This window comes from Aulostomus chinensis, chromosome 1 (assembly GCF_037954235.1).
Source record: "Aulostomus chinensis isolate RoL2024-O1b breed Wild chromosome 1, RoL_Achi_v1.0, whole genome shotgun sequence".
NCBI lineage: Eukaryota > Metazoa > Chordata > Actinopteri > Syngnathiformes > Aulostomidae > Aulostomus > Aulostomus chinensis.
In genome coordinates, this window is record NC_141320.1 from 50,168,233 (window position 1) to 50,311,761 (window position 143,529).

Below are 143,529 nucleotides of genomic sequence, written 5' to 3' on the forward strand. Positions count from 1 at the left end.
TGTCGCATTATTTTGAGGTTCGTAGCAACTCCTACTACATGACTTTCAGCATCACTTTGAGGTTGTTCAAAACACTTACTACATTGCTGTTAGCATCACTGACTTAATTAGCAACTATCACTACATTACTGTCGCATCATTTTGAGATCATTAGCAATTCTTCCGACATCACTGTCGCAATATTTTGAGGTTTATAGCAACTTTTACTACATTACTGTCACATTATTTTGAGGTTCGTAGCAACTCTTACTACATGACTGTCAGCATCACTTTGAGGTTATTCCAAACTTTCACTCCATTACTGTTAGCATCATTTTGAGATCATTGCCAATTCTTCTGACATCACTGTCGCATCATTTTTAGATCTTTAGCAATTCTTCTGACATCACTGTCGCATTATTTTGAGGTTCGTAGCAACTCTTACTACATGACTGTCACCATCACTTTGAGGTTGTTCGAAACACTTACTACATCACTGTCAGCATCAATGAGTTGATTAGCAACGATCACTATATTACTGTTAGCATCATTTTGAGTTCATTAGCAATTCTTCCGACTCACTGTCGCATTTTTTTGAGGTTCGTAGCAACTCTTACTACATGACTGTCAGCATCACTTTGAGGTTATTCGAAACGTTCACTCCATTACTGTTAGCATCATTTTGAGTTCATTAGCAATTCTTACTACATCACTGTCGCATTATTTCGAGATCATAAGCAATTCTTCCGACATCACTGTCGCATTATTTTGAGGTTCGTAGCAACTCTTACTACAATACTGTTGCATTATTTAAAGGTTCGTAGCAACTCTTACTACATTACTGTCAGCATAACTTTGAGGTTATTTGAAAGTTTCACTCCATTACTGTTAGCATCATTTTGAGTTCATTAGCAATTCTTACTACATCACTGTCGCATCATTTTGAGATCATTAGCAATTCTTACGACATCACTGTCGCAATATTTTGAGGTTCGTAGCAACTCTTACTACATTATTGTTGCATTATTTAAAGGTTCGTAGCAACTCTTACTACATTACTGTCAGCATCACTTTGAGTTTATTAGCAACTATCACTACATTACTGTTAGCATAATTTTGAGTTGTTGAGCAATTCTCACGACATCACTGTAGCATTAAATTGAGTTCATTAGCAACTCTTACTAAATGACTGTCAGCATCACTTTGAGGTTGTTCGAAACACTTACTACATTCCTCTAAGCATCACTGAGTTTATTAGCAACTATCACTAAATTACTGTTAGCATCATTTTGAGTTCAATAGCAATTCTTCTGACATCACTGTCGCATTATTTTGAGGTTCGTAGCAACTCTTAGTACATGACTGTCAGCATCACTTAGAGGTTATTCGAAACGTTCACTCCATTACTGTTACTATCATTTTGAGTTCATTAGCAATTCGGACTAAATCACTGTCGCAATATTTTGAGGTTCGTAGCGACTTTTACTGCATTACTTTCGCATTATATTGAGGTTCGTAGCAACTCTTACTATATTACTGTCAGCATCACTTTGAGGTTATTCGAAACACTTACTACATTACTGTAAGCATCACTGACTTGATTAGCAACTATCACTACGTTACTGTCAGCATCATTTTGAGTTCATTAGCAATTCTTCCGACATCACTGTCGCATCATTTTGAGATCATCAGCAATTCTTCCGACATCACTGTCGCATTATTTTGAGGTTCGTAGCAACTCTTACTACATTACTGTCAGCATCACTTTGAGGTTATTTGAAACGTTCACTCCATTACTGTTAGCATCATTTTGAATTCATGAGCAATTCTTACTACATCACTGTCGCATCATTTTGAGATCATTAGCAATTCTTCCGACATCACTGTCGCATTATTTTGAGGTTCGTAGCAACTCTTACTACAAGACTGTCAGCATCACTTTGAGGTTATTCGAAACGTTAACTCCATTACTGTTAGCATCATTTTGAGTTCATGAGCAATTCTTACGAAATCACTTTCGCATCATTTTGAGATCTTTAGCAATTCTTCTGACATCACTGTCGCATAATTTTGAGGTTCCTAGCAACTTTTACTACATCACTGTCGCATTATTTTGAGGTTCGTAGCAACTCTTCCTACATGACTGTCACCATCACTTTTGAGGTTATTCGAAACACTTACTACATTACTGTAAGTATCACTGAGTTGATTCGCAACTATCACTACACTACTGTTAGCATCATTTTAAGTTCATTAGCAATTCTTCCGACATCACTGTCGCAAAATTTTGAGGTTCGTAGCAACTTTTACTACATTACTGTCGCATTATTTTGAGGTTCGTAGCAACTCTTACTACATGACTGTCAGCATCACTTAGAGGTTATTCGAAACACTTACTACATTACGGTAAGCATCACTGAGTTGATTAGCAACTATCACTACATTACTGTTAGCATCATTTTGAGTTCATTAGCAACTCTTACAATTTATAGTTTTAAAGGTTCGTTCCAACAAAATACTTTCTAATTTATAGTTTTAAAGGTTCGTTCCACCAAAATACTTTCTAATTTATAGTTTTAAAGGTTCATTCCACCAAAATACTTTCTAATTTATAGTTTTAAAGGTTCACTCCACCAAATACTTTCTAATTTATAGTTTTAAAGGTTCATTCCACCAAAATACGTACTAATTTATAGTTTTAAAGGTTCGTTCCACCAAAATACTTTCTAATTTATAGTTTTTAAGGTTCATTCCAACAAAATACTTTCTAATTTATAGTTTTAAAGGTTCGTTCCACCAAAATACTGCTTTCTGTCCAACTTCTCAGTTTTAAAGGTTCCTTCAGTTGAGGGCTCCTGGTTCTGTGTGAGGGGTTGAGGGTCGATATGGGATGATGAGGAAGATTTCATGTCACGATGGTCCTGCTAAAGTAACTGAGAGTCATGACATCAAACAATGTCATCAAATTACGCTTGAACTCTTAAAATGGCAATAAAATCTACTGGAATCATTTTAGCACAAACACTTTTATATTGATTTTGTGAGCATCATTTTTCAAACATTATAACATAAACTTTAAAAAGGGTCCATTCACGAACACTCTTACTTGAAGGTAGTCACTGATATCAGTAAACAGCTGATAAAGTTTTGTGTTCATGTTTTAATTCTCTACTCTGACCTGTGCTGAGACACTGGACCAGAGAGGAAGACCTGCTCAGCCTCCTGCATGGACCAATTCTGCAGCTCAGTGATGACGACGAGGGATTCAGCATTGAGTTCATTTTAAACTTTTTGGAGGAAACAAATGAAGGCTCACAGTCACACTGACGCAGCTACAAATACTTTGATATGCAACAGACTGGTTTCTCTTCTGGTAGTTTGTTATCAACTGTTGTCACATTTATGGATCAATTTAGCTGATAAGATGAAGGCTCCAAAGGACCAGCTGGAGATGGCGGGGATTGAACCCGGGGCCTCATACATGCAAAGCATGCGCTCTACCACTGAGCTACATCCCCTCTGTCAGAGTCACTGTTTAACTGATGCAGCAACACAAACACAGACACAACATTTTTTAAATTATTATTCTTCATTTTAGGGAAAAAAGGAAGTCAGCCTGTGATCTCAAAGGCTCTGTGATCTAGGTAGTTTCACTGTGATGTCAGCCCACACAACCTTAGACCACAGAGGCAAGTCAGGCTCCAGGAAGCTGAGGCTGCTCCGTTCTCAGTCCAATCCAGAGTGAAGGTTTCCCTCTCTGAAGCTTTCCAATCCAGCCCAGATCCTCTCTGACCAGCAGGAGTCTTTGACTAATAAATAATCATTATATTGAATGTCTGCTCATCCTCAGAATGAAGTAAAAGTATTTGTGTTCCTAAAATAATCTCCAGATGCTAAGATCAATTATTAACATTGATTGACAGCTCTAAACTGAGCCACCATCACTATACAGTTGCAACTGAAATATTGAGAAATATTTCAAGGAAGCAGCAGGCCCTCATCCGCCCCGGTCCACTTGACTGTGTCCCCTGAGACAGATGACAGCTCGCTTCTGGCAGAGGCAGTTAGGTTGAGGACCGTTGCTGATGTCATCAACTGATGTCTCCATCACCAAAGGTGACAGACAGGATGGTCATGGACATAAAACAGAGGTCGAAGAATGAGAAAGAATGGTTGTCCTGACTGAAGTTTAGCTTGAGCTTTTTAATTTGTTACTAAAGGAAGTACTGGTACAAGTAAAGGCAGGCGAACTTTCCACAAATATTCAGAATTAACTTTGACAACCAAAACATGAACCAAGACGACAAAATAGTGAACATGAAAAAGGAACCAGTCCCACCTTCTTGTGTGTTCCTGCTGAAGTAAATGTTTATGAAGATTTGTTGTGTTCTTTTTCCAAAGGTCCAGCCAGCATTGCAGGTCTCAGGAGGAGGAGCCACTTCAGCAGGATCTGTGGGACAAATCCCCCCATGGTGAGACCTGTCCAGCTCCCTGCAGCTCTGCAAGTGTTACCAACTCTTCATTCCAGCTGTTTGGTTGAATCCCATTTTTTCACCTTTGAACCTTTTGAACACTGATGAGGAGGTGAGGCTGGAGGCAAAACCACAACCTCACGTCATCTCACAGGATGAACCAAAATGCCAGACACTTCCTGTTACTGCTCTAGCACCACCTGTCTCCCCTCCATGTCTTTACCATCTGTGCAGCTTCCTGCTGTCCCTGGACCCTCACAGGTGATCGCTCCACCTGGAGCCTCACAGATGGGTTCTAACCTCCCAATACCTGCAGCCCAGCCTCGACCCACTCAGACACAGTCACCCGTTCAAGCTGGGCCTGGTACCACACTCAAGTACAGACAGAGAGAAAGAAGACACACGGGATCCTTTGAAGAAAATGTAATAAAGACAGGAAGCCCCATCACATTGTCAGTGTTTCAGTGACTGGCATTGTGAAGAGACTGAGACAAAGTCAGTTATGAATGGAGGGCTGAGTTGGAGCAGAGGGGGACAGGATCCTTGGGGTGGACTGTCTTTAGGAGGGTGAGGTGTGTGGTGGTCTTGGTGGACCCTCTGCATCTCAAGCTGAGACCACAGAGTCCTGTGTTCTTGAGTCATTGTCTATAGTCTCTGTTGTTGGAGAGCTCAATGTGGTCCCTGATGGTCTCGTGGCTAGGATTCGGCGCTCTCACCGCCGCGGCCTGGGTTCGATTCCCAGTCAGGGAACGAGTTATTTAGAGGTTGAGGGAGAGGTGATCAGGTGGTCCACATGATGGTGGAGGTGATGAACTGTGAATCCATCATGCCTCCACTCTCACCCCCATTGTAGTGTTCTTGGTTCACTCTGCCATGGCCCCATGTTGAAGGGTGACTGTCTCATTCAGGTTCAACCCTTTGTTAGACTCTATTAAGTCACTGACTCCCAAACTCTGTAATCCTCCTTAGTAGCTTTGGCTCCTCGCAGCACAGAAAGTCTGTTCACTGATGTAGGAACTGGAAAACTTAGAGCTCCGGTCTTTCGTTCCTTCCTACACTGAGCAGAACAAACACAAAACAGAGAGCAGTTCCTCCTACAGTTCTCAGAAAGTCTGAGGGCACCAAAGAAAGGAGGGAAATGCAATCAATGTTGAATTATTTTACATTTCTTATATTTGATCAAAGATAGAACTTAATAAGCGTCCATCAACCTGCAGGACAAACTCCTTCACTGTGTGGGAGGTTCAGAGTCCCTGGTTTGATTGCAGCGTTGACCTGAGCAGGTGTTCATTCTCATCTCAGTAACAGGGGACACTTTATCACAGCAGTGGACAAACATCAGCATTCATCACCCAGCAGCTCCTCTGATCAACAGAACAAGCTGAAGTATTCTGGAGAATGAGGGCATGGATCCCTCTACCTCCCACATGCTAAGCTAGCACTCTACCATTGGAGCTAAGTCCCCTTTTGAGCTTCCATTTGAGTTTTCTGTTCCCATCTCTATGGTAACGGTCAGTTTTGACCCACATCTTCAATCAGCTGTAAAATTCACTAAAAACAATTTTCTATCATCCAAGTTGTTTCCATCTCTTGGTTTCCTTGTTAGGCTTCCTTATCCATGGAAATATTGATTTGAATATTTTGTTGTGGGCCTCTGGACCTTTTTTTAGTCAGTAAACCCTTGATTTCAATTAAAAAAGTGATAAAATGAACCTTTGGGTTTGGCATAAAAGTCTTTTTTTCAGCAACAGAACTTTAATATAAACACTAAATGAAAAGCAGAACAAGCCAGAACACAAACTCTGTTCTGCCGTCCTTCCTGGTTACTGGGCATGGACTGCTGGAAGGGGCATTTTCCTCAGAAAGGGACAAGACGTTCATCCACTCTCACCTCTGGCCCTGGGATGAATGTTGGTGCAAGGAGCTGCACCCATCTTTCCCAGACATCCCCAATGGGGGCAAGCTTGTCAGTTCTTGCTCCGGTGTCTCTGTCGTCAAATCTGAGGACTCTTGATGTTCGTTGAAAGTTCTGAAGTGGCCTTGTGGCCCGGAAAATATTTCTGCCTGTCGATGCGTCCCAGAGACGATCAGTGGCCTCACTGCAGGATCTGAACACTCCAGGAAGAAGAAGAACACCAACAGAAGCATCCAGGTGTCCCTCATCAATGTCTTTCCACTTGTCACCATGGACTTTTTTTCCTTTGAGGTTTGTCACAGCAATGCTGACTCTTTTTAGTGACAGTGGAATGAACAGAACCATCAACCATAAACAGCTCCAAACATGTCTTGATGTCAGTGCCTCTCGTCACAGCAAACCTTGTGATTCCAGGGCTCATTTTGATGACATCAGCAGCAGCTTCCCTGCCATGTACATCAGGAGATACTGAGCTCCAGCCAATGTTCCCTGTAGTTTTTCATGTGTCTGGTTATCCTCACAAGCTCCCTGAGCTCACTGAGGACCACTGTGAGCACTGAAACTGGGAGACGGTTCCACAGGAGGGGAGCCTGATAGCTGAAGGCTCTGGCTCCATTCTACTTCTAGAACTCTAGGAACCAACAGTAACCCTGCATCCTGGGAGCGAAGGGTTCTAGCTGGATAATAGGGGACTAGGAGCTCTGTCAGGTAGGAGGGAGCCTGACTGTTGAGGACTTTGATGGTAGAAGGAGAATTTAGAATTCTATTCTGAATGTGACAGGGAGCCATGCAGAGAAGCCAGTACAGGAGAGACATGGTCTCTTCTACTAGTTCTAGTCAACACACGGGCAGCAGTGTTCTGGACCAGCTGGAGAGTTTTCAGGACCTACTTCTTCTTTTGGTCACAGGTTTGAAGATACCTGTGGAAGTGAAAGGAAAGGCTGTGAGAGACCTGCCATACCTCTCCTGTGACCTGGGACATGATGGCAGTGGTGGGATTTGAACCCAGATGATGGTGAACTACAGCTGATCGCCATGCTAGCAAACCTCTTTTGTTTGGTTTGGTTGTTGTTTAGTGACTGTGGATGAATACACAGGAGAAGTTGAGCATGAATTTGTGTTCCCTGTTCACTTGAATATATGCAGGAGTGTGAGGTGGAAATAATACTTGGAGGAGAATGAGAGTTAAGTCTCAGCGCTATGACCTGTGCTGACACTAAAACATGTCAGCCCACAGAACAAAGATGGCAGTCCTCTGGGAGAGCAAGTACACCACACATACATGAAGAAACCCTACAGGAAACAAATATGTTGCCAGAGACTTTTACTCTGTTTTTGTTGTTTACCAAAGTACAGGATTGGAAGGAGACTGATGGTCGCTGTTTGGGTCATGTGACTGAAGTCATCCAGTCACGTGACTGAAGTCATCCATTCATGTTCAAGCTCAGATAAATCCAGGCTAATTCATACCTGCTACTCAATATGGGCCTTAATTACTCTGCTGGAATTATCACTCTGTCTTAAGGGTTTTCTTCATTGTATTAAATCCACTTTAATTTCCAAGAAGTCTTCCAACTCATTCATTCATGCAAGCCACTGATCCACAAGACCTCATTGATGAGCTTCAACCTGAGACTGATTGTTTCTCGTTGGACGAGACACCCATTCAATGAGACTCATTGTCAGTCCATTGAAATCTACTGGTGTTCCTGGTGAGTTGATTTAACAACATGAGCTGACAGAATCTACGTTCAGGTAGGAACCACCACATCCAGGGGTCTGGACCTTTGAGCAGGCAGAGCCATCAAAGTAGCAGACTAAGCTAGCAGACATTAGCATTGAGAAGAAACTGATACCTGAGCCTACTTTTGGGTCTGGACCTTTGAGCAGGCAGAGCCATCAAAGTAGCAGACTAAGCTAGCAGACATTAGCATTGAGAAGAAACTGATACCTGAGCCTACTTTTGGGTCTGGTCAGGTGATGACACAATAATATGAGATCATTGTCAGACTGACGCCTGCTCAACACTGACCAAACACTACGGCATTGTGGGAAATTTCTGCTTGGCTCGCGCCCATCAATACATATGAAGAAATTTCTCCAGAATCAGAATTGACAGTGGACACAATTGAGTCCACACTGGTTTTTTCATTCTGAGTCGGGTGCAGGTGTGGACCTTCAGACACAGCCTGTGTTTGTGTTGTTCATTCAGCGATTTTTCTTTCAATTCCAATCAAAGCCCCACAGCTGCAGAAGTGAGAGGACAAGCAGGGATGTTCAAGATGAACGCCCAACGTGGGGCTTGAACCCACGACCCTGAGATTAAGAGTCTCATGCTCTACCGACTGAGCTAGTCAGGCTACATCTGAGTAGCTTCAATAGCCTGAAGTGATCAGAGTGAGAGACGCTACAAGCTCTCCATCAGACTCACAGTCACATGAGCCATCACATGATTGATGAATGACCACAAACACCTTCATCTTTGACAAAGAAGTAAAATAAAAGGTGAACCACAGATGAGACACCAGTGGTAAAAACACTAAAGTGCTGTCAAGGAGAAACAGGATACGAGCAAACACACAAGTTACAGAGAGAGAACTCTCCCAGAGGGAACCACTCAAAGGAGAACCATGGAGATCATCAGGCTGGATGACCTCATCAACATGAGACAGGTGGATAGGAAACAAGCTCAGAGATGTCAGGAACATGAGATCCAAGTGGTGAGAGAGCAAGAACTGGTGAGGTTCCAGAACCAGGAGTGAGGTGAAGCCTGCATCACCTACTGGGAGCTTTTAGTCTAAGGTTCAACTTGGACTGGAATGATTTCTGGAGAGACAACGTGCAGGGAGGGAATTTGGAGATGAAGAACAAGTTCCTCTCAGGCTTTAATGGAGTTTTCAGGGGTCAAACAGACCCTCCTCTGATTGGTTGTCAGATGTGTTCTCATTGCACCACAGCCTCCAGGTTGAGGGTTCTGGTCTGAGTCAGACACATTGACTCTGATGCTGCTGAGCCTGAAGGGAGGATGAAGAAAGGAGTGTCTGAGAGAGCTTCACCAGACAAACTGTCCAGTTGAACAACAAACACTAGTCAGTAGGAATGTTGCTGCTGGGACCCTGATTCAAACCAGGGTTGCTGCAGCCACAACACAGAGGACTGACCACTAGAGGATCAGGGCCTCCTGGAGGCTGAGGTTGGAGCTGCTCTGTCTTTGTCTCACTGAGAGATCAGAGACAATTGGAGTCCACAAAGAAATCATTGAGAAATCAAGGAGAGATCAAAGAAAGAATTCTAAGATTAAAAATAGAACTCTGAGATCAAAGGTTGAAGTTCCCCAAGGTTCAGTTTTAGCTCAGACCCTCTTTAATATCTCTGTACTGCCACTTGTCGTCAGGAGACTCAGTATAAACCTCCACAGTCCTGCTGATGTCACTCAGCTGGACATCGCCGTGTCTCCCGGTGACTCAGGACCAGTTGATGTCCATTAACCTGTCATGGAGGCAGAGAACAAAACTGAGGTCTTAATTAAAGCTGGAGGCAGTGTTGTTAGGGCCTGAGCCTCCTTCTGTCCACTGCAGAAAAGTAGCAGGAGTCGTCCTGAATCCAAGGATGTATTTTATGAGAGCGGTGGGACTTGTAGTTTAGGAGGTAGAAGCCTCAGTGTGACACCAAGTGAGAATCAGAGCTGAGCCTCTTAAGAGCCCCTCCCCCGCTGCTCTCTGTCAGAGTGGAGAGGAGAGAGGATTTTTGGAGAGTTTGTTGTTTGAAAAAGGCTCATCAATCCCCAGATTGTGGTCAAAAGTTGAATGTAACATATTTTCGTCGGCATTTTTGTCAGGAATGTAGTGAAGTTATTTGTGAAGTGGAGAGAGTTACAGTGTAGACGAGAGAAGCGTCAGTTTGAGGCTATGTGTGTCTGAGGAGACAGCCTCCCATTGGTTTACATTGTAGGGTGAAAAGTGGGTCCTGGACTTTGTCATGACTCAAACAGTTTGTAGTTGGTTTCTGTTGGTTTGGTTTGCTTGACTGGTTGTTGTTTGTTGACCTTGCAAATCCATATTTAGGGTTCTGGCTTGTTCTGCTTTTCATTTTGTGTTTGTATTAAAGTTCTGTTGCTGAAAAAATAAATCCAGGGTTTAGTGACTAAAAAAAGGTCCAGAGGCCCACAACTAAATCTTCAAACCAATATTTCCATGGATAAGGAAGCCTAACAAGGTCACCAAGAGATGGAAACAACTTGGAGGATAGAAAACTGTTTTAGTTTATTTGACAGCTGATTGAAGACGTGGGTCAAAACTGACCGTTACCATGGAGATGGGAACAGAAAGCTGACACAAGAGGAAGGTTCCAGCTCTGAAAAAGGAGTTTGATCAAAATCTTGAACTGACAGTAGAAATATCCTTTTGTATGTTGACCTTTGCTGACAGAAGTCACTTTAGCTTGGCAGTGAAAAGAATGGCTGCTAGCTTGACAAAGAACTGCACAAACCAGGTTCAAGCTGGACTTTGGACCCTGGTATCTGCAATGACTCCATCAACTCCTAATCTAGCAGCTCTGCTGGGTCCAACTATTTTACAGAACATTTGACAGACCTGTGGAGCAGTGAGGACACACATGAGTGGACCTTTGCTATCTGGGTGTCCTCCAGTCACGTGACTGAAGTCATCCATTCATGTCAGTGATGTCACTTGGCAGGACTCTCATTGCCGTCTCATTCTAGAAAAGAATCCAGACTCCACCTGTGGCTCCATGATAACTGATGGACCTCTGGTTGGAGGCTGGACGATGATGTTTGGACTGGAAGGAAAACTCCTTGTCCAAATTCCATTGTGTTCAAGTTTAAAGTCCCACAATAAGAAGTAGCTGAATCTGACAGGTGGAGGTTTGGAACTACAAGATGGTGATGTTTCCTTGACTTGATGCTCTGACTGTCAGGGTGGATGACAGCTTCTTCTGCTGCTGCATCTGAGTGGCTATGATTGGAGCTTTTACCCTCCAAGGTTGTTTGGTTCCAGGGGAAATTTTAGAATTCCAGTCCCCAACCTTGGCTGTTCTGAACCTCTTCTCCTGAATCACTCCTGAGCTGCAGCAAGAACAAATACCAGTGCCAACCAGATCAACTTCATGGCTGCTAACAGCCTCAGACACTTGATTTCCATCAATCTGGAGCCAAGAAGGCCCTCACCTGTGGTTCTCCTCCAGGAGGGTCCAGGTTCTGCCATTGTGGCTCCTGGTGCCACTGCCAGAGAGCCTCAGCTGCACACTGCAACATTTCAACAGGAGATTGACATTCCTTCAAATGTCCTGACATCTGATTCCAATGGTTCTGTTCCATATTTATATTTTAAAATCAATCACACAATGAAAGCTGCCTCAGCAGGTTTAAGAGAGAGAACAAGCTAAGAGATCTGAAACCAGTAAAATATGCTTTTCTGTGTGCAAACTAGTGAGGGGCATGGAAGGATATTTTACCACCAATACAGAACCCAGACTTTAGTCATGTGATGAGATGGTGACTCTGATTATGAAGTTAATGGACAAAATGTGACTTGAAAGAAAATACATTAAAAAATACTAACTAAACTAAATAAATAAATAAAGAAGCAGCACAAATAACGTTTTCTTCTGCACAAATTTACTGGTATTAGACTGCATTTTTGGTCAATGAGTAGATGAAAGAGTGTCACATATATATTATATACATGTGAGACATGCACGTGGCTTTGGACAAATGCTCAATGAAACTGTAGGATTGTAGAATTATTTAAACGTTCCAAGTGGACTGTTTCAGGTTTCTAGAAGACACTTCAGCTCTCATCCAAGAGGTGTCTGCAGTTTTCTTCACTGATGGGAGGATTTTTGCTCTGTGGGGGCGGGACCTTCTCCAGAGGTGATTGACACATGTGAGCTCTGGGTGTCAGAGTTGTTTTGGTCAGGTTGTGAAAGGGAAGTTGACTCAACTGGTGTCTGTCAGTTAAAAGCCTCACAGTAATTCCATAATCTGGGAGCAGAAACCAAAGTCTCCTACGACGAGGATGGGATTGGAACCCACGCCTGCAGAGCTCAATGGATCAGCAGTCCATCACCTTAACCACTCGGCCACCTCGTCTCCTGACCACCATGAGGTGCTGCTTTCTCTGAGCCTTTGAAACAGCTGAACTCTTTGGAGCCCATTTGTCAGAAATGGACCCAGCAGGAGCCACTGAACACAACTCTGACATCATCAGGCTTCTTCCCAGCAGCTTGGTGCTCCAGAAGGAAGAATCCAGACCATCGCTACATCATCAGAGTGAACACCAGCTGATGTTGACCAGTTTAACAAGCCTTTGACTGCTAAATGACATCCAAGCTCAGATTCTCTTGTCCTGGTAGAACAAGTCAATGTTGAAGAAGATGAGAGCACCAGTCTCTTTCATCAAGGAAACAAGCCTCCTATCACTGTCCTATGCAGAGTTTCTTTAAAAAAAAAGTGAGACAACCTCAAGATTTTCTGTTTCCTCTTGTAGGATTTTGCCACAGAGAATCAGAGACAATCAAAAGCGTGTTGGACTTTAACGTTGCAGGACTGAACAAGTCATGACATCATCAGTTTTACCTTCACAGGTGCTCCATTTACTTTACTTTCAATTTTACAGAGGTAGAACCTGAAATCAAAGCTGTCTGTCCAAAGAAGTGAAAGCTTCCCAGGTTGTGATGTTCTGGTCTACAGACTCTGTCTTGTATGGAGCTTCAGTCTTTAATGAAAAGACTCCTCCATTAATAACATCACTGTGCCTCTGCAGTGAATCAGTCACTCCATCCATTTTCTGTACCACTGATTTGTTAAAGGTTATGGGGGGGGGGGGTGACATTTGGTGAGAGCAGGGTTCACCCTGAACAGGTCACCAGTCCTCAGGTCCACTGAACAGGTCCCCCATGTGGGATGATGGTGTTGAAGGCAGAGGAGAAGTCCAGGAAGAGAAGGTGGACATAGGAGTTCCTGCTCTCCAGATGGGTGAGGGCTGTGTGGACCACTGGTGAAATGGCGTCATCAGTGGAGCGGTGTTGCCTGTAGGCGTACTGGTGGGGGTCCACAGAGACGTCGATGGAGGCCTCTATGTGGGCCTTGACCAGCCTCTCCAAGTACTTCATGACTACTAGGGTGAGTGCAATGGGTCGGTAGTCATTTAGGCCTGTCACTGTGGAGCACTTGGGGACAGGGACAATAGTGGCAGTCTTTAGGCAGGTGGGGACAGGTGACAGCGCCAGTGAGGTCTTGAAGGACCGCGAGACTGTTGATGTTTTTAAAAGGAGGCTCAAGACTCCCCTTTTTAGCTTAGCTTTTAACTGACTTAGTCTCTCTTATCCTTTCATTTTATCACGATATCTTATTGTTACTTTAGTCTTTTAATTATTTTATTCTACTTTTTTATTAGTTCTTAAAACTTTTAGATTTTATATATATTTTATGTCATTCTGATACTTTAATATCATTGTAATTTCTGTTCTTTCCTACTCTACCTTCTTTGAGTCTTTTAGTTTTTAGCTCCAGTGTGTCCTGGTGGGGGCCCTCCACACTGGGAGGTGTGTCTGGTCCGCCCACAGGGGCGTCGTCCTTGGGATCGTCCAGGCCCGGAGAGCTGGGGGGCTCTGCATTATATGTGGAGTGTACCCGGTCTGTCCGGGTCGGGGGGTCTGGGTGGCGGCGCTCCCTGTGGTTGTGGGCTGTGGCACCTCCTGGTGAGGATGGCCCCCATAGGTGGTCTTTCCTCACTAGGATTTTCAGTGCCCTGCCATGTTCCTACTGACAGTCAGTGTGTGTATGTGTGTATTTGTGTGTGTATTTGTGTGTGTGGGGGGGGTGGTGTGTGCATGTATGAGGTCATGTGGGTTGGGAAGGCCGGGTTCTTAACATGTATTTATTGTATTGTTTTATATTTTATTGAATGTTGCCTGTTTTCTCTCAGTTCTGTGAAGCACTTTGTGTTGCAGTCTCTGGATGAAAAGTGCTGTACAAATATAAATAAAGTAAACTAAAGCAGACGGACGACTCGAGAATGAGAGAGGAAAGAGTAAACAAAGCAGACTCTTTTGAGGTCTTCTCCTTGGTCCCTTCATTTTTTGAGAAGACACTGGACTCAACTGCTGTCCATGATTCTGGATTGTGTTGATTGTGTTGTGAACGAGGATTTGGCCAGGTTTTGTAGGCGGGATCACTGGTGTGCAAACACACCTGACGCTGTGGAGAAAAGATGGCGAGCCACCCACAGGAGAGAGAGAGTCGGAGTGGAAAATGGCGCTGCAAACCTCACCCACCCAGGTGACACTGACCCTGACGGTGGGATTGTGGTAGGACAGAACTGACAGGTTTCACAGAGACACCTTGAATTTCTTTTGGACTGATAACGGACTGAACGAAAAGACTGGTGCTGAAAGGGAGAGACTCTGATTATTGATTTGTGAGATTGAGTTGTAAATTGAAATACTTTGGCCCTGAGTTTTATTTTTATAACTTTGTTTTGTTCACGTTTCCTGATTGTGTGCCAAATCGGTGTTCCATGAGTGGGTTGTTGAAAGGGAGTTCAAGCTTGGATAGAGCCGGTGAAACAAACCAACAGGAAGAGGGAACGTAGAACTAAAACTCATAAATAGGCTGAACCAAGATCAAATGAGAACCTAGACTGAGGAAACTCAAATAGACACCGTGAAGTAAACAAACAATCATAGAAATCCAGCCACCAAATTTAACCTCAACTCAAATAAGTCGGCTTAACTTCAAATAAGACTCAAAAGAGGTCAATAACCTGATTCTCCTGAGGTCTGGTTTCTGTCTGTTGGTTGGAGGGAGACTCCTTTATTGAATGTGTGTGGATGTAAAGGGTTTGGTACCACTAGTTTTTGTTTTTCTGACATTTTCTGTCTATAAAGAAGTCGGCAGTTTTATTCACTGACTAGTCTGTGGTCTGTTATTCTTACATTAGAATCAACCACTCACATGAGCCTAAAATCTCTGGTCCTCCACCTGAAGTGAGACACATGGGAACTTTGACCCTCATCAACCATGCAGGGAGGAGTTCTCAGAGTCTGATTGTGCTGATGAATCATCAGAACTCTCCATCACGCCGTGACGAGGACATCTCAGTGTCAAATCTGTCATTTCCTGCTGCCAGTAGGTGGCGCTGTGGTCACTGCTGACCTGTAGATGTGTTCAGACTGGGATGTTGATCAAACCTGGAAGTTTCAAACAGATCTGACAGGTGGAGAGGATTCAGAAGAGTTGAAGCTTCATTTTAGTTGGAGCCTGAAAATGAGGTGAGACTGAGGGCTCCCAGGAGTTGCAGGTAGGTGCTGCCCCCTAGTGACTCAATGGAGAACAACATGTAATGACATGAACGTTCTACATTTTTCCAGTTCTTGACTTCATTCATCCTCAAACTTCTTCAAGCTGGAAGAGAGTGAGATCATTTAAAGTAGAGAGTAAATAATCAGCATCTCATCACTCATTTGTTCTCTGGTGGTGACCTCACGACTCAGCAGTGTGACATCACACATTTCGCTGATGTCATCCTCAAGTGTGTCACTCAGTTCATGCAGCCTTCATTGTTTTATTTTATTATTTCCTTTCACTTTGATCTTCACAAAGACAAAGTGCGTCTGATGGAGGCATCGCTGACAGAGTGGAATGTTTCCATGTTGCCATGACAACGTGAGGCCCCTCACCTCCTCTGTTCCTTCTGCCGGTCGGCGTCAGAAGAGCAAGATGGCTGCTTCTCCATCTGGGTGGATGAGCAGCTCCTCCCATCTCAGGCAGACGCTCCCTGGCTGCATGTCAGCAGCTCCTCAAAGCTCCTTCTGGTTTCTTTGCTCTCCTGATGCTGCGCTGGTGGATTTGTCCACCTCTCATTCTCCAGGGTTCTCAGCCTCATGTTCTCTCCCTCCTGTTCCAGCTCCTCCAAGTTTCCAGTGGAAGTTTGGCTTTTGTTTGCTACTTTGTCTTTTCTCCTCTGTTGGTGCTTTGAGTTCCTTTGTTGTTCTTTGTCTTTTCATCATTCAAGCCTCCTTTTGTTGAACGCTCCTCTCCCCCGTCTGTATTTGGGTCCTGTTCTCCTCCACTTTGGCCAAGAAGGCGGCCCAACAAGAGTCACCAGTGATGTCACAGCTCCTGGATGCCCCGCCCCTTCATCTGGTGCAGGTTGTGTGATGTCACTGAATCCCACTCAGACCAAACCAGTCAGAGATCAGTGTGTTTGTGTCAGTGATGTCATCGCCGCTGACATCACAGCCCTCCATCCACACACGCCAGACTGAGGTGGAGGAGGTGATGTTGGGGTTTTCAAGGTCTTCGTCATGAGTGGGAGGGGCTGAGCTGGTGAATGATCAGCTGACCTGGTCTGGGCTCAGTTCAGATGTTGAGCCACTGCTGACTGCCGTTTGCCTGAGGAAGACCCAACGTTCCCCTCAAGAAATGGAGGGCAGTTTTTAGTGCAGCGTTCATTCTGGTTGGAGTTTTCCTTTCCTTTGCCCTGCACCTCTCTGGTGGGGAGGTGCTCCCTGTTGACGAGGACTCAGTGGAGAAGACTGGACCAGGACCTTCACTGGTTCAAGGAGCACCGAGGCAAAGGGAGGCCCAGACCAGCAGCCAGGGTGACCAGTTTGAAAAGCTGCTCCTCTTCCATGCTGACTTGTTGGTGTCTCCTCTTTTATTCCTGAGTGATTTTAATCTCAGCTCTCTGAACCTGAATGGAGCAGAACCAGGAAATCATTGCAGGAAATCATGGAGGAGAAATGAATGAATGAGACTTCCAGTCAAACTGAGACAAACGTCCAGGTTTGGTCATCAAAGATATCTGACATTCATCAGTAGACTGACAAAGATGCTCATTATTATTGCAGCAGATTAAACTAGAGAATAAAGAGGGTCTCACTTTGGAAAAAATATTGCAGTATATTTTTGTTTTATCAGAGAGGCTTTAATGTCTGTCTTTGATGTCTAAACTCTGACTCTGATGTCATTGGTGGTGACTGAATTCTACCCCCTGACAGACTGAAGGCTCATATTGGTGATGCAGGTAGGTGCTGCCCCCTAGTGACCCAATGGAGAACGACATGTAATGACGTGAAGATTCTACATTTTTCCACTTGTGAGATAAAAATACCTCACAGCAAGAAGGTTCAGGGTTCCAGTCCCGGCTGGAGCACAGGATCTTTCTGTGTGAGTCTGCATGTTCTCCTGTTCCTGTGTGGGTTCTCTCTGGTACTCCAGCTTCCTCCCACAGTCCAAAGACATCAAGAGGGGACGAGGCTGATTGATACTCTAAATTGACTGTAGGTGTGACTGTGAGAGTGAATGGTTGTCTGTCTCTATGTGTTGGTCCTGTGATGGACTGGTGACCTGTCCAGGGTGAACCCCGCCTCTCACCTGTAGACTCTGCGATAGGCTCCACCCCCATGACCCTTAACAGGAATAAGTGGAAGACAATGGATGGATGGATGTTGGAAACGACTGCAATACAGTGTATAAATATTCTAGTTCCATACATGGGAACCTGGTTCTTCTGCTCTTTAACATCCTGCAATAGGAATGGACCGTCTATGACAAAGTATCAATAAATCTATCAAGGAGGAAGAAGAATTCTGATCAAAGAACTGAAGTCAATCTGGAGATCAGTTGATCTCTGGAAGGAGGAGGAGGAGGCATCCTGTGCTTTTATCTCTCTGTTCATGTTTCCTGCTGAGTGTGTGTGTGTGTGTGTGTGTGTGTGTGTGTGTGTGTGTGTGTCCCAGCTGCAGCAGTCAGTTCAGGTTCCTTCAGTGTGACTGAGGGAGGTTTCTGTCCGATGGTTTCTCCCAGTGTGAACACAGCCTGACTGCTGATGCTGTGCCGACTCTGACAGTGGTTCAGTTTTTCTCAGTGGCTTTGTTGCTGCTCTCAGATCAGAATGAAAGTTCTCTCAACTCTGAGTTCAGCCTCCACAACATCGAGTCACTTGTTTCTCCTTCCTTTGATCAAATAGCGAACGCTTTTGGACGAGGAGGGAGGAAACCACGGCGTTTCACTGCTTTACATTTAGAATCTCACGCCAAGCCGGAGAAGCAGGTCCTGAATCAGTCACGTGGTCACTGCCGGCTGAAGAGGCTTCGGACGTCACCACATACGTCATCAAAACGCGCTTCACAGAACGAGACGAAGACGCGGGAGGTTTTCAAACAACAAGGAAAGAAGGAGAAGTCCGTGAACCCCCGGCCTCGGTCTTTGTCTCCTGAAGGCTGAGTGGCGCCGGTAGAACCTCAACATGTGCGCCGCGCAGCTGCTGCGGGTGTCGGTCCAGGAGCGGATCCTCGCCGCCGCTGAAGACTTCCTGCTGCAGCTGGGAGAAGGAGACTCAGCGGCTGGAGTACCGGTGCTGAGAGCGCTGCTCACCGAGCGGCTGGCGGCGGCCGCGGAGCAGATCGTGGCTCTGCTGGAGGAAACCGTGGCGGAGTACGAGCGGGAGAACCGCCGGCAGAGGTTGCTGCTCGATGCCGTGCTGAAGCCCCGAGTCAGGCTGGACAGAGCAGGTGAGTCCCCCAGGGACCTGCTGCATTGTTCCCAACATAAAGGGAGGTTTTAGTAGCTCAGGAAACAAAGTCTAGGAATTCTAGCTGGAGCTTCATCAGACCAAGTGGTCCAGACCAGCTGGAAAAACCCCTGAGACAAAGTCAAAGAGCAGGCAGCACAATGTTGGTGGGACTCAGTCAGCACACACACACACACACACACACACACACACACACACGTGTCAGCAGTCTCTCTGTCTCCAGCAAGTCACATGATATCCAAATGAGTCCCGTCAGAATGAACCAATGTTACAGTCGATTTAGGGGACAAAATCCAAAGGCAAACCTCCTGCAGACACCAGTGAAGCTCTGTTGTTTCATTTCAATGCAGTTTCAGTCCAGATCAGTGAGTCCAGAGCTGCTAGCTTGACAGCTAAACATGAGCATCACAACACTCAGCAGGACCATAGCTTTTCTTTAATCTCTTCTTTTTAATCCTCCCTTTTCTTTCTCACCTGTCTTCATTCTTTTTGACAGTTTTTCCACACTATCATCACGTTCAAGTCAAGTCAATTTTATTTGTTTGAACCAAATCACAACAAAGTTCTCTCATGACTCTTTACTAGTAGAGCAGGTCCAGCACCAAACTCCTTCAATGAACCTCCACCCAACAATTCTCCATCAGCAGCACATCCTGCAACAGTGGTGATGAAAACCTTCCTTTTAACAGGCAGGAACGTGGAGCAGATCCAGGATCAGTGGGGACGGCCTTCTGCTTTGACTGGTTGGGGGGAAAGAGAGCAGGAGAGCAGGGCAGAGACAAAGACAGAGAATGGAGGAAGACAGATATGCAGAAGGAAAGAGAGGGACAGAGATAAAGAGAGAGAGAAAGGAAGAGACTGATGGACAGACGGGGACGTGAGCAGGTGGAGCTACGGGTGGCAGCTTGAGCCTCTTCAGGTCTGCAGCCTCCTCAGCAGCACCAGGATCTGGGATGAGGGGAGAAGAGGAGTTAGTAATGTGTGTGATTTATGTATGACACATATAGGAGGACAGAGAGGAGGAGAGAGAAGCCCAGTGCCCAGTTCTGTGTTGAGGGAATGCGTTGCTCTGCAGCTCACCTCCAAGCTGCTAGGGGGTGTGGCTGTGTCTTTCTATGGTTTCGGGGGCTCTTGTCAGATTCCAAAACAAAACTATTTCCAACAGAAAGTCCAGTGCTTCTCTTTGAACGACTTTGTTTTCATGAATCAAACTTAAAACCTTGAACATGAAAAACACGACTTGTGGCCATTTTCTTCCGGAGACGCACATTTTGTCGTGGAGGTTCTTCCACCTCTAAATGCATTCGGCGACTCCTCTGAACGGACCAATCACAGTCCTTGATGTTCACGTCACGACGTGTCGACACAATGAATAGTCAGGACATTTTGGAGGTGCACGTCTGCTGCGGCGTAGGGTCCATGTAGGTCTGCGTCGACAGTGTAGGTACGGCGTTGATGCCATGCAGAAGCATAAACCAGGTTGAAGCCTACAGCAAAATATCGAAGGGCCGGTTTAAGCTGTCCTAACTATAAGTTTGATCAAAAAGGAAGGTCTTGGGGGGGGGGGGGCATCCCGGACTCAAACCGTTCCACAGGAGGGGAGCCTGATAGCTGAAGGCTCTGGCTCCCATTCTACTTTTAGAACTCTAGGAACCACCAGTAACCCTCCATCCTGGGAGCGAAGGGTTCTAGCTGGATAATAGGGGACTAGGACTGCTTCACTCAGCCTTGCCGTGTCGTGTGTGTGTGTCAGGCTGGCCCAGGATGCTGTGCATGTTGCTTCTTTTTTGACATTAAGATGTAGGCTGACACGGATATTATAAAGGCCTACTTTAAAAAAAGAAAGATTTTTCTTGGCGACCTTGGGTTGGACTGGCCGTTCAAGAATTGTCCATTTGTCCCATTATAGACACTAACATTCCAACGAGTGAATGTGATTATGAATGGACAAAGGCATTCAGCAGAGGGGACCTATGACCTTTGACCTGGGTGACACAACGTTGATCCAAGCATCTGAAGCCAGCGTTTCTGTTCCCAGTTTGCTGACTGGTCCTCAGTAGCAGGACGTCTCTTTTCATTGAGTTGATTTCTGTTTCTGTCTGTTGCTCCGCTGTTTCAGAGTCAAATGAAGAGATTTCTGATGTTGCTGTTTGTGTCCTGCAGATGTGGAGCAGCTGCTGGTGATTAAAGAAGAGGTTCCCCCTGAGCTGCAGGACCCAGAGCCCCCCCACATTAAAGAGGAGTGGGAGGAGCTCTGGACCAGTGAGGAGGGAGCGCAGCTTCAAGGGCAGGAGGAGGCTGATATCACCACGTTCCCCTTCACTCTGGTCCCTGTGAAGAGTGAAGGGGACGAAGAGAAACCTCAGTTCCCACAGCTTCATCAGAGTCTAACTGAGGAGAACTTGAAAGAAGAGTCTCTGAGCAGGAGCCCAATTCATCCTCTGAAAACAGAAGCTGATGGAGAAGAGAGTGGAGGACCAGAACCAGAACCAGCCAGCAAGGTAGATCCAGATACACTTGTACAACCTAAGACTGAAGACCAGATGTCAGACTCTTCTGAAGCTGAGACTGAAGTCAGTGAGGATGATTGGGTCAGACCTGATAACACGGCCACCTCTGAGCACAAGGAACCCTTTGGCTCAAGGAGGAATTTGCTTCAGAAACTGAGCCCAGGACAGGAAGTGAGTCATTGCAGCTCAAAAGAGCAAAAACTAAAAACTGGAAGAGAATCAGAAATCATCAGGAACGTGACCTTTGGTCCTTCTGAATCTGAGACAGAAGTCAGTGAGGATGAGCGTCCATTTAGGTGCTCAACATGCAGTAAAGGTTTTCGTTACAGAAGTAGTTTGGATACTCACATGAGAACACACTCTGGTGTGAAACCATTCCCATGCTCAGTGTGTGGCAAAAGATTCTCAGAAAAGCGACATCTTAAAACGCACATGAGAACACATACTGGAGAAAAACCATTCCCCTGCTCAGTTTGCGGCAAAAGATTTTCTGTAAAGGGATGTCTGAATAGACACATGAGAACACATACTGGAGTGAAACCATTCCCATGCCCAGTTTGTGGTAAAAGATTCTCAACGGGGAATCTGAAATCACACATGAGAACACACACTTTGGAGAAACCATTCCCCTGCTCAGTTTGTGGCAGAACGTTTTCAGAAAAGGGATGTCTGAAAAGACACATGAGAACACACACTGGAGAGAAACCTTTTCCATGCTTACTTTGTATCAAAAAATTTTCAGAAAAGGGATGTCTGAAAAGACACATGAGAACGCACACTGGGGAGAAACCATTCCCCTGCTCTGTTTGTGGCATAAAATTTTCAGATAAGGGATGTGTGAAAAGACACATGAGAACACATACTGGGGAGAAACCATTCCCTTGCTCAGTTTGTGGCACAAGATTCTCAGTGAAGGCACATCTAGAATCACACATGAGAGCACACACTGGGGAGAAACCATTCCCCTGCTCAGTGTGTAGTAAAAGATTCTCAGAAAAGGGACATCTGAAAAGACACATGAGAATGCACACTGGGGAGAAACCATTCCCCTGCTCAGTTTGTTGCAAAAGATTTTCAGAAAGGGGATGTCTGAAAAGACACATGAAAGTGCACACTGGGGAGAAACCATTCCCTTGCTCAGTATGTCATAAAAGATTCCCAGAAAAGGGACATCTGAAAAGACATATGAAAATGCACACTGGGGAGAAACCATTCCCCTGCACTGTGTGTGGCAAAAGATTCTCAGAAAAGGGATGTCTGAAAAGACACACGAGAATGCACACTGAGGAGAACCCTTCCCCTGCTCAGTTTGTGGTAAAAAATTCTCAGAATAGGGACATCTGAAAAGTCACATGAGAACCCACACTGGGGAGAAACCATTTCTCACGACTTGGCTCTGAAGCAATGGCAAAACAGTGGGAGATGTGGGTAGGAAGCCAAATAATGTTTTTTTTAACCAAGAAAACAACAACAAAACAAAATAGAACAAAAAGAGCCATGGGATTTGACAGGCAATGGAGTCAATGTTATGGTTGCATGAGTGTAAGGGAGCTGTAAGGAAGAGATGTTGGCTGCTGAAAATGAAAGTGACAATGGATGAGGAGGAAGAGCGGCTCCTGGCCGGCAAGGCGGGTTCTTTATGAAGAGAGCAACTAACCAACTAGGAGGAATGAACAGCTCCCCACTCTCCAGCTCCCTGCTGCAACACAAGAAACATCATGAAAGACATCAGCCAAGGGACCATCACACCCCCCTACAAGAACAGGGTCCTGAAGGGAATCCCGCTACCAAAATACCATGAATGTAATTTTTCTTGAATCCCAAAATGATAATTCACTAAACCTCTAAAAACCATATACGTCCCCCATTGGACTGCTCAGATAAGGTCAAACTATCAGGAGGGGAACCAGTGGCCTGCTCCGGTGGTCCAGCATCTCTTGTTGCAATTTAAGAGGCTAGGAAAAGACAAGAGGAGAACCAGAGAGAGGAAAACCGGTCACAATCAAATACCACACTGAGGAACTCTAGACAACACGTCCACCACCACTTTGTTGGTCCCCTTCACATAGCGAATATCCAGTATGACTGCAGGAACAGAGACCACCTGACTGGTCTCTGGTTGGGACACTGCAACGAATGAAGGAAGGTGAGTGGATTATGGTCAGTGGAGACAACGTGTCTACATGGAGAACAATGATGAGAACACACAGCTGAGAGACATCAGTCTTGCTGAGTTAGTTAACAAAGCTCCTCAGGTCAGGAAAACTTGAGACGACGCAACAGAGAAACTTCCTTTGTCCATCCTGTGTTGTGTGACTGAAGCTGAGGAGAAACTGAAACTAATCATGGTGGTGGAGGCCAGACATGAAGGTTGTGGGTGTAAAGAGTTTTTGAAAGCAGAAGGGAAAACACATCAGGAAAGAGACAGGATGAAGCTGAAATCATGGAGCCACCATTGGACAGGAGGGTGTGAGGGCTGATCTGATTTCTCTTAGGTCACCATCAAAGATCCACTTGACACCAAGTACTGATCTTTATATTGATGTATTGATCCCTGATCAAACACTGAATTGTCTTTGAGATGTGTGAAAATAAATGAGTGGGCGGAGTCTCTGATATCAGTGATGTCATCCAGCTGATGGAGAAATATGTGACATCAGCTGGAGCCTCCGGTGAAGTACCTTTAGTAGTAGTACACATGCAGTATACGCTCAGTACCGGCTCCTACACAGACACAGCGAGCGCTGCTTTAACAAATACATGGTTCCTATGGGAGGGATTGGTTGGATTTCCGGTGTATCAGGACCAGGACTGAAGTTGGTCCCTGACCGTCCTGGAGGGGCGGCTGTAACACAGGATGAGTTTTCACAGTGAAGGTCTTCTTCTTCTACAGCTGAATTAAAGTGTAAACAGCCGTCTACACACCTTTAACTGTCCTTATAAACTTGTCTTTTAATAAACTTTCTGTTCTCTTTTAAAGTTGTCAGTGCTTTTGTTGACATGCAGAGGCTCTACTTGATCACCACCCTGGTGTTTGACTATTTGGAGTGGATGTTCTTGTTATGATTTGTCTGTTTATCTGCTGCCCCCACGACCTGCGGTGGGAGCTAATTAGCAGTATGCACCAAAACCTAGTTAGACATGGATGCTCTCAAACCAAATCCCTGCCATCGTTCGAAATAATAAAAACACAAGAACACATCTGAGGTTCCTTTTTAGCTGGAATGTTCCTTTCAGAGCTTTAAGACTGAGGAGAAGGATTTTAAACTCTGTTCTGGATTGGTGATGTGGTCTCTCCTCCTAGTTCCTGTCCATGCACTTCTTCCTCCACTTCAAGACTGCAGCTGCTTTCTGGAGCAGCTGCAGTCTTGAAGTGGAGGTTCACTTTTCTGGACCTTTGGCCTTCCCAGCTCACCAGGGTACTCCCAGCAACTGGAGACAGTTCTGGACCCATTGGGTCTGGTCGTGCTGACGCCATCTGCAATGCTCGTGCTAGCGCGAGTGGATAGGCCTGCCATTTAAATACCATCTTACTCACTCCACAGCAAATTCCAGGCGACTGAAATAAAACTCCAGAATATCAATTTAAAGTGTTTGTTGATAGAATCATTCTGGGGAGGAAACTTTTAGTACATCGCGGTTCTTTTTGAGGGACAAACCTCAGATTTCAGGTGTAATTTTACCTCTCCTCTAGTCGGTAGAAGTGGGCTCACGTTACAGCTTCAGAGGACTGTTATGCTACTGACTGAATGTATTCCTCAGCCATTGATGAGTCGGCCGATATTTATCTATAATATATATTTATATATCCAGTGACTTCTACCAGTGCTGTCTCTGTGCTGGGCTCTAAAACCAGACTGAAACCCTCAAATCAACTCTTGTTATGGAGGAAGTCACTCAGCTGATTAGCAGCTGCTTTCTCCAGGATTTTAGAGAGGAGGGGAGGTCAGCTATCAGTCCATAGTTGGCTAGAACCTCAGGGTATCCACAGCTTCCCTGACCAGGACTTGAACCCTAGGCTGTGGCAGTGAGAGCACCAATTCTAGCCACTAGACCATCAGGGACCACACTGACCAGAGTTTGTCCTTGCAGGAGTCAGTGACTTAATAGAGTCTAACAAAGGGTTGAACCTGAATGAGACAGTTTCCCTTCAACGTGGGGCCATGGCAGAGTGAACCAAGAACACTACAATGGGGGTGAGAGTGGAGCCATGATGGACTCACAGTTCATCACCTCCACCATCATGTGGACCACCTGATCACCTCTCCCTCAACCTCTAAATAACTCATTCCCTGACCGGGAATCGAACCCGGGCCGCGGCGGTGAGAGCGCCGAATCCTAACCACTAGACCATCAGGGACCACACTGAGCTCTCCAACAACAGAGACTATAAACAATGACTCAAGAACACAGGACTCTGTGGTCTCAGCTTGAGATGCAGAGGGTCCACCAAGACCACCAGACACCTCAGCCCCCTAAAGACAGTCCACCCCCAGGATCCTGTCCCCCTCTGCTCCAACTCAGCCCTCCATTCATAACGTGACTTTGTCTCAGTCTCTTCACAATGCCAGTCACTGAAACACTGACAATGTGATGGGGGCTTCCTGTCTTTACTGCATTTTTTTCAAGGCTCACAACTGCTACTTCCTACAGTCGTCTCTACTGTGTACTTGTACTACCAGTTGTTATGAGCAACTGTGGATTTCTAAATATTCCAGTCCTCAGTTTGCAACTGTATAGTGATGATGGGTCAGTTTAGAGCTGTCAATCAATGTTAATAATTGATCTTAACATCTGAAGATTATTTTAGGAACACAAATACTTTTACTTCATTCTGAGGATGAGCAGACGTTCAATATAATTCTCATTTCCTGGTCAAAGACTCCTGCTAGTCAGAGAGGATCTGGGCTGGATTGGAAAGCTTCAGAGAGGAAAACCTTCACTCTGGACTGGACTGAGAACGGAGCAGCCTCAGCTTCCTGGAGCCTTACTTGCCTCTGTGGTCTAAGGCTGTGTGGGCTGACATCACAGTGAAACTACTGAGATCACAGAGCCTTTGAGATCACAGGCTGACTTCCTTTTTATCCCTAAAATGAAGGAGAAAAATGTTGTGTCTGTGTTTGTGTTGCTGCATCAGTTAAACAGTGACTCTGACAGAGGGGATGTAGCTCAGTGGTAGAGGGCATGCTTCGCATGTATGAGGCCCCGGGTTCAATCCCCGGCATCTCCAGCTGGTCCTTTGGAGCCTTCATCTTACCAGCTAAATTGATCCATAAATGTGACAACAGTTGATAACAAACTACCAGAAGAGAAACCAGTCTGTTGCATATCAAAGTATTTGTAGCTGGGTCAGTGTGACTGTGAGCCTTCATAGCCAGCATGAAGGAGCTGGTTTTATCTTTGCTGGGGAAATCCCACACACAGCTGCTCTCAGTTCCAAATGTGTGTGTCCTCACTCCTCCGTCCTCCTGCTGCCCTCAGAATACAGACACAATTCAACCTGGCAAGTTTGGAGCATAGAAGTGCTCCTGAAGAGATGTGTGTCAGCCCACAGCTGGCTGTTCTTACCTGGAACCTCAAGATGAAACTGCTTCCACAGATTGGAAATGAATCTGATGTTGACTTTTGGACAAATCACCTGTTCATCAGTTCATCATCACTTCCATCCATTTTCTACTGCTTATCTTGTTATAGAAAGGAGTCTATCTGCTGTGTGACTGAGGCAGTTACTGTGAGCTGCTGCATGTCTCAGTGTGTGTGTGTGGGGGGGGGGCTGTGTGTGACTGGTCGGCTGCCAAGGATTATTGATGAGATCAATCATGATCAGCTCAGAGATCACGGCACAGAAGAAGGAGACTTTTTGATTTTTGGGGGTTCAGTTTCTAAGTCAGACACATCATCACAATTTGAAGTTTTCCTCCAGTAAAAAACAAAACAACACAAAACCAAACAAAAACATGATTTGACTTTTGATGTCTACATTTTTTGGAAATTGTGAGTCCAACAAGCAGGAGGCCGTTTGAGCTTGGAAACTGTGAAGCATCACCAGTAACTGCTGGTTAATTTACAGTTGTTTCCTCCAAAAAGTTTAAAATGAATGAATAAACCTTTAATACTACAGTTAGAAAGTAGTATTTTGCTATCATCTAATTTGATAGGTGGCACTGTCACCAAAAAACAAAAGTCCAACAAATGCATTTTATCATCCAATTCAGTAGGTGGTGCTGTGGGGTCCTGGAACTGCAGCTCTCAGGTGCTGCAGAATCTCCTCTTGCAAAGCCTCACAGTTCAGAGTCGTTCCAGAATCTAGGAGCAGAAACCAAAGTCTCCTACGACGAGGATGGGATTGGAACCCACGCCTGCAGAGCTCAATGGATCAGCAGTCCATCACCTTAACCACTCGGCCACCTCGTCTCCTGACCGCCATGATGTGCTGCTTTCTCTTAGCCTTTGAAACAGCTGAACTCTTTGGAGCCCATTTGTCAGAAATGGACCCAGCAGGAGCCACTGAACACAACTCTGACATCATCAGGCTTCTTCCCAGCAGCTTGGTGCTCCAGAAGGAAGAATCCAGACCATCGCTACATCATCAGAGTGAACACCAGCTGATGTTGACCAGTTTAACAAGCCTTTGACTGCTAAATGACATCCAAGCTCAGATTCTCTTGTCCTGGTAGAACAAGTCAATGTTGAAGAAGATGAGAGGACCAGACTTTTTCATCCAATGCTGGAACAGCGTTAGACTGAAGGTCTGAAGGTCCCTGGTCTGGTCCAGGTTTCAACAGGGGACCAGCATCAGCCAGCATTTAAATGTGGACAGCAGTGGAGGTGAAGCCCACATCAAGGAAACCAGCCTCCTATCACTGTCCTGTGCTGAGTTTCTTTAAAAAATGTGAGACAACCTCAAGAGTTTCTGTTTCCTGTGTTGGATTTTGGCTCAGAGAATCAGAGCCAATCAGAAGCTTGTTGGTCTTGGATGCTGGTCATCAGGGGCAATGAGGGGCTCAGTGTCTTGCTCAAGGACACTTCAACATGGTCACCAGCTGAAGTGAGAACTGAACCAGCAACTCTGCTAGACGGCCACTCTTCCTCCAGGCCGTGCCCCCCGAACCTGAATCATCATGATGTCATTATTTGTTGCTTTAATTCACCAAATGTGTGACGTGGTGAGTTTGTCAGGAGTTTAAAGACCAAAGTTGTGAACACACAGAGAAGTAAACCTGTCAAAGCTGCTTCACTTGATGAGAGAAACTGAGGAACTGATAGAAGAGCAACAAAGAAAATGGAGTCAGAAGGTCGTCTTCTTCACCGCTCAGTCACAACACTGACACACACACACACACACACACACACACACACACACACACACACACACACACACACACACACACACACAAATAGTTTGTCTTTGAGAGAGGACAAAAAATGTTTGACTGTGCTGACATGAACTTTCATTGTCTAATTTCAGTCTCCTACAAAAGTGTGTGAATGTGGTCGTTGTGGCCGAGTGGTGAAGGCGATGGACTAGAAATCCATTGGGGTCTCCCTGCTCAGGTTGGAGTCCTGCCAACAACGTTAAACTGTTTAAAATTTAAATTTGACGCATTTTTCCTCTACACTGTCCTTCATCACAGCATTTAACATCAGGACTGCTCCCAGATCAGCTCCATGACCTCATCTTTGCACCAGAGTACCGCCCAAGTTCATCAAAAACGGCCAAGCATAAATATATAATATGTATATAATGTGAACACACCTGTACAGGTGCGTTAACGTGCTTAATAATAGAGAATGAGTGAAGGGTGCGTTCAGAGTGGAGTGCAGTACCACAGTCAGGCCAGCAGGTGGGGCTTTCGTTGGTGCTGTCTACCTAATTGCGGTGTCTGTGCTCTGCCAGCAGAGGTCGTGCTTCCCCACCAATCTTCTCGGGTGTCTGAGTGGTGCCGCCATGTTCAGGTCATAGCAGGAGGACGTAGGTTGGTACTTGGCAGTTCGGACGTAGCGAAAGTCACGTTATGAATGGAGGGCTGAGTTGGAGCAGAGGGGGCAGGATCCTGGGGGTGGACTGTCTTTAGGGGGCTGAGGTGTCTGGTGGTCTTGGTGGACCTTCTGCATCTCAAGCTGAGACCACAGAGTCCTGTGTTCTTGAGTCATTGTCTATAGTCTCTGTTGTTGGAGAGCTCAGTGTGGTCCCTGATGGTCTAGTGGCTAGGATTCGGCGCTTTCACCGCCGCGGCCCGGGTTCGATTCCCAGTCAGGGAATGAGTTATTTAGAGGTTGAGGGAGAGGTGATCAGGTGGTCCACATGATGGTGGAGGTGATGAACTGTGAGTCCATCATGGCTCCACTCTCACCCCCATTGTAGTGTTCTTGGTTCACTCTGCCATGGCCCCATGTTGAAGGGTGACTGTCTCATTCAGGTCCAACCCTTTGTTAGACTCTATTAAGTCACTGACTCCTGCAAGGACAAACTGTAATCCTCCTTAGTAGCTTTGGTTATTGATGATCTGCAATGGTTCGTGGGGGTGGAGCCTATCCCTCAGGTGAGGGGCGGGGTTTATCCTGGACAGGTCACCAGTCCATGGCAGGGCCATCACATAGAGACAGATTGATTATAAAAATGTTCATCCCCAGTTTGAATTTAGAGACAGGATTTAAGTGTGGAAGGTTTTTGTATCTTCAATTTAATTCTGAGTGTTGTAAACTGTTTCTAACAAACTCTACTGTTGAACAGTCAAAATGTTTTCTAACCAAGCTGAATGCTCTCATATACTTTTTAAAGTTGAGTTTCTCTCACATCCTCCTGAGATCAAAGACAGAATTCTAGGTACAAATAAATACACTATCAAAGCCCTGATGACATCATCATCAATTCTGACTTTGATCTGGAGGCTCTTGCTTTCTTGCTTCAAATAAAAAACGTTGTTCCAGGGAAAAGTCTGCACATAAACACACACACACACACACACACACACACACACACACACACACACGCACACACACGCACACACACACACACACACACAGCCTGTCTTCAGTATAAAATGGTCTGTCACGTTCTCTCACGTTGGAAGATTTCTCTGACTCCATTGTGAATAAAGAGATTCTTCATCTGCCACCTGAGTCTTGATCCACTGATTCCTCTGATCCACCTCTTTCTGCTCCAACAAGGCTGACATGGATCAGGTGGGTCCATGTCATCCAATCAGGAGGTTTCTCCTCTCAGTTAATTTTCTTCATCCCAGTTTAGATTGATTCTTCTCAGCCTCATGAAGGAGCATCTGATCAGGTGTTTGGCTGCTTGTTGGTTGTAATTCCATAGATTTTAATCTCAGATGTTATAGAATTAATAAGAACATCTTAAAGACCTTTGTCCAACACTTGAAACTCTCCTGTCTGTGGAGGCCCAACTGGCCTTTGGTAGTGAGGTGGTGGATGCATGTGAATGAAATGAGGCTGGTGTTGCTGTGAGGAGCCACTAGAGGGAGACACCTGTCGTTCCTCCCAGCTGACAACGAGGCTTCACAGCTGCATTGGAAGCTGTCCTTTATTGGTCCCAACTGTCTTGAGCTCAGGGGCCAAACTCACCAACAACACTTCCTCCTGGTCATGTGGTCTGTTTGTCAGGAGATTCAATCCAAAGTTGTTGACACACAAGAGAAGAAAACACGTCAAAGTTTGTTCATTTTTATGAATCAAACTGAAAATGAACAGAAGAGTGACAGTGAAAATGGATTCAAAAATAATGAATAATCATGAATAATGAATAAATGCTCAGAATTTACTGGCATTTGACTGCATTTAGTGGTTAATCAGTAGATGAAAGAGGAACATATATATTCTATACATGTGATGTACGTACGTGGCTGTGGACAAAAGCGTCTGCTCAATGAAATTGTAGGATTGTAGACTTCTATAAATGTAGAATATAATTGTAGAAATGCTCTCTCTCACCACCCCCAACGTCTGTGCCAGGGTCTCTGGCCAGTGGTCAATGGCTCATATCACCTGCCCAGGATGGATCCAGCTTGCTTGTCTTTGTAATTCTGCACTTATTAGAGACCTGGAAACAAAGGAATGCTGAAAAAGAGAAAATAGGACCTCACACAAATGGGCTTGTGACAGAAATTAAGATCATTTTGTGAATATCCATCCTCTTCAAATGTGTGTGTGAATGTGGTCGTTGTGGCTGAGTGGTGAAGGCGATGGACTAGAAATCCATTGGGGTGTCCCTGCTCAGGTTGGAGTCCTGCCAGCAACGTTAAACTGTTGATGTTCTATGTCAGGGTGAACGTCCTACCTGTGCCTGATTCAGTGTGGTGGCTCACACCTGAATTTATCCAAACTAGCTAACTTCTTAACGCCAATCTACACAGTTTGAATCATCAAAACCTCAAACTGCAGTAAGAATTTTCAATTCTCTCATCCACAACAATCCTCATCAATAAAATCTGGAAGAAGGAACCGCAGAAAGTCTGCAGGAGAACGTAGACGAGTGCTGCCACCGACCCGTCATGGGGAGGACCGGTAACGTGGTGACCCCACTTCCCAAAAGAAGCCGACCGTCCAGCGCACCCTCATCACCCAATAAGGACCTCGGGGACATCCTGGACTCAGTTGACAGGAAACTAACAAGTTTCGATGCTGGACTCTCTCGTGGAAATCCTCCACAAAGAGCCTCCATGAGTCTCTGGAACTCAGCCAGCAAAAGGTGGCTTCACTGGCCGCTAAAAATCAAGCCCTTCAAGCCTCCAGCCTCCCATCACTGTTTCCTCCCTCTCAAATATGTATCCTGAAATATGGATTTGAGTCTTTAGATGCTGTAACGTCCAAAGATCATATTCTTATTGACCCTCCCCCTTCTTTGTTCCACCATGGAAAGAGGAGAACTCTATTCTAGTTTAGTGGATGAACATAGAGGGACTACACCTGGATCTCTGTGTTTAACAAACAATTGAGTTAAACATCAGGAGTCGTGAGTTTGCTCAAAACTATTGACTTGGAGTGAGTTCAATGAGTTTATAGCCAACAATTCTCCATCAGCAGCACATCCTGCAACAGTGGTGATAAAAACCTTCCTTTTAACAGGCAGGAACCTCGAGCAGATCCAGGATCAGTGGGGACGAGGTTACAAACAAAGGTACCTCAAAACCTCAAAAAAGTGATGTCGGAAGAATTGCTCATGATCTCAAAATGATGCGACAGTAATGGAGAAAGAGTTGCTAATGAACTCAAAATAATGCTACAATGATGTTGTAAAAATTGCTAATGAACTCAAAATGATGCTAACAGTAATGTAGTGAAAGTTTCGAATAACCTCAAAGTAATGCTGACAGTGATGTAGTAAGAGTTGCTACGAACCTCAAAATAATGCGACAGTGATGTTGGAAACATTGCCAATGATCTCAAAATGATGCGACAGTGATGTAGTAAGAATTACTAATGAACTCAAAATGATGCTAACAGTAATGTAGTGATAGTTGCTAATAAACTCAGTGATTCTTTCAGTAATGAAGTGAAAGTTTCGAACAACCTCAAAGTGATGCTGACAGTCATGTGGTAAGAGTTGCTACTAACCACAAAATAATGATACAGTGATGTCGGAAGAATTGCTAATGAACTCAAAATGATGCGAACAGTAATGTAGTGAAAGTTTCGAATAACCTCAAAGTAATGCTGACAGTGATGTAGTAACAGTTGCTACGAACCTCCAAAAAATGCGACAGTCATTTAGTAAGAGTTGCTAATGAACTCAATTTAATGCTACAGTGATGTTGTGAGAATTGCTCAACAACTCAAAATTATGCTAACAGTAATGTAGTGATAGTTGCTAATAAACTCAAAGTGATGCTGACAGTAATGTAGTAAGAGTTGCTACGAACCTCAAAATATTGCGACAGTGATGTCGGAAGAATTGCTAATGATCTCAAAATGATGCGACAGTGATGTAGTAAGAATTGCTAATGAACTCAAAATGATGCTAACAGTAATGGAGTGAAACTTTCGAATACCTCAAAGTGATGTTGACAGTCATGTAGTAAGTGTTGCTACGAAACTCAAAATATTGCGACAGTGATGTCGGAAGAATTGCTAATGAACTCAAAATGATGCTAACAGTAATGTAGTGAGAGTTGCTAATAAACTCAGTGATGCTGACAGTAATGTAGTAAGAGTTACTAATAACCTCAAAATAATGCTACAGTGATGTCGTAGGAATTGCTAATGAACTCAAAATAATGCGAAAGTAATGTCGGAAGAATTGCTAATGATCTCAAAATGATGCTACAGTGATGTCGTGAGAATTTCTCAACAACTCAAAATGATGCTAACAGTAATGTAGTGATAGTTGCTAATAAACTCAAAGTGATGCTGACAGTAATGTAGTAAGAGTTGCTACGAACCTCAAAATAATGCAACAGTAATGTAGTAAGAGTTGCTACGAACCTCAAAATATTGCGACAGTGATGTCGGAAGAATTGCTAATGGTCTCAAAATGATGCGACAGTGATGTAGAAAGAATTGCTAATGAACTCAAAATGATGCTAACAGTAATGGAGTGAAACTTTCGAATAACCTCAAAGTGATGCTGACAGTCATGTAGTAAGTGTTGCTACGAACCTCAAAATATTGCGACAGTGATGTCGGAAGAATTGCTAATGAACTCAAAATGATGCTAACAGTAATGTAGTGAGAGTTGCTAATAAACTCAGTGATGCTGACAGTAATGTAGTAAGAGTTACTAATAACCTCAAAATAATGCTACAGTGATGTCGTAGGAATTGCGAATGAACTCAAAATAATGCGAAAGTAATGTCGGAAGAATTGCTAATGATCTCAAAATGATGCTACAGTGATGTCATAAGAATTGCTAATGAACTCAAAATGATGCTAAAGGTAATGTAGTGATAGTTGCTAATAAAATCAGTGATGCTGACAGTCATGTAGTGAGAGTTGCTTCGAACGTAAATAATGCGACAGTGATGTCAGAAGAATTGCTAATGATCTCAAAATGTTGCGACAGTGATGGAGTAAGAATTGCTAATAAACTCAAAATGATGCTAACAGTAATGTAGTGATAGTTGCTCATGATCTCAAAGTGATGCTGACAGAAATGTAGTAAGTGTTTCGAACAACCTCAAAGTGATGCTGACAGTCATGTAGTAAGAGTTGCAACTTACCACAAAATAATACTACAGTGATGTCGGAAGAATTGCTAAAGATCTCAAAATGATGCGACAGTGATGGAGTGAAAGTTTCGAATAACCTCAAAGTCATGCTGACAGTCATGTACTAAGAGTTGCTACGAATCTAAAAATAATGCGACAGTAATGTAGGAAAAGTTGCTACGAACCTCAAAATATTGCGACAGTGATGTCGGAAGAATTGCTAATGAACTCAAGATGATGCTAACAGTAATGGAGTGAAACTTTCGAATAACCTCAAAGTGATGCTGACAGCCTTTTAGTAAGAGTTGCTAATGAACTCAATTTAATGCTACAGTGATGTCGTGAGAATTTCTCAACAACTCAAAATGATGCTAACAGTAATGTAGTGATAGTTGCTAATAAACTCAAAGTGATGCTGACAGTAATGTAGTAAGAGTTGCTACGAACCTCAAAATAATGCAACAGTAATGTAGTAAGAGTTGCTACGAACCTCAAAATAATGCAACAGTAATGTAGTAAGAGTTGCTACGAACCTCAAAATATTGCGACAGTGATGTCGGAAGAATTGCTAATGGTCTCAAAATGATGCGACAGTGATGTAGAAAGAATTGCTAATGAACTCAAAATGATGCTAACAGTAATGGAGTGAAACTTTCGAATAACCTCAAAGTGATGCTGACAGTCATGTAGTAAGTGTTGCGACGAACCTCAAAATATTGCGACAGTGATGTCGGAAGAATTGCTAATGAACTCAAAATGATGCTAACAGTAATGTAGTGATACTTGCTAATCAACTCAGTGATGCTTACAGTAATGTAGTGAGTGTTTCGAATAACCTCAAAGTGATGCTGACAGTCATGTAGTAGGAGTTGCTACGAACCTCAAAATATTGCGACAGTGATGTCGGAAGAATTGCTAATGAACTCAAGATGATGCTAACAGTAAGGTAGTGATAGTTGCTAAGAAACTCAGTGATGCTTACAGTAATGTAGTAAGAGTTTCGAACAACCTCAAAGTGATGCTGACAGTCATGTACTAAGAGTTGCTACGAACCTCAAAATAATAAGACAGTAATGTAGTTAAAGTTGCTACGAACCTAAAAATAAATACGACAGTGATGTCGGAAGAATTGCTAATGAACTCAAGATGATGCTAACAGTCATGTAGTGATAGTTGCTAAGAAACTCAGTGATGCTTACAGTAATGTAGTAAGAGTTGCTACGAACCTTAAAATAATGCAACAGTAATGTAGTAAGAGTTGCTACGAACCTCAAAATAATGTGACAGTGATGTCAGAAGAATTGCGAATGATCTCAAAATGATGCGACAGTGATTTAGTAAGAATTGCTAATGAACTCAAAATGATGCTAACAGTAATGGAGTGAACGTTTCGAATAACCTCAAAGTGATGCTGACAGTCATGTACTAAGAGTTGCTACGAACCGAAAAATAATGCGACAGTAATGTAGTTAAAGTTGCTACGAACCTAAAAATAAATACGACAGTGATGTCGAAAGAATTGCTAATGAACTCAAGATGATGCGACAGTGATGGAGTGAAAGTTTCGAATAACCTCAAAGTCATGCTGACAGTCATGTACTAAGAGTTGCTACGAATCTAAAAATAATGCGACAGTAATGTAGTAAAAGTTGCTACGAACCTCAAAATATTGCGACAGTGATGTCGGAAGAATTGCTAATGAACTCAAGATGATGCTAACAGTAATGGAGTGAAACTTTCGAATAACCTCAAAGTGATGCTGACAGCCTTTTAGTAAGAGTTGCTAATGAACTCAATTTAATGCTACAGTGATGTCGTGAGAATTTCTCAACAACTCAAAATGATGCTAACAGTAATGTAGTGATAGTTGCTAATAAACTCACAGTGATGCTGACAGTAATGTAGTAAGAGTTGCTACGAACCTCAAAATAATGCAACAGTAATGTAGTAAGAGTTGCTACGAACCTCAAAATATTGCGACAGTGATGTCGGAAGAATTGCTAATGGTCTCAAAATGATGCGACAGTGATGTAGTAAGAATTGCTAATGAACTCAAAATGATGCTAACAGTAATGGAGTGAAACTTTCGAATAACCTCAAAGTGATGCTGACAGTCATGTAGTAAGTGTTGCTACGAACCTCAAAATATTGCGACAGTGATGTCGGAAGAATTGCTGATGAACTCAAAATGATGCTAACAGTAATGTAGTGAGAGTTGCTAATAAACTCAGTGATGCTGACAGTAATGTAGTAAGAGTTACTAATAACCTCAAAATAATGCTACAGTGATGTCGTAGGAATTGCTAATGAACTCAAAATAATGCGAAAGTAATGTCGGAAGAATTGCTAATGATCTCAAAATGATGCTGCAGTGATGTCATAAGAATTGCTAATGAACTCAAAATGATGCTAAGAGTAATGTAGTGATAGTTGCTAATAAAATCAGTGATGCTGACAGTCATGTAGTGAGAGTTGCTTCGAACGTAAATAATGCGACAGTGATGTTGGAAGAATTGCTAATGATCTCAAAATGTTGCGACAGTGATGGAGTAAGAATTTCTAATAAACTCAAAATGATGCTAAAAGTAATGTAGTGATAGTTGCTCATGATCTCAAAGTGATGCTGACAGAAATGTAGTAAGTGTTTCGAACAACCTCAAAGTGATGCTGACAGTCATGTAGTAAGAGTTGCTACTTACCACAAAATAATACTACAGTGATGTCGGAAGAATTGCTAATGATCTCAAAATGATGCGACAGTGATTTAGTAAGAATTGCTAATGAACTCAAAATGATGCTAACAGTAATGGAGTGAACGTTTCGAATAACCTCAAAGTGATGCTGACAGTCATGTACTAAGAGTTGCTACGAACCTCAAAATAATGCGACATTAATGTAGTTAAAGTTGCTACGAACCTAAAAATAAATACGACAGTGATGTCGAAAGAATTGCTAATGAACTCAAGATGATGCTAACAGTAATGGAGTGAAACTTTCGAATAACCTCAAAGTGATGCTGACAGCCTTTTAGTAAGAGTTGCTAATGAACTCAATTTAATGCTACAGTGATGTCGTGAGAATTGCTCATAAACTCAAAATGATGCGAACAGTAATGTAGTGATAGTTGCTAATAAACTCAAAGTGATGCTGACAGTCATGTAGTAAGAGTTGCTACGAACCTTAAAATAATGTGACGGTGATGTCAGAAGAATTGCTAATGATCTCAAAATGATGCGACAGTGATGTCATCAGAATTGTTAATGATCTGAAAATGATGCGACAGTGATGTAGTAAGAATTGCTAATGAACTCAAAATGATAATAACAGTGATGTAGTGATAGTTGCTAAAAAACTCAAAGTGATGCTGACAATAATGTAGTAAAAGTTGCTACGAACCTCAAAATAATGCAACAATAATGTAGTAAAAGTTGCTACGAACCTCAAAATATTGCGACAGTCATGTCGTAAAAGTTAATACGAACCTCAAAATATTGCGACAGTGATGTCGGAAGAACTGCTAATGAACTCAAAATGATGCTAACAGTAATGAAGTGATAGTTGCTAATCAACTCAGTGATGCTGACAGTAATGTATTAAGTGTTTCGAACAACCTCAAAGTGATGCTGACAGTCATGTAGTAAGAGTTGCTACGAACCTCAAAATAATGCGACAGTGATGTCAGAAGAAATCCTAAAGATGTAAAAATGATGCGACAGTGATTTAGTCAGAATTGCTAATGAACTCAAAATGATGCTAACAGTAATGGAGTGAACGTTTCGAATAACCTCAAAGTGATGCTGACAGTCATGTACTAAGAGTTGCTACGAACCTCAAAATAATGCGACAGTAATGTAGTAAAAGTTGCAACGAACCTCAAAATATTGCGACAGTGATGTCGGAAGAATTGCAAATGAACTCAAGATGATGCTAACAGTAATGGAGTGAAACTTTCGAATAACCACAAAGTGATGCTGACAGTCATGTAGTAAGTGTTGCTACGAACCTCAAAATAATGCGACAGTAATGTAGTAAAAGTTGCTACGAACCTCAAAATATTGCGACAGTGATGTCGGAAGAATTGCTAATGAACTCAAAATGATGCTAACAGTAATGTAGTGATAGTTGCTAAGAAACTCAGTGATGCTTAAAGTAATGTAGAAAGAGTTTCTAACAACCTCAAAGTGATGCTGACAGTCATTTAGTAAGAGTTGCTAATGAACTCAATTTAATGCTACAGTGATGTCGTGAGAATTGCTCAACAACTCAAAATGATGCTCACAGTAATGTAGTGATAGTTGCTAAAAAACTCAAAGTGATGCTGACAATAATGTAGTAAAAGTTGCTACGAACCTCAAAATAATGCAACAATAATGTAGTAAAAGTTGCTACGAACCTCAAAATATTGCGACAGTCATGTAGTAAAAGTTAATACGAACCTCAAAATATTGCGACAGTGATGTCGGAAGAACTGCTAATGAACTCAAAACGATGCTAACAGTAATGTAGTGATAGTTGCTAATCAACTCAGTGATGCTGACAGTAATGTAGTAAGTGTTTCGAACAACCTCAAAGTGATGCTGACAGTCATGTAGTAAGAGTTGCTACGAACCTCAAAATAATGTGACAGTGATGTCAGAAGAATTGTTAATGATCTGAAAATGATGCGACAGTGATGTAGTAAGAATTGCTAGTGAACTCAAAATAATGCTAACAGTAATGGAGTGAAAGTTTCGAATAACCTCAAAGAGATGCTGACAGTCATGTAGTAAGAGTTGCTTCGAACCTCAAAATAATGCGACAGTAATGTAGTAAAAGTTGCTAGGAACCTCAAAATATTGCGACAGTGATGTTAGAAGAATTGCTAATGAACTCAAAATGATGCTAAAAGTAATGTAGTGATAGTTGCTAATCAAGTCAGTAATGCTTTCAGTAATGTAGTAAGTGTTTCGAAGAACCTCAAAGTGATGCTGACAGTCATGTAGTAAGAGTTGCTAAGAACCTCAAAATATTACACGGGAATGTAGTAAAAGTTGCTACGAACCTCAAAATATTGCGACAGTGATGTAGTAAGAATTGCTAATGAACTCAAAATGATGCTAACAGTAATGGAGTGAAAGTTTCGAATAACCTCAAAGTGATGCCGACAGTCATGTAGTAAGAGTTGCTACGAACCTCAAAATATTGCGACAGTGATGTCGGAAGAATTGCTAATGAACTTAAAATGATGCTAACAGTAATGTAGTGATAGTTGCTCATCAACTCAGTGATGCTTACAGTAATGTAGTAAGTGTTTCGAATAACCTCAAAGTGATGGTGACAGTCATGTAGTAAGAGTTGCTACGAACCTCAAAATAATGCGACAGTGATGTCGGAAGAATTGCTAATGATCTCAAAATGATGCGACAGTGACGTAGTAAGAAATGCTAATGAACTCAAGATGATGCTAACAGTAATGGAGTGAAACTTTCGAATAACCTCAAAGTGATGCTGACAGTCATGTAGTAAGTGTTGCTACGAACCTCAAAATAATGCGACAGTAATGTAGTAAAAGTGTCTACGAACCTCAAAATATTGCGACAGTGATGTCGGAAGAATTGCTAATGAACTCAAAATGATGCTAACAGTAATGTAGTGATAGTTGCTAAGAAACTCAGTGATGCTTAAAATAATGTAGAAAGAGTTTCTAACAACCTCAAAGTGATGCTGACAGTCATTTAGTAAGAGTTGCTAATGAACTCAATTTAATGCTACAGTGATGTCGTGAGAATTGCTCAACAACTTAAAATGATGCTAACAGTAATGGAGTGAAAGTTTCGAATAACCTCAAAGAGATGCTGACAGTCATGTAGTAAGAGTTGCTTCGAACCTAAAATAATGCGACAGTAATGTAGTAAAAGTTGCTACGAACCTCAAAATATTGCGACAGTGATGTCGGAAGAATTGCTAATGAACTCAAAATGATGCTAAAAGTAATGTAGTGATAGTTGCGAATCAAGTCAGTAATGCTTTCAGTAATGTAGTAAGTGTTTCGAAGAACCTCAAAGTGATGCTGACAGTCATGTAGTAAGAGTTGCAAAGAACCTCAAAATATTGCACGGGAATGTAGTAAAAGTTGCTACGAACCTCAAAATATTGCGACAGTGATGTCGGAAGAATTGCTAATGAACTCAAGATGATGCTAAAAGTAATGTAGTGATAGTTGCTAATCAAGTCAGTGATGCTTACAGTAATGTAGTAAGTGTTTCGAAGAACCTCAAAGTGATGCTGACAGTCATGTAGTAAGAGTTGCTAAGAACCTCAAAATATTGCACGGGAATGTAGTAAAAGTTGCTACGAATCTCAAAATATTGCGACAGTGATGTCGGAAGAATTGCTAATGAACTTAAAATGATGCTAACAGTAATGTAGTGATAGTTGCTAATCAAGTCAGTGATGCTTACAGTAATGTAGTAAGTGTTTCGAATAACCTCAAAGTGATGCTGACAGTCATGTAGTAAGAGTTGCTAATGAACTTAAAATGATGCTAACAGTAATGTAGTGATAGTTGCTAATCAAGTCAGTGATGCTTACAGTAATGTAGTAAGTGTTTCGAATAACCTCAAAGTGATGCTGACAGTCATGTAGTAAGAGTTGCTAATGAACTCAATATAATGCCACAGTAATGGAGTAAAAGTTGCTACGAACCTCAAAATATTGCGACAGTGATGTCGGAAGAATTGCTAATGAACTTAAAATGATGCTAACAGTAATGTAGTGATAGTTGCTCATCAACTCAGTGATGCTTACAGTAATGTAGTAAGTGTTTCGAATAACCTCAAAGTGATGGTGACAGTCATGTAGTAAGAGTTGCTACGAACCTCAAAATAATGCGACAGTGATGTCGGAAGAATTGCTAATGATCTCAAAATGATGCGACAGTGACGTAGTAAGAAATGCTAATGAACTCAAGATGATGCTAACAGTAATGGAGTGAAACTTTCGAATAACCTCAAAGTGATGCTGACAGTCATGTAGTAAGTGTTGCTACGAACCTCAAAATAATGCGACAGTAATGTAGTAAAAGTTGCTACGAACCTCAAAATATTGCGACAGTGATGTCGGAAGAATTGCTAATGAACTCAAAATGATGCTAACAGTAATGTAGTGATAGTTGCTAAGAAACTCAGTGATGCTTAAAATAATGTAGAAAGAGTTTCGAACAACCTCAAAGTGATGCTGACAGTCATTTAGTAAGAGTTCCTAATGAACTCCATTTAATGCTACAGTGATGTCGTGAGAATTGCTCAACAACTCAAAATAATGCTAACAGTAATGGAGTGAAAGTTTCGAATAACCTCAAAGAGATGCTGACAGTCATGTAGTAAGAGTTGCTTCGAACCTAAAATAATGCGACAGTAATGTAGTAAAAGTTGCTACGAACCTCAAAATATTGCGACAGTGATGTCGGAAGAATTGCTAATGAACTCAAAATGATGCTAAAAGTAATGTAGTGATAGTTGCGAATCAAGTCAGTAATGCTTTCAGTAATGTAGTAAGTGTTTCGAAGAACCTCAAAGTGATGCTGACAGTCATGTAGTAAGAGTTGCTAAGAACCTCAAAATATTGCACGGGAATGTAGTAAAAGTTGCTACAAACCTCAAAATATTGCGACAGTGATGTCGGAAGAATTGCTAATGAACTCAAGATGATGCTAACAGTAATGGAGTGAAACTTTCGAATAACCTCAAAGTGATGCTGACAGTCATGTAGTAAGTGTTGCTACGAACCTCAAAATAATGCGACAGTAATGTAGTAAAAGTTGCTACGAACCTCAAAATATTGCGACAGTGATGTCGGAAGAATTGCTAATGAACTCAAAATGATGCTAACAGTAAAGTAGTGATAGTTGCTAAGAAACTCAGTGATGCTTAAAGTAATGTAGAAAGAGTTTCTAACAACCTCAAAGTGATGCTGACAGTCATTTAGTAAGAGTTGCTAATGAACTCAATTTAATGCTACAGTGATGTCGTGAGAATTGCTCAACAACTTAAAATGATGCTAACAGTAATGGAGTGAAAGTTTCGAATAACCTCAAAGAGATGCTGACAGTCATGTAGTAAGAGTTGCTTCGAACCTAAAATAATGCGACAGTCATGTAGTAAAAGTTGCTACGAACCTCAAAATATTGCGACAGTGATGTCGGAAGAATTGCTAATGAACTTAAAATGATGCTAACAGTAATGTAGTGATAGTTGCTAATCAAGTCAGTGATGCTTACAGTAATGTAGTAAGTGTTTCGAAGAACCTCAAAGTGATGCTGACAGTCATGTAGTAAGAGTTGCTAAGAACCTCAAAATATTGCACGGGAATGTAGTAAAAGTTGCTACGAACCTCAAAATATTGCGACAGTGATGTCGGAAGAATTGCTAATGAACTCAAGATGATGCTAACAGTAATGGAGTGAAACTTTCGAATAACCTCAAAGTGATGCTGACAGTCATGTAGTAAGTGTTGCTACGAACCTCAAAATAATGCGACAGTAATGTAGTAAAAGTTGCTACGAACCTCAAAATATTGCGACAGTGATGTCGGAAGAATTGCTAATGAACTCAAAATGATGCTAACAGTAATGTAGTGATAGTTGCTAAGAAACTCAGTGATGCTTGAAGTAATGTAGAAAGAGTTTCTAACCACCTCAAAGTTATGCTGACAGTAATTTAGTAAGAGTTGCTAATGAACTCAATTTAATGCTACAGTGATGTCGTGAGAATTGCTCAACAACTCAAAATGATGCTAACAGTAATGTAGTGATAGTTGCTAAAAAACTCAAAGTGATGCTGACAATAATGTAGTAAAAGTTGCTACGAACCTCAAAATAATGCAACAATAATGTAGTAAAAGTTGCTACGAACCTCAAAATATTGCGACAGTCATGTAGTAAAAGTTAATACGAACCTCAAAATATTGCGACAGTGATGTCGGAAGAACTGCTAATGAACTCAAAACGATGCGAACAGTAATGAAGTGATAGTTGCTAATCAACTCAGTGATGCTGACAGTATTGTATTAAGTGTTTCGAACAACCTCAAAGTGATGCTGACAGTCATGTAGTAAGAGTTGCTACGAACCTCAAAATAATGCGACAGTAATGTTGTAAAAGTTGCTACGAACCTCAAAATATTGCGACAGTTATGTCGGAAGAATTGCTAATGAACTCAAAATGATGCTAAAAGTAATGTAGTGATAGTTGCTAATCAAGTCAGTGATGCTTACAGTAATGTAGTAAGTGTTTCGAATAACCTCAAAGTGATGCTGACAGTCATGTAGTAAGAGTTGCTACGAACCTCAAAATAATGTGACAGTGATGTCAGAAGAATTGTTAATGATCTGAAAATGATGCGACAGTGATGTAGTAAGAATTGCTAGTGAACTCAAAATGATGCTAACAGTAATGGAGTGAAACTTTCGAATAACCTCAAAGTGATGCTGACAGTCATGTGGTTAGAGTTTCGAGTAACCTAAAAATGATGCGGACAGTAATGTATTAAGAGTTGCTAATAACCTCAAAATAATGCGACAGTGATTTCAGAAAAATTTCTTATGAACTCAAAATGATGCTAACAGTAACGTAGTGATAGTTGCTAATAAACTCAGTGATACTTACAATAATGTAGTAAGAGTTTCAAACTCCCTCAAAATGATGCTGACAGTCATGTAGTAAGAGTTGCTACTAAACTCAAAATAATGCGACAGTGATGTCGGAAGAGTTGCTAATGAACTCAAAATGATGCTACAGTGATGTAGTAAGAGATGCTAAAAAACTAAAAATGATGCTGACGGTAATGTAGGAAGAGTTGAAACTAACGTTAAAATTATGCTACACTGTTGTCATAAGAATTGCTAATACACTCAAAATGATGCTTACAGTAATGTAGTAAGTGTTTCGAACTACCTCAAAGTGATGCTGACAGTCATGTAGTCAGAGTTGCTACGAACCTCAAAATAATGCGACAGTGATGTTGGAAGAATTGCTAATGGTCTCAAAATGATGCGACAGTGATGTAGCAAGAATTGCTAATGAACTCAAAATGATGCTAACTGTAATGGAATGAAAGTTTCGAATGGCCTCAAAGTGATGCTGACAGTCATATAGTAAGAGTTGCTACAAAACTCAAAATAATGCGACAGCGATGTCGGAAGAATTGCTAATAAACTCAAAATGATGCTGACGGAAATCTAGTAAGAGCTGCTAATGATCTCAAACTGATGCTACAGTGATGTTGTAAGAATTGCTAATGATATCAAAATGATGTGACGGTCATGTAGTAAGAATTGCTAATGAACTCAAAATAATGCCAACAGTAATGTAGCGATAGTTGCTAATAAACTCAGTGATGCTTACAGTAATGTCGTAAGTGTTTCGAACTACCTCAAAGTGATGCTGACAGTCATGTAGTAAGAGTTGCTACGAACCTCAAAATAATGCGACAGTGATGTCGGAAGAACTGCTAAGGAACTCAAAATGATGCTAACTGTAATGTCGTGAAAGTTTCGAATAACCTCAAAGTGATGCTGACAGTCATGCAGTAAGAGTTGCTACGAACCTCAAAATAATGCGACAGTGATGTCAGAAGAATTGCTAATGATCTCAAAATGATGCGACAGTGATGTAGTGAAAGTTTCGAATAACCTCAAAGTGATGCTGACAGTCACCTGGTTAGAGTTGCGAGTAACCTAAAAATGATGCTGAGAGTAATGTAGTAAGAGTTGCTAATAACCTCAAAATAATGCTACAGTGATGTCGGAAGAATCGTTAATGAACTCAAAGTGATGCTGACAGTCATGTAGTGATAGTTGCTAATAAACTCAGTTATGCTTACAGTAACGTAGTAAGTGTTTTGAACAACCTCAAAGTGAAGCTGACAGTCATGTAGTAAGAGTTGCTACTAACCTCAAAATTATACTACGGTGATGTCGTAAGAATTGCTAATGATCTCAAAATGATGCTACAGTGATGCCGGAAGAATTGCTAATGAATTCAAGAATGATGCTGACAGTAATGTAGTGATAGTTGCTAATAAACTCAAAGTGATGCTGACAGTAATTTATGAAGAGTTGCTAAAAACCTTAAAATAATGACACAGTAATGTAGTAAGAGTTGCTATGAAACTAAAAATAATGCGACAGTGATGTAAGAAGAATTGCTAATGATCTGAGATGAGAGTCAGGGTTTTCCAAGTTGATCTCCTCCCATGCATGAATTCTCTCTGGTATCCTTCCACTTACTGCGAAGACGAGCCGTGGATGTATTGTCCTGAGCCCAGGGCTTGTCAGATACCATGACCCTCAACTAAATGTGGCAGAAACCCTGCCCTCTTCATTTAGGGCTGGAAGGTGTGAGAGATACTGGGAGCTCATCGAGGCTACGTCCTCCGCGGTCTCCTCAGGCTGGCCAGCACAAGAGGAGACCGCCAACTGGCCAGGAAAGGCGGTCACCGTTGTTGTTGTTGCCGCCGTGGTCGGCCTTTCTTTCTTTCTTTCCTTTTTTCACACGATCACAGGGGAGAGCGCGGACGCAGTCCCCCACTGTCAGAAATTATGCAGTTGAGATTCCCACATTTGGGGAATTCACCAGGGTCAGCACAGCCCCAGTGCAATGGCTGAGCATCACCCGGGGAGAACCACCTTGCTGATCATGGTATCTCCCCTGCCGGGTAAGTATGACTCGCTGAGCTTAGGAACAGACATGAGCTCCAGGGACACAGCCTTCTGACTGACAGGCAGGGAGGCCGACACAGCGCCTGATCTTTCCTACCTTGTGCCAATCTGCCGCGTGCGCAGCCCCCTTTGTTTCTCACAACAATGCCGGATGTCGATTATCCCAAGCCCGGGAAGCTCAGGCACATTGAAGGTTCAGGTCTTTCAGAGTGCATTCCAAAGCCTTTTGGGAAAGGCTCAGAGAGCAGTGCCGTCAGCGGACCTCCATCCTTATCTGGAGTGCAAACGGAGCCACAACTTGACGCCCAGCGGCAGCGCGGGCGGAAATCCAGCCCCGGCCTCATGTGCAGCACTCGAGAGTTGGCCTGAAGAGCACGGGATTTGCTCCTGACAAAAGGGGAGGGGCCCGCACTGTTCCTGGAAGGCTATTGCGGCCGCAGGCTGAGGAAAAGCTGCAGTGCAGGAGGAGAACCCTGGTCCGGCTTTGGGTGGAGCAGGTGAGCGAGTGCCTGGCGGAGGCTTGTTTTCTTTCCGACGAGAAATGCGGGGCATTGCACCACTCCTGGAAACACTGCAATACCAGGTTGATGCGTGGAAAGGACGGAGCAAGCTCCCGTTCCATCTCCCTGTTCCAAAAAGCAATTTAATATATGGTTCCCGGATAGGGAACGTACCAGATATTAAAATGATAAGAACAGATACTACACTTGATCTTAGCCAAAAGGCCGAGAAGCGATGCCTGTCAGCCACCCGACGTGAGAGCCAGCACCCCCGGTACAGCCAATCCCGGCCGCGGCTGTGGGCAGGAACTGCAACATTTTGGGTGGCGACACAAAATGCAGTGCCATAAACACTACATCTGGCACACTGGTTGTCCCCACTGCTATCCAAAGCAAAGGCAATCGGTGCCTTCACCCTGCTATGCTAGTGGGGCGACTCAAAGTAAAACAAAGCGGTGTTCAAAGCCACAAGCCAGCGACTCATCCTGGAGTCGGGGTTTTCCAAGTTGATCTCCTCCCACGCATGAATTCTCTGGTATCATTCCACTTACTGCGAAGACGAGCCGTGGATGTATTGTCCTGAGCTCAGGGCTTGTCAGATACCATGACCCTCAACTAAATGTGGCAGAAACCCTGCCCTCTTCATTTAGGGCTGGAAGGTGTGAGAGATACTGGGAGCTCATCGAGGCTACGTCCTCCGCGGTCTCCTCAGGCTGGCCAGCACAAGAGGAGACCGCCAACTGGCCAGGAAAGGCGGTCACCGTTGTTGTTGTTGCCGCCGTGGTCGGCCTTTCTTTCTTTCTTTCCTTTTTTCACACGATCACAGGGGAGAGCGCGGACGCAGTCCCCCACTGTCAGAAATTATGCAGTTGAGATTCCCACATTTGGGGAATTCACCAGGGTCAGCACAGCCCCAGTGCAATGGCTGAGCCTCACCCGGGGAGAACCACCTTGCTGATCATGGTATCTCCCCTGCCAGGTAAGTATGACTCGCTGAGCTTAGGAACAGACATGAGCTCCAGCGACACAGCCTTCTGACTGACAGGCAGGGAGGCCGACACAGCGCCTGATCTTTCCTACCTTGTGCCAATCTGCCGCGTGCGCAGCCCCCTTTGTTTCTCACAACGATGCCGGATGTCGGATATCCCAAGCCCGGGATGCTCAGGCACATTGAAGGTTCAGGTCTTTCAGAGTGCATTCCAAAGCCTTTTGGGAAAGGCTCCGAGAGCAGTGCCGTCAGCGGACCTCCATCCTTATCTGGAGTGCAAACGGAGCCACAACTTGACGCCCAGCGGCAGCGCGGGCGGAAATCCAGCCCCGGCCTCATGTGCAGCACTCGAGAGTTGGCCTGAAGAGCACGGGATTTGCTCCTGACAAAAGGGGAGGGGCCCGCACTGTTCCTGGAAGGCCATTGCGGCCGCAGGCTGAGGAAAAGCTGCAGTGCAGGAGGAGAACCCTGGTCCGGCTTTGGGTGGAGCAGGTGAGCGAGTGCCTGGCGGAGGCTTGTTTTATTTCCGACGAGAAATGCGGGGCATTGCACCACTCCTGGAAACACTGCAATACCAGGTTGATGCGTGGAAAGGACGGAGCAAGCTCCCGTTCCATCTCCCTGTTCCAAAAAGCAATTTAATATATGGTTCCCGGATAGGGAACGTACCAGATATTAAACTGATAAGAACAGATACTACACTTGATCTTAGCCAAAAGGCCGAGAAGCGATGCCTGTCAGCCACCCGACGTGAGAGCCAGCACCCCCGGTACAGCCAATCCCGGCCGCGGCTGTGGGCAGGAACTGCAACATTTTGGGTGGCGACACAAAATGCAGTGCCATAAACACTACATCTGGCACACTGGTTGTCCCCACTGCTATCCAAAGCAAAGGCAATCGGTGCCTTCACCCTGCTATGCTAGTGGGGCGACTCAAAGTAAAACAAAGCGGTGTTCAAAGCCACAAGCCAGCGACTCATCCTGGAGTCGGGGTTTTCCAAGTTGATCTCCTCCCACGCATGAATTCTCTGGTATCATTCCACTTACTGCGAAGACGAGCCGTGGATGTATTGTCCTGAGCTCAGGGCTTGTCAGATACCATGACCCTCAACTATATGTGGCAGAAACCCTGCCCTCTTCATTTAGGGCTGGAAGGTGTGAGAGATACTGGGAGCTCATCGAGGCTACGTCCTCCGCGGTCTCCTCAGGCTGGCCAGCACAAGAGGAGACCGCCAACTGGCCGGGACAGGCGGTCACCGTTGTTGTTGTTGCCGCCGTGGTCGGCCTTTCTTTCTTTCTTTCCTTTTTTCACACGATCACAGGGGAGAGCGCGGACGCAGTCCCCCACTGTCAGAAATTATGCAGTTGAGATTCCCACATTTGGGGAATTCACCAGGGTCAGCACAGCCCCAGTGCAATGGCTGAGCCTCACCCGGGGAGAACCACCTTGCTGATCATGGTATCTCCCCTGCCAGGTAAGTATGACTCGCTGAGCTTAGGAACAGACATGAGCTCCAGGGACACAGCCTTCTGACTGACAGGCAGGGAGGCCGACACAGCGCCTGATCTTTCCTACCTTGTGCCAATCTGCCGCGTGCGCAGCCCCCTTTGTTTCTCACAACGATGCCGGATGTCGGATATCCCAAGCCCGGGAAGCTCAGGCACATTGAAGGTTCAGGTCTTTCAGAGTGCATTCCAAAGCCTTTTGGGAAAGGCTCCGAGAGCAGTGCCGTCAGCGGACCTCCATCCTTATCTGGAGTGCAAACGGAGCCACAACTTGACGCCCAGCGGCAGCGCGGGCGGAAATCCAGCCCGGGCCTCATGTGCAGCACTCGAGAGTTGGCCTGAAGAGCACGGGATTTGCTCCTGACAAAAGGGGAGGGGCCCGCACTGTTCCTGGAAGGCCATTGCGGCCGCAGGCTGAGGAAAAGCTGCAGTGCAGGAGGAGAACCCTGGTCCAGCTTTGGGTGGAGCAGGTGAGCGAGTGCCTGGCGGAGGCTTGTTTTATTTCCGACGAGAAATGCGGGGCATTGCACCACTCCTGGAAACACTGCAATACCAGGTTGATGCGTGGAAAGGACGGAGCAAGCTACCGTTCCATCTCTCTGTTCCAAAAAGCAATTTAATATATGGTTCCCGGATAGGGAACGTACCAGATATTAAACTGATAAGAACAGATACTACACTTGATCTTAGCCAAAAGGCCGAGAAGCGATGCCTGTCAGCCACCCGACGTGAGAGCCAGCACCCCCGGTACAGCCAATCCCGGCCGCGGCTGTGGGCAGGAACTGCAACATTTTGGGTGGCGACACAAAATGCAGTGCCATAAACACTACATCTGGCACACTGGTTGTCCCCACTGCTATCCAAAGCAAAGGCAATCGGTGCCTTCACCCTGCTATGCTAGTGGGGCGACTCAAAGTAAAACAAAGCGGTGTTCAAAGCCACAAGCCAGCGACTCATCCTGGAGTCGGGGTTTTCCAAGTTGATCTCCTCCCACGCATGAATTCTCTGGTATCATTCCACTTACTGCGAAGACGAGCCGTGGATGTATTGTCCTGAGCTCAGGGCTTGTCAGATACCATGACCCTCAACTAAATGTGGCAGAAACCCTGCCCTCTTCATTTAGGGCTGGAAGGTGTGAGAGATACTGGGAGCTCATCGAGGCTACGTCCTCCGCGGTCTCCTCAGGCTGGCCAGCACAAGAGGAGACCGCCAACTGGCCGGGACAGGCGGTCACCGTTGTTGTTGTTGCCGCCGTGGTCGGCCTTTCTTTCTTTCTTTCCTTTTTTCACACGATCACAGGGGAGAGCGCGGACGCAGTCCCCCACTGTCAGAAATTATGCAGTTGAGATTCCCACATTTGGGGAATTCACCAGGGTCAGCACAGCCCCAGTGCAATGGCTGAGCCTCACCCGGGGAGAACCACCTTGCTGATCATGGTATCTCCCCTGCCAGGTAAGTATGACTCGCTGAGCTTAGGAACAGACATGAGCTCCAGGGACACAGCCTTCTGACTGACAGGCAGGGAGGCCGACACAGCGCCTGATCTTTCCTACCTTGTGCCAATCTGCCGCGTGCGCAGCCCCCTTTGTTTCTCACAACGATGCCGGATGTCGGATATCCCAAGCCCGGGAAGCTCAGGCACATTGAAGGTTCAGGTCTTTCAGAGTGCATTCCAAAGCCTTTTGGGAAAGGCTCCGAGAGCAGTGCCGTCAGCGGACCTCCATCCTTATCTGGAGTGCAAACGGAGCCACAACTTGACGCCCAGCGGCAGCGCGGGCGGAAATCCAGCCCCGGCCTCATGTGCAGCACTCGAGAGTTGGCCTGAAGAGCACGGGATTTGCTCCTGACAAAAGGGGAGGGGCCCGCACTGTTCCTGGAAGGCCATTGCGGCCGCAGGCTGAGGAAAAGCTGCAGTGCAGGAGGAGAACCCTGGTCCGGCTTTGGGTGGAGCAGGTGAGCGAGTGCCTGGCGGAGGCTTGTTTTATTTCCGACGAGAAATGCGGGGCATTGCACCACTCCTGGAAACACTGCAATACCAGGTTGATGCGTGGAAAGGACGGAGCAAGCTCCCGTTCCATCTCCCTGTTCCAAAAAGCAATTTAATATATGGTTCCCGGATAGGGAACGTACCAGATATTAAACTGATAAGAACAGATACTACACTTGATCTTAGCCAAAAGGCCGAGAAGCGATGCCTCTCAGCCACCCGACGTGAGAGCCAGCACCCCCGGTACAGCCAATCCCGGCCGCGGCTGTGGGCAGGAACTGCAACATTTTGGGTGGCGACACAAAATGCAGTGCCATAAACACTACATCTGGCACACTGGTTGTCCCCACTGCTATCCAAAGCAAAGGCAATCGGTGCCTTCACCCTGCTATGCTAGTGGGGCGACTCAAAGTAAAACAAAGCGGTGTTCAAAGCCACAAGCCAGCGACTCATCCTGGAGTCGGGGTTTTCCAAGTTGATCTCCTCCCACGCATGAATTCTCTGGTATCATTCCACTTACTGCGAAGACGAGCCGTGGATGTATTGTCCTGAGCTCAGGGCTTGTCAGATACCATGACCCTCAACTAAATGTGGCAGAAACCCTGCCCTCTTCATTTAGGGCTGGAAGGTGTGAGAGATACTGGGAGCTCATCGAGGCTACGTCCTCCGCGGTCTCCCTAGGCTGGCCAGCACAAGTGGAGACCGCCAACTGGCCGGGACAGGCGGTCACCGTTGTTGTTGTTGCCGCCGTGGTCGGCCTTTCTTTCTTTCTTTCCTTTTTTCACACGATCACAGGGGAGAGCGCGGACGCAGTCCCCCACTGTCAGAAATTATGCAGTTGAGATTCCCACATTTGGGGAATTCACCAGGGTCAGCACAGCCCCAGTGCAATGGCTGAGCCTCACCCGGGGAGAACCACCTTGCTGATCATGGTATCTCCCCTGCCAGGTAAGTATGACTCGCTGAGCTTAGGAACAGACATGAGCTCCAGGGACACAGCCTTCTGACTGACAGGCAGGGAGGCCGACACAGCGCCTGATCTTTCCTACCTTGTGCCAATCTGCCGCGTGCGCAGCCCCCTTTGTTTCTCACAACGATGCCGGATGTCGATTATCCCAAGCCCGGGAAGCTCAGGCACATTGAAGGTTCAGGTCTTTCAGAGTGCATTCCAAAGCCTTTTGGGAAAGGCTCAGAGAGCAGTGCCGTCAGCGGACCTCCATCCTTATCTGGAGTGCAAACGGAGCCACAACTTGACGCCCAGCGGCAGCGCGGGCGGAAATCCAGCCCCGGCCTCATGTGCAGCACTCGAGAGTTGGCCTGAAGAGCACGGGATTTGCTCCTGACAAAAGGGGAGGGGCCCGCACTGTTCCTGGAAGGCCATTGCGGCCGCAGGCTGAGGAAAAGCTGCAGTGCAGGAGGAGAACCCTGGTCCGGCTTTGGGTGGAGCAGGTGAGCGAGTGCCTGGCGGAGGCTTGTTTTATTTCCGACGAGAAATGCGGGGCATTGCACCACTCCTGGAAACACTGCAATACCAGGTTGATGCGTGGAAAGGACGGAGCAAGCTCCCGTTCCATCTCCCTGTTCCAAAAAGCAATTTAATATATGGTTCCCGGATAGGGAACGTACCAGATATTAAACTGATAAGAACAGATACTACACTTGATCTTAGCCAAAAGGCCGAGAAGCGATGCCTCTCAGCCACCCGACGTGAGAGCCAGCACCCCCGGTACAGCCAATCCCGGCCGCGGCTGTGGGCAGGAACTGCAACATTTTGGGTGGCGACACAAAATGCAGTGCCATAAACACTACATCTGGCACACTGGTTGTCCCCACTGCTATCCAAAGCAAAGGCAATCGGTGCCTTCACCCTGCTATGCTAGTGGGGCGACTCAAAGTAAAACAAAGCGGTGTTCAAAGCCACAAGCCAGCGACTCATCCTGGAGTCGGGGTTTTCCAAGTTGATCTCCTCCCACGCATGAATTCTCTGGTATCATTCCACTTACTGCGAAGACGAGCCGTGGATGTATTGTCCTGAGCTCAGGGCTTGTCAGATACCATGACCCTCAACTAAATGTGGCAGAAACCCTGCCCTCTTCATTTAGGGCTGGAAGGTGTGAGAGATACTGGGAGCTCATCGAGGCTACGTCCTCCGCGGTCTCCTCAGGCTGGCCAGCACAAGAGGAGACCGCCAACTGGCCGGGACAGGCGGTCACCGTTGTTGTTGTTGCCGCCGTGGTCGGCCTTTCTTTCTTTCTTTCCTTTTTTCACACGATCACAGGGGAGAGCGCGGACGCAGTCCCCCACTGTCAGAAATTATGCAGTTGAGATTCCCACATTTGGGGAATTCACCAGGGTCAGCACAGCCCCAGTGCAATGGCTGAGCCTCACCCGGGGAGAACCACCTTGCTGATCATGGTATCTCCCCTGCCAGGTAAGTATGACTCGCTGAGCTTAGGAACAGACATGAGCTCCAGGGACACAGCCTTCTGACTGACAGGCAGGGAGGCCGACACAGCGCCTGATCTTTCCTACCTTGTGCCAATCTGCCGCGTGCGCAGCCCCCTTTGTTTCTCACAACGATGCCGGATGTCGATTATCCCAAGCCCGGGAAGCTCAGGCACATTGAAGGTTCAGGTCTTTCAGAGTGCATTCCAAAGCCTTTTGGGAAAGGCTCCGAGAGCAGTGCCGTCAGCGGACCTCCATCCTTATCTGGAGTGCAAACGGAGCCACAACTTGACGCCCAGCGGCAGCGCGGGCGGAAATCCAGCCCCGGCCTCATGTGCAGCACTCGAGAGTTGGCCTGAAGAGCACGGGATTTGCTCCTGACAAAAGGGGAGGGGCCCGCACTGTTCCTGGAAGGCCATTGCGGCCGCAGGCTGAGGAAAAGCTGCAGTGCAGGAGGAGAACCCTGCTCCAGCTTTGGGTGGAGCAGGTGAGCGAGTGCCTGGCGGAGGCTTGTTTTATTTCCGACGAGAAATGCGGGGCATTGCACCACTCCTGGAAACACTGCAATACCAGGTTGATGCGTGGAAAGGACGGAGCAAGCTCCCGTTCCATCTCCCTGTTCCAAAAAGCAATTTAATATATGGTTCCCGGATAGGGAACGTACCAGATATTAAACTGATAAGAACAGATACTACATTTGATCTTAGCCAAAAGGCCGAGAAGCGATGCCTGTCAGCCACCCGACGTGAGAGCCAGCACCCCCGGTACAGCCAATCCCGGCCGCGGCTGTGGGCAGGAACTGCAACATTTTGGGTGGCGACACAAAATGCAGTGCCATAAACACTACATCTGGCACACTGGTTGTCCCCACTGCTATCCAAAGCAAAGGCAATCGGTGCCTTCACCCTGCTATGCTAGTGGGGCGACTCAAAGTAAAACAAAGCGGTGTTCAAAGCCACAAGCCAGCGACTCATCCTGGAGTCGGGGTTTTCCAAGTTGATCTCCTCCCACGCATGAATTCTCTGGTATCATTCCACTTACTGCGAAGACGAGCCGTGGATGTATTGTCCTGAGCTCAGGGCTTGTCAGATACCATGACCCTCAACTAAATGTGGCAGAAACCCTGCCCTCTTCATTTAGGGCTGGAAGGTGTGAGAGATACTGGGAGCTCATCGAGGCTACGTCCTCCGCGGTCTCCTCAGGCTGGCCAGCACAAGAGGAGACCGCCAACTGGCCGGGACAGGCGGTCACCGTTGTTGTTGTTGCCGCCGTGGTCGGCCTTTCTTTCTTTCTTTCCTTTTTTCACACGATCACAGGGGAGAGCGCGGACGCAGTCCCCCACTGTCAGAAATTATGCAGTTGAGATTCCCACATTTGGGGAATTCACCAGGGTCAGCACAGTCCCAGTGCAATGGCTGAGCCTCACCCGGGGAGAACCACCTTGCTGATCATGGTATCTCCCCTGCCAGGTAAGTATGACTCGCTGAGCTTAGGAACAGACATGAGCTCCAGGGACACAGCCTTCTGACTGACAGGCAGGGAGGCCGACACAGCGCCTGATCTTTCCTACCTTGTGCCAATCTGCCGCGTGCGCAGCCCCCTTTGTTTCTCACAACGATGCCGGATGTCGGATATCCCAAGCCCGGGATGCTCAGGCACATTGAAGGTTCAGGTCTTTCAGAGTGCATTCCAAAGCCTTTTGGGAAAGGCTCCGAGAGCAGTGCCGTCAGCGGACCTCCATCCTTATCTGGAGTGCAAACGGAGCCACAACTTGACGCCCAGCGGCAGCGCGGGCGGAAATCCAGCCCCGGCCTCATGTGCAGCACTCGAGAGTTGGCCTGAAGAGCACGGGATTTGCTCCTGACAAAAGGGGAGGGGCCCGCACTGTTCCTGGAAGGCCATTGCGGCCGCAGGCTGAGGAAAAGCTGCATGCAGGAGGAGAACCCTGCTCCGGCTTTGGGTGGAGCAGGTGAGCGAGTGCCTGGCGGAGGCTTGTTTTATTTCCGACGAGAAATGCGGGGCATTGCACCACTCCTGGAAACACTGCAATACCAGGTTGATGCGTGGAAAGGACGGAGCAAGCTCCCGTTCCATCTCCCTGTTCCAAAAAGCAATTTAATATATGGTTCCCGGATAGGGAACGTACCAGATATTAAACTGATAAGAACAGATACTACACTTGATCTTAGCCAAAAGGCCGAGAAGCGATGCCTGTCAGCCACCCGACGTGAGAGCCAGCACCCCCGGTACAGCCAATCCCGGCCGCGGCTGTGGGCAGGAACTGCAACATTTTGGGTGGCGACACAAAATGCAGTGCCATAAACACTACATCTGGCACACTGGTTGTCCCCACTGCTATCCAAAGCAAAGGCAATCGGTGCCTTCACCCTGCTATGCTAGTGGGGCGACTCAAAGTAAAACAAAGCGGTGTTCAAAGCCACAAGCCAGCGACTCATCCTGGAGTCGGGGTTTTCCAAGTTGATCTCCTCCCACGCATGAATTCTCTGGTATCATTCCACTTACTGCGAAGACGAGCCGTGGATGTATTGTCCTGAGCTCAGGGCTTGTCAGATACCATGACCCTCAACTATATGTGGCAGAAACCCTGCCCTCTTCATTTAGGGCTGGAAGGTGTGAGAGATACTGGGAGCTCATCGAGGCTACGTCCTCCGCGGTCTCCTCAGGCTGGCCAGCACAAGAGGAGACCGCCAACTGGCCGGGACAGGCGGTCACCGTTGTTGTTGTTGCCGCCGTGGTCGGCCTTTCTTTCTTTCTTTCCTTTTTTCACACGATCACAGGGGAGAGCGCGGACGCAGTCCCCCACTGTCAGAAATTATGCAGTTGAGATTCCCACATTTGGGGAATTCACCAGGGTCAGCACAGCCCCAGTGCAATGGCTGAGCCTCACCCGGGGAGAACCACCTTGCTGATCATGGTATCTCCCCTGCCAGGTAAGTATGACTCGCTGAGCTTAGGAACAGACATGAGCTCCAGCGACACAGCCTTCTGACTGACAGGCAGGGAGGCCGACACAGCGCCTGATCTTTCCTACCTTGTGCCAATCTGCCGCGTGCGCAGCCCCCTTTGTTTCTCACAACGATGCCGGATGTCGGATATCCCAAGCCCGGGAAGCTCAGGCACATTGAAGGTTCAGGTCTTTCAGAGTGCATTCCAAAGCCTTTTGGGAAAGGCTCCGAGAGCAGTGCCGTCAGCGGACCTCCATCCTTATCTGGAGTGCAAACGGAGCCACAACTTGACGCCCAGCGGCAGCGCAGGCGGAAATCCAGCCCCGGCCTCATGTGCAGCACTCGAGAGTTGGCCTGAAGAGCACGGGATTTGCTCCTGACAAAAGGGGAGGGGCCCGCACTGTTCCTGGAAGGCCATTGCGGCCGCAGGCTGAGGAAAAGCTGCAGTGCAGGAGGAGAACCCTGGTCCGGCTTTGGGTGGAGCAGGTGAGCGAGTGCCTGGCGGAGGCTTGTTTTATTTCCGACGAGAAAGGCGGGGCATTGCACCACTCCTGGAAACACTGCAATACCAGGTTGATGCGTGGAAAGGACGGAGCAAGCTCCCGTTCCATCTCTCTGTTCCAAAAAGCAATTTAATATATGGTTCCCGGATAGGGAACGTACCAGATATTAAACTGATAAGAACAGATACTACACTTGATCTTAGCCAAAAGGCCGAGAAGCGATGCCTGTCAGCCACCCGACGTGAGAGCCAGCACCCCCGGTACAGCCAATCCCGGCCGCGGCTGTGGGCAGGAACTGCAACATTTTGGGTGGCGACACAAAATGCAGTGCCATAAACACTACATCTGGCACACTGGTTGTCCCCACTGCTATCCAAAGCAAAGGCAATCGGTGCCTTCACCCTGCTATGCTAGTGGGGCGACTCAAAGTAAAACAAAGCGGTGTTCAAAGCCACAAGCCAGCGACTCATCCTGGAGTCGGGGTTTTCCAAGTTGATCTCCTCCCACGCATGAATTCTCTGGTATCATTCCACTTACTGCGAAGACGAGCCGTGGATGTATTGTCCTGAGCTCAGGGCTTGTCAGATACCATGACCCTCAACTAAATGTGGCAGAAACCCTGCCCTCTTCATTTAGGGCTGGAAGGTGTGAGAGATACTGGGAGCTCATCGAGGCTACGTCCTCCGCGGTCTCCTCAGGCTGGCCAGCACAAGAGGAGACCGCCAACTGGCCGGGACAGGCGGTCACCGTTGTTGTTGTTGCCGCCGTGGTCGGCCTTTCTTTCTTTCTTTCCTTTTTTCACACGATCACAGGGGAGAGCGCGGACGCAGTCCCCCACTGTCAGAAATTATGCAGTTGAGATTCCCACATTTGGGGAATTCACCAGGGTCAGCACAGCCCCAGTGCAATGGCTGAGCCTCACCCGGGGAGAACCACCTTGCTGATCATGGTATCTCCCCTGCCAGGTAAGTATGACTCGCTGAGCTTAGGAACAGACATGAGCTCCAGGGACACAGCCTTCTGACTGACAGGCAGGGAGGCCGACACAGCGCCTGATCTTTCCTACCTTGTGCCAATCTGCCGCGTGCGCAGCCCCCTTTGTTTCTCACAACGATGCCGGATGTCGGATATCCCAAGCCCGGGAAGCTCAGGCACATTGAAGGTTCAGGTCTTTCAGAGTGCATTCCAAAGCCTTTTGGGAAAGGCTCCGAGAGCAGTGCCGTCAGCGGACCTCCATCCTTATCTGGAGTGCAAACGGAGCCACAACTTGACGCCCAGCGGCAGCGCGGGCGGAAATCCAGCCCCGGCCTCATGTGCAGCACTCGAGAGTTGGCCTGAAGAGCACGGGATTTGCTCCTGACAAAAGGGGAGGGGCCCGCACTGTTCCTGGAAGGCCATTGCGGCCGCAGGCTGAGGAAAAGCTGCAGTGCAGGAGGAGAACCCTGGTCCGGCTTTGGGTGGAGCAGGTGAGCGAGTGCCTGGCGGAGGCTTGTTTTATTTCCGACGAGAAATGCGGGGCATTGCACCACTCCTGGAAACACTGCAATACCAGGTTGATGCGTGGAAAGGACGGAGCAAGCTCCCGTTCCATCTCCCTGTTCCAAAAAGCAATTTAATATATGGTTCCCGGATAGGGAACGTACCAGATATTAAACTGATAAGAACAGATACTACACTTGATCTTAGCCAAAAGGCCGAGAAGCGATGCCTGTCAGCCACCCGACGTGAGAGCCAGCACCCCCGGTACAGCCAATCCCGGCCGCGGCTGTGGGCAGGAACTGCAACATTTTGGGTGGCGACACAAAATGCAGTGCCATAAACACTACATCTGGCACACTGGTTGTCCCCACTGCTATCCAAAGCAAAGGCAATCGGTGCCTTCACCCTGCTATGCTAGTGGGGCGACTCAAAGTAAAACAAAGCGGTGTTCAAAGCCACAAGCCAGCGACTCATCCTGGAGTCGGGGTTTTCCAAGTTGATCTCCTCCCACGCATGAATTCTCTGGTATCATTCCACTTACTGCGAAGACGAGCCGTGGATGTATTGTCCTGAGCTCAGGGCTTGTCAGATACCATGACCCTCAACTAAATGTGGCAGAAACCCTGCCCTCTTCATTTAGGGCTGGAAGGTGTGAGAGATACTGGGAGCTCATCGAGGCTACGTCCTCCGCGGTCTCCTCAGGCTGGCCAGCACAAGAGGAGACCGCCAACTGGCCGGGACAGGCGGTCACCGTTGTTGTTGTTGCCGCCGTGGTCGGCCTTTCTTTCTTTCTTTCCTTTTTTCACACGATCACAGGGGAGAGCGCGGACGCAGTCCCCCACTGTCAGAAATTATGCAGTTGAGATTCCCACATTTGGGGAATTCACCAGGGTCAGCACAGCCCCAGTGCAATGGCTGAGCCTCACCCGGGGAGAACCACCTTGCTGATCATGGTATCTCCCCTGCCAGGTAAGTATGACTCGCTGAGCTTAGGAACAGACATGAGCTCCAGGGACACAGCCTTCTGACTGACAGGCAGGGAGGCCGACACAGCGCCTGATCTTTCCTACCTTGTGCCAATCTGCCGCGTGCGCAGCCCCCTTTGTTTCTCACAACGATGCCGGATGTCGGATATCCCAAGCCCGGGAAGCTCAGGCACATTGAAGGTTCAGGTCTTTCAGAGTGCATTCCAAAGCCTTTTGGGAAAGGCTCCGAGAGCAGTGCCGTCAGCGGACCTCCATCCTTATCTGGAGTGCAAACGGAGCCACAACTTGACGCCCAGCGGCAGCGCGGGCGGAAATCCAGCCCCGGCCTCATGTGCAGCACTCGAGAGTTGGCCTGAAGAGCACGGGATTTGCTCCTGACAAAAGGGGAGGGGCCCGCACTGTTCCTGGAAGGCCATTGCGGCCGCAGGCTGAGGAAAAGCTGCAGTGCAGGAGGAGAACCCTGGTCCGGCTTTGGGTGGAGCAGGTGAGCGAGTGCCTGGCGGAGGCTTGTTTTATTTCCGACGAGAAATGCGGGGCATTGCACCACTCCTGGAAACACTGCAATACCAGGTTGATGCGTGGAAAGGACGGAGCAAGCTCCCGTTCCATCTCCCTGTTCCAAAAAGCAATTTAATATATGGTTCCCGGATAGGGAACGTACCAGATATTAAACTGATAAGAACAAATACTACACTTGATCTTAGCCAAAAGGCCGAGAAGCGATGCCTGTCAGCCACCCGACGTTAGAGCCAGCACCCCCGGTACAGCCAATCCCGGCCGCGGCTGTGGGCAGGAACTGCAACATTTTGGGTGGCGACACAAAATGCAGTGCCATAAACACTACATCTGGCACACTGGTTGTCCCCACTGCTATCCAAAGCAAAGGCAATCGGTGCCTTCACCCTGCTATGCTAGTGGGGCGACTCAAAGTAAAACAAAGCGGTGTTCAAAGCCACAAGCCAGCGACTCATCCTGGAGTCGGGGTTTTCCAAGTTGATCTCCTCCCACGCATGAATTCTCTGGTATCATTCCACTTACTGCGAAGACGAGCCGTGGATGTATATTCCTGAGCTCAGGGCTTGTCAGATACCATGACCCTCAACTAAATGTGGCAGAAACCCTGCCCTCTTCATTTAGGGCTGGAAGGTGTGAGAGATACTGGGAGCTCATCGAGGCTACGTCCTCCGCGGTCTCCTCAGGCTGGCCAGCACAAGAGGAGACCGCCAACTGGCCGGGACAGGCGGTCACCGTTGTTGTTGTTGCCGCCGTGGTTGGCCTTTCTTTCTTTCCTTTTTTCACACGATCACAGGGGAGAGCGCGGACGCAGTCCCCCACTGTCAGAAATTATGCAGTTGAGATTCCCACATTTGGGGAATTCACCAGGGTCAGCACAGCCCCAGTGCAACGGCTGAGCCTCACCCGGGGAGAACCACCTTGCTGATCATGGTATCTCCCCTGCCAGGTAAGTATGACTCGCTGAGCTTAGGAACAGACATGAGCTCCAGGGACACAGCCTTCTGACTGACAGGCAGGGAGGCCGACACAGCGCCTGATCTTTCCTACCTTGTGCCAATCTGCCGCGTGCGCAGCCCCCTTTGTTTCTCACAACGATGCCGGATGTCGGATATCCCAAGCCCGGGAAGCTCGACCGATGCCGTTTTCAAGGCTCACCTTGTCGCTCGGTGAACCAGCGTGGCCTCGAGCCGCATTAGAATTGCTAATGAACTAAAAATGATGCTAAAAGTAATGTTGTGAAAGTTTCGAATAACCTCAAAGTAATGCTTACAGTCATGTAGTAAGAGTTTCTATGAACTTCAAAATAATGCGACAATGATGTCGGAAGAATTGCTAATAATCTCAAAATAATGCGACAGTGATGTCGGAAGAAATGCTAATGAACTCAAAATGATGCTGACGGTAATTTTGGAAAAGTTGAAACTAACCTCAAATTGATAATACAGTGATGTCGTAAGAATTGCTAATAAACTCAAAATGATGCTAACAGTAATGTAGTGATAGTTGCTAATAAACTCAGTGATGCTTACAGTAATGTAGTAAGTGTTTCAAACAACCTCAAAGTGATGCTGACAGTCATGTAGTAAGAGTTGCTACTAACCTCAAAATAATGCAACAGTAATGTAGTAAGAATTGCTAATAACCTCAAAATGATTCTGACAGTAATGTAGTGAGAGCTGCTAATAACGTCAAAATAATGCAACAGTAAAGTAGAAAGAGTTGCTACGAACCTCAAAATAATGCGATAGTGATGTCGGAAGAATTGCTAATGATCTCAAAATGATGCGACAGTGATGTAGTAAGAATTGCTAATGAACTCAAAATGATGCTAACAGTAATGGAGTGAAAGTTTTGAATAACCTAAAAGTGATGCTGACAGTAATGTAGTAAAAGTTGCTACGAACCTAAAAATATTGCGACAGTGATGTCGGAAGAATTGCTAATGAACTCAAAATGATGTTAACAGTAATGTAGTGATAGTTGCTAATTAACTCAGTGATGCTTAAAGTAATTAGTCAGTGTTTTGAACAACCTCAAAGTGATGCTGACAGTCAGTTAGAAAGAGTTGCTTAAAATAATGCAACAGTAATGTAGTAAGAGTTGCTAACAACCTCAAAATAATGCGACAGTGATGTCAGAAGAATTGGTAATAACCTCAAAATGATGCTGAAAGTGATGTCGGAAGAATTGCTAATGAACTTAAAATGATGCTAACTGTAATGTAGTGATAGTTGCTAATCAACTCAGTGATGCTTACAGCAATGTAGTAAGTGTTTCGAATAACCTCAAAGTGATGCTGACAGTCATGTAGTAAGAGTTGCTACGAAACTCAAAATAATGCTACTGTGATGTCGTAAGAATTGCTAATAAACTCAAAATGATACTAACAGTAATGTAGTGAAAGTTTCGAATAACCTCAAAGTGATGCTGACAGTCATGTGGTTAGAGCTGCGAGTAACCTAAAAATGATGATGACAGTGATGTCGTAAGAATTGCTATTGAACTCAAAACGATGCTAACAGTCACGTGGTGATGGATGCTAATAAACTCAGTGATGCTGACAGTAATGTAGTAATAGTTGCTAATAACCTCAAAATGATGCGACAGTGATGTCGTAAGAATTGCTAATGAACTCAAAATGATGCGACAGTGATGTTGTAAGAATTGCTAATGAACTCAAAATGATGCTGACGGTAATCTAGTAAGAGTTGCTAAAAAACTCAAAATAATGCGAAAGTGATGTCGTAAGAATTGCTAATAAACTCAAAATAATACTGACATTATTGTAGTAATAGTTGCTACGAACCTCAAAATGATGCTACCGTGATGTTCTAAGGATTGCTAACAAACTGAAAGTGATGCTGACAGTAATGTAGTGAAAGTTTCGAATAACCTCAAAGTGATGCTGACAGTCTTGTAGTAATATTTGCTACGAACCTCAAAACGATGCTACAGTGATGTAATTAAAGTTACTAATGATCTCAAAATGATGCTGAGAGTGATGTCGTAAGATTTGCGAATAACCTCAAAAAATGCTACAGTGATGTAGGAAGAGTTGCTAACGACCTCAAAAACAATGCTACAGGGATGTAGGAAGAGTTGCTAATAACCTCAAAATAATGCGACAGAGATTTCGTAAGAATTGCTAATGAAATCAAAATAATGCTAACAGTAATGCAGTGAAAGATTCGAATAACCTCAATGATAATAATGAACTCAAAATGATGCTGACAGTGATGTAATGAGGGTATCTACTAATTTCAAAAAGATGCGAAAGTGATGTCATGAGAGTTGCTTCTAACCTAATAAATGATGCGAAAGTGATATGGTGAGAGTTGCTACTATCCTCAAAATGATGCTACAGTGATGTAGTGAGAGTTTCGATGAACCTCAAAATGATGCTCCAGTGATGTACTGAGAGTTGCTGAAAACCTTAAAATGATGCTGACAGTCATGTAGTGAGAGTTGCTACTATCCTCCAAATGATGCTACAGTGATGTAGTGAGAGTTTCGATGAACCTCAAAATGATGCTCCAGTGATGTACTGAGAGTTGCTTAAAATCTCAAAATAATGCGACAGTGATGTGGTGAGAGTTGCTTCTGTCACGACCCGGCTCAGAAATCGTGACATCGAAGGAGGGAGACGCAGACTAAACGTGAAACACAACTAATAATTTATTATTAGTAACGCAAAATCAACACAAGGCAAACCATAACGTACAGTGGAGTGTGGTTATCAGTAGTGTCAGTGGTGAGTGCGAGTGTGTGCATGAGTGTACAGGGGGTGTATGTGTGCGGTGTGATGGATGCAGAGAACTAAACAAGACATAACTCAAGAAACACAACCATCGCTCCGACGTGGGCCAGGAGGAGTGAGCGAGAGACAACCGGCCAGGTTGATCGCCTGCTTTATAGCTGGGAGACGCCGGGCCCAGGTGCTCCCAATTAGTCAGCAGCTCCGCCCCATGAAGCTCGAACCTGAGAAGGGAAGGAAGTCAAAAATAATGCAACGCCCCCATGCCCGTGACCATGGGGACGTGACACTACAAACCTCAATATGATGCTCCAGTAATGTAGTGAGAGTTGCTACTAATCTAAGAAATGATGCTCCAGTGATGTAAAAAGAATTGCTACAAACCTAAGAAATGATGCAACAGTGATTTAGTGAGAGTTGCTTAAAACCTCAAAATGATGCTACAGTGATGTAGTGAGAGTTGCTACGAAGCTCAAAATGATGCTACAGTGATGTCGTAAGAGTTGCTAAAAATCTCAAAATGATGCTTCAGTGATGTTGTGAGAGTTGCTAAAAACCTCAAAATGATGCTCCAGTGATGTAGTGAGAGTTGCTTAAAACCTCAAAATGATGCTGTCAGTAATGTAGTGAGAGTTGCTACGAACCTCAAAATGATGCTACAGTGATGTGGTGAGAGTTGCGAAAAACCTCAAAATGATGCTACAGTAATGTAGTGAGAGTTGCTACGAACCTCAAAATGGTGCTAACAGTAATGTAGTGAGAGTTGCTACGAACCTCAAAATGATGCTACAGTGATGTGGTGAGAGTTGCGAAAAACCTCAAAATGATGCTACAGTAATGAAGTGAGAGTTGCTAAAAACCTCAAAATGATGCTACAGTGATGTAGTGGGAGTTGCTACTAACCTCAAAATGATGCTACAGTTATGTAGTGAGAGTTGCTTAAAATCTATGAATGATGCTACAGTGATGTGGTGAGAGTTGCTTGAAACCTTAAAATGATGCTGACAGTCATTTAGTGAGAGTTGCTACTATCCTCCAAATGATGCTACAGTGATGTAGTGAGAGTTGCTACTATCCTCAAAATGATGCTACAGTTATGTAGTGAGAGTTGCTAAAAATCTCAAAATGATGCTTCAGTGATGTAGTGAGAGTTGCTACTTATCTCAAAATAATGCTACAGTGATGTAGTGAGAGTTGCTAAAACCCTAAAAATGATACTGACAGTAGTGTAGTGACAGTTTCTGCTTAACTCAAAATGAAGCTACAGTAATGTAGTGAGAGTTGCTACAAACCTCAAAATGATGCCAAAGTGATGTCATGAGAGCTGCTACGAACCTCAAAATGATGCTAAAGTCATTTAGTGAGAGTTGCTAAAAACCTAAAAATGATACTGACAGTAATGTAGTGTGAGTTTCTGTTAACTCAAAATAATGCTACAGTGATGTAGTGAGAGTTGCTACCAACCTCAAAATGATGCTGATAGTGATGTAGTGAGAGTTGCTAAAAATCTCAAAATGATGCTATCAGTAATGTTGTAACAGTTGCTAAAAACCTCAAACTGATGCTACAGTGATGTAGTGAGAGTTGCTACGATGCTCAAATGATGCTACAGTGATGTAATAAGAATTGCCACTAACCAAACAAATGATGCTACAGTGATGTAGTGAGAGTTGCGAAAAACCTCAAAATGATGCCACAATAATGTAGTGAGAGTTGCGACTAACCTCAAAATGATGCTGATAGTGATGTCATGAGAGTTGCTACGAACCTCAAAATGATGCTGAAGTGATGTAATGAGACTTGCTACTAACCTAAGAAAGGATGCTACAGTGATGTGGTGAGAGTTCTACGAACCTCAAAATGATGCTGACAGTAATGTAGTGAGAATTGCTACGAACCTTTAAATGATTCGACAGTGGTGTAGTAAGAGTTACTACTATCCTCAAAATGATGCTTCAGTGATGTAGTAAGAGTTGCTACTACCCTAAGAAATGATGCTCCAGTGATGTGGTGAGAGTTGCTAAAAACCTCAAAATGATGCTGACAGTAATGTAGTGAGAGTTTCTGCTAAACTCAAAATAAGGCTACAGTGATGTAGTGAGAGTTTCAACTATTCTCAAAATGATTCTTCAGTGATGTAGTGAGAGTTGCTACTAACCTCAAAATGATGTTACACTGATGTGGTGAGAGTTCTACGAACCTCAAAATGATGCTCAAGTGATGTAATGACAGTTGCTACTAATTTAAAAATGATGCTAAAGTGATGTCATGAGAGTTGCTACGAACCTCAAAATGATGCTGAAGTGATGTAATGAGACTTGCTACTAACCTAAGAAAGGATGCTACAGTGATGTGGTGAGAGTTCTACGAACCTCAAAATGATGCTGACAGTAATGTAGTGAGAATTGCTACGAACCTTTAAATGATTCGACAGTGGTGTAGTAAGAGTTACTACTATCCTCAAAATGATGCTTCAGTGATGTAGTAAGAGTTGCTACTACCCTAAGAAATGATGCTCCAGTGATGTGGTGAGAGTTGCTAAAAACCTCAAAATGATGCTGAGAGTAATGTAGTGAGAGTTTCTGCTAAACTCAAAATAAGGCTACAGTGATGTAGTGAGAGTTTCAACTATTCTCAAAATGATTCTTCAGTGATGTAGTGAGAGTTGCTACTAACCTCAAAATGATGTTACACTGATGTGGTGAGAGTTCTACGAACCTCAAAATGATGCTCAAGTGATGTCATGACAGTTGCTACTAATTTAAAAATGATGCTAAAGTGATGTAATGAGAGTTGCTCCGAACCTAAGAAATGATGCGACAGTGATGTAGTGAGAGTCACTAGGAAGCTCAAATTGATGCTGACAGTAATGTAGTGAGAGTTGATTAAAACCTAAAAATTGATGCTAAAGTCATGGAGTGAGAGTTGCTACGAACCTCAAAATGATGCAGTGATGAAGTAAGAGTTGACACTATCCTCAAATTGATGCTTACAGTAATGTAGTGAGAGTTTCTTCTTAACTGAAAATAAAGCTACAGTAATGTAGTGAGAGTTTCTTCTTAACTGAAAATAAAGCTACAGTGATGTCGTGAGAGTTTCTTCTTAACTGAAAATAAAGCTACAGTGATGTAGTGAGAGTTTCTTCTCACATAAGAAATGATAACCAAGTGATGTAATGAGAGATGCTACGAACCTAAGAAATGATGCTACAGTGTTGTAGTGAGAGTTGCAACTAATGTCAAAATGATGCTAAAGTGATGTAATGAGAGTTGCTAATAACCTCAAAATGATGCTACAGTGATGTAGTAAGAGTTGCTCATGACATCAAAATGATGCTACAGTGATGTGGTGAGAGTTGATAGTAATTTCAAAATCATGCCAAAGTGATGTAATGAGAGTGGCTACTTACTTAAGAAATGATGCTACAGTGATGTGGTGAGAGTTGCTACGAACCTAAAAAATGATGCTACAGTCATGTAGTGAGAGTTGCTAAAAACCTCAAAATGATGCTGACAGTGATGTAATGAGAGTTGCTACTAACCTAAGAAATGATGCCACAGTGATGGGGTGAGAGTTGCGACTAATCTCAAAATGATGCTAAAGTGATGCAGTAAGAGTTGCTTAAAACCTTAAAATGATGCTGACAGTCATGTAGTGAGAGTTGCTTAAAATCTCAAAATGATGCGACAGTGATGTGGTGAGAGTTGCTACTATCCTTCAAATGATGCTACAATGATGTAGTGAGAGTTGCTTAAAATCTCAAAATGATGTGACAGTGATGTGGTAATAGTTTCAAAAAACTCAAAATGATGCTCCAGTGATGTAGTCAGAGTTGCTACGAACCTCAAAATGATGCTGACAGTCATGAAGTGAGATTTGCTACTATCCTCAAAATGATGCTACAGTGATGTGGTGAGAATTGCTAAAAATCTCAAAATGATGCGAAAGTGATGTGATGAGAGTTGCTCAAAACCTCAAATGATGCTGTCAGTGATGTAGTGAGAGTTGCTACGAACCTCAAAATGATGCTCCAGTGATGTAGTGAGAGTTGCTACGAACCTCAAAATGATGCTACAGTAATGTAGTAGGAGTTACTAAAAATCTAAAAATGATGCTGAAGTGATGGGGGGAGAGTTTCTAAAATCCTCAAAATGATGCTACAGGATGTAGTGAGAGTTGCCACGAACCTCAAAATGATGCTACAGTAATGTAGTGAGAGTTGCTACGAAGCTCAAAATGATGCAACAGTAATGTGGTGAGAGTTGCTTAAAACCTCAAAATGATGCTACAGTAATGTGGTGAGAGTTGCTTAAAACCTCAAAATGATGCTACAGTGATGTAGTGAGAGTTGCTACGGACCTGAAAATGATGCTCCAGTGATGCAGTAAGAGTTGCTTAAAACCTCAAAATGATTCTACAGTGATGTGGTGAGAGTTTCTTAAAATCTCAAAATGATGAGACAGTGATGTGGTAAGAGTTGCGAAAGACCTCAAAATGATGCTGACAGTAATGTGGTGAGAGTTGCTAAAAATCTCAAAATGATGCTAAAGTGATATAGTGAGAGTTGCTACGAACCTCAAAATGATGCTCCAGTGGTGTGGTGAGAGTTGCTACTATCCTCCAAATGATGCTACAGTGATGTAGTGAGAGTTGCTTAAAACCTCAAATGATGCAACAGTGATGTAGAGAGAGTTGCTACGATCCTCAAAATGATGCTACAGTAATGTATTAGGCTGCTAAAACCTCAAAATGATGCTACAGTGATGTAGTGAGAGTTGCTACGAACGTCAAAATGATGCTCCAGTGATGTGGTAAGAGTTGCTAAAAATCTCAAAATGATGCTACAGTGATGTAGTGAGAGTTGCCACGAACCTCAAAATGATGCACCAGTAATGTAGTGAGAGTTGCTCCGAACCTAAAAATGATGCGACAGTAATGTGGTAAGAGTTGCTAAAAATCTCAAAATGATGCGAAAGTGATGTGGTGAGAGTTGAAAAAAAAAATCAAAATGATGCTGTCAGTAATGTAGTGAGAGTTGCTACGACCCTCAAAATGATGCTACAGTGATGTAGTGAGAGTTGCTACGAACCTCAAAATGATGCTACAGTGATGTAGTGAGAGTTGCTAAAAACATCAAAATGATGCTACAGTGATACAGTGAGAGTTGCTACTCATCGAAGAAATGATGCTAAAGTGATGTAGTGAGAGTTGCTTCAAATCTCAAAATGATGCGACAGTGATGTGGTGAGAGTTTCTTAAAATCTTAAAATGATGCGACAGTGATATGGTGAGAGTTGCTACTATCCTCCAAATGATGCTACAGTGATGTAGTGAGAGTTGCTTAAAATCTCAAAATGATGTGACAGTGATGTGGTAATAGTTTCAAAAAACTCAAAATGATGCTCCAGTGATGTAGTCAGAGTTGCTACGAACCTCAAAATGATGCTGACAGTCATGAAGTGAGATTTGCTACTATCCTCAAAATGATGCTACAGTGATGTGGTGAGAATTGCTAAAAATCTCATAATGATGCGAAAGTGATGTGATGAGAGTTGCTCAAAACCTCAAATGATGCTGTCAGTAATGTAGTGAGAGTTGCTACGAACCTCAAAATGATGCTCCAGTGATGTAGTGAGAGTTGCTACGAACCTCAAAATGATGCTACAGTAATGTAGTAGGAGTTACAAAAAATCTAAAGATGATGCTGAAGTGATGGGGGGAGAGTTGCTAAAATCCTCAAAATGATGCTACAGGATGTAGTGAGAGTTGCTACGAAGCTCAAAATGATGCAACAGTAATGTGGTGAGAGTTGCTTAAAACCTCAAAATGATGCTACAGTAATGTGGTGAGAGTTGCTTAAAACCTCAAAATGATGCTACAGTGATGTCGTGAGAGTTGCTACGGACCTGAAAATGATGCTCCAGTGATGCAGTAAGAGTTGCTTAAAACCTCAAAATGATTCTACAGTGATGTGGTGAGAGTTTCTTAAAATCTCCAAATGATGCTACAGTGATGTGGTAAGAGTTGCGAAAGACCTCAAAATGATGCTGACAGTAATGTGGTGAGAGTTGCTAAAAATCTCAAAATGATGCTAAAGTGATATAGTGAGAGTTGCTACGAACCTCAAAATGATGCTCCAGTGATGTGGTGAGAGTTGCAACTATCCTCCAAATTATGCTACAGTGATGTAGTGAGAGTTGCTTAAAATCTCAAATGATGCAACAGTGATGTAGAGAGAGTTGCTACGATCCTCAAAATGATGCTACAGTAATGTATTAGGTTGCTAAAACCTCAAAATGATGCTACAGTGATGTAGTGAGAGTTGCTACGAACGTCAAAATGATGCTCCAGTGATGTGGTAAGAGTTGCTAAAAATCTCAAAATGATGCTACAGTGATGTAGTGAGAGTTGCTCCGAACCTAAAAATGATGCGACAGTGATGTGGTAAGAGTTGCTAAAAATCTCAAAATGAAGCTAAAGTGATGTGGCGAGAGTTGAAAAAAAAAATCAAAATGATGCTGTCAGTAATGTAGTGAGAGTTGCTACGACCCTCAAAATGATGCTCCAGTGATGTAGTGAGAGTTGCTAAAAACCTCAAAATGATGCTACAGTGATGTAGTGAGAGTTGCTTCAAATCTCAAAATGATGCTACAGTGATGTGGTGAGAGTTTCTTAAAATCTTAAAATGATGCGACAGTGATATGGTGAGAGTTGCTACTATCCTCCAAATGATGCTACAGTGATGTTGTGAGAGTTGCTTAAAATCTCAAAATGATGCGACAGTGATGTGGTGAGAGTTGCTACTATCCTTCAAATGATGCTACAATGATGTAGTGAGAGTTGCTTAAAATCTCAAAATGATGTGACAGTGATGTGGTAATAGTTTCAAAAAACTCAAAATGATGCTCCAGTGATGTAGTCAGAGTTGCTACGAACCTCAAAATGATGCTGACAGTCATGAAGTGAGATTTGCTACTATCCTCAAAATGATGCTACAGTGATGTGGTGAGAATTGCTAAAAATCTCATAATGATGCGAAAGTGATGTGATGAGAGTTGCTCAAAACCTCAAATGATGCTGTCAGTAATGTAGTGAGAGTTGCTACGAACCTCAAAATGATGCTCCAGTGATGTAGTGAGAGTTGCTACGAACCTCAAAATGATGCTACAGTAATGTAGTAGGAGTTACTAAAAATCTAAAAATGATGCTGAAGTGATGAGGGGAGAGTTGCTAAAATCCTCAAAATGATGCTACAGGATGTAGTGAGAGTTGCCACGAACCTCAAAATGATGCTACAGTAATGTAGTGAGAGTTGCTACGAAGCTCAAAATGATGCAACAGTAATGTGGTGAGAGTTGCTTAAAACCTCAAAATGATGCTACAGTAATGTGGTGAGAGTTGCTTAAAACCTCAAAATGATGCTACAGTGATGTAGTGAGAGTTGCTACGGACCTGAAAATGATGCTCCAGTGATGCAGTAAGAGTTGCTTAAAACCTCAAAATGATTCTACAGTGATGTGGTGAGAGTTTCTTAAAATCTCTAAATGATGCGACAGTGATGTGGTAAGAGTTGCGAAAGACCTCAAAATGATGCTGACAGTAATGTGGTGAGAGTTGCTAAAAATCTCAAAATGATGCTAAAGTGATATAGTGAGAGTTGCTACGAACCTCAAAATGATGCTCCAGTGATGTGGTGAGAGTTGTTACTATCCTCCAAATGATGCGACAGTGATGTAGTGAGAGTTGCTTAAAATCTCAAATGATGCAACAGTGATGTAGAGAGAGTTGCTACGATCCTCAAAATGATGCTACAGTAATGTATTAGGTTGCTAAAACCTCAAAATGATGCTACAGTGATGTAGTGAGAGTTGCTACGAACGTCAAAATGATGCTCTAGTGATGTGGTAAGAGTTGCTAAAAATCTCAAAATGATGCTAAAGTGATGTGGTGAGAGTTGCTAAAATCCTCAAAATGATGCTACAGTGATGTAGTGAGAGTTGCCACGAACCTCAAAATGATGCACCAGTAATGTAGTGAGAGTTGCTCCGAACCTAAAAATGATGCGACAGTAATGTGGTAAGAGTTGCTAAAAATCTCAAAATGATGCTAAAGTGATGTGGTGAGAGTTGAAAAAAAAAATCAAAATGATGCTGTCAGTAATGTAGTGAGAGTTGCTACGACCCTCAAAATGATGCTACAGTGATGTAGTGAGAGTTGCTAAAAACCTCAAAATGATGCTACAGTGATACAGTGAGAGTTGCTACTCATCGAAGAAATGATGCTAAAGTGATGTAGTGAGAGTTGCTTCAAATCTCAAAATGATGCTACAGTGATGTGGTGAGAGTTTCTTAAAATCTTAAAATGATGCGACAGTGATATGGTGAGAGTTGCTACTATCCTCCAAATGATGCTACAGTGATGTTGTGAGAGTTGCTACGAACCTCAAAATGATGCTCCAGTGATGTGGTGAGAGTTGCTTCTATCCTCCAAATGATGCTACAGTGATGTAGTGAGAGTTGCTTAAAATCTCAAATGATGCTACAGTGATGTAGTGAGAGTTGCTACGGACCTCAAAATGATGCTCCAGTGATGCAGTAAGAGTTGCTTAAAACCTCAAAATGATGCTGATAGTAATGTAGTGAGAGTTGTTAAGAACCTCAAAATGATGCTACAGTGATGTGGTGAGAGTTGCTACGAACCTCAAAATGATTCTACAGTGATGTAGAGAGAGTTGCTATGATCCTCAAAATGATGCTACAGTAATGTATTAGGTTGCTAAAAACCTCAAAATGATGCTACAGTGATGTAGTGAGAGTTGCTACGATCCTCAAAATGATGCTACAGTAATGTATTCGGTTGACTAAAAACCTCAAAATGATGCTCCAGTGATGCAGTAAGAGTTGCTTAAAACCTTTAAAAATGATGCTGACAGTCATGTAGTGACAGTTGCTACTATCCTCCAAATGATGCTACAGTGATGTCGTGACAGTTGCTAAAAATCTCAAAATGATGTGACAGTGATGTGGTAATAGTTTCAAAAAACTCAAAATGATGCTCCAGTGATGTAGTAAGAGTTGCTACGAACCTCAAAATGATGCTGACAGTCATGAAGTGAGATTTGCTACTATCCTCAAAATGATGCTACAGTGATGTAGGAAGAGTTGCTAAAAACCTCAAAATGATGCTGCAGTGATGTAGTGAGAGTTGCTACTAATCTAAGAAATGATGCTAAAGTGATGTGTTGAGAGTTGCTTCAAATCTCAAAATGATCCTCCAGTGATGCAGTAAGAGTTGCTTAAAACCTTAAAATGATGCCACAGTGATGTGCTGAGAGTTGCTACTAACCTAAAAAATGATGCTACAGTCATGTAGTGAGAGTTGCTAAAAACCTCAAAATGATGCTGACAGTGATGTAATGAGAGTTGCTACTAACCTAAGAAATGATGCCACAGTGATGGGGTGAGAGTTGCTACTAATCTCAAAATGATGCTAAAGTGATGTAATGAGAGTTGCTACTAACCTAAGAAATGATGCTACAGTGATGTGGTGAGAGTTGCTACAAACCTAAGAACTGATGCCACAGTGATGTAGTGATAGTTGCTAAAAACCTAAAAATGAGGCTCCAGTAATGTGGTGAGAGTTGCTACTATCCTCAAAATGATGCTAAAGTTATATGGTGAGAGTTGCTACTAATCTCAAAATGATGCTGAAAGTGATGTCGTGAGAGTTTCTACGAACCTCAAAATGATGCTACAGTGATGTGGTGAGAGTTGCTACAAACCTAAGAAATGATGCCACTGTGATGTAGTGATACTTGCTACTAATCTCAAAATGATGCTAAAGTGATGTTGTGAGAGTTGCTATGTACCTAAGAAATGATGCTACTGTGATGTGGTGAGAATTGTTACCGACCTCAAAATGATGCTAGAGTGATGTAGTGAGAGTTGCTACTAATCTCAAAATGATGCTTACAGTGATGTCGTGAGAGTTGCTACTATCCTCAAAATGATGCTGAAAATGATGAAGTGAGAGTTGCTACAAACCTCAAAATGATGGTGACAGTCATGTAGTGAGAGTTGCTAGGAACCTCAAAATGATGCTACAGTAATGTGGTGAGAGTTGCTTAAAACCTCAAAATGATGCTACAGTGATGTGGTGAGAGTTTCTTAAAATCTCAAAATGATGCGACAGTGATGTGGTAAGAGTTGCGAAAGACCTCAAAATGATGCTGACAGTAATGTGGTGAGAGTTGCTAAAAATCTCAAAATGATGCTAAAGTGATATAGTGAGAGTTGCTACGAACCTCAAAATGATGCTCCAGTGATGTGGTGAGAGTTGCTACTATCCTCCAAATGATGCTACAGTGATGTAGTGAGAGTTGCTTAAAATCTCAAATGATGCAACAGTGATGTAGTGAGAGTTGCTACGATCCTCAAAATGATGCTACAGTAATGTATTAGGTTGCTAAAACCTCAAAATGATGCTACAGTTATGTAGTGAGAGTTGCTACGAACGTCAAAATGATGCTCCAGTGATGTAGTAAGAGTTGCTTAAAACCTTAAAATGATGCTGACAGTCATGTAGTGAGAGTTGCTACTATCCTCAAAATGATGCTAAAGTGATGTGATGAGAGTGGCTAAAAATCTCAAAATGATGCTGTAAGTAATGAAGTGAGACTTGCTACGAACCTCAATAATGCTACAGTAATGTTGTAAGTGTTGCTAAAAATCTCAAAATGATGCTAAAGTGATGTGGTGAGAGTTGCTAAAATCCTCAAAATGATGCTACAGTGATGTAGTGAGATTTGCCACGAACCTCAAAATGATGCACCAGTAATGTAGTGAGAGTTGCTCCGAACCTAAAAATGATGCGACAGTGATGTGGTAAGAGTTGCTAAAAATCTCAAAATGAAGCTAAAGTGATGTGGTGAGAGTTGAAAAAAAAAATCAAAATGATGCTGTCAGTAATGTAGTGAGAGTTGCTACGACCCTCAAAATGATGCTACAGTAATGTATTAGGTTGCTAAAAACCTCAAAATGATGCTACAGTGATGTATTCGGTTTTCTAAAAACCTCAAAATGATGCTCCAGTGATGCAGTAAGAGTTGCTTAAAACCTTTAAAAATGATGCTGACAGTCATGTAGTGAGAGTTGCTACTATCCTCCAAATGATGCTACAGTGATGTAGTGAGAGTTGCTACGAACCTCAAAATGATGCTCCAGTGATGTGGTGAGAGTTGTTACTATCCTCCAAATGATGCGACAGTGATGTAGTGAGAGTTGCTTAAAATCTCAAATGATGCAACAGTGATGTAGAGAGAGTTGCTACGATCCTCAAAATGATGCTACAGTAATGTATTAGGTTGCTAAAACCTCAAAATGATGCTACAGTGATGTAGTGAGAGTTGCTACGAACGTCAAAATGATGCTCTAGTGATGTGGTAAGAGTTGCTAAAAATCTCAAAATGATGCTAAAGTGATGTGGTGAGAGTTGCTAAAATCCTCAAAATGATGCTACAGTGATGTAGTGAGAGTTGCCACGAACCTCAAAATGATGCACCAGTAATGTAGTGAGAGTTGCTCCGAACCTAAAAATGATGCGACAGTAATGTGGTAAGAGTTGCTAAAAATCTCAAAATGATGCTAAAGTGATGTGGTGAGAGTTGAAAAAAAAAATCAAAATGATGCTGTCAGTAATGTAGTGAGAGTTGCTACGACCCTCAAAATGATGCTACAGTGATGTAGTGAGAGTTGCTAAAAACCTCAAAATGATGCTACAGTGATACAGTGAGAGTTGCTACTCATCGAAGAAATGATGCTAAAGTGATGTAGTGAGAGTTGCTTCAAATCTCAAAATGATGCTACAGTGATGTGGTGAGAGTTTCTTAAAATCTTAAAATGATGCGACAGTGATATGGTGAGAGTTGCTACTATCCTCCAAATGATGCTACAGTGATGTTGTGAGAGTTGCTACGAACCTCAAAATGATGCTCCAGTGATGTGGTGAGAGTTGCTACTATCCTCAAAATGATGCTGAAAATGATGAAGTGAGAGTTGCTACAAACCTCAAAATGATGGTGACAGTCATGTAGTGAGAGTTGCTAGGAACCTCAAAATGATGCTACAGTAATGTGGTGAGAGTTGCTTAAAACCTCAAAATGATGCTACAGTGATGTGGTGAGAGTTTCTTAAAATCTCAAAATGATGCGACAGTGATGTGGTAAGAGTTGCGAAAGACCTCAAAATGATGCTGACAGTAATGTGGTGAGAGTTGCTAAAAATCTCAAAATGATGCTAAAGTGATATAGTGAGAGTTGCTACGAACCTCAAAATGATGCTCCAGTGATGTGGTGAGAGTTGCTACTATCCTCCAAATGATGCTACAGTGATGTAGTGAGAGTTGCTTAAAATCTCAAATGATGCAACAGTGATGTAGTGAGAGTTGCTACGATCCTCAAAATGATGCTACAGTAATGTATTAGGTTGCTAAAACCTCAAAATGATGCTACAGTTATGTAGTGAGAGTTGCTACGAACGTCAAAATGATGCTCCAGTGATGTAGTAAGAGTTGCTTAAAACCTTAAAATGATGCTGACAGTCATGTAGTGAGAGTTGCTACTATCCTCAAAATGATGCTAAAGTGATGTGATGAGAGTGGCTAAAAATCTCAAAATGATGCTGTAAGTAATGAAGTGAGACTTGCTACGAACCTCAATAATGCTACAGTAATGTTGTAAGTGTTGCTAAAAATCTCAAAATGATGCTAAAGTGATGTGGTGAGAGTTGCTAAAATCCTCAAAATGATGCTACAGTGATGTAGTGAGATTTGCCACGAACCTCAAAATGATGCACCAGTAATGTAGTGAGAGTTGCTCCGAACCTAAAAATGATGCGACAGTGATGTGGTAAGAGTTGCTAAAAATCTCAAAATGAAGCTAAAGTGATGTGGTGAGAGTTGAAAAAAAAAATCAAAATGATGCTGTCAGTAATGTAGTGAGAGTTGCTACGACCCTCAAAATGATGCTACAGTAATGTATTAGGTTGCTAAAAACCTCAAAATGATGCTACAGTGATGTAGTGAGAGTTGCTACGATCCTCAAAATGATGCTACAGTAATGTATTCGGTTTTCTAAAAACCTCAAAATGATGCTCCAGTGATGCAGTAAGAGTTGCTTAAAACCTTTAAAAATGATGCTGACAGTCATGTAGTGAGAGTTGCTACTATCCTCCAAATGATGCTACAGTGATGTAGTGAGAGTTGCTACGAACCTCAAAATGATGCTCCAGTGATGTGGTGAGAGTTGTTACTATCCTCCAAATGATGCGACAGTGATGTAGTGAGAGTTGCTTAAAATCTCAAATGATGCAACAGTGATGTAGAGAGAGTTGCTACGATCCTCAAAATGATGCTACAGTAATGTATTAGGTTGCTAAAACCTCAAAATGATGCTACAGTGATGTAGTGAGAGTTGCTACGAACGTCAAAATGATGCTCTAGTGATGTGGTAAGAGTTGCTAAAAATCTCAAAATGATGCTAAAGTGATGTGGTGAGAGTTGCTAAAATCCTCAAAATGATGCTACAGTGATGTAGTGAGAGTTGCCACGAACCTCAAAATGATGCACCAGTAATGTAGTGAGAGTTGCTCCGAACCTAAAAATGATGCGACAGTAATGTGGTAAGAGTTGCTAAAAATCTCAAAATGATGCTAAAGTGATGTGGTGAGAGTTGAAAAAAAAAATCAAAATGATGCTGTCAGTAATGTAGTGAGAGTTGCTACGACCCTCAAAATGATGCTACAGTGATGTAGTGAGAGTTGCTAAAAACCTCAAAATGATGCTACAGTGATACAGTGAGAGTTGCTACTCATCGAAGAAATGATGCTAAAGTGATGTAGTGAGAGTTGCTTCAAATCTCAAAATGATGCTACAGTGATGTGGTGAGAGTTTCTTAAAATCTTAAAATGATGCGACAGTGATATGGTGAGAGTTGCTACTATCCTCCAAATGATGCTACAGTGATGTTGTGAGAGTTGCTACGAACCTCAAAATGATGCTCCAGTGATGTGGTGAGAGTTGCTTCTATCCTCCAAATGATGCTACAGTGATGTAGTGAGAGTTGCTTAAAATCTCAAATGATGCTACAGTGATGTAGTGAGAGTTGCTACGGACCTCAAAATGATGCTCCAGTGATGCAGTAAGAGTTGCTTAAAACCTCAAAATGATGCTGATAGTAATGTAGTGAGAGTTGTTAAGAACCTCAAAATGATGCTACAGTGATGTGGTGAGAGTTGCTACGAACCTCAAAATGATTCTACAGTGATGTAGAGAGAGTTGCTATGATCCTCAAAATGATGCTACAGTAATGTATTAGGTTGCTAAAAACCTCAAAATGATGCTACAGTGATGTAGTGAGAGTTGCTACGATCCTCAAAATGATGCTACAGTAATGTATTCGGTTGACTAAAAACCTCAAAATGATGCTCCAGTGATGCAGTAAGAGTTGCTTAAAACCTTTAAAAATGATGCTGACAGTCATGTAGTGACAGTTGCTACTATCCTCCAAATGATGCTACAGTGATGTCGTGACAGTTGCTAAAAATCTCAAAATGATGTGACAGTGATGTGGTAATAGTTTCAAAAAACTCAAAATGATGCTCCAGTGATGTAGTAAGAGTTGCTACGAACCTCAAAATGATGCTGACAGTCATGAAGTGAGATTTGCTACTATCCTCAAAATGATGCTACAGTGATGTAGGAAGAGTTGCTAAAAACCTCAAAATGATGCTGCAGTGATGTAGTGAGAGTTGCTACTAATCTAAGAAATGATGCTAAAGTGATGTGTTGAGAGTTGCTTCAAATCTCAAAATGATCCTCCAGTGATGCAGTAAGAGTTGCTTAAAACCTTAAAATGATGCCACAGTGATGTGCTGAGAGTTGCTACTAACCTAAAAAATGATGCTACAGTCATGTAGTGAGAGTTGCTAAAAACCTCAAAATGATGCTGACAGTGATGTAATGAGAGTTGCTACTAACCTAAGAAATGATGCCACAGTGATGGGGTGAGAGTTGCTACTAATCTCAAAATGATGCTAAAGTGATGTAATGAGAGTTGCTACTAACCTAAGAAATGATGCTACAGTGATGTGGTGAGAGTTGCTACAAACCTAAGAACTGATGCCACAGTGATGTAGTGATAGTTGCTAAAAACCTAAAAATGAGGCTCCAGTAATGTGGTGAGAGTTGCTACTATCCTCAAAATGATGCTAAAGTAATATGGTGAGAGTTGCTACTAATCTCAAAATGATGCTGAAAGTGATGTCGTGAGAGTTTCTACGAACCTCAAAATGATGCTACAGTGATGTGGTGAGAGTTGCTACAAACCTAAGAAATGATGCCACTGTGATGTAGTGATACTTGCTACTAATCTCAAAATGATGCTAAAGTGATGTTGTGAGAGTTGCTATGTACCTAAGAAATGATGCTACTGTGATGTGGTGAGAATTGTTACCGACCTCAAAATGATGCTAGAGTGATGTAGTGAGAGTTGCTACTAATCTCAAAATGATGCTTACAGTGATGTCGTGAGAGTTGCTACTATCCTCAAAATGATGCTGAAAATGATGAAGTGAGAGTTGCTACAAACCTCAAAATGATGGTGACAGTCATGTAGTGAGAGTTGCTAGGAACCTCAAAATGATGCTACAGTAATGTGGTGAGAGTTGCTTAAAACCTCAAAATGATGCTACAGTGATGTGGTGAGAGTTTCTTAAAATCTCAAAATGATGCGACAGTGATGTGGTAAGAGTTGCGAAAGACCTCAAAATGATGCTGACAGTAATGTGGTGAGAGTTGCTAAAAATCTCAAAATGATGCTAAAGTGATATAGTGAGAGTTGCTACGAACCTCAAAATGATGCTCCAGTGATGTGGTGAGAGTTGCTACTATCCTCCAAATGATGTTACAGTGATGTAGTGAGAGTTGCTTAAAATCTCAAATGATGCAACAGTGATGTAGTGAGAGTTGCTACGATCCTCAAAATGATGCTACAGTAATGTATTAGGTTGCTAAAACCTCAAAATGATGCTACAGTGATGTAGTGAGAGTTGCTACGAACGTCAAAATGATGCTCCAGTGATGTAGTAAGAGTTGCTTAAAACCTTAAAATGATGCTGACAGTCATGTAGTGAGAGTTGCTACTATCCTCAAAATGATGCTAAAGTGATGTGATGAGAGTGGCTAAAAATCTCAAAATGATGCTGTAAGTAATGAAGTGAGACTTGCTACGAACCTCAATAATGCTACAGTAATGTTGTAAGTGTTGCTAAAAATCTCAAAATGATGCTAAAGTGATGTGGTGAGAGTTGCTAAAATCCTCAAAATGATGCTACAGTGATGTAGTGAGATTTGCCACGAACCTCAAAATGATGCACCAGTAATGTAGTGAGAGTTGCTCCGAACCTAAAAATGATGCGACAGTGATGTGGTAAGAGTTGCTAAAAATCTCAAAATGAAGCTAAAGTGATGTGGTGAGAGTTGAAAAAAAAAATCAAAATGATGCTGTCAGTAATGTAGTGAGAGTTGCTACGACCCTCAAAATGATGCTACAGTAATGTATTAGGTTGCTAAAAACCTCAAAATGATGCTACAGTGATGTAGTGAGAGTTGCTACGATCCTCAAAATGATGCTACAGTAATGTATTCGGTTTTCTAAAAACCTCAAAATGATGCTCCAGTGATGCAGTAAGAGTTGCTTAAAACCTTTAAAAATGATGCTGACAGTCATGTAGTGAGAGTTGCTACTATCCTCCAAATGATGCTACAGTGATGTCGTGAGAGTTGCTAAAAATCTCAAAATGATGCTGCAGTGATGTCGTGAGAGTTGCTACTAATCTAAGAAATGATGCTACAGTGATGTGGTGAGAGTTGCTACTCACCTTAAAATGATGCTGACAGTGATGTCGTGAGAGTTGCTAAAAACCTCAAAATGATGCTACAGTGATGTAATGAGAGTTGCTAAAAACCTAAGAAATGATGCCACAGTGATGGGGTGAGAGTTGCTACTAATCTCAAAATGATGCTAAAGTGATGTAATGAGAGTTGCTACTAACCTAAGAAATGATTCTACAGTGATGTGGTGAGAGTTGCTACTAACCTCAAAATGATGGTGACAGTCATGTAGTGAGACTTGCTGCTAACCTTAAAATGATGCTGACAGTGATGTCGTGAGAGTTTCTTTGAACCTCAAAATGATGCTACAGTGATGTAATGAGAGTTGCGACAAACCTAAGAAATGATGCCACAGTGATGTAGTGATAGTTGCTAAAAACCTCAAAATGAGGCTCCAGTAATGTCGTGAGAGTTGCTACTATCCTCAAAATGATGCTAAAGTTATATGGTGAGAGTTGCTTCTAATCTCAAAATGATGCTGAAAGTGATGTCGTGAGAGTTTCTACGAACCTCAAAATGATGCTACAGTGATGTAATGAGAGTTGTTACAAACCTAAGAAATGATGATACAGTGATGTGGTGAGAGTTGCTACTAATCTCAAAATGATGCTAAAGTGATGTTGTGAAAGTAGCTATGTACCTAAGAAATGATGCTCCAGTGATGTGGTGAGAGTTTTTACCGACCTCAAAATGATGCTAGAGTGATGTCGTGAGAGTTGCTACTAACCTAAAAATGATGCTTACAGTGATGTCGTTAGAGTTGCTACTATCCTCCAAAATGATGCTTCAGTAATGTAGTGAGAGTTGCTACTATCCTCAAAATGATGCTGAAAGTGATGAAGTGAGAGTTGCTACAAACCTCAAAAGGATGCTGACAGTGATGTAGTGAGAGTTGCTAAAAACCTGAAAATGATGCTACGGTGATGTGGTGCAAGTTGCTACTAATCTCAAAATGACGCGAAAATAATGTAATGAGAGTTGCTACTTATTTCAAAATGAGGCTCCACTGATGTAATGAGAGTTGCTACTAACCTAAGAAATGATGCTACAGTAATGTAGTGAGAGTTACTACTAAATTAAAAATGATGGTGACAGTCATGTAGTGAGACTTGCTACTAACCTTAAAATGATGCTGACAGTGATGTCGTGAGAGTTTCTACGAACCTCAAAATGATGCTACAGTGATGTAATGAGAGTTGCTACTAACCTAAAAATGAGGCTCCAGTGATGTCGTGAGAGTTGCTACTATCCTCAAAATGATGCTAAAGTAATATAGTGAGAGTTGCTACAAACCTAAAAATGATGCTACAGTGATGTAATGAGAGTTGCTACTAACCTAAGAAATGATGCTACAGTGATGTCGTGAGAGTTGCTACTAACCTTAAAATGATGCTGACAGTGATGTCGTGAGAGTTTCTTCGAACCTCAAAATGATGCTACAGTGATGTAATGAGAGTTGCTAAAAACCTAAGAAATGATGCCACTGTGATGTAGTGATAGTTGCTACTAATCTCAAAATGATGCTAAAGTGATGTTGTGACAGTTGCTATGTACCTAAGAAATGATGCTACAGTGATGTGGTGAGAGTTGTTACCGACCTCAAAATGATGCTAGAGTGATGTGGTGAGAGTTGCTACGAATCTCAAAATTATGCTAAAGTGATGTTGTGAAAGTTGCTATGTACCTAAGAAATGATGCTACAGTGATGTGGTGAGAGTTGTTACCGACCTCAAAATGATGCTAGAGTGATGTCGTGAGAGTTGCTACTAACCTAAAAATGATGCTTACAGTGATGTCGTGAGAGTTGCTACTATCCTCAAAATGATGCTGAAAGTGATGAAGTGAGAGTTGCTACAAACCTCAAAATGATGGTGACAGTCATGTAGTGAGAGTTGCTACGAACCTCAAAATGATGCTACAGTAATGTGGTGAGAGTTGCTTAAAACCTCAAAATGATGCTCCAGTGATGCAGTAAGAGTTGCTTAAAACCTCAAAATGATGCTACAGTGATGTGGTGAGAGTTTCTTAAAATCTCAAAATGATGCGACAGTGATGTGGTGAGAGTTGCTAAAAATCTCAAAATGATGCTAAAGTGATATAGTGAGAGTTGCTACTAACCTAAGAAATGATTCTACAGTGATGTGGTGAGAGTTGCTACGAACCTCAAAATGATGCTCCAGTAATGTGGTGAGAGTTGCTACGAACCTCAAAATGATGCTCCAGTGATGTAGTAAGAGTTGCTACGAACCTCAAAATGATGCTGACAGTCATGAAGTGAGATTTGCTACTATCCTCAAAATGATGCTACAGTGATGTAGGAAGAGTTGCTAAAAACCTCAAAATGATGCTGCAGTGATGTAGTGAGAGTTGCTACTAATCTAAGAAATGATGGTAAAGTGATGTGGTGAGAGTTGCTTCAAATCTCAAAATGATGCTCCAGTGATGCAGTAAGAGTTGCTTAAAACCTTAATATGATGCCACAGTGATGTGGTGAGAGTTGCTATTAACCTAAAAAATGATGCTACAGTCATGTAGTGAGAGTTGCTAAAAACCTCAAAATGATGCTGACAGTGATGTAATGAGAGTTGCTACTAACCTAAGAAATGATGCCACAGTGATGGGGTGAGAGTTGCTACTAATCTCAAAATGATGCTAAAGTGATGTAATGAGAGTTGCTACTAACCTAAGAAATGATGCTACAGTGATGTGGTGAGAGTTGCTACTAACCTCAAAATGATGGTGACAGTCATGTAGTGAGACTTGCTGCTAACCTTAAAATGATGCTGACAGTGATGTCGTGAGAGTTTCTTTGAACCTCAAAATGATGCTACAGTGATGTAATGAGAGTTGCGACAAACCTAAGAAATGATGCCACAGTGATGTAGTGATAGTTGCTAAAAACCTCAAAATGAGGCTCCAGTAATGTCGTGAGAGTTGCTACTATCCTCAAAATGATGCTAAAGTTATATGGTGAGAGTTGCTACTAATCTCAAAATGATGCTGAAAGTGATGTCGTGAGAGTTTCTACGAACCTCAAAATGATGCGACAGTGATGTGGTGAGAGTTGTTACAAACCTAAGAAATGATGCTACAGTGATGTGGTGAGAGTTGCTACTAATCTCAAAATGATGCAAAAGTGATGTTGTGAAAGTCGCTATGTACCTAAGAAATGATGCTCCAGTGATGTGGTGAGAGTTGTTACCGACCTCAAAATGATGCTAGAGTGATGTCGTGAGAGTTGCTAATATCCTCCAAATGATGCGACAGTAATGTGGTAAGAGTTGCTAAAAAACTCAAAATGATGCTAAAGTGATGTGGTGAGAGTTGAAAAAAAAAATCAAAATGATGCTGTCAGTAATGTAGTGAGAGTTGCTACGACCCTCAAAATGATGCTGCAGTGATGTAGTGAGAGTTGCTAAAAACCTCAAAATGATGCTACAGTGATACAGTGAGAGTTGCTACTCATCTAAGAAATGATGCTAAAGTGATGTAGTGAGAGTTGCTTCAAATCTCAAAATGATGCTACAGTGATGTAGTGAGAGTTGCTTAAAATCTCAAATGATGCTACAGTGATGTAGTGAGAGTTGCTACGGACCTCAAAATGATGCTCCAGTGATGCAGTAAGAGTTGCTTAAAACCTCAAAATGATGCTGACAGTAATGTAGTGAGAGTTGTTAAGAACCTCAAAATGATGCTACAGTGATGTGGTGAGAGTTGATAGTAATTTCAAAATCATGCCAAAGTGATGTAATGAGAGTTGCTACTTACTTAAGAAATGATGCTACAGTGATGTGGTGAGAGTTGCTACGAACCTCAAAATGATGCTAAAGTAATGTGGTGAGAGTTGCTACGAACCTCAAAATGATTCTACAGTGATGTTGTGAGAGTTGCTACGATCCTCAAAATGATGCTACAGTAATGTATTAGGTTGCTAAAAACCTCAAAATGATGCTCCAGTGATGCAGTAAGAGTTGCTTAAAACCTTTAAAAATGATGCTGACAGTCATGTCGTGAGAGTTGCTACTATCCTCCAAATGATGCTACAGTGATGTCGTGAGAGTTGCTAAAAATCTCAAAATGATGTGACAGTGATGTAGGAAGAGTTGCTAAAAACCTCAAAATGATGCTGCAGTGATGTAGGAAGAGTTGCTAAAAACCTCAAAATGATGCTGCAGTGATGTAGTGACAGTTGCTTCTAATCTCAGAAATGATGCTAAAGTGATGTGGTGAGAGTTGCTAAAAATCTCAAAATGATGCTCCAGTGATGCAGTGAGAGTTGCTTAAAACCTTAAAATGATGCCACAGTGATGTGGTGAGAGTTGCTAAAAACCTCAAAATGATGCTGACAGTGATGTAATGAGAGTTGCTACTAACCTAAGAAATGATGCCACAGTGATGGGGTGAGAGTTGCTACTAATCTCAAAATGATGCTAAAGTGATGTAATGAGAGTTGCTACTAACCTAAGAAATGATTCTACAGTGATGTGGTGAGAGTTGCTACTAACCTCAAAATGATGGTGACAGTCATGTAGTGAGACTTGCTGCTAACCTTAAAATGATGCTGACAGTGATGTCGTGAGAGTTTCTTTGAACCTCAAAATGATGCTACAGTGATGTAATGAGAGTTGCGACAAACCTAAGAAATGATGCCACAGTGATGTAGTGATAGTTGCTAAAAACCTCAAAATGAGGCTCCAGTAATGTCGTGAGAGTTGCTACTATCCTCAAAATGATGCTAAAGTTATATGGTGAGAGTTGCTACTAATCTCAAAATGATGCTGAAAGTGATGTCGTGAGAGTTTCTACGAACCTCAAAATGATGCTACAGTGATGTCGTGAGAGTTGCTCCTAACCTAAAAATGATGCTTACAGTGATGTCGTTAGAGTTGCTACTATCCTCCAAAATGATGCTTCAGTAATGTAGTGAGAGTTGCTACTATCCTCAAAATGATGCTGAAAGTGATGAAGTGAGAGTTGCTACAAACCTCAAAAGGATGCTGACAGTGATGTAGTGAGAGTTGCTAAAAACCTGAAAATGATTCTACAGTGATGTGGTGCAAGTTGCTACTAATCTCAAAATGATGCTACAGTAATGTAATGAGAGTTGCTACTTATTTCAAAATGAGGCTCCACTGATGTAATGAGAGTTGCTACTAACCTAAGAAATGATGCGACAGTAATGTAATGAGAGTTACTACTAAATTAAAAATAATGGTGACAGTCATGTAGTGAGACTTGCTCCTAACCTTAAAATGATGCTGACAGTGATGTCGTGAGAGTTTCTACGAACCTCAAAATGATGCTACAGTGATGTAATGAGAGTTGCTAGTAACCTAAAAATGAGGCTCCAGTGATGTCGTGAGAGTTGCTACTATCCTCAAAATGATGCTAAAGTAATATAGTGAGAGTTGCTACGAACCTAAAAATGATGCTACAGTGATGTAATGAGAGTTGCTACTAACCTAAGAAATGATGCTACAGTGATGTCGTGAGAGTTGCTACTAACCTGAAAATGATGGTGACCGTCATGTAGTGAGAGTTGCTAAAAACCTCAAAAGGATACTGACAGTAATGTAGTATCCTTGCTAAAAACCTGAAAATGATGCTGACAGGGATGTAATGAGAGTTGCTATGAACCTAAGAAATGATGCTACAGTGATGTGGTGAGAGTTGCTACTATCCTCCAAATGATGCTGACAGTCATGTGAGCTTCATCAAGACCCAGGCCTCTATTTGTGGTCATGCATCATTGTGGCTGACCAATGGTCCAACTTCATCAGTCAGTCAGTCAGAGACATTAGCATTTGTCGGCCTGGCCTGCTGCCAAAGACTAACACTGCTTTAGTTGATTTACCTGTGCAGCCATGTCACACTCCTCTCGGCCACCTCCAAGGTCAGACGTCAGGTTAAACCAGCCAATGGCGGAAGAATCACTCTCAGAATCTGAAGCGCTCGTAGCTGCAGGGTTTTTCCACACAGCTTCTGTTGAGAGACAAAGTCCATCACTTGATTAACTCTCACCAACAGAAATGTGCAGTTTTCCACTCAGGACAGCTGCTGCATGCTGCTGTTTGTAAAAAGAAGGTCCAGTGGATCCGTTCAGTTCTACATTATTCAGCAGAGAGATGTCACCATTGAATAATGACCATATTTCCTAAAATTATAGCTCAACCACAGAGGGACCAGGCTACTAGAATGACCTCTGTTTACTAGAAGTGCTTCTCCTATGGTGGTGAACTCCTCAGCTGTCAGTGGAGTCAAATCTGTCTTAGAGAGGCCAGAGGTTCCCACACTGGTTCCCTCTCATCATGCAGCCCTGACAGCTGTGTGTGCTGTTCCAGCGTGTTGGCACCTCACTGATGAGTTTCAGGGTTGGCCCTCCCATCTGTTGCTGCACCTGAGCCAGCTTCTCCTTGGCTGTAGTGCTGATCTGAAGGATGTGACAGTGTTCCTGGCTTTGTGTCTGATGATGGAAGTGGGGATCTGATCACAGGATTTTCTGACTCCTAGATTCAGACGATGTGCAGTGCAGACTGAGTGGTGAATTTGGAGCTGTCTAGTGGATGCTGTCATGTTTGGTGCTGCGTCGCTCACAAGACACTTGACTTTGTTGGTGATGGCCCAGTCCTCCATCAGGCCTCTTTGGACTGGGGCCAAACTGTCAGCAGGGTGACTTTGTGGAAAGTCTTGCACTCCCAACACATTCATTCTCACTAATGCAGTGACAGGTCAGAGCCAAGGGAGCCTCCATGTCCACAGATGTCCACATGGCAGCTGGACTTCCTTTTTCACTCCTTCCCGTTCCTCCTGGTACTTTTTGGCCACCGTTTGTTTGATGGTCTGAAAATGACACCCAGAGTAAATCAATACATTGAAATTAGAGATGAAATAAACTGGAGATATCAACGACTGCTTTAGATCATTTCCACACAAACCTTTCTGGTTGGCAAACATATGAGGCTCAAGGACCTGAACCAGTTCCCTGAACCCTTCCCTCTCAACAGTGCTGAGGGGCTGGCAGTCCTTCAGGATGAAATTCAGCAGAGCCTCATCCAGCATCTGCTTCCTGGAAGCTGGATGGTTAAAGATGAAGGAGAGAAGAAATGAAGAGGAATTAATGATCAATGAAGCAACTGTGAGTCAGTTGGAGAGTGGCTGTATACCTGAGTTCATCCTGGTGGATCTGGGACTTCATTCTCATGCCTGGCCCCATCATGCCTCAGCACTGAAGAGGTGCTTTTGTTGAGATGAGACGCTTCTGTCCAACAAATGCCACATTCAACCTGCAGAAAAGAACATGAGTACTCAGCTAAAAGTTCCTTTCTTCATGGTGACTGGTGTTTCTTAGTCTTAGACCACCAGGTTTCCAATGAGGTGTATCGGATACGTTGTTGTGTGCCGCTGAAATCCGTCCAATTCCGGCGTTGTTTCCTCATGAAATATGTTTGCCTTAAAGCTCATTAAAGTGTTGAACCACAATATCGTTCACCATAACTTAGTCAACTTCAAGATAACCTACTTCTACATTCCAGTCCCGGCTGCTCCTGTTCTGCTGCAGTCCAGAAAACAACAACCCGATACAATTGGCGCTCCTTCCCACAGCTCCGGCCCGGATCCGCATGGTTCCGCTGACTGACTGTGAGACGCGCTCCCTCCAGAGTGGCACAGCCCGATGGGGGTCCTTATCTGGCACGGGGGCGTAAAACAGGTGCGACTGGAAAGCCTGGTTTATTCTGCGTCGAGGGAACGCGTTGCTCTGCAATTCACCGCCAAGCCGCTAGGGGGTGTGGCTTTGTCTTTGTATTGTTTACGGGGCTCTTGTCGGATTCCTTGGTTTTCTTCCGGTCACAGACAACAATTGTTGGCCATTTGTCAGTCTTTGTAGTGCCGCCAATAATCCTTTCTTCGGCTTGGTCCATTTTTTCTTGACGCTTTCACCACAGAAACTTTGAAAATGGCGGTGTTGTTGTGCTGCGACTGAACCGGAAATGACGTTCTGAGCGGACCAATTACAGTCCTCGACGTTGACGTCACCACGCGTTTACGCGACACGGAGGCAGGATTTTGTTGGGGTTTGCGTCGACGCGACGCAGAAGCATAAATCAGGCTTTCGTGGTTTAGAATCTCACGCCAAGCCGGAGAACCAGGTCTTGAATCAGTCACGTGGTCACTGCCGGTCGGCGAGGCTTTGGACGTCACTAAATACGTCATCGATAACCGTTTTTCAAAACGAAATCCTGGATCACTCCACTCATCACTACCGCTGCTACCAGGTTAGCGAGTCTGGAGTGGCACAGAGAACAGAGATTGGACTCTGCTCGTTTTGAAGAAGAAGAAGAAGAAAAGAAGCGGAAGGCCTCGGTCTTTGTCTCCTGAAGGCTGAGTGGCGCCGGTAGAACCTCAACATGTGCGCCACGCAGCTGCTGCGGGTGTCGGTCCAGGAGCGGATCCTCGCCGCCGCTGAAGACTTCCTGCTGCAGCTGGGAGAAGGAGACTCAGCGGCTGGAGTCCCGGTGCTGAGAGCGCTGCTCACCGAGCGGCTGGCGGCGGCCGCGGAGCAGATCGTGGCTCTGCTGGAGGAAACCGTGGCGGAGTACGAGCGGGAGAACCACCGGCAGAGGTTGCTGCTCGATGCCGTGCTGAAGCCCCGAGTCAGGCTGGACAGAGCAGGTGAGTCCCCCCACACTGACCAGGAGAACCGAGAGACCGCAGTCCTGCCAGCAAGTGTCTCCGGTCTGGTTGTGTCCGTAATCCGGGTCATTGTGCTCAGACCGTCTGAGCAGGAGTGGAACAACGTAGAAGTGTTTCGTAGTTGACGGCTATTCGGTGTTGGTGGAGCCTTAAAACCTCACCTGGCTCGGGACACGCTGGGCGCCATCTTGGCTGCTTCCTGACCAACAAGTAGATGGCGCTGTTTGGTTTCCAGGCTGCGTCCTTCCCGCCGTAGTTCTACTGCTTTTTGTATTTGTTTGGAAGAAAAAAACAAAACTAAGAAACACGGAGAAACATCTCATAGGTTACACGTTACAAATTTTGTCCCAGCCAGAGTTTTCCTCAATTACTGGAAAGGAAAGGGACATTTCCTGATTATTTTTAATAAACTAATCTTCGACCTTGGCTGACTGCATGTTGCTGTGTTTGGGTGGACTGACATGTTTAGCATCAGTACAGGTTCCCTCTGGTTCTAGGGACTGAACTCTCATTCTCCTACAGGGTCTCATTCTAGAAATGAACATTCTGACTAGCAGATGTGATCATGAATGGACAAAACCATTCAGCAGAGGACCTATGACCTTTGACCTGGGTGACACAACGTTGATCCAAGCATCTGAAGCCAGCGTTTCTGTTCCCAGTTTGCTGACTGGTCCTCAGTAGCAGGACGTCTCTTTTCATTGAGTTGATTTCTGTTTCTGTCTGTTGCTCCGCTGTTTCAGAGTCAAATGAAGAGATTTCTGATGTTGCTGTTTGTGTCCTGCAGATGTGGAGCAGCTGCTGGTGATTAAAGAAGAGGTTCCCCCTGAGCTGCAGGACCCAGAGCCCCCCCACATTAAAGAGGAGTGGGAGGAGCTGTGGACCAGTGAGGAGGGAGGGCAGCTTCAAGGGCAGGAGGAGGCTGATATCACCACGTTCCCCTTCACTCTGGTTCCTGTGAAGAGTGAAGGGGACGAAGAGAAACCTCAGTTCCCACATCTTCATCAGAGTCTAACTGAGGAGAACTTGAAAGAAGAGTCTCTGAGCAGCAACCCAATTCATCCTCTGAAAACAGAAGCTGATGGAGAAGAGTGTGGAGGACCAGAACCTGAACCAGAACCAGCCAGCAAGGTAGATCCAGATCCACTTGTACAACCCCAGACTGAAGACCAGATGTCAGACTCTTCTGAAGCTGAGACTGAAGTCAGTGAGGATGATTGGGTCAGACCTGATAACACGGCCACTTCTGAGCACAAGGAACCCTTTGGCTCAAGGAGGAATATGCTTCAGAAATTGAGCCCAGGACAGGAAGCGAGTCATTGCAGCTCAAAAGAACAAAAACTAAAGACTGGAAGAGAATCAGAGATCATCAGGAACGTGACCTTTGGTCCTTCTGAATCTGAGACAGAAGTCAGTGAGGATGAGCGTCCCTTTAGGTGCTCAAAGTGCAGTAAAGGTTTTAGTTACAGAAGGAATTTGGATGTACACATGAAAACACACACTGGAGAAAAACCATACCCCTGCTCAGTTTGCGGCACAGGGTTTTCAGAAAATGGATATCTAAAAAGACACATGAAGAGAACACATACTGGAGAGAAACCATTCCCATGCTCAGTTTGTGGCACCACATTTGCAGAAAAGTCAAGTGTGAAAAGACACATTAGGAGAGCCAATACTGGAGAGAAACCATTCCCATGCGCAGTTTGCAGCACAAGATTTTCAGAAAGGGATTGTCTGAAAAGACACATTAGGAGAGCCCATACTGGAGAGAAACCATTCCCCTGCTCAGTTTGTGGCACAAGATTTTCAGAAAGGGGTTGTCTGAATAGACATATGAGAAGACATACTGGAGAGAAACCATTCGGCTGCTCAGTGTGTGGCAAAACATTCTCAGAACAGGGACATCTGAAAAGGCACCTGAACGTGCACACTGGGGAGAAACCATTTCCCTGTGCACTTTGTGGCAAAAGATTCTCACAAAAGGGAAATCTGGGAAAGCACATGAAAACGCACACTGGGGAGAAACCATTCCCCTGTGCATTTTGTTGCAAAAGATTTTCAGAAAAAGGATGTCTGAAAAGACACATGAGGAGAACACACACTTGAGAGACATTTGTCTTGCTGAATTAGTTGCAAAAACTTCCTAGATGAGGAAAACTTGAAACAACACAACAGAAAAATGTCCTTTGTCCATTCTGTGTTGGTGTGACTCAAACTGAGTAGATAATGCAATTTATCATGGTCGTTCAGACCCAACTTGGAGGTTCTGGTTTTAGAAAGCGTTTTTCAGATAATGCAGCAGGAAATGAACTCAGTTAACCTGACATAATGGAGCCATCATTGGATATGACGGTGAGAGGGCTGATCTTATTTTCTCTGAGGTCACCATGGAAAGATCCACCTGGTACCACTTACTGATCTTTATATTGACGTATTGATCACTGATCAAACACTGAATTATCTTTGAGTGTCTTCAGACTATCTTACATGAGTGTATGTTATTGTTACGATGGTTTCTCTTCCTGGTTCCTGTCAATACATGTGCAGCTGTCAAGTCTTTAATCACTTGTTGGTGCAGCCTGATAATAAAGAATTACAAAAGTCCAGCCTAGATGGAACTCATACATGGAGTTTTAGACAACTGCTGGCCTTCATCCAGCTTTATTGATAAATATAATTGAGTATCATCTGTGTAACAATGGAAATTTATGGACTGTTTCCCAATAATATGACCTAAAGGAAGCATACATAAAGTGAAGAGTATTGGCCCCAGCACTGAACCTTGAGGAACACCGTGTTTAACTTTGGTTTGTATAGAAGATTTATCATTAACGTCTACAAACTGAAATCAACCTGATGAATACGATTGAAACCACTTTAATGTTCCCTGAATGCACAGTTTAATCGTAATAATGGTACACTTCAGAATTAACGACAGCACATATACATTTGTTGTGTATGTACGCTGAACTTGAACAGTCCGTTGTCCCAATGGAGGCAAGTGAGAGTGAGGCCTGCAGCCAGACTACAAGGTCGGCTACAAGAAGGAGTTCTCCTGGAGGATAAACAATGGGGCAGCCGATAAGGAAGCTGTGGGTTTGGGCGGAGGAGCACACATTCCAATCTGTCTTCTCTTTCAGTCCAATCCAAATTGTAAAGTTAAATTTCTGGTCTTCAACATCACTCTCCTCTTTGCAGAGCGGCCAACTGCTCCGAGATGGTTTCCATCCTGGGTTTCAGTTCAAGAGTCTGTTGTTGCCCCGCTCTGCCAACCTCAGTCATTGCGTTGTCAATGACTGAGGTTGTGTGAGCTGCACATCACATCAAGTGTTGATGCCCACCAAGGGGTGTCTTTTCAAAAAGAGGAATATTACGCCTCCATTTCACACAGACGAGACGGCAAATTTGGCACATTTTCTGTCTAAAAAGGGCTGGAGAGAGATGGAGGTGAGGGAGGAGAGGAGACAGAGAGGTGGGGAAGAGAAGAGAGAGAGACCAGACATTATGTTTGCTGCTCCATTTTGATTGTTGCTCTCCAGCTTCAGCTCAATAAAAACCTCTTCATCACATCAGTCCCATGTGGAGCTGCGTTGTTCCAACAACACTGAGCTCTCAGCTCATAGCAGTTCTACAATAAAGGTTCCAACACAACGTTCCATTGATCCATGAACAAAGCAGGCAGTGAGACCATGATGATGTCACATCTGTCCACTGTCCAGATGTCAGAGCTGAAAATGATAGGATGCCATGTTCCCTTCAACAACAGTCCAGCAGAAAGCCACCATGAAGACCTGAGGAGGAGCAAGGCAGCTCACCACAGTCAGGAACTCCCAGTCACCTCAACAAGATTTCTGTCCACTCACGTTCAACCAGACCAGCAGATCACCTGCATCCCCACTGCCTCACCACCAGAGGGTAGTAGAACATCAACTATAGAGGCTCCCACTGAGGAATGAACACCACCACCAGCAGACCGCTCTCCCTCCCTGACAGCATTTAAAGGAGATGAATGATGGATCATCAAACTCCACCATTCACTGTGACTCAGGGCCGCTCCCTCTGCTCTGACTCTCTTTGATTGTTTGTCTTTGTTTTATTCAATCAAGTTGTTCCTCCTCTCTCTCTTCTTGCTGCTCTACCCCCCCCCATGTGATGTCTACTACCTCCTCCTCCTTGATGACACTCATTGTGAGGTCTCTTCATCAGCCCTCCTCTGCTTTCTGAGCCACAAACAGTTTTTCTGAGTCGCTAAAACCCCGAACTCCATCTTGAACCCAGACTCTCAGAAGCCTGACCACATTTACTGAACTGGTCCCTCTTTGGTGAAACCATCACCACGTTTCTGAAGGCTCTGAATGTCCTGATGCTGATGTCATTCTGCTTCCTCTGACACAGGCAGGTTTGGTCCGTTCTGGCACTGTGACATCAAAGACTAAATTCTGAGATCAAGAAGAACATTTACAAAACATGAACAAAACTTGATGACAGAATTCTTTGTCCTCCTCCATCACCGCGATGCCATCGATGGTCCGTTACTGTTGCAGTGCAGTAACATCATGAGTTGTGTCAAACCATCTCTGTCAGCTCTGCGAGTGTCTGGAGTGACGTCTCCAAGGACACTTGCTGCCAGGACTACAGAGTAAACATCAACATCTGTTTGCATCTGGCTTCAACTGTACTTTTCCTCTAGGTTCAACTTTGCTAGGTTACAGTGACTTGTGTACAGAGTAGTGACTTGATCAGCTGGTGGTGATGATGTAGCTTTAGGATGCTAACACAGTTGTTACTCAGGGCACCGCTGGTTGTGATTTAGAGTCCAATGAGAAACGCTCAGTCTCAGGTTCCAGCTTGTCAGTGAGTTCTTTGAGGGTCAGAGGCTTACATACAAATATAAAAACCAGTTGAAACACTTCCTGGAATTTTAAGAGGATTGAATACAAACAAGGAAGCACGTAAGACAGAGGAATAATACCAGTAAAGCAATGAAGGCACATGGAGGATCAGACATGAATCATAAGATTTATCTGAGACTCAAGTGGACGGCAAAGGTAGCAGGTGAGAAGGTGTTCAGGATGAAGGGTCAGTGACCTCCAAACAAAGAAAACTCCTGAATGGAGGTTGAGCAGAGTCTGAGGAGTCAGGTGGAGCTGGCAGTGAGACAGGAGTTGAGGCCTGAACAGATGCAGCACTGGTCTTTGTTACTGTGACAGCACGACAACCAACAGGACCTGCTTACGTTCTCAGCTGGATTGTTCCCATCAATGTACGGAACCTCTCCAACGAACTGGTGGGGGGACGGCCTACCAAGCCTCCATCTCAACGACCGTGGCTCCCACTGGGATCCGCGATGCTCTTCTCAGGCACAAGGTGGTTTCTCTCCACTGGTCAGGATGGAGATTCAAGGCTCACGGGAGGTCAACAGTATTGTGACCGTGAAAAGGGGGAGAGGAGAAGTTCTGTTTAAAGTTAAAGAACAAAGAAACAAAAAAGTAAGCAGAAGAGAAAGAAAAGGGGAGAGACGGACCAGCAGCTGGAGGAGCTCACGGAAAAATAAGAAGCGCTGAAGAGCCTGAACCCAACCCAACTGTAACGGATGGTGTCGTGACTATTATAATAAACTGGTCCGCCGTGGGGGTGACCTTTGACCTGTGTGGGGCTGCTGGCCAATCAGCACCCTTTGCCGTCCTCAGTACTTCTCAGATATTCCTGTATTAAACAGGTCAACAGAGGGCAGTCATGCATCCCTCAGATCCTCCAGAGCAGGGGTTTTCAGTTAAAATTCTCCTGGGTCCAGTTTTCAAACCTCTTCAAGCTTGGGTCTGGAGGCCTAGCACAGTTTTTCATGACTGCTGATTTCAGTGATAGGCCCACGCCTGCATGTTAGCCAGCAGTCGAGCTGTGCTTTATGATCCAGGGGCATCTTTAGCCGATGGAGGTAGACTTTAAGCCTGTTGTATCAGTGTCTGTTTGGTCAACAATGAACTTTCAGATCGAATGAAGTCGCCGGCATTTCAATAATAGTTCAGTCGTATTTATTGTCTGCTTTTTTTCCACATTAACCTTAAACCTATTGTCCAGCAGGGGGCAACATAAAGAAAAGAATGAAATGAAAATGGATTCAAAAATACTCAGAATTTACTGGCATTTGACTGCACGTATATGACTATGTGAGTGTGTGAGTGTGTGTGTGTGTGTGTGTGTTTTGAAGAAGACTTCTTGTCTCCATTTTTGTTGTCACTCTTCTCAATTTTCAGTTTCACTCATTAAAATGAAGCAGCTTTGACGTGTGTACTTCTCTTGTGCATCAACAACTTTGGTCTTTAAGCTCCTGACAAACACACCACACGTCACTCACTCTATAGATTAAATCTGCTGATTACACAAAACACGTGACCTTGTGACCCTGCATGACGTTTTGCTCCAACTTTCCAGAACTAATAGGAGGAACAGCATGGATCGTTCTGAGCAAGAACTCTGACATCACCATCATCATGAACAAGAAGGCAGTCGGACTCAACTTCAACAAATCTGAAATGTCCCCTTAAGCTCCTGCTACTTTGAACTGATGCCTAAACCATCAGTTTCCATGCATCACTCAGAACCTCTCACAACCCCAGAAGAACAAGCAAAGGTTTGGAGCAGTAAAGCCTTCAATAATGACATCATCATGTTTGAGGGTTTTCTTCCCTCAAACTGTTTCTACCAACACGACAGAATCCTGGAAATATTTCAGGTGTTGACCTCCCAGCAGCCTGAAGGTCAACCTGCATTATCTGTTATGTTGCTGAGCAGAGGAAGGAGCTCAATGGTAGAGCGCTAGCTTAGCATGTGAGAGGTGGTGGGATCGGTGCCCTCGTTCTCCAGAAGACTTCAGCTTGTTCTGTTGTTGAGCTCTGATGAAACCACTGACTTTGAACCACACACAAAGTGAAGGAGTGACTTAAGATTGATGGCACCTGAGGAACTTCTAGGTTTCCTAAAATCAACTGGAAATTCATTCACCAGTTAAACAGTGACTCTACCACAGGGGATGTAGCTCAGTGGTAGAGCGCATGCTGAGCATGTGTGAGGCCCTGGGTTCAATCCCCGGCATCTCCAGCTGGACCTGTGTAGCCTTCATCTTATCAGCTCAAGTGATCCTTAAATGTGACAACAGTCGATTCACTATCAGAAGACATCTTCTACATGTTCAAGGTGGGCGAACTTTCCACAAATGTTCAAAATTACTTTTGAAAATGAAAACATAGATCAAACCTGCCCTGTCAATCACCCACAATGGGCGGGTCGTCCCACTCCCTATCAGGTTCCCCACTCCGTGACCCAGGAGGCTCCCTCTCCCTATCAGGACTAGAAATCCATTGGGGTCTCCCTGCTCAGGTAGGAGTCCTGCCCACAACGTTAAGCTGTTGATGTTCTAGAGGAGACAACATCTGATCTTTGTTAGATCCACCAGTCAAAGGTTTTCTTTAAAGGCTGTAGCAGCTGAGAATGAGGGATTAATAACCATCTTAGTGAGGACATTTTGAAACATGATGACATTTTATTGACTTGGAACACTGCAAAAATCATCTCCCCTCCAAAAACCCTCCTCTTCAACTTTGTACTCAAGTTGTCTCCTCATCTGGCACCACAGGATCCAGGACGTTCAGTCAAAAAAATCATTAGTGATTTCAAAAATGGCCATCAGACACAAAATAAGACTTCAAACAGGTTTACAATTTTATTTTATGTTGACACATTTTGTCCATTTAATATCAGGACTGCTCCCAGATCAGCTCCATGACCTCATCCCTGCACCAGAGTACCGCCCAAGTTCATCAAGGATGGCCAACATGAGCAGGTCGAGATTCACCTCCATCTTTGGAGGCTGATGAATTTCCTCCTGAGGACCGTCAGGCTGTTTCCTTACTTTGCTGTGACCCAACAGCAGACAGCAACAAGGACTGTGGTGCACTTGGTAAAACCACCATCTGGAGTCTGGAGCAAGATGCTGATGTGATCCTTTGATGAGTTTAGAATCAGTCAGAGATCAAAGACTGAAGCAGGAGATCAATGCACAGAACCCAGAGATCATAGACAGAATTCAGACATCACACATAGAATTCAGACATCAAACACAGAATTCAGAGATCAAACACAGAATTCAGACATCAAACACAGAATTCAGAGATCAAAGACAGAATTCAACGATCAATCAATGTGAGGAACCAGCGTCTCATGTGAAGATGCTTCTGAACTCATGAAGTGAAATCCTACCAAATAGAGATGAGTGAGTCCAACTGGACCTGAACAGGAGAGAAATAAAGGAGTTATTGTTATGCAATTGTTATTTATTTCCAGGCCAGGTGAGGGTTGGATTTTGTTCATTCATGTTGAAGTGAACTGACAGTGGGACTGTGGACCTGGGCTGAAGTCCAGCTCACTGCTGGTTTAATGAAACCACCTGATTGTTTTTCCTATCAGCTCTGATCTGATGGAAGAAACAAAAAGCCAAACTTCATTCGTCCGTGTCCAAACTCCACGTCTTTTGATGTACAGCACTCCAGTTATTTGTTTCTTTCCAGACAGAAGCAGGTTGGTGGAGGAATAAAACCTCAACAGTGAACAAACAGCAATGAGAGAAGTGAATCCTGCACTCAGAGAAGTTGTGTCTGCACTCGCCAACCAGGAAACGCGTCTATCTTCTGTGTGACTGGGGCAGCTGCTGAGAGCTGCGTTTCTCAGCTGTGTGGGGGCGGGACTCTGTGTGTGATTGACAGGTCAACTGTCTGCCAGACAATGTTGTGGGACACAAACACAAAATGCGAGGTGCCATTTCCATTCTGGGTCGATCAGCTCTGGGACCGTTTTGTCTTTTGAATGAAGAAATGCATTAATTTCAGGTAGCAGCTTGTAAAAATGCCCCGGCTCAACCACCAGACCTCTGTGTACACTGTCAAGAAAAAAAACTATTAAAAAACAGTAAAAAGTCAGTCAGCAGAGTTTCCAGATGAATACCGTCAAATTACAGTAATGAACTGTTCCACAAAATTACATGGAATAAACTAAAAATACACAGCAGGTTTCACAGTCCCAACTCATTAAATTACAGTCCATTTAGTGTTGATAAATGTGCATTCAACTGCAGGAAAACAGGCCCATCATGGAAAAACACATGAAGAACAAGGACCTTTCAGGTTCTTCTCTAAGTTCAGGGCTCTTACTGGTTCATTTATGAAACAAACCAGTCTATGAGCAGGAATTTCCCATTAAAAAGTTCATTTGACAGTGGAAAAGCAAGCATAGTGCATTAAAATAGCCAAGTTTAAGGTCAATCACTGTCAATTGAAGCTATTTAGTTGTTACTTTATGAAACTGAGCCAACTTTCTACAGTGATTTCCTGTTAGATTCTTTTTTCTCCAAGTATAAAAACTACAACAATGTATAAACACAGAATCTGTACTTTGAACAATAGAGAATTTCTACATATTTACAGTATCAGTCCATCACTTTAGAGGATTGGAATGTAAAAAAATCATTGGACAATGGAAATCATTTATCCTTTAACAAAACAACTTCAGTGCAGAGTTGATAACTGCACTTCAAACTTTGAACTGGTGTCCACATCAATGTGGAATTTGAGGAGGCCACAGCCACCAAATTTCCCAGAGTTCTTGACTATTTGCAGTCTCTTCCCTTGGAGAAGTCAAGTGGAACTACAAGACAAGGACCAGAAATCCAAGCTGCTGGTGGACCACGTGGTGCTGTGTTGATGCTACTTTCCCACTCAAAGGGGATCGTGCAGGAATGTTCCACACGGTTGACCAAACTTCCATTGCAGAAGAGATTCAGGCAGTTCCACGCACGCCATGCATCCTTGTATGCTGTAAGTGTGAGGCAATACAATACAGTATGTTTCACTGACATACATTTAGACAGAAGACCTGGTTTATTGGGTGATGCTTATTGACATGCCAATTGGATTGTGGTGCCAATATGGCTGACTTGGTCGGTGTAAATCTTATCATCAATAAACAAAGTACACACAAATGTTGAAATTACTTTTCTAGACTTTAGTCCCCAAAGGAATTTCAGGCACCTGAAAGTGACTTTCATAAATCTGTGTGTGTGTGTACAGTACATGTCCCCAAAATGGACAATAAAATTATTGGTCCCCAATCTCAAGGATAAAATGATGCTCCAGTGATGTAGTGAGAGTTGCTACAAAACTCAAAATGATGCTGTCAATAATACAGTAAGACTTGCGACTAAGATCAAAATGATGCTAAAGTGATGAAATGAGAGTTTCTTCTCAACTAAGAAATGATGCTACAGTGATGGGGTGAGAGTTGCTACTAACCTAATAAATGATGCTAAAGTCATGTAGTAAAAGTTGCTACTAATCTCAAAATGATGCTGCAGTGATGTAGTGAGAGTTGCTACTATCCTCATAATGATGCTCCAGTGATGTAGTGAGAGTTGCTAAAGACCTCAAAATGATGCTAAAGTGATGAAATGAGAGTTGCTAATAATCCCAAAATGATGCTCCAGTGATGTATTGAGAGTTGCTTCAAACTTCAAAATGATGCTCCAGTGATGTAGTGAGAGTTGCTAAAGACCTCAAAATGATGCTACAGTCATGTAGTGAGAGTTGCTCCGATCCTAAAAATGATGCTGTCGGTCATGTAGTGAGAGTTGCTACTAACCTCAAAATGATGCTAAAGTGATGTAATGAGAGTTGCTACTAATCTCAAAATGATGCTACATTGATGTAGTGATAGTTGCTAAAAATCTCAAAATAAGGCTACAGTGATGTGGTTAGAGTTGCTAAAAACCTAAGAAATGATGCTACAGTGATGTGGTGAGAGATGCTACTAATCTGAAAATGATGCTAAAGTGATGTGGTGAGAGTTGCTACTAATCTGAAAATGATGCGAAAGTGATGTAGTGAGAGTTGCAACTATCCTCAAAATGATGCTGACAGTGATGTAGTGAGAGTTGCTATGTACCTCAAAATTATGCTACAGTGATGCAATGAATGTTTCTACTAACCTAAGAAATGAAGCGACAGTGATGTAGTGAGAGTTGCTACTAACCTAAGAAATGATACACCAGTAATGTGGTGAGAGTTGCGACGTACCTCAAAATTATGCTGACTATGATGTAATTACAGTTGCTACAAACCTCAAAATGATGCTTATAGTGATGACGTGAGAGTTGCTATTAAACTCAAAATGATGCTAAAGTGATGCAATGAGAGTTGCTAAAAACCTCAAAATGATGCTCCAGTGATGTAGTGAGTTGCTTAAAACCTCAAAATGATGCTACAGTGATGTAGTAAGAGTTGCTAGAAACCTCAAAATGATGCTTCAGTGATGTAATGAGAGTTGCTATGAACCTAAGAAATGATGCGACAGTGATGTGGTGAGAGTTGCTACTAATCTCAAAATGATGCTTCAGTGATGTGCTGAGAGTTGCTACTAATCTCAAAATGATGCTCCAGTGATGTAATGGGAGTTGCTACTAACCTAAGAAATGATGCTACAGTGATGTAGTGAGAGTTGCTACTATGCTAAAAATGATGCTGACAGTGATGTAGTGAGAGTTGCTACTATGCTCAAAATTATGCTGACAGTAATGTAGTAAGAGTTGCTAAAAATCTCAAAATGATGCTACAGTGATATAGTGAGAGTTGCTACTAAACCTCAAAATGATGCTCCAGTGATGCAGTAAGAGTTGCTTAAAATCTTAAAATGATGCTGACAGTCATGTAGTGAGAGTTGCTACGCACCTCAAAATGATGCTACAGTAATGTAGTGAGAGTTTCTTATAAAACTCAAAATGATGCGACTGTGATGTGGTGAGAGTTGCTACGAACCTCAAAATGATGCTACAGTAATGTAGTGAGAGTTGCAACGAACCTCAATAATGCTACAGTAATGTTTTAAGTGTTGCTAAAAATCTCAAAATGATGCTAAAGTGATGTGGTGAGAGTTGCTAAAATCTTCAAAATGATGCTACAGTGATGTAGTGAGAGTTGCCACGAACCTCAAAATGATGCTACAGTGATGTATTAAGTTGCTAAAAACCTAAAAATGATGCTACAGTGATGTAGTGAGAGTTGTTACGAACCTCAAAATGATACCACAGTGATGTCGTGAGAGTTGCTTAAAAACTCAAAATGATGCGACTGTGATGTGTTGAAAGTTGCAAAAACCTCAAAATGATGCTCCACTGATGTCGTGAGAGTTGCTAAAAATCTCAAAATGATTCCACAGTAATGTAGTGAGAGTTGCTACGAACCTCAAAATGATGCTTCAGTGATGTGGTGAGACTTGCTATAAATCTCAAAATGATTCCACAGTAATGTCGTGAGAGTTGCTACGAACCTATAAATGATGCTACAGTGATGTGGTAGGAGTTGCTTAAAACCTCAAAATGATTCCACAGTCATGTAGTGAGAGTAGCTTAAAACCTCAAAATGATGCTACAGTAATGTATTAAGTTGCTAAAAACCTCAAAATGATGCTACAGTAATGTATTAAGTTGCTAAAAACCTCAAAATGTTGCTACAGTGATGTAGTAAGAGTTGCTTAAAACCTCAAAATGATGCTCCAGCGGTGTCGTGAGAGTTGCTACTAATCTAAGAAATGATGCTACAGTGATGTGGTGAGAGTTTCTTAAAATCTTAAAAAGATGCGACAGTGATGTGGTGAGAGTTGCTACTATCCTCCTAATGATGCTACAGTGAAGTAGTGAAAGTTGCTAAAAACCTCAAAATGCTGCTACAGTGATGTCGGAAGAGTTGCTAAAAATCTCAAAATGATGCTACAGTGATGTCGGAAGAGTTGCTAAAAATCTCAAAATGATGCTAAAGTGATGTGGCGAGACTTGCTAAAAACCTCACAATAATGCTGTCAGTAATGTAGTGAGAGATGCTACGAACCTCAACATGATGGTACAGTAATGTAGTGAGAGTTGCTACGAACCTCAAAATGATGCTACAGTAATGTAGTGAGAATTGCTACCAAAATCGAAATGATGCTACAGTAATGTAGTAGGAGTTGCTAAAAATCTAAAAATGATGCTGTAAGTAATGTAGTGAGACTTGCTACCAACCTCAATAATGCTACAGTAATGTTGTAAGTGTTGCTGAAAATCTCAAAATGATGCTAAAGTGATGTAGTGAGAGTTGCAACGAACCTCAAAATGATGCTACAGTGATGTAGTGAGAGTTGCTATGATCCTAAAAATGATGCTCCAGTAATGTATTAAGTTGCTAAAAACCTCAAAATGATGCTCCAGTGATGTAGTGAGAGTTGCCACGAACCTCAAAATGATGCTAAAGTGATGTGGTGAGAGTTGCAAAAAAATTAAAAATGATACTGTCAGTAATGTAGTTAGAGATGCTACGAACCTCAAAATGATGCTACAGTGATGTATTTAGTGTGGGTAAAAACCTTAAAATGATGCTGACATTCATGTAGTGAGAGTTGCTTAAAATCTCAAAATGATGCCACAGTGATGCGGTGAGAGTTTCTCAAAAAACAAAAAATGATGCAACAGTGATGTGGTGAGAGTTGCTACTATCCTTCAAATGATTCTACAGTAATGTAGTGAGAGTTGCAAAAAATCTAAAAATGATGCTGTAAGTAATGTAGTGAGACTTGCTACGAACCTCAGTAATGCTACAGTAATGTTGTAAGTGTTGCTAAAAATCTCAAAATGATGCTCCAGTAATGAAGTGAGAGTTGCTACGAACCTATAAATGATGCTACAGTGATGTAGTGAGAGTTGCTTAAAACCTCAAAATGATTCCACAGTCATGTGGTGAGAGTTGCTTAAAACCTCAAAATGATGCTACAGTAATGTTGTAAGAGTTGCTACGAACCTCAAAATAATGCTACAGTAATGTATTAAGTTGCTAAAAACCTCAAAATGTTGCTACAGTGATGTAATGAGAGTTGCTATGAACCTAAGAAATGATGCGACAGTGATGTAGTGAGAGTTGCTACTAATCTCAAAATGATGCTTCAGTGATGTGCTGAGAGTTGCTACTGATCTCAAAATGATGCTCCAGTGATGTAATGGGAGTTGCTACTAACCTAAGAAATGATGCTACAGTGATGTAGTGAGAGTTGCTACTATGCTAAAAATGATGCTGACAGTGATGTAGTGAGAGTTGCTACTATGCTCAAAATTATGCTGACAGTAATGTAGTAAGAGTTGCTAAAAATCTCAAAATGATGCTACAGTGATATAGTGAGAGTTGCTACGAACCTCAAAATGATGCTCCAGTGATGCAGTAAGAGTTGCTTAAAATCTTAAAATGATGCTGACAGTCATGTAGTGAGAGTTGCTACGCACCTCAAAATGATGCTACAGTAATGTAGTGAGAGTTTCTTATAAAACTCAAAATGATGCGACTGTGATGTGGTGAGAGTTGCTACGAACCTCAAAATGATGCTACAGTAATGTTGTAAGAGTTGCTACGAACCTCAAAATAATGCTACAGTAATGTATTAAGTTGCTAAAAACCTCAAAATGATGCTACAGTAATGTATTAAGTGGCTAAAAACCTCAAAATGTTGCTACAGTGATGTAGTAAGAGTTGCTTAAAACCTCAAAATGATGCTCCAGTGATGTAGTGAGAGTTGCAACTAATCTAAGAAATGATGCTACAGTGATGTGGTGAGAGTTTCTTAAAATCTTAAAAAGATGCGACAGTGATGTGGTGAGAGTTGCAACTATCCTCCAAATGATGCTACAGTGAAGTAGTGAAAGTTGCTAAAAACCTCAAAATGCTGCTACAGTGATGTCCGAAGAGTTGGTAAAAATCTCAAAATGATGCTAAAGTGATGTGGCGAGAGTTGCTAAAAACCTCACAATGATGCTGTCAGTAATGTAGTGAGAGATGCTACGAACCTCAACATGATGCTACAGTAATGTAGTGAGAGTTGCTAAGAACCTCAAAATGATGCTACAGTGATGTAGTGAGAGTTGCTACGAACCTATAAATGATGCTACAGTGATGTGGTAGGAGTTGCTTAAAACCTCAAAATGATTCCACAGTCATGTAGTGAGAGTTGCTTAAAACCTCAAAATGATGCTACAGTAATGTTGTAAGAGTTGCTACGAACCTCAAAATGATGCTACAGTAATGTATTAAGTTGCTAAAAACCTCAAAATGATGCTACAGTAATGTATTAAGTTGCTAAACACCTAAAAATGTTGCTACAGTGATGTAGTCAGAGTTGCTTCAAACCTCAAAATGATGCTCCAGTGAAGTAGTGAAAGTTGCTAAAAACCTTAAAATGCTGCTACAGTGATGTCGGAAGAGTTGCTAAAAATCTCAAAATGATGCTAAAGTGATGTGGCGAGACTTGCTAAAAACCTCACAATAATGCTGTCAGTAATGTAGTGAGAGATGCTACGAACCTCAACATGATGCTACAGTAATGTAGTGAGAGTTGCTACGAACCTCAAAATGATGCAACAGTAATGTAGTGAGAATTGCAACCAAAATCAAAATGATGCTACAGTAATGTAGTAGGAGTTGCTAAAAATCTAAAAATGATGCTGTAAGAAATGTAGTGAGACTTGCTACGAACCTCAATAATGCTACAGTAATGTTGTAAGTGTTGCTTAAAATCTCAAAATTATGCTCCAGTGATGTAGTGAGTTGCTTAAAACCTCAAAATGATGCTACAGTGATGTAATGAGAGTTGCTATGAACCTAAGAAATGATGCGACAGTGATGTGGTGAGAGTTGCTACTAATCTCAAAATGATGCTTCAGTGATGTGCCGAGAGTTGCTACTAATCTCAAAATGATGCTCCAGTGATGTAATGGGAGTTGCTACTAACCTAAGAAATGATGCTACAGTGATGTAGTGAGAGTTGCTACTATGCTCAAAATTATGCTGACAGTAATGTAGTAAGAGTTGCTAAAAATCTCAAAATGATGCTACAGTGATATAGTGAGAGTTGCTACGAACCTCAAAATGATGCTCCAGTGATGCAGTAAGAGTTGCTTAAAATCTTAAAATGATGCTGACAGTCATGTAGTGAGAGTTGCTACGCACCTCAAAATGATGCTACAGTAATGTAGTGAGAGTTTCTTATAAAACTCAAAATGATGCGACTGTGATGTGGTGAGAGTTGCTACGAACCTCAAAATGATGCTACAGTAATGTAGTGAGAGTTGCTACGAACCTCAATAATGCTACAGTAATGTTGTAAGTGTTGCTAAAAATCTCAAAATGATGCTCAAGTGATGTGGTGAGAGTTGCTAAAATCTTCAAAATGATGCTACAGTGACGTAGTGAGAGTTGCCACGAACCTCAACATGATGCTACAGTGATGTGGTGAGAGTTTCACGATCCTCAAAATGATGCTACAGTAATGTATTAAGTTGCGAAAAACCTAAAAATGATGCTACAGTGATGTAGTGAGAGTTGTTTAAAAAATTTAAAAATGATGCTGACAGTCATGTAGTGAGAGTTGCTACTATCCTCCAAATGATGCTACAGTGATGTAGTGAGAGTTGCTTAAAATCTCAAAATGATGTGACAGTGATGTGGTAATAGTTTCAAAAAACTCAAAATGATGCTCCAGTGATGTAGTAAGAGTTGCTACGAACCTCAAAATGATGCTGACAGTCGTGAAGTGAGATTTGCTACTATCCTCAAAATGATGCTACAGTGATGTAGTGAGAGTTGCTACTAATCTAAGAAATGATGCTAAAGTGATGTGGTGAGACTTGCTACTATCCTCCAAATGATTCCACAGTAATGTAGTGAGAGTTGCTTAAAACCTCAAAATGATGCTACAGTAATGTTCTAAGAGTTGCTACGAACCTCAAAATGATGCTACAGTAATGTATTAAGTTGCTAAAAACCTCAAAATGATGCTACAGTAATGTATTAAGTTGCTAAAAACCTCAAAATGTTGCTACAGTGATGTAGTAAGAGTTGCTTAAAACCTCAAAATGATGCTCCAGTTAAGTAGTGAAAGTTGCTAAAAACATCAAAATGCTGCTACAGTGATGTCGGAAGAGTTGCTAAAAACCTCAAAATGCTGCTACAGTGATGTCGGAAGAGTTGCTAAAAATCTCAAAATGATGCTAAAGTGATGTGGCGAGAGTTGCTAAAAACCTCACAATGATGCTGTCAGTAATGTAGTGAGAGTTGCTACTAATCTAAGAAATGATGCTACAGTGATGTAGGAAGAGTTGCTGAAAAAATCTCAAAGTGATCCTTCAGTGATGTGGTGAGACTTGCTAAAAATCTCAAAATGATTCCACAGTAATGTCGTGAGAGTTGCTACGAACCTATAAATGATGCTACAGTAATGTTGTAAGAGTTGCTACGAACCTCAAAATGATGCTAAACTAATGTATTAAGTTGCTAAAAACCTCAAAATGATGCTACAGTAATGTATTAAGTTACTAAAAACCTCAAAATGTTGCTACAGTGATGTAGTAAGAGTTGCTTAAAACCTCAAAATGATGCTCCAGTGAAGTAGTGAAAGTTGCTAAAAACCTCAAAATGCTGCTACAGTGATGTCGGAAGAGTTGCTAAAAACCTCAAAATGCTGCTACAGTGATGTCGGAAGTGTTGCTAAAAAATCTCAAAATGATGCTAAAGTGATGTGGCGAGAGTTGCGAAAAACCTCACAATGATGCTGTCAGTAATGTAGTGAGAGTTGCTACGAACCTATAAATGATGCTCCAGAAATGAAGTGAGAGTTGCTACGAACCTATAAATGATGCTACAGTAACGTAGTGAGAGTTGCTACGAACCTCAAAATGATGCTACAGTAATGTAGTGAGAGTTGCTACGATCCTCATAATGATGGTACAGTAATGTATTAACTTGCTTAAAATCTAAAAATGATGCTCCACTGATGTAGTGAGCGTTGCTACGAACCTCAAAATGATGCTGACAGTCATGAAGTGAGAGTTGCTCCTATCCTCAAAATGCTGCTACAGTGATGTCGGAAGAGTTGCTAAAAATCTCAAAATGATGCTCCAATGATGTGGCGAGAGTTGCTAAACACCTCACAATGATGCTGTCAGTAATGTAGTGAGAGATGCTACGAACCTATAAATGATGCTACAGTGATGTGGTAGGAGTTGCTTAAAACCTCACAATGATTCCACAGTCATGTAGTGAGAGTTGCTTAAAACCTCAAAATGATGCTACAGTAATGTATTAAGTTGCTAAAAACCTCAAAATGTTGCTACAGTGATGTAGTAAGAGTTGCTTAAAACCTCAAAATGATGCTACAGTAATGTAGGAAGAGTTGCTAAAAATCTAAAAATGATGCTTCAGTGATGTGGTGAGAGTTGCTAAAAATCTCAAAATGATGCTAAAGTGATGTGATGAGAGGTGCTAAAAACCTCACAATGATGCTGTCAGTAATGTAGTGAGAGTTGCTACGGACCTCAAAATGATGCTCCAGTGATGAAATAAGAGTTGCTTAAAACCTTTAAAAATGATGCTGACAGTCATGTAGTGAGAGTTGCTACTATCCTCCAAATGATGCTACAGTGATGTAGTGAGAGTTGCTTAAAATCTCAAAATGATGTGACAGTGATGTGGTAATAGTTTCAAAAAACTCAAAATGATGCTCCAGTGATGTAGTAAGAGTTGCTACGAACCTCAAAATGATGCTGACAGTCGTGAAGTGAGATTTGCTACTATCCTCAACATGATGCTACAGTGATGTAGTGAGAGTTGCTACGATCCTCAAAATGATGCTACAGTAATGTATTAGGTTGCAAAAAACCTCAAAATGATGCGACAGTGATGTAGTGAGAGTTGCTACGATCCTCAAAATGATGCTACAGTAATGTATTAGGTTGACTAAAAACCTCAAAATGATGCTCCAGTGATCCAATAAGAGTTGCTTAAAACCTTTAAAAATGATGCTGACAGTCATGTAGTGAGAGTTGCTACTATCCTCCAAATGATGCTACAGTGATGAAGTGAGAGTTGCTTAAAATCTCAAAATGATGTGACAGTGATGTGGTAATAGTTTCAAAAAACTCAAAATGATGCTCCAGTGATGTAGTAAGAGTTGCTACGAACCTCAAAATGATGCTGACAGTCGTGAAGTGAGATTTGCTACTATCCTCAACATGATGCTACAATGATGTAGTGAGAGTTGCGACTAATCTAAGAAATGATGCTAAAGTGATGTGGTGAGACTTGCTACTATCCTCCAAATGATGCTGCAGTGATGTAGTGAGAGTTGCTTAAAATCTCAAAATGATGCTACAGTGATGTGGTGAGAGTTGCTACGAACCTCAAAATGATGCTGACAGTAATGTGGTGAGAGTTGCTTAAAATCTCAAAATGATGCGATTGTGATGTGGTGAGAGTTGCTTAAAACCTCAAAATGATGCTCCAGTGATGTAGTGAGAGTTGCTACTAATCTAAGAAATGATGCGACAGTGATGTGGTGAGAGTTGCTACTATCCTCCAAATGATGCGACAGTGAAGTAGTGAAAGTTGCTAAAAACCTCAAAATGCTGCTACAGTGATGTGGTGAGAGTTGCTACGAACCTCAAAATGATGCTGACAGTAATGTGGTGAGAGTTGCTAAAAACCTCAAAATAATGCTGCAGTGATGTATTAAGTGTTGGGAAAAACCTCAAAATGATGCTCCAGTGATGTAGTGAGAGTTGCTACTAATCTAGAAAATGATGCTAAAGTGATGTAGTTAGAGTTGCTTCAAATCTAAAAATGATGCTCCTGTGATACAGAAAGAGTTGCTTAAAACCTTAAAATGATGCTTACAGTCATGTAGTGAGAGTTGCTTAAAATCTCAAAATGATGCTACAGTGATGTAGTGAGAGTTGCTTAAAACCTCAAAATGATGCTCCAGTGATGTAGTGAGAGTTGCTACTAATCTAAGAAATGATGCGACAGTGATGTGGTTAGAGTTGCTACTATCCTCCAAATGATGCTACAGTGAAGTAGTGAAAGTTGCTAAAAACCTCAAAATGATGCTAAAGTGATGTGGCGAGAGTTACTAAAAACCTCACAATGATGCTGTCAGTAATGTAGTGAGAGATGCTACGAACCTCAACATGATGCTACAGTAATGTAGTGAGAGTTACTACCAACCTCAAAATGATGCTACAGTAATGTAGTGAGAGTTGTTACGATCCTCAAAATGATGCTACAGTGATGTGGTAGGAGTTGCTTAAAACCTCAAAATGATTCCACAGTCATGTAGTGAGAGTTGCTACGAACCTATAAATGATGCTCCAGTAATGAAGTGAGAGTTGCTACGAACCTATAAATGATGCTACAGTGATGTGGTAGGAGTTGCTTAAAACCTCAAAATGATTCCACAGTCATGTAGTGAGAGTTGCTTAAAACCTCAAAATGATGCTACAGCAATGTTGTAAGAGTTGCTACGAACCTCAAAATGATGCTGCAGTGATGTATTAAGTTGCTACGAACCACAAAATGATGCTACAGTAATGTAGTAGCAGTTGCTAAAAATCTAAAAATGATGTTGTAAGTAATGTAGTGAGACTTGCTACGAACCTCAATAATGCTACAGTAATGTTGTAAGTGTTGCAAAAAACCTCAAAATGATGCTACAGTGATGTAGTGAGAGTTGCTACCAACCTCAAAATGATGCTACAGTAATGTAGTGAGAGTTGTTACGATCCTCAAAATGATTCTACAGTAATGTATTAAGTTGCTACGAACCTCAAAATGATGCTGAGAGTCATGAAGTGAGAGTTGGTACTATCCTCAAAAAGATGCTGCAGTGATGTAGGAAGAGTTGCTAAAAATCTCAAAATGATGCTTCGGTGATGTGGTGAGAGTTGCTAAAAACCTCAAAATAATGCTGTCAGTGATGTAGTGAGAGTTGCTACGAACCTCAAAATGATGCTACAGTAATGTAGTAAGAGTTGCTAAAAATCTCAAAATGATGCTACAGTGATGTGGTTAGACTTGCTAAAAGTCTCAAAATGATTCCACAGTAATGTAGTGAGAGTTGCTACGAACCTATAAATGATGCTCCAGTAATGAAGTGAGAGTTGCTATGAACCTATAAATGATGCTACAGTGATGTGGTAGGAGTTGCTTAAAACCTCAAAATGATTCCACAGTCATGTAGTGAGAGTTGCTTAAAACCTCAAAATGATGCTACAGTAATGTAGTGAGAGTTGCTACGAACCTCAAAATGATGCTACAGTAATGTAGTAGGAGTTGCTAAAAATCTAAAAATGATGCTGTAAGTAATGTAGTGAGACTTGCTACGAACCTCAGTAATGCTACAGTAATGTTGTAAGTGTTGCAAAAAACCTCAAAATGATGCTACAGTGATGTGGTGAGAGTTGCTACGATCCTCAAAATGATGCTACAGTAATGTATTAGGTTGACTAAAAACCTCATAATGAAGCTCCATTGATCCAGTAAGAGTTGCTTAAAACCTTTAAAAATGATGCTGAGTCATGTAGTGAGAGTTGCTACTATCCTCCAAATGATCCTACAGTGATGTAGTGAGAGTTTCTTAAAATCTCAAAATGATGTGACAGTGATGTGGTAATAGTTTCAAAAAACTCGAAATGATGCTCCAGTGATGTAGTAAGATTTGCTACGAACCTCAAAATGATGCTGACAGTCGTGAAGTGAGATTTGCTACTATCCTCAAAATGATGCTACAGTGATGTAGTGAGAGTTGCTACTAATCTAAGAAATGATGCTAAAGTGATGTGGTGAGACTTGCTACTATCCTCCAAATGATGCTACAGTGATGTAGTGAAAATTGCTTAAAATCTCAAAATGATGCGACAGTGATGTGGTGAGAGTTGCTACGAACCTCAAAATGATGCTGACAGTAATGTGGTGAGAGTTGCTAAAAACCTCAAAATGATGCTGCAGTGATGTATTAAGTGTTGGTAAAAACCTCAAAATGATGCTCCAGTGATGTAGTGAGAGTTGCTACTAATCTAGAAAATGATGCTTACAGTCATGTAGTGAGAGTTGCTTAAAATCTCAAAATGATGCGACAGTGATGTGGTGAGAGTTGCTACTATCCTCCAAATGATGCTACAGTGATGTAGTGAGAGTTGCTTAAAATCTCAAAATGATGCTACAGTGATGTAGTGAGAGTTGCTTAAAACCTCAAAATGATGCTCCAGTGATGAAGTGAGAGTTGCTACTAATCTAAGAAATGATGTTACAGTGATGTGGTGAGAGTTTCTTAAAATCTTAAAAACATGCGACAGTGATGTGGTGAGAGTTGCTACTATCCTCCAAATACTGCTACAGTGAAGTAGTGAAAGTTGCTAAAAACCTCAAAATGCTGCTACAGTGATGTCGGAAGAGTTGCTAAAAATCTCAAAATGATGCTAAAGTGATGTGGCAAGAGTTGCTAAAAACCTCACAATGATGCTGTCAGTAATGTAGTGAGAGATGCTGCGAACCTCAACATGATGCTACAGTAATGTAGTGAGAGTTGCTACGAACCTCAAAATGATGCTACAGTAATGTAGTAAGAGTTGCTAAAAATCTCAAAATGATGCTACAGTGATGTGGTTAGACTTGCTAAAAATCTCAAAATGATTCCACAGTAATGTAGTGAGAGTTGCTACGAACCTATAAATGATGCTCCAGTAATGAAGTGAGAGTTGCTACGAACCTATAAATGATGCTACAGTGATGTGGTAGGAGTTGCTTAAAACCTCAAAATGATTCCACAGTCATGTAGTGAGAGTTGCTTAAAACCTCAAAATGATGCTACAGTAATGTTGTAAGAGTTGCTACGAACCTCAAAATGATGCTACAGTAATGTATTAAGTTGCTAAAAACCTCAAAATGCTGCTACAGTGATGTCCGAAGAGTTGCTAAAAATCTCAAAATGATGCTAAAGTGATGTGGCGAGAGTTGCTAAAAACCTCACAATGATGCTGTCAGTAATGTAGTGAGAGATGCTACGAACCTCAACATGATGCTACAGTAATGTAGTGAGAGTTGCTACGAACCTAAAAATGATGCTACAGTAATGTAGTGAGAGTTGCTACGATCCTCAAAATGATGCTACAGTAATGTAGTGAGAGTTGCTACGATCCTCATAATGATGGTACAGTAATGTATTAAGTTGCTTAAAATCTCAAAATGATGCTCCACTGATGTAGTGAGCGTTGCTACGAACCTCAAAATGATGCTGAGAGTCATGAAGTGAGAGTTGCTACTATCCTCAAAATGATGCTGCAGTGATGTCGGAAGAGTTGCTAAAAATCTCAAAATGATGGTTCGGTGATGTGGTGAGAGTTGCTAAAAACCTCAAAATAATGCTGTCAGTGATGTAGTGAGAGTTGCTACGAATCTCAAAATGATGCTACAGTGATGTAGGAAGAGTTCCTAAAAATCTCAAAATGATGCTACAGGGATGTGGTTAGACTTGCTAAAAATCTCAAAATGATTCCACAGTAATGTAGTGAGAGTTGCTACGAACCTATAAATGATGCTCCAGTAATGAAGTGAGAGTTGCTACGAACCTATAAATGATGCTACAGTGATGTGGTAGGAGTTGCTTAAAACCTCAAAATGGTTCCACAGTCATGGAGTGAGAGTTGCTTAAAACCTTAAAATGATGCTACAGTAATGTTGTAAGAGTTGCTACGAACCTCAAAATGATGCTACAGTAATGTATTAAGTTGCTAAAAACCTCAAAATGATGCTACTGTAATGTATTAAGTTGCTAAAAACCTCAAAATTTTGCTACAGTGATGTAGTGAGAGTTGCTACTAATCTCAAAATGATGCTCCAGTGATGTAGTGAGAGTTGCTACTAATCTAAGAAATGATGCTACAGTGATGTAGGAAGAGTTGCTAAAAATCTCAAAATGATGCTTCAGTGATGTGGTGAGAGTTGCTAAAAATCTCAAAATGATGCTTCAGTGATGCAATAAGAGTTGCTGAAAACCTTAAAATGATGCTGACAGTAATGTAGTAAGAGTTGCTAAAAACCTCACAATGATGCTGTCAGTAATGTAGTGAGAGATGCTACGAACCTCAAAATGATGCTACAGTAATGTAGTGAGAGTTGCTACGAACCTCAAAATGATGCTCCAGTGATGTAGTGAGAGTTGCTACTTATCTAAGAAATGATGCTACAGTGATGTAGGAAGAGTTGCTAAAAATCTCAAAATGATGCTTCAGTGATGTGGTGAGACTTGCTAAAAATCTCAAAATGATTCCACAGTAATGTAGTGAGAGTTGCTACGAACCAATAAATGATGCTCCAGTAATGAAGTGAGAGTTGCTACGAACCTATAAATGATGCTACAGTGATGTGGTAGGAGTTGCTTAAAACCTCAAAATGATTCCACAGTCATGTAGTGACAGTTGCTTAAAACCTCAAAATGATGCTACAGTAATGTATTAAGTTGCTAAAAACCTCAAAATGTTGCTACAGTGATGTTGTAAGAGTTGCTTAAAACCTCAAAATGATGCTCCAGTGATGTAGTGAGAGGTGCTACTTATCTAAGAAATGATGCTACAGTGATGTTGGAAGAGTTGCTAAAAAATCTCAAAATGATGCTTCAGTGATGTGTTGAGACTTGCTAAAAATCTCAAAATGATTCCACAGTAATGTAGTGAGAGTTGCTACGAACCTATAAATAATGCTCCAGTAATGAAGTGAGAGTTGCTACGAACCTATAAATGATGCTACAGTGATGTGGTAGGAGTTGCTTAAAACCTCAAAATGATGCGACAGTGATGTGGTGAGAGTTGCGACTATCCTCCAAATGATGCTACAGTGAAGTAGTGAAAGTTGCTAAAAACCTCAAAATGCTGCTACAGTGATGTCGGAAGAGTTGGTAAAAATCTCAAAATGATGCTAAAGTGATGTGGCGAGAGTTGCTAAAAACCTCACAATGATGCTGTCAGTAATGTAGTGAGAGATGCTACGAACCTCAACATGATGCTACAGTAATGTAGTGAGAGTTGCTACGAACCTCAAAATGATGCTACAGTAATGTAGTGAGAGTTGCTACGATCCTCAAAATGATGCTCCACTGATGTAGTGAGTGTTGCTACGAACCTCAAAATGATGCTGAGAGTTATGAAGTGAGAGTTGCCACTATCCTCAAAATGATGCTGCAGTGATGTAGGAAGAGTTGCTAAAAACCTCAAAATAATGCTTTCAGTGATGTAGTGAGAGTTGCTACGAATCTCAAAATGATGCTACAGTAATGTAGTAAGAGTTGCTAACAATCTCAAAATGATGCTACAGTGATGTGGTTAGACTTGCTAAAAATCTCAAAATGATTCTACAGTAATGTAGTGAGAGTTGCTACGAACCTATAAATGATGCTCCAGTGATGAAGTGAGAGTTGCTACCAACCTATAAATGATGCTACAGTGATGTGGTAGGAGTTGCTTAAAACCTCAAAATGATGCTACAGTAATGTTGTAAGAGTTGCTACGAACCTCAAAATGATGCTACAGTAATGGATTAAGTTGCTACGAACCTCAAAATGATGCTACAGTAATGTAGTAGGAGTTGCTAAAAATCTAAAAATGATGCTGTAAGTAATGTAGTGAGACTTGCTACGAACCTCAATAATGCTACAGTAATGTAAGTGTTGCAAAAAACCTCAAAATGATGCTACAGTGATGTAATGAGAGTTGCTACAATCCTCCAAATGATGCTACAGTGATGTAGTGAGAGTTGCTTTAAATCTCAAAATGATGTGACAGTGATGTGGTAATAGTTTCAAAAAATTCAAAATGATGCTCCAGTGATGTAGTAAGAGTTGCTACGAACCTCAAAATGATGCTGACAGTCGTGAAGTGAGATTTGCTACTTTCCTAAAAATGATGCTACAGTGATGTAGTGAGACTTGCTGCTATCCTCCAAATGATGCTACAGTGATGTAGTGAGAGTTGCTTAAAATCTCAAAATGATGCGACAGTGATGTGGCGAGAGTTGCTACGAACCTCAAAATGATGCTGACAGTAATGTGGTGAGAGTTGCTAAAAACCTCAAAATGATGCTGCAGTGATGTATTAAGTGTTGGTAAAAACCTCAAATGATGCTCCAGTGATGTAGTGAGAGTTGCTACTAATCTAGAAAATGATGCTCAAGTGATGTAGTGAGAGTTGCTTCAAATCTCAAAATGATGCTCCAGTGATACAGAAAGAGTTGCTTAAAACCTTAAAATGATGCTTACAGTCATGTAGTGAGAGTTGCTTAAAATCTCAAAATGATGCGACAGTGATGTGGTGAGAGTTGCTACTATCCTCCAAATGATGCTAAAGTGATGTAGTGAGAGTTGCTTAAAATCTCAAAATGATGCTACAGTGATGTAGTGAGAGTTGCTTAAAACCTCAAAATGATGCTCCAGTGATGAAGTGAGAGTTGCTACTAATCTAAGAAATGATGCTACAGTGATGTGGTGAGAGTTTCTTAAAATCTTAAAAACATGCGACAGTGATGTGGTGAGAGTTGCTACTATCCTCCAAATGCTGCTACAGTGAAGTAGTGAAAGTTGCTAAAAACCTCAAAATGCTGCTACAGTGATGTCGGAAGAGTTGCTAAAAATCTCAAAATGATGCTAAAGTGATGTGGCAAGAGTTGCTAAAAACCTCACAATGATGCTGTCAGTAATGTAGTGAGAGATGCTGCGAACCTCAACATGATGCTACAGTAATGTAGTGAGAGTTGCTACGAACCTCAAAATGATGCTACAGTAATTTAGTAAGAGTTGCTAAAAATCTCAAAATGATTCCACAGTAATGTAGTGAGAGTTGCTACGAACCTATAAATGATGCTCCAGTAATGAAGTGAGAGTTGCTACGAACCTATAAATGATGCTCCAGTAATGAAGTGAGAGTTGCTACGAACCTATAAATGATGCTACAGTGATGTGGTAGGAGTTGCTTAAAACCTCAAAATGATTCCACAGTCATGTAGTGAGAGTTGCTTAAAACCTCAAAATGATGCTACAGTAATGTATTAAGTTGCTAAAAACCTCAAAATGTTGCTACAGTGATGTTGTAAGAGTTGCTTAAAACCTCAAAATGATGCTCCAGTGATGTAGTGAGAGGTGCTACTTATCTAAGAAATGATGCTACAGTGATGTAGGAAGAGTTGCTAAAAATCTCAAAATGATGCTTCAGTGATGTGTTGAGACTTGCTAAAAATCTCAAAATGATTCAACAGTAATGTAGTGAGAGTTGCTACGAACCTATAAATAATGCTCCAGTAATGAAGTGAGAGTTGCTACGAACCTATAAATGATGCTACAGTGATGTGGTAGGAGTTGCTTAAAACCTCAAAATGATTCCACAGTCATGTAGTGAGAGTTGCTTAAAACCTCAAAATGATGCTACAGTAATGTATTAAGTTGCTAAAAACCTCAAAATGTTGCTACAGTGATGTAGTAAGAGTTGCTTAAAACCTCAAAATGATGCTCCAGTGATGTCGTGAGAGTTGCTACTAATCTAAGAAATGATGCTACAGTGATGTGGTGAGAGTTTCTTAAAATCTTAAAAAGATGTGACAGTGATGTGGTGAGAGTTGCGACTATCCTCCAAATGATGCTACAGTGAAGTAGTGAAAGTTGCTAAAAACCTCAAAATGCTGCTACAGTGATGTCGGAAGAGTTGGTAAAAATCTCAAAATGATGCGAAAGTGATGTGGCGAGAGTTGCTAAAAACCTCACAATGATGCTGTCAGTAATGTAGTGAGAGATGCTACGAACCTCAACATGATGCTACAGTAATGTAGTGAGAGTTGCTACGAACCTCAAAATGATGCTACAGTAATGTAGTGAGAGTTGCTACGATCCTCAAAATGATGCTCCACTGATGTACTGAGTGTTGCTACGAACCTCAAAATGATGCTGAGAGTTATGAAGTGAGAGTTGCCACTATCCTCAAAATGATGCTGCAGTGATGTAGGAAGAGTTGCTAAAAACCTCAAAATAATGCTTTCAGTGATGTAGTGAGAGTTGCTACGAATCTCAAAATGATGCTACAGTAATGTAGTAAGAGTTGCTAAAAATCTCAAAATGATGCTACAGTGATGTGGTTAGACTTGCTAAAAATCTCAAAATGATTCTACAGTAATGTAGTGAGAGTTGCTACGAACCTATAAATGATGCTCCAGTGATGAAGTGAGAGTTGCTACCAACCTATAAATGATGCTACAGTGATGTGGTAGGAGTTGCTTAAAACCTCAAAATGATGCTACAGTAATGTTGTAAGAGTTGCTACTAACCTCAAAATGATGCTACAGTAATGGATTAAGTTGCTACGAACCTCAAAATGATGCTACAGTAATGTAGTAGGAGTTGCTAAAAATCTAAAAATGATGCTGTAAGTAATGTAGTGAGACTTGCTACGAACCTCAATAATGCTACAGTAATGTAAGTGTTGCAAAAAACCTCAAAATGATGCTACAGTGATGTAATGAGAGTTGCTACAATCCTCCAAATGATGCTACAGTGATGTAGTGAGAGTTGCTTTAAATCTCAAAATGATGTGACAGTGATGTGGTAATAGTTTCAAAAAATTCAAAATGATGCTCCAGTGATGTAGTAAGAGTTGCTACGAACCTCAAAATGATGCTGACAGTCGTGAAGTGAGATTTGCTACTTTCCTAAAAATGATGCTACAGTGATGTAGTGAGAGTTGCTACTAATCTAAGAAATGATGCTAAAGTGATGTGGTGAGACTTGCTACTATCCTCCAAATGATGCTACAGTGATGTAGTGAGAGTTGCTTAAAATCTCAAAATGATGCGACAGTGATGTGGCGAGAGTTGCTACGAACCTCAAAATGATGCTGACAGTAATGTGGTGAGAGTTGCTAAAAACCTCAAAATGATGCTGCAGTGATGTATTAAGTGTTGGTAAAAACCTCAAATGATGCTCCAGTGATGTAGTGAGAGTTGCTACTAATCTAGAAAATGATGCTCAAGTGATGTAGTGAGAGTTGCTTCAAATCTCAAAATGATGCTCCAGTGATACAGAAAGAGTTGCTTAAAACCTTAAAATGATGCTTACAGTCATGTAGTGAGAGTTGCTTAAAATCTCAAAATGATGCGACAGTGATGTGGTGAGAGTTGCTACTATCCTCCAAATGATGCTAAAGTGATGTAGTGAGAGTTGCTTAAAATCTCAAAATGATGCTACAGTGATGTAGTGAGAGTTGCTTAAAACCTCAAAATGATGCTCCAGTGATGAAGTGAGAGTTGCGACTAATCTAAGAAATGATGCTACAGTGATGTGGTGAGAGTTTCTTAAAATCTTAAAAACATGCGACAGTGATGTGGTGAGAGTTGCTACTATCCTCCAAATGCTGCTACAGTGAAGTAGTGAAAGTTGCTAAAAACCTCAAAATGCTGCTACAGTGATGTCGGAAGAGTTGCTAAAAATCTCAAAATGATGCTAAAGTGATGTGGCAAGAGTTGCTAAAAACCTCACAATGATGCTGTCAGTAATGTAGTGAGAGATGCTGCGAACCTCAACATGATGCTACAGTAATGTAGTGAGAGTTGCTACGAACCTCAAAATGATGCTACAGTAATGTAGTAAGAGTTGCTAAAAATCTCAAAATGATTCCACAGTAATGTAGTGAGAGTTGCTACGAACCTATAAATGATGCTCCAGTAATGAAGTGAGAGTTGCTACGAACATATAAATGATGCTCCAGTCATGAAATAAAAGTTGCTACGAACCTATAAATGATGCTACAGTGATGTGGTAGGAGTTGCTTAAAACCTCAAAATGATTCCACAGTCATGTAGTGAGAGTTGCTTAAAACCTCAAAATGATGCTACAGTAATGTTGTAAGAGTTGCTACGAACCTCAAAATGATGCTACAGTAATGTATTAAGTTGCTAAAAATCTCAAAATGATGCTACAGTAATGTATTAAGTTGCTAAAAACCTCAAAATGTTGCTACAGTGAAGTAGTGAAAGTTGCTAAAAACCTCATAATGCTGCTACAGTGATGTCGGAAGAGTTGCTAAAAATCTCAAAATGATGCAAAAGTGATGTGGCGAGAGTTGCTTAAAACCTCACAATGATGCTGTTAGTAATGTAGTGAGAGATGCTACGAACCTCAAAATGATGCTACAGTAATGTAGTGAGAGTTGCTACGAACCTCAAAATGATGCTCCAGTGATGTAGTGAGAGTTGCTACTAATCTAAGAAATGATGCTACAGTGATGTAGGAAGAGTTGCTAAAAATCTCAAAATGATGCTTCAGTGATGTGGTGAGAGTTGCTAAAAATCTCAAAATGATGCTTCAGTGATGCAATAAGAGTTTCTTAAAACCTTAAAATGATGCTGACAGTAATGTTGTAAGTGTTGCTAAAAATCTCAAAATGATGCTACAGTGATGTAGTGAGAGTTGCTAAAATCCTCAAAATGATGCTACAGTGATGTAGTGAGAGTTGCCACGAACCTCAAAATGATGCTCCAGTAATGTAGTGAGAGTTGCTCAGAACATCAAAATGATGCGACAGTAATGTGGTGAGAGTTGCTAAGAACCTCAAAAAGATGCTACAGTAATGTAGTGAGAGTTGCTAGGATCCTAAAAATGATGCTCCAGTAATGTATTCAGTTGCTAAAAACCTCAAAATGATGCTACAGTGATGTAGTGAGAGTTGCTCCGAACCTCAAAATGATGCTACAGTTTTGTAGTGAGGGTTGCTACGAACCTCAAAATGATGCTACAGTAATGTAGGAAGAGTTGCTAAAAATATCAAAATGATGCTAAAGTGATGTGGTGAGAGTTGAAAAAAAAAATCAAAATGATGCTGTAAGTAATGTAGTGAGAGATGCTACGACCCTCAAAATGATGCTACAGTGATGTAGTGAGAGTTTCTACAAACCTCAAAATGATGCTACACTCATGTAGTGAGAGTTGCTAAAAACCTCAAAATGATGCTGCAGTGATGTAGTAAGTGTTGGTAAAAACCTCAAAATGATGCTCCAGTGATATAGTGAGAGTTGCTACGGACCTCAAAATGATGCTCCAGTGATGCAGTAAGAGTTGCTTAAAACCTCAAAATGATGCTGACAGTAATGTTGTGAGAGTTGCTATGAACTTCAAAATGATGCTACAGTAATGTAGTAAGAGTTGCTAAAAATCTCAAAATGATGCTGAAGTGATGTGGTGAGAGTTGCTAAAATCTTAAAAATTATGCCACAGAATGTAGTGAGAGTTGCTACGAACCTAAAAATGATGCTACAGAAATGTAGTGAGAGTTGCTACAAACCTCAAAATGATGCTACAGTGATGTAGTGAGAGTTGCTACGATCCTCAAAATGATGCTACAGTAATGTATTAGGTTGCTAAAAACCTCAAAATTATGCTACAGTGATGTAGTGAGAGTTACTACGATCCTCAAAATGATGCTACAGTAATGTATTAGGTTGACTAAAAACCTCAAAATGATGCTCCAGTGATGCAGTAAGAGTTGCTTAAAACCTTTAAAAATGATGCTGACAGTCATGTAGTGAGAGTTGCTACTATCCTCCAACTGATGCTACAGTGATGTAGTGAGAGTTGCTTAAAATCTCAAAATTATTACCACAGTGATGTGGTAATAGTTTCAAAAAACTCAAAATGATGCTCCAGTGATGTAGTAAGAGTTGCGACGAACCTCAAAATGATGCTGACAGTCGTGAAGTGAGATTTGCTACTATCCTCAAAATGATGCTACAGTGATGTAGTGAGAGTTGCTACGAACCTATAAATGATGCTACAGTGATGTGGTAGGAGTTGCTGAAAACCTCAAAATGATTCCACAGTCATGTAGTGAGAGTTGCTTAAAACCTCAAAATGATGCTACAGTAATGTTGTAAGAGTTGCTACGAACCTCAAAATGATGCTACAGTAATGTATTAAGTTGCTAAAAACCTCAAAATGATGCTACAGTAATGTATTAAGTTGCTAAAAACCTCAAAATGTTGCTACAGTGATGTAGTACGAGTTGCTTAAAACCTCAAAATGATGCTCCAGTGAAGTAGTGAAAGTTGCTAAAAACCTCATAATGCTGCTACAGTGATGTCGGAAGAGTTGCTAAAAATCTCAAAATGATGCAAAAGTGATGTGGCGAGAGTTGCTTAAAACCTCACAATGATGCTGTTAGTAATGTAGTGAGAGATGCTACGAACCTCAAAATGATGCTACAGTAATGTAGTGAGAGTTGCTACGAACCTCAAAATGATGCTCCAATGATGTAGTGAGAGTTGCTACTAATCTAAGAAATGATGCTACAGTGATGTAGGAAGAGTTGCTAAAAATCTCAAAATGATGCTTCAGTGATGTGGTGAGAGTTGCTAAAAATCTCAAAATGATGCTTCAGTGATGCAATAAGAGTTTCTTAAAACCTTAAAATGATGCTGACAGTAATGTTGTAAGTGTTGCTAAAAATCTCAAAATCATGCTACAGTGATGTAGTGAGAGTTGCTAAAATCCTCAAAATGATGCTCCAGTAATGTAGTGAGAGTTGCTCAGAACATCAAAATGATGCGACAGTAATGTGGTGAGAGTTGCTAAGAACCTCAAAAAGATGCTACAGTAATGTAGTGAGAGTTGCTAGGATCCTAAAAATGATGCTCCAGTAATGTATTGAGTTGCTAAAAACCTCAAAATGATGCTACAGTGATGTAGTGAGAGTTGCTCCGAACCTCAAAATGATGCTACAGTTTTGTAGTGAGGGTTGCTACGAACCTCAAAATGATGATACAGTAATGTAGGAAGAGTTGCTAAAAATATCAAAATGATGCTAAAGTGATGTGGTGAGAGTTGAAAAAAAAAATCAAAATGATGCTGTAAGTAATGTAGTGAGAGATGCTACGACCCTCAAAATGATGCTACAGTGATGTAGTGAGAGTTGCTACGAACCTCAAAATGATGCTACAGTGATGTAGTACGAGTTGCTTAAAACCTCAAAATGATGCTCCAGTGAAGTAGTGAAAGTTGCTAAAAACCTCATAATGCTGCTACAGTGATGTCGGAAGAGTTGCTAAAAATCTCAAAATGATGCAAAAGTGATGTGGCGAGAGTTGCTTAAAACCTCACAATGATGCTGTTAGTAATGTAGTGAGAGATGCTACGAACCTCAAAATGATGCTACAGTAATGTAGTGAGAGTTGCTACGAACCTCAAAATGATGCTCCAATGATGTAGTGAGAGTTGCTACTAATCTAAGAAATGATGCTACAGTGATGTAGGAAGAGTTGCTAAAAATCTCAAAATGATGCTTCAGTGATGTGGTGAGAGTTGCTAAAAATCTCAAAATGATGCTTCAGTGATGCAATAAGAGTTTCTTAAAACCTTAAAATGATGCTGACAGTAATGTTGTAAGTGTTGCTAAAAATCTCAAAATCATGCTACAGTGATGTAGTGAGAGTTGCTAAAATCCTCAAAATGATGCTCCAGTAATGTAGTGAGAGTTGCTCAGAACATCAAAATGATGCGACAGTAATGTGGTGAGAGTTGCTAAGAACCTCAAAAAGATGCTACAGTAATGTAGTGAGAGTTGCTAGGATCCTAAAAATGATGCTCCAGTAATGTATTGAGTTGCTAAAAACCTCAAAATGATGCTACAGTGATGTAGTGAGAGTTGCTCCGAACCTCAAAATGATGCTACAGTTTTGTAGTGAGGGTTGCTACGAACCTCAAAATGATGCTCTAGTGATGTGGTAAGAGTTGCTAAAAATATCAAAATGATGCTAAAGTGATGTGGTGAGAGTTGAAAAAAAAAATCAAAATGATGCTGTAAGTAATGTAGTGAGAGATGCTACGACCCTCAAAATGATGCTACAGTGATGTAGTGAGAGTTGCTACGAACCTCAAAATGATGCTACACTCATGTAGTGAGAGTTGCTAAAAACCTCAAAATGATGCTGCAGTGATGTAGTAAGTGTTGGTAAAAACCTCAAAATGATGCTCCAGTGATATAGTGAGAGTTGCTACGGACCTCAAAATGATGCTCCAGTGATGCAGTAAGAGTTGCTTAAAACCTCAAAATGATGCTGACAGTAATGTTGTGAGAGTTGTAAAGAACCTCAAAATGATGCTACAGTGATGTAGTGAGAGTTGCTAAAAACCTCAAAATGATGCTGACAGTAATGTTGTGAGAGTTGCTACGAACTTCAAAATGATGCTACAGTAATGTAGTAAGAGTTGCTAAAAATCTCAAAATGATGCTGAAGTGATGTGGTGAGAGTTGCTAAAATCTTAAAAATTATGCCACAGTAATGTAGTGAGAGTTGCTACGAACCTAAAAATGATGCTACAGAAATGTAGTGAGAGTTGCTACGAACCTCAAAATGATGCTACAGTGATGTAGTGAGAGTTGCTACGATCCTCAAAATGATGCTACAGTAATGTATTAGGTTGCTAAAAACCTCAAAATGATGCTACAGTGATGTAGTGAGAGTTACTACGATCCTCAAAATGATGCTACAGTAATGTATTAGGTTGACTAAAAACCTCAAAATGATGCTCCAGTGATGCAGTAAGAGTTGCTTAAAACCTTTAAAAATGATGCTGACAGTCATGTAGTGAGAGTTGCTACTATCCTCCAAATGATGCTACAGTGATGTAGTGAGAGTTGCTTAAAATCTCAAAATGATGTGACAGTGATGTAGTAAGAGTTGCTACGAACCTCAAAATGATGCTGACAGTCGTGAAGTGAGATTTGCTACTATCCTCAAAATGATGCTACAGTAATGTAGTGAGAGTTGCTACTAATCTAAGAAATGATGCTACAGTGATGTGGGGAGAGTTGCTAAAAACCTCAAAATCATGCTGCAGTGATGTATTAAGTGTTGGTAAAAATCTCAAAATGATGCTCCAGTGATGTGGTAGGAGTTGCTTAAAACCTCAAAATGATTCCACAGTCATGTAGTGAGAGTTGCTTAAAACCTCAAAATGATGCGACAGTAATGTTGTAAGAGTTGCTACGAACCTCAAAATAATGCTACAGTAATGTATTAAGTTGCTAAAAACCTCAAAATGATGCTACAGTAACGTATTAAGTTCGTAAAAACCTCAAAATGCTGCTACAGTGATGTAGTAACAGTTGCTTAAAACCTCACAATGATGCTCCAGTGATGTAGTGAGAGTTGCTACTAATCTAAGAAATGATGCTACAGTGATGTGGTGAGAGTTTCTTAAAATCTTAAAAACATGGGACAGTGATGTGGTGAGAGTTGCTACTATCCTCCAAATGCTGCTACAGTGAAGTAGTGAAAGTTGCTAAAAACCTAAAAATGCTGCTACAGTGATGTCGGAAGAGTTGCTAAAAATCTCAAAATGATGCTAAAGTGATGTGGCGAGAGTTGCTAAAAACCTCACAATGATGCTGTCAGTAATGTAGTGAGAGATGCTACGAACCGAAGAAATGATGCTCCAGTGATTTAGTGAGAGTTGCTACTGACCTCAAAATGATGTTGACAGTGATGTAGTGAGGGTTGCTACTAACCTAAGAAAGGATGTTACAGTGATGTAGTGAGAGTTGCTACTAACCTAAGAAAGGATGCTACAGTGATGTGATGAGAGTTGCTAATCATCCCAAAATGATGCTAAAAGTGATATAATGAGTTTCGAAAAAAACTTAAAATAATGCGATAGTAATGTGGTGAGAGTTGCTCCTTTCCTCAAAATGACGCTGAGAGTAATCCAGCAAGATTTGCTAAAAATCTCAAAACGATGCTTAAGTGATATAATGAGAGTTTCTACTAATCTAAGAAATGATGCTACAGTGATGTAGTGAGAGTTGCTATGATGCTCAAAATGATGCTGACAGTAATGTAGTAAGATTTGCTAAAACTCTCAAAGTAATGCTACAGTGATGGAGTGAGAGTTGCTACTAAACAAAGAAATGATGCTACAGTGATGTAGTGAGAGTTGCTACTCATCTCAAAATGATGCTAAAGTGATGTAATGAGAGTTGCTACTAACCTAAGAAATGATGCTACAGTGATGTAATAAATTGCTACTAACCTAAAAATGATGCTACAGTCATGTAGTGAGAATTGCTACTAACCTCAAAATGATGCTGACAGTGATGTAGTGAGAGTTCTACTCATCTCAAAATGATGCTAAAGTGATGTAATGAGAGTTGCTACGAACCTAAGAAATGATGCTACAGTCATGTAGTGAGAGTTGCTACTCATCTCAAAACGATGCTTAAGTGATGTAATGAGAGTTGCCACTAACCTAAGAAATGATGCTAAAGTGATGTAGTGAGAGTTACTATGATGCTCAAAATGATGCTGACAGTAATGTAGTAAGATTTGCTAAAACTCTCAAAATAATGCTACAGTGATGTAGTGAGAGTTGCTACGAACCTAAGAAATGATGCTACAGTAATGTAATGACAGTTGCTACGAACCTAAGAAATGATGCTACAGTGATGTAGTGAGAGTTGCGACTAAACAAAGAAATGATGCTAAAGTGATGTCATGAGAGTTGCTACTAAACTAAGAAATGATGCTACAGTGATGTAGTGAGAGTTACTATGATGCTCAAAATGATGCTCACAGTAATGTAGTAAGATTTGCTAAAACTCTCAAAATAATGCTACAGTGATGGAGTGAGAGTTGCTACGAACCTAAGAAATGATGCTGCAGTAATGGAATGACAGTTGCTACGAACCTAAGAAATGATGCTACAGTGATGTAGTGAGAGTTGCTACTAAACAAAGAAATGATGCTACAGTGATGAAGTGAGAGTTGCTACTGATCTCAAAATGATGCTAAGGTGATGTAATGAGAGTTGCTACTAACCTAAGAAATGATGCTACAGTGATGTGGTGAGAGTTGCCACTATGCTCAAAATGATGCTGACAGTAATGCAGTGAGAGTTACTTAAAACCTCAAAATGATGCTGACAGTGATGTAGTGAGAGTTCTACTCATCTCAAAATGATGCTAAAGTGATGTAATGAGAGTTGCTACTAACCTAAGAAATGATGCTACAGTGATGTAGTGAGAGTTGCTACTAACCTAAGAAATGATGCTACAGTGATGTAGTGAGAGTTGCTACTAACCAAAGAAATAATGCTAAAGTAATGTAATGACAGTTGCTACGAACCTAAGAAATGATGCTACAGTCATGTAGTGAGAGTTGCTACTAACCAAAGAAATGATACTACAGTGATGTAGTGAGAGTTGCTACTCATCTCAAAACGATGCTTAAGTGATGTAATGAGAGTTGCTACTAACCTAAGAAATGATGCTACAGTAATGTAGTGAGAGTTACTATGATGCTCAAAATGATGCTGACAGTAATGTAGTAAGATTTGCTAAAACTCTCAAAATAATGCGACAGTGATGGAGTGAGAGTTGCTACGAACCTAATAAATGATGCTACAGTAATGTAATGACAGTTGCTACGAACCTAAGAAATGATGCTCCAGTGATGTAGTGAGAGTTGCTACTAAACAAAGAAATGATGCTACAGTGATGTAATGAGAGTTGCGACTAACCTCAGAAATGATGCTACAGTGATGTAGTGAGAGTTGCTAGGAACCTAAGAAATGATGCTACAGTAATGTAGTGAGAGTTGCTACGAACCTCATAATGATGCTGAAGTGATGTAATGAGAGTTGCTACGAACCGAAGAAATGATGCTACAGTGATGTAGTGAGAGTTGCTACTAACCTAAGAAAGGATGCTACAGTGATGTGATGAGAGTTGCTAATCATCTCAAAATGATGCTAAAGTGATGTAATGAGAGTTGTTAAGAATTTCAAAATATGCTAAAGTGATGTAATGAGAGTTGCTTCAAACCTAAGAAATGATGCTACAGTGATGTGGTGAGAGATGCTACGAACCTCAAAATGATGCCACAGTGACTTAATTAGAGTTACTCCTAACCTAAGAAATGATGCTACAGTGATGTAATAAATTGCTACTAACCTAAAAATGATGCTACAGTCATGTAGTGAGAGTTGCTACTAACCTCAAAATGATGCTAACAGTAATGTACTGAGAATTTCTGCTTACCTCAAAATAAGGCTGCAGTGATGTCGTGAGAGTTGCTACTCATCTCAAAATGATGCCACAGTGATGTAATGAGAGTTGCTGCTAACCTAAGAAATGATGCTACAGTAATGTAATGACAGTTGCTACGAACCTAAGAAATGATGCTACAGTGATGCAGTGAGAGTTGCCACTAAACAAAGAAATGATGCTACAGTGATGTAGTGAGAGTTGCTACTCATCTCAAAATGATGCTAAGGTGATGTAATGAGAGTTGCTACTAACCTAAGAAATGATGCTAAAGTGATGTGGTGAGAGTTGCCACTATGCTAAAAATGATGCTGACAGTAATGCAGTGAGAGTTACTTAAAAACTCAAAATGATGCTACAGTGATGTAATGAGAGTTGCTACTAACCTAAGAAATGATACTACAGTGATGTGGTGAGAGTTGCTACTAATCTAAAAATGATCCTAAAGTGATGTAATGAGAGTTGCTACTAACCAAAGAAATGATGCGACAGTGATGTAGTGAGAGTTGCTACTAATCTAAAAATGATGCTAAAGTGATGTAGTGAGAGTTGCTACGAACCTCAAAATGATGCTACAGTGACTTCATGAGAGTTGCTCCTAACCTCAGAAAATGATGCTACAGTGATGTCGTGAGAGTTGCTACGAACCGAAGAAATGATGCTATAGTAATGTAGTGAGAGTTGCTACGAACCTCATAATGATGCTGAAGTGATGTAATGAGAGTTGCTACTAACCTCATAATGATGCTAGAGTGATGTAATGAGAGTTGCTACGAACCGAAGAAATGATGCTACAGTGATGTAGTGAGAGTTGCTACTGACCTCAAAATGATGTTGACAGTGATGTAGTGAGGGTTGCTACTAACCTAAGAAATGATGCTACAGTGATGAAGTGAGAGTTGCTACTCATCTCAAAATGATGCTAAGGTGATGTATTGAGAGTTGCTACTAACCTAAGAAATGATGCTACAGTGATGTGGTGAGAGTTGCCACTATGCTCAAAATGATGCTGACAGTAATGCAGTGAGTTACTTAAAACCTCAAAATGATGCTGACAGTGATGTAGTGAGAGTTGCTACTGACCTCAAAATGATGTTGACAGTGATGTAGTGAGGGTTGCTACTAACCTAAGACAGGATGCTACAGTGATGTGATGAGAGTTGCTAATCATCTCAAAATGATGCTAAAGTGATGTAATGAGAGTTGTTAAGAATTTCAAAATTATGCTAAAGTGATGTAATGAGAGTTGCTTCAAACCTAAGAAATGATGCTACAGTGATGTGGTGAGAGATGCTACGAACCTCAAAATGATGCCACAGTGACTTAATTAGAGTTGCTCCTAACCTAAGAAATGATGCTACAGTGATGTAATAAATTGCTACTAACCTAAAAATGATGCTACAGTCATGTAGTGAGAGTTGCTACTAACCTCAAAATGATGCTAACAGTAATGTACTGAGAATTTCTGCTTACCTCAAAATAAGGCTGCAGTGATGTCGTGAGAGTTGCTACTCATCTCAAAATGATGCCACAGTGATGTAATGAGAGTTGCTACTAACCTAAGAAATGATGCTACAGTAATGTAATGACAGTTGCTACGAACCTAAGAAATGATGCTACAGTGATGCAGTGAGAGTTGCCACTAAACAAAGAAATGATGCTACAGTGATGTAGTGAGAGTTGCTACTCATCTCAAAATGATGCTAAGGTGATGTAATGAGAGTTGCTACTAACCTAAGAAATGATGCTAAAGTGATGTGGTGAGAGTTGCCACTATGCTAAAAATGATGCTGACAGTAATGCAGTGAGAGTTACTTAAAAACTCAAAATGATGCTACAGTGATGTAATGAGAGTTGCTACTAACCTAAGAAATGATACTACAGTGATGTGGTGAGAGTTGCTACTAATCTAAAAATGATCCTAAAGTGATGTAATGAGAGTTGCTACTAACCAAAGAAATGATGCGACAGTGATGTAGTGAGAGTTGCTACTAATCTAAAAATGATGCTAAAGTGATGTAGTGAGAGTTGCTACGAACCTCAAAATGATGCTACAGTGACTTCATGAGAGTTGCTCCTAACCTCAGAAAATGATGCTACAGTGATGTCGTGAGAGTTGCTACGAACCGAAGAAATGATGCTATAGTAATGTAGTGAGAGTTGCTACGAACCTCATAATGATGCTGAAGTGATGTAATGAGAGTTGCTACTAACCTCATAATGATGCTACAGTGATGAAGTGAGAGTTGCTACTCATCTCAAAATGATGCTAAGGTGATGTATTGAGAGTTGCTACTAACCTAAGAAATGATGCTACAGTGATGTGGTGAGAGTTGCCACTATGCTCAAAATGATGCTGACAGTAATGCAGTGAGTTACTTAAAACCTCAAAATGATGCTGACAGTGATGTAGTGAGAGTTCTACTCATCTCAAAATGATGCTAAAGTGATGTAATGAGAGTTGCTACTAACCTAAGAAATGATGCTACAGTGATGTAGTGAGAGTTGCTACTAACCAAAGAAATGATGCGAAAGTCATGTAATGACAGTTGCTACGAACCTAAGAAATGATGCTACAGTCATGTAGTGAGAGTTGCTACTCACCAAAGAAATGATGCTACAGTGATGTAGTGAGAGTTGCTACTCATCTCAAAACGATGCTTAAGTGATGTCATGAGAGTTGCTACTAACCTAAGAAATGATGCTACAGTAATGTAGTGAGAGTTACTATGATGCTCAAAATGATGCTGACAGTCATGTAGTAAGATTTGCTAAAACTCTCAAAATAATGCGACAGTGATGGAGTGAGAGTTGCGAAGAACCTAATAAATGATGCTACAGTAATGTAATGACAGTTGCTACGAATCTAAGAAATGATGCTCCAGTGATGTAGTGAGAGTTGCTACTAAACAAAGAAATGATGCTACAGTGATGAAATGAGAGTTGCTACTAACCTAAGAAATGATGCTACAGTGATGTAGTGAGAGTTGCTACGAACCTCATAATGATGCTGAAGTGATGTAATGAGAGTTGCTACGAACCGAAGAAATGATGCTACAGTGATGTAGTGAGAGTTGCTACTGACCTCAAAATGATGTTGACAGTGATGTAGTGAGGGTTGCTACTAACCTAAGAAAGGATGCTACAGTTATGTGATGAGAGTTGCTAATCATCTCAAAATGATGCTAAAGTGATGTAATGAGAGTTGTTAAGAATTTCAAAATTATGCTAAAGTGATGTAATGAGAGTTGCTAATCATCTCAAAATGATGCTAAAGTGATGTAATGAGAGTTGCTAAGAATTTCAAAATTATGCTAAAGTGATGTCATGAGAGTTGCTTCAAACCTAAGAAATGATGCTACAGTGATGTGGTGAGAGATGCTACGAACCTCAAAATGATGCCACAGTGACTTAATGAGAGTTGCTCCTAACCTAAGAAATGATGCTACAGTGATGTAATAAATTGCTACTAACCTAAAAATGATGCTACAGTCTGGTAGTAAGAGTTGATACTAACCTCAAAATGATGCCACAGTGATGTAATGAGAGTTGCTACTAACCTAAGAAATGATGCTACAGTAATGTAATGACAATTGCTACGAACCTAAGAAATGATGCTACAGTGATGCAGTGAGAGTTGCGACTAAACAAAGAAATGATACTACAGTGATGTGGTGAGAGTTGCTACTAATCTCAAAATGATCCTAAAGTGATGTAATGAGAGTTGCTACTAACCAAAGAAATGATGCTACAGTGATGTAGTGAGAGTTGCTACTAATCTAAAAATGATGCTAAAGTTATGTAGTGGGAGTTGCTACGAACCTCAAAATGATGCTACAGTGACTTCATGAGAGTTGCTACTAACCAAAGAAATGATGCTACAGTGATGTCGTGAGAGTTGCTACTAATCTAAAAATGATGCTAAAGTGATGTAGTGAGAGTTGCTACGAACCTCAAAATGATGCTACAGTGACTTCATGAGAGTTGCTACTAACCTAAGAAATGATGCTACAGTGATGTGGTGAGAGTTGCTACTAATCTAAAAATGATCCTAAAGTGATGTAATGACAGTTGCTACGAACCTAAGAAATGATGCTACAGTGATGTAGTGAGACTTGCTACTAATCTCAAAATGATGCTAAAGTGATGTCATGAGAGTTGATTAAAACCTCAAAATGATGCTAGTCATGTCGTGAGAGTTGCTACGAACCTCAAAATAATGCTGAATTGATGTAGTGAGAGTTGCTACTAATGTCAAAATGATGCTAAAGTGATGTAATGAGAGTTGCAATCCAATCTCAGAATGATGCCAGTGATGTAATGAGAGTTTCTTCTAACCTAAGAAATGATGCTACAGTGATGTAGTGAGAGTTGCTACTTACCTAAGAAAGGGTACTGCAGTGATGTGATGAGTTGCTAATCATCTCAAAACGATGCTGAAGTGATGCAATGAGAGTTTCTACTAACCTAAGAAATTATTCTTCATTTATGTGATGAGAGTTGCTCATCATCTTAAAATGATGCTACAGTGACTTAATAAGAGTTGCTCCTAACCCAAGAAATGATGCTACAGTGATGTAATGAGAGTTGCTATTAATTACAAAATGATGCTACAGTGATGTGGTGAGAGTTGCTAAAAACCTCAAAATGATGCTAAAAGTGATATAATGAGAGTTCCTAAAAACCTTAAAATAATGCGAAAGTAATGTGGTGAGAGTTGCTCCTCACAGTGATGTAGTGAGAGTTGCGACTGACCTCAAAATGATGTTGACAGTGATGTCGTGAGAGTTGCTACTAACCTAAGAAATGATGCTACAGTGATGTGATGAGAGTTGCTAATCATCTCAAAATGATGCTAAGATGATGTAATGAGAGTTTCTAGTAACCTACGAAATGATGCTAAAGTGATGTGGTGAGAGTTGGTATTAATTTCAAAAAATGCTAAAGTGATGTAATGAGAGTTGCTACTAATGTCAAAATGATTCTAAAGTGATGTAATGAGAGTTGCTACTAACCTAAAAATGATGTTGACAGTAATGTAGTAAGACTTTCTGTTGACCTCAAAATGAAGCTACAGTGATGCAGTAAGAGTTGCTACGAACCTCAAAATGATGCAGTGTGACTTTGTGGAAAGTCTTGCACTCCCAACACATTCATTCTCACTAATGCAGTGACAGGTCAGAGCCAAGGGAGCCTCCATGTCCACAGATGTCCACATGGCAGCTGGACTTCCTTTTTCACTCCTTCCCGTTCCTCCTGGTACTTTTTGGCCACCGTTTGTTTGATGGTCTGAAAATGACACCCAGAGTAAATCAATACATTGAAATTAAAGATGAAATAAACTGGAGATATCAACGACTGCTTTAGATCATTTCCACACAAACCTTTCTGGTTCCAAACATATGAGGCTCAAGGACCTGAACCAGTTCCCTGAACCCTTCCCTCTCAACAGTGCTGAGGGGCTGGCAGTCCTTCAGGATGAAATTCAGCAGAGCCTAATCCAGCATCTGCTTCCTGGAAGCTGGATGGTTAAAGATGAAGGAGAGAAGAAATGAATAGGAATTAATGATCAATGAAGCAACTGTGAGTCAGTTGGAGAGTGGCTGTATACCTGAGTTCATCCTGGTGGATCTGGGACTTCATTCTCATGCCTGGCCCCATCATGCCTCAGCACTGAAGAGGTGCTTTTGTTGAGATGAGACGCTTCTGTCCAACAAGTGCGACATTCAACCTGCAGAAAAGAACATGAGTACTCAGCTAAAAGTTCCTTTCTTCATGGTGACTGGTGTTTCTTAGTCTTAGACCACCAGGTTTCCAATGAGGTGTATCGGATACGTTGTTGTGTGCCGCTGAAATCCGTCCAATTCCGGCGTTGTTTCCTCATGAAATATGTTTGCCTTAAAGCTCATTAAAGTGTTGCACCACAATATCGTTCACCATAACTGAGTCAACTTCAAGATAACCTACTTCTACATTCCAGTCCCGGCTGCTCCTGTTCTGCTGCAGTCCAGAAAACAACAACCCGATACAATTGGCGCTCCTTCCCACAGCTCCGGCCCGGATCCGCATGGTTCCGCTGACTGACTGTGAGACGCGCTCCCTCCAGGGTGGCACAGCCCGATGGGGGTCCTTATCTGGCATGGGGGCGTAAAACAGGTGCGACTGAAAAGCCTGGTTTATTCTGCGTCGAGGGAACGCGTTGCTCTGCAATTCACCGCCAAGCCGCTAGGGGGTGTGGCTTTGTCTTTGTATTGTTTACGGGGCTCTTGTCGGATTCCTTGGTTTTCCTCCGGTCACAGACAACAATTGTTGGCCATTTGTCAGTCTTTGTAGTGCCGCGAAGAGGAGTTGTAGAGGTGGTCGTACTTGAGCACCTCCTCGATAATCCTCTCTTCGGCTTGGTCTTTTTTTTCTTGGAGCTTTTACCACAGAAACTTTGAAAATGGCGGTGTTGTGCTGCGACTGAACCGGAAAAAACGTTCTGAGCGGACCAATCACAGCCCTCGACGGTGACGTCACCACGCGTCGACGCGATGAGTAAGCAGGATTTTTTGGAGGCGCGTTTCAGGCTACGGCGTACGGTCTGCGTCGACGGCGTAGGTACGAATACTACTCGACACAGAAGCATAAATCAGGCTTAAATCAGGCTTTATAGTCCAACAGGAAGTTAGCATGTCAGGGATGAGACACCTTTATAGTCCAACAGGAAGTTAGCATGTCAGGGATGAGACACCCTCATAGTCCAACAGGAAGTTAGCATGTCAGGGATGAGACACCCTCATAGTCCAAAAGGAAGTTAGCATGTCAGGGATGAGACACCCTTATCGTCCAACAGGAAGTTAGCATGTCAGGGATGAGACACGCTTATCGTCCAACAGGAAGTTAGCATGTCAGGGATGAGACACGCTTATCGTCCAACAGGAAGTTAGCATGTCAGGGATGAGACACGCTTATCGTCCAACAGGAAGTTAGCATGTCAGGGATGAGACACCCTGATAGTCCAACAGGAAGTTAGCATCTCCATGGTTCCCTTGACCAGAAGCCAGTGGGATCGTTCCATTCTGACATCTTGATTGACATTTGTCCTTCTCTTAGCTAAATAGCTGGCAATCATTTGAAAAAAACCTTGATTTACTTTTTGTATTTTGATCTTCAGCTCATTTGCATACTTTTGTTAAAATTCTCCCCTTTTGTCTTTTTTTTCTGCTGTTTTTAGCACAAAGTCCACCTGGTGCCTAAAGACCAGTTCAGCATGGACTACGTTGAACCTTCAGTCCGCTGCATCAGCACCCATGGACGGTTCCCCCCTGACAGGAGGATTCTGGTGAGGAACATTAGTGGGACAGCGCTCTTGTAAGAACCGTTCTGATCCACCTTCCCTCCCCCTGTAGCTCCTCCTGTGTCCCCTCAGCGCTCTTGTTAGAATGGTTCTGATCCACCTTCCCTCCCCCTGTAGCTCCTCCTGTGTCCCCTCAGGCTCTTGTTAGAACGGTTCTGATCCACCTTCCCTCCCCCCTGTAGCTCCTCCTGTGTCCCCTCAGCGCTCTTGTTAGAAGGGTTCTGATCCACCTTCCCTCCCCCTGTAGCTCCTCCTGTGTCCCCTCAGCGCTCTTGTTAGAACGGTTCTGATCCACCTTCCATCCTCCTGTAGCTCCTCCTGTGTCCCCTCAGCGTTCTTGTCAGAACGGTTCTGATCCACCTTCCCTCCCCCTGTAGCTCCTCCTGTGTCCCCTCAGCGCTCTTGTTAGAAGGGTTCTGATCCACCTTCCCTCCCCCTGTAGCTCCTCCTGTGTCCCCTCAGCGCTCTTGTTAGAAGGGTTCTGATCCACCTTCCCTCCCCCTGTAGCTCCTCCTGTGTCCCCTCAGCGCTCTTGTTAGAAGGGTTCTGATCCACCTTCCCTCCCCCTGTAGCTCCTCCTGTGTCCCCTCAGCGCTCTTTTGAGAATGGTTCTGATCCACCTTCCCTCCCCCTGTAGCTCCTCCTGTGTCCCCTCACGTTTCCAAACTCCCTCCCACTGGCTGGTGCTGAAGGAGGGCCAGAGCTCCTCCTACAGGAGCCCATCCTGGCCTCCCCCGCTGCAGCTCCTCCACTGACCTCCCACCAGAGAGATGAGCCCCCTGGTTCAGAGGTGACAGACCACCTCTGGGAGCAGACAACAGAGACCACATCAGGCTGGACTCCGTGCAGGTACGGAGGCTGACGGCTGCTGAGTGAGTGAGTTTACGACGCTCCCACCACTGCTGCTGGATTGATTTAACACATCTGGAATATTTAGATTTATTCTGGGTCAACATCTGCATCTGTTGAAGTCCTCAGTCTCCATGCAGGTGGTGTTGTTCCAGATAAAAGGTCTCAATAACAGCATCACTCCAGGTGAAACCATTCCAAAGAAGGCTAAGTGGAGCTGGCATATCAGCCCCCAATGGAAGCCTGCTGCTGCTGCCAAGCTCTCCATGTCATCATGGAGAAGTTGATTGTTCAACTCAATGTTTTTCCCATTGGGAGGAGATTTGTTGTTCCACCATGAAGTCTTTTCTGGTGATGAGTTTGTGTGTTGTAGTAGCATGAAGATATCTTGTTATCATGATCAACTCATCTGGCCTGGTGGAAGAACGCTGCTGTGTTTGGATTCAGACGAGTCAAATCTGAACCAGGGACTTGTAGTTTTATCCTCGGTCTCCGGACTCATAAAATGGAGACCGGCCCAGTTTGACACTTTTGAACTCCTCCATGATGTTCAAATCTCATGACTGAGATTCGTGATTGGAAACATCGGCGGTTCAGGAAAGAAAACATGTACCATTGAACATCGCTCTCATCCTTCATTCATTTTTGAATTCATTAACAATTCTTCCGACAATTCTTTCACTATTATCACTGTTAGCATCATTTTGAGTTCATTAACAATTAAGGGGGCTCAGGTCCTCCTCACCTGCAGGTTCCTGCAGGCAGAGCCCTGTGGTGGTAGGTTTCCTGCTCCTCTGCTGGACTGATACCCTCTCCCTTTCCCCACACGTATCTGCTGTTACTACTCTGTGCCTCCTTCTCCTCTGTCAGGCCTGGACTTCTTCCTTCTGTCTCTCCAGGATTACGTCCTGGTGGTGCCTGAGAGCAGCTCCAGCTCCAGCTCCCTGAACCAAGAACCACTGGAGAAATCTGACCACTTCATCAGCAACTGTGGCCTCAACAGCTTTCATGTCAAGTCGGTGTCTCTCAGCCTGAGTTGGTCCATGTTCTGTATCCCTGAATGTTCTAGAGGAACTAAACTGGGCCTGACTGGGACGCTTCTGTCTGCTCAGATTTGGGTTGTGAATGCATTCAGATGTCATTTACAAGCATTGGAACTAAAGACCTGAGCCTCAAGAATATTTAGTTCTTGATTTACTTTCTCTTGCAGGGTTTCACTTTGTGCAAATTTTCTTTTTCAGATCTTTGTTTTTTGTTTTCCTTCCATTTAGCAAGTTTGGCTAAGAACCGTTTCCCCACTAAACTAATTTTCCTAAAATGTCTCGCTAACGTTTCCTTTTTCTCTGTCGTCCCTCCTGTCCTTGGTCTCCATTCTGTCTCAGCTCAGCTGTGTCTCTTGGGCTCTCTTCAACAACGGCGCCCTGCCTTGTGCCTGCCATGAGGTTGGAGCTGAGAGTGACACCTGCGAGTCATTTGGTGGTCGGTGCCGCTGCAGGCCCCACGTGATTGGCCAAGATTGCTCCATGTGGGCCGCGGGTTGCTGGGGATTCCTCACTGCAGACGTGAGTGTCAGATTGGATGAATGATGAGTAATAAGGGCTTTTAATGATGAGTGAGAGGACGGACAAAACCAACCTGTCCAACCATCAGAGGACAGTTTGTTGTTCTAGTTTCAACTCGTACTACATTTCTGTAAGCATCATTTCGAGGTTATTAGCAGCTCTTAGTAGATTACTGTTAGCATCATTTTTAGGTTACTCGCAATTATCACTACATCACCGTCAGCATCATTTTGAGTTCATTAGAAATTCTTCCGACATCACTGTCGCATTATTTGGAGGTTCGTAGCAACTCTTACTACATGACTGTCAGCATCACTTTTAGTTTATTTGCAACTATCACTACATTACTGTTAGCATCATTTTGGGATCATTAGCAATTCTTACGACATCACTGTCGCATTATTTGGAGGTTCGTAGCAACTCTTACTACATGACTGTCGGCATCACTTTGAGGTTGTTTGAAACTTTCACTACATTATTGTTAGCATCATTTTGAGTTCATTAGCAATTCTTACTAAATCACTGTCGCATCATTTTGAGATCTTTAGCAATTCTTCTGACATCACTGTCGCATTATTTTGAGGTTCGTAGCTACACTTACTACATGACTGTCAGCATCACTTTGAGGTTATTCGAAACTTTCACTCCATTACTGTGAACATCACTGAGTTTATGAGCAATTATCACTACATTACTGTTAGCATCATTTTGAGTTTAATAGCAATTCTTACCACATGACTGTCAGCATCACTTTGAGGTTATTCGGAACTTTCACAACATCACTTTTGGCATCATTTTGAGTTCATTAGCAATTCTTACTCCATCACTGTCGCATCATTTTGAGATCATTAGCAATTCTTACGACATCACTGTAGCATTATTTTGAGGTTATTAGCAACTCTTACTACATTACCGTCAGCACCATTTTTAGGTTACTCGCATCTCTAACCACATGACTGTCAGCATCACTTTGAGGTTATTAGCAACTTTGACTCCATGAATGTTCGCATCATTTTGAGTTTAATAGCAATTCTTACGACATAACTTTAGCATCATTTTGAGGTTAGTTTCAACTCTTCCTCCAATACCGTCAGCATCATTTAGAGTTTATTAGCAATTCTTCCGAAATAACTGTCGCATTATTTTGAGGTTCGTAGCAACTCTTCCTACATGACTGTCAGCATCACTCTGAGGTTATTCGAAACTTTCACTCCATTACTGTTAGCATCATTTTGAGTTCATTAGCAATTCTTACTACATCACTGTCGCATCATTTTGAGATCATTAGTAATTCTTCCGACATCACTGTCGCATTATTCGGAGGTTCGTAGCAACTCTTACTACATTACTGTTGCATTATTTTGAGGTTAGTAGCAACTCTTACTACATTACTGTCAGCATCACTTTGAGGTTATTCGAAACTTTCACTCCATTACTGTTAGCATCATTTTGAGTTCATTAGCAATTCTTACTACATCACTGTCGCATCATTTTGAGATCATGAGCAATTCTTCCGACATCACTGTCGCATTATTTTGAGGTTCGTAGCAACTCTTACTACATGACTGTCAGCATCACTTTGAGGTTGTTCGAAACTTTCACTCCATTACTGTTAGCATCATTTTGAGTTCATTAGCAATTCTTACTATATCACTGTCGCATCATTTTGAGATCATGAGCAATTCTTCTGACATCACTGTTGCATTATTTTGAGGTTCGTAGAAACTCTTTCTACATGACTGTCAGCATCACTTTGAGGTTGTTCGAAACACTCACTCCATTACTGTTAGCATCATTTTGAGTTTATGAGCAATTATCACTACGTTACTTTTAGCATCATTTTGAGTTTAATAGCAATTCCTTCTACATGACTGTCACCATAAATTTGAGGTTATTCGAAACTTTCACAACATCACTTTTGGCATCATTTTGAGTTCATTAGCAATTCTTACTCCATCACTGTCGCATCAATTTGAGATCATTAGCAATTCTTACTACATCACTGTCACATCATTTTGAAGTTCGTAGTAACTCTTACTACATTACTGTTGCATTGTTTTAAGGTTCGTAGCAACTCTTCCTACATGACTGTCAGTACACTTTGAGTTTATTGGCAACTTTCACTACATTACTGTTACCATCATTTTGAGTTCATTAGCAATTCTTACGACATCATTGTCGCATCATTTTGAGATCATGAGCAATTCTTCCGACATCACGGTCAGCATCATTTTTAGGTTGCTCGCAACTCAAACCACATGACTGTCAGCATCACTTTGAGGTTATTTGAAACTTTCACTACATTACTGTTAGCATCATTTTGAGTTTATTTGCAATTCTTACTCCATCACTGTCGCATCATTTTGCGGTTCGTTGCAACTCTTACAACATGTCTGTCAGCATCACTTTGAGTTTGTTCGAAACACTTACTACATTACTGTCAGCATCACTTTGAGTTTATTAGCAACTTTCACTCCATTACTGTTAGCATAATTTTGAGTTCATTAGCAATTCTTACGACATCACAGTCACATTAAATTGAGTTCAGTAGCAACTCTTACTACATGACTTTCAGCATCACTTTGAAGTTGTTCGAAACACTTACTACATGACTGTCAGCATCACTTTGAGGTTGTTCGAAACTCTTACTACATTACTGTAAGCATCACTGAGTTTATTAGCAACTTTCACTACATTACTGTTAGCATCATCTTGAGTTCATGTGCAATTCTTACGACATCACTGTAGCATCATTTTGAGATCATTAGCAATTCTTCTGACATCACTGTCGCATTTTTTTGAGGTTCGTAGCAAATCTTACTACATTAGTGTCAGCATCACTTTGAGGTTGTTCCAAACGTTCACTCCATTACTGTTAGCATCATTTTGCGTTTATTAGCAATTCTTACTAAATCACTGTCGCATCATTTTGAGATCATTAGCAATTCATCTGACATCACTGTCGCAATATTTTGAGGTTCGTAGCAACTTTTTCTACATTACTGTCGCATTATTTTTAGGTTCGTAGCAACTCTTAGTACATGACCGTCAGCATCACTTTGAGGTCATTCGAAACTTTCACTCCATTACTGTTAGCATCATTTTGAGTTCATAAGCAATTCTTACTACATCACTGTTGCATCATTTTGAGGTCATTAGTAATTCTTCTGGCATCACTGTCGCATTATTTTGATGTTCGTAGCAACTCTTACTACATTACTGTTGCATTATTTAAAGGTTCGTAGCAACTCTGACTGCATTCCTGTCAGCATCACTTCGAGTTTATTAGCAACTTTCACTCCATTAATGTTAGCATCATTTTGAGTTCATTAGCAATTCTTACTAAATCACTGTCGCATCATTTTGAGATCATTAGCAATTCTTCCGACATCACTGTCGCAATATTTGAGTTTCGTATTAACTCTTACTACATGACTGTCAGCATCACTTTGAGGTTATTCAAAACTTTCACTCCATTAATGTTAGCATCATTTTGAGTTCATTAGCAATTCTTACTAAATCATTGTAGCATCATTTTGAGATCATAAGCAATTCTTCTGACATCACTGTTGCATTTTTTTGAGGTTCGTAGCAACTCTTACTACATTACTGTCAGCATCACTTTGAGGTTCTTCGAAACGTTCGCTCCATTACTGTTAGCATCATTTTGAGGTTATTAGCAATTCTTACTAAATCACTGTCGCATCATTTTGAGATCTTTAGCAATTCATCTGACATCACTGTCGCAATATTTTGAGGTTCGTAGCAACTTTATCTACATTACTGTCGCATAATTTTGAGGTTCGTAGCAACTCTTACTACATGACCGTCAGTATCACTTTGAGGTTATTCAAAACTTTCACTCCATTACTGTTAGCATCATTTTGAGTTCATTTGCAATTCTTACTAAATCACTGTAGCATCATTTTGAGATCATTAGCAATTCTTCTGACATCACTGTCGCATTATTTTTTAGGTTCGTAGCAACTCTTACTACATGACTGTCAGCATCACTTTGAGGTTGTTCGAAATGTTCACTCCATTACTGTTAGCATCATTTTGAGTTCATTAGCAATTCTTACAAAATCACTGTCGCATCATTTTGAGATCTTTAGCAATTCTTCTGACATCACTTTAGCATTATTTTGAGGTTCGTAGCAACTCTTACTGCATGACTGTCAGCATCACTTTGAGGTTGTTCGAAACACTGAGTACATTACTGTTAGCATCATTTTGAGTTAATTAGCAATTCTTACGACATCACAGTAGCATTAAATTGAGTTCATTTGCAACTCTTAGTACATGACTGTCAGCATCACTTTGAAGTTGTTCGAAACACTTACTACATGACTGTCAGCGTCACTTTGAGGTTGTTCGAAACTCTTACAACATTACTGTAAGCATTACTGAGTTTATTAGCAACTATCACTACATGACTGTTCGCATCATCTTGAGTTTATAGCAATTCTTACTAAATCACTGTAGCATCATTTTGAGATCATTAGCAATTCTTCTGACATCACTGTCGCATTTTTTTGAGGTTCATAGTAACTCTTACTACATGACCGTCAGCATCACTTTGAGGTGATTCGAAACTTTCACTCCATTACTGTTAGCATCATTTTGAGTTCATTAGCAATTCTTACTACATCACTGTCGCATCATTTTGAGATCAGTAGCAGTTCTTCTGACATCACTGTCGCATTATTTTAATGTTCGTAGCAACTCTTACTACATTACTGTCAGCATCACTTTGAGTTTATTAGCAACTTTCACTTCATTACTGTTAGCATCATTTTGAGTTCATTAGCAATTCTTACTAAATCACTGTCGCATCATTTTGAGATCTTTAGCAATTCTTCTGACATCACTGTCGCATTATTTTGAGGTTTGTAGCAACTCTTACTACATGACTGTCAGCATCACTTTGAGGTTGTTCGAAACTCTTACTACATTACTGTAAGCATCACTGAGTTGATTAGCAGCTATCACTACATTAGTGTTAGCATCGTTTTGAGTTCAATAGCAATTCTTACGACATCACTGTCAGCATAATTTTTTATTTACTCGCAACTCAAACCACATGACTGTCAGCATCACTTTGAGGTTATTCGAAACTTTCACTCCATTACTGTTAGCATCATTTTGAGTTCATTAGCAATTTTTACTACATCACTGTCGCATCATTTTGAGATCATTAGCAATTCTTCTGACATCACTGTCGCATTATTTTTTAGGTTCGTAGCAACTCTTACTACATGACTGTCAGCATCACTTTGAGGTTATTCGAAACACTTACTACATTACTGTAAGCATCACTGAGTTGATTAGCAACTATCACTACATTACTGTTAGCATCATCTTGAGTTCATTAGAAATTCTTCCGACATCACTGTCGCAATATTTTGAGGTTCGTAGCAACTTTTACTACATTACTGACGCATTATTTTGAGGTTCGTTGCAACACTTACTACATGACTGTCAGCATCACTTTGAGGTTATTCGAAACTTTCACTCCATTACTGTGAGCATCATTTTGAGTTCATTAGCAATTCTTACTACATCACTGTCGCATCATTTTGAGATCATTAGCAATTCTTCTGACATCACTTTCGCATTATTTTGAGATTCGTAGCAACTCTTACTACATTACTGACGCATTATTTTGAGGTTCGTTGCAACACTTACTACATGACTGTCAGCATCACTTTGAGGTTATTCGAAACTTTCACTCCATTACTGTTAGCATCATTTTGAGTTCATTAGCAATTCTTACTACATCACTGTCGCATCATTTTGAGATCAGTAGCAGTTCTTCTGACATCACTGTCGCATTATTTTAATGTTCGTAGCAACTCTTACTACATTACTGTCAGCATCACTTTGAGTTTATTAGCAACTTTCACTTCATTACTGTTAGCATCATTTTGAGGTTGTTCGAAACTCTTATTACATTACTGTAAGCATCACTGAGTTGTTTAGCAGCTATCACTACATTAGTGTTAGCATCGTTTTGAGTTCAATAGCAATTCTTACGACATCACTGTCAGCATAATTTTTTATTTACTCGCAACTCAAACCACATGACTGTCAGCATCACTTTGAGGTTATTCGAAACTTTCACTCCATTACTGTTAGCATCATTTTGAGTTCATTAGCAATTCTGACTACATCACTGTCGCATCATTTTGAGATCATTAGCAATTCTTCC

At 42.3% G+C, this 143,529-nt stretch overlaps 27 non-coding genes across 27 annotated transcripts; 3 read left to right on the plus strand and 24 right to left on the minus strand.

The window, feature by feature from the left end:
- Positions 1-3,425: 3,425 nt before the first annotated feature.
- trnaa-ugc (transfer RNA alanine (anticodon UGC)) lies at positions 3,426-3,497 on the minus strand. The gene has a single exon. It is a non-coding gene; the product is annotated as a tRNA-Ala (tRNA).
- Positions 3,498-8,653: 5,156 nt separating this feature from the next.
- On the minus strand, positions 8,654-8,726 carry trnak-cuu (transfer RNA lysine (anticodon CUU)). Its single transcript has one exon. It is a non-coding gene; the product is annotated as a tRNA-Lys (tRNA).
- Positions 8,727-25,721: 16,995 nt separating this feature from the next.
- trnae-cuc (transfer RNA glutamic acid (anticodon CUC)) lies at positions 25,722-25,793 on the minus strand. Its single transcript has one exon. It is a non-coding gene; the product is annotated as a tRNA-Glu (tRNA).
- A 798-nt stretch (positions 25,794-26,591) lies between these two features.
- Positions 26,592-26,663, plus strand: trnaa-cgc (transfer RNA alanine (anticodon CGC)). Its single transcript has one exon. It is a non-coding gene; the product is annotated as a tRNA-Ala (tRNA).
- A 2,960-nt stretch (positions 26,664-29,623) lies between these two features.
- On the plus strand, positions 29,624-29,695 carry trnae-uuc (transfer RNA glutamic acid (anticodon UUC)). Its single transcript has one exon. It is a non-coding gene; the product is annotated as a tRNA-Glu (tRNA).
- A 16,441-nt stretch (positions 29,696-46,136) lies between these two features.
- Positions 46,137-46,300, minus strand: LOC147272078 (U1 spliceosomal RNA). The gene has a single exon (XR_015116942.1). It is a non-coding gene; the product is annotated as a U1 spliceosomal RNA (small nuclear RNA).
- Positions 46,301-46,842: 542 nt separating this feature from the next.
- On the minus strand, positions 46,843-47,033 carry LOC147272079 (U2 spliceosomal RNA). The gene has a single exon (XR_015116398.1). It is a non-coding gene; the product is annotated as a U2 spliceosomal RNA (small nuclear RNA).
- Positions 47,034-47,619: 586 nt separating this feature from the next.
- On the minus strand, positions 47,620-47,783 carry LOC147272080 (U1 spliceosomal RNA). The gene has a single exon (XR_015116656.1). It is a non-coding gene; the product is annotated as a U1 spliceosomal RNA (small nuclear RNA).
- A 542-nt stretch (positions 47,784-48,325) lies between these two features.
- On the minus strand, positions 48,326-48,516 carry LOC147272081 (U2 spliceosomal RNA). The gene has a single exon (XR_015117169.1). It is a non-coding gene; the product is annotated as a U2 spliceosomal RNA (small nuclear RNA).
- A 586-nt stretch (positions 48,517-49,102) lies between these two features.
- Positions 49,103-49,266, minus strand: LOC147272082 (U1 spliceosomal RNA). The gene has a single exon (XR_015116658.1). It is a non-coding gene; the product is annotated as a U1 spliceosomal RNA (small nuclear RNA).
- A 542-nt stretch (positions 49,267-49,808) lies between these two features.
- Positions 49,809-49,999, minus strand: LOC147272083 (U2 spliceosomal RNA). The gene has a single exon (XR_015116429.1). It is a non-coding gene; the product is annotated as a U2 spliceosomal RNA (small nuclear RNA).
- Positions 50,000-50,585: 586 nt separating this feature from the next.
- LOC147272084 (U1 spliceosomal RNA) lies at positions 50,586-50,749 on the minus strand. The gene has a single exon (XR_015116659.1). It is a non-coding gene; the product is annotated as a U1 spliceosomal RNA (small nuclear RNA).
- Positions 50,750-51,291: 542 nt separating this feature from the next.
- Positions 51,292-51,482, minus strand: LOC147272085 (U2 spliceosomal RNA). The gene has a single exon (XR_015117170.1). It is a non-coding gene; the product is annotated as a U2 spliceosomal RNA (small nuclear RNA).
- A 586-nt stretch (positions 51,483-52,068) lies between these two features.
- Positions 52,069-52,232, minus strand: LOC147272086 (U1 spliceosomal RNA). Its single transcript, XR_015116661.1, has one exon. It is a non-coding gene; the product is annotated as a U1 spliceosomal RNA (small nuclear RNA).
- A 542-nt stretch (positions 52,233-52,774) lies between these two features.
- On the minus strand, positions 52,775-52,965 carry LOC147272087 (U2 spliceosomal RNA). The gene has a single exon (XR_015117172.1). It is a non-coding gene; the product is annotated as a U2 spliceosomal RNA (small nuclear RNA).
- Positions 52,966-53,551: 586 nt separating this feature from the next.
- Positions 53,552-53,715, minus strand: LOC147272088 (U1 spliceosomal RNA). Its single transcript, XR_015116662.1, has one exon. It is a non-coding gene; the product is annotated as a U1 spliceosomal RNA (small nuclear RNA).
- Positions 53,716-54,257: 542 nt separating this feature from the next.
- Positions 54,258-54,448, minus strand: LOC147272089 (U2 spliceosomal RNA). The gene has a single exon (XR_015117394.1). It is a non-coding gene; the product is annotated as a U2 spliceosomal RNA (small nuclear RNA).
- Positions 54,449-55,034: 586 nt separating this feature from the next.
- Positions 55,035-55,198, minus strand: LOC147272090 (U1 spliceosomal RNA). Its single transcript, XR_015116823.1, has one exon. It is a non-coding gene; the product is annotated as a U1 spliceosomal RNA (small nuclear RNA).
- A 541-nt stretch (positions 55,199-55,739) lies between these two features.
- On the minus strand, positions 55,740-55,930 carry LOC147272091 (U2 spliceosomal RNA). Its single transcript, XR_015117175.1, has one exon. It is a non-coding gene; the product is annotated as a U2 spliceosomal RNA (small nuclear RNA).
- A 586-nt stretch (positions 55,931-56,516) lies between these two features.
- On the minus strand, positions 56,517-56,680 carry LOC147272092 (U1 spliceosomal RNA). Its single transcript, XR_015116665.1, has one exon. It is a non-coding gene; the product is annotated as a U1 spliceosomal RNA (small nuclear RNA).
- A 542-nt stretch (positions 56,681-57,222) lies between these two features.
- On the minus strand, positions 57,223-57,413 carry LOC147272093 (U2 spliceosomal RNA). The gene has a single exon (XR_015117445.1). It is a non-coding gene; the product is annotated as a U2 spliceosomal RNA (small nuclear RNA).
- Positions 57,414-57,999: 586 nt separating this feature from the next.
- Positions 58,000-58,163, minus strand: LOC147272094 (U1 spliceosomal RNA). Its single transcript, XR_015116670.1, has one exon. It is a non-coding gene; the product is annotated as a U1 spliceosomal RNA (small nuclear RNA).
- A 542-nt stretch (positions 58,164-58,705) lies between these two features.
- LOC147272095 (U2 spliceosomal RNA) lies at positions 58,706-58,896 on the minus strand. The gene has a single exon (XR_015117176.1). It is a non-coding gene; the product is annotated as a U2 spliceosomal RNA (small nuclear RNA).
- A 586-nt stretch (positions 58,897-59,482) lies between these two features.
- Positions 59,483-59,646, minus strand: LOC147272096 (U1 spliceosomal RNA). The gene has a single exon (XR_015116672.1). It is a non-coding gene; the product is annotated as a U1 spliceosomal RNA (small nuclear RNA).
- A 542-nt stretch (positions 59,647-60,188) lies between these two features.
- LOC147272097 (U2 spliceosomal RNA) lies at positions 60,189-60,379 on the minus strand. Its single transcript, XR_015117389.1, has one exon. It is a non-coding gene; the product is annotated as a U2 spliceosomal RNA (small nuclear RNA).
- A 582-nt stretch (positions 60,380-60,961) lies between these two features.
- On the minus strand, positions 60,962-61,125 carry LOC147272098 (U1 spliceosomal RNA). Its single transcript, XR_015116817.1, has one exon. It is a non-coding gene; the product is annotated as a U1 spliceosomal RNA (small nuclear RNA).
- A 35,464-nt stretch (positions 61,126-96,589) lies between these two features.
- trnaa-agc (transfer RNA alanine (anticodon AGC)) lies at positions 96,590-96,661 on the plus strand. Its single transcript has one exon. It is a non-coding gene; the product is annotated as a tRNA-Ala (tRNA).
- Positions 96,662-143,529: the final 46,868 nt, after the last annotated feature.